Source organism: Megalops cyprinoides, chromosome 8 (assembly GCF_013368585.1).
Source record: "Megalops cyprinoides isolate fMegCyp1 chromosome 8, fMegCyp1.pri, whole genome shotgun sequence".
Lineage (NCBI taxonomy): Eukaryota > Metazoa > Chordata > Actinopteri > Elopiformes > Megalopidae > Megalops > Megalops cyprinoides.
This window is the reverse complement of record NC_050590.1, coordinates 31918256-32056949: the sequence shown is the minus strand read 5'-3', so window position 1 is coordinate 32056949 and position 138694 is coordinate 31918256. Positions and strand designations below refer to the sequence as shown.

At 42.7% G+C, this 138694-nt stretch overlaps 6 protein-coding genes across 8 annotated transcripts; 3 read left to right on the top strand and 3 right to left on the bottom strand.

Moving 5' to 3' along the window:
- Window positions 1–18717: 18717 nt before the first annotated feature.
- Window positions 18718–60643, bottom strand: rassf7a (Ras association domain family member 7a). Of its 2 annotated transcripts, none has more exons than XM_036535687.1 (6): window positions 60610–60643; window positions 26910–27064; window positions 25701–26572; window positions 22088–22280; window positions 20146–20253; window positions 18718–18770 (listed from the first exon to the last, which is right to left on the bottom strand). In XM_036535687.1, the coding sequence occupies exons 2-6, from the start codon at window positions 27010–27012 to the stop codon at window positions 18739–18741; spliced, it is 1308 nt and encodes a 435-aa protein (XP_036391580.1). In that variant the 5' UTR covers window positions 27013–27064; window positions 60610–60643; the 3' UTR covers window positions 18718–18738. The 2 variants fall into 2 exon arrangements, with proteins under 2 accessions (XP_036391580.1, XP_036391578.1); XM_036535685.1 differs by lacking the exon at window positions 60610–60643 and adding an exon at window positions 43235–43582.
- A 5111-nt stretch (window positions 60644–65754) lies between these two features.
- On the bottom strand, window positions 65755–78476 carry lrrc56 (leucine rich repeat containing 56). Its single transcript, XM_036534672.1, has 13 exons — window positions 78399–78476; window positions 77682–77850; window positions 77042–77129; window positions 76090–76150; window positions 73190–73286; window positions 72600–72797; window positions 70480–70657; window positions 69797–70003; window positions 69264–69328; window positions 68253–68389; window positions 67856–68049; window positions 66310–66658; window positions 65755–65965 (listed from the first exon to the last, which is right to left on the bottom strand). Exons 2-13 carry the CDS (start codon window positions 77835–77837, stop codon window positions 65782–65784), a joined length of 1914 nt encoding a protein of 637 aa, XP_036390565.1. The 5' UTR covers window positions 77838–77850; window positions 78399–78476; the 3' UTR covers window positions 65755–65781.
- A 529-nt stretch (window positions 78477–79005) lies between these two features.
- On the top strand, window positions 79006–106332 carry LOC118781761 (GTPase HRas-like). Its single transcript, XM_036534801.1, has 6 exons — window positions 79006–79233; window positions 97415–97547; window positions 99149–99327; window positions 100664–100823; window positions 102636–102760; window positions 104225–106332. Exons 2-5 carry the CDS (start codon window positions 97437–97439, stop codon window positions 102753–102755), a joined length of 570 nt encoding a protein of 189 aa, XP_036390694.1. The 5' UTR covers window positions 79006–79233; window positions 97415–97436; the 3' UTR covers window positions 102756–102760; window positions 104225–106332.
- A 3233-nt stretch (window positions 106333–109565) lies between these two features.
- Window positions 109566–114003, top strand: zgc:123278 (uncharacterized protein LOC641569 homolog). Its single transcript, XM_036534671.1, has 6 exons — window positions 109566–109610; window positions 110735–110822; window positions 110921–110986; window positions 111482–111645; window positions 113316–113430; window positions 113813–114003. The coding sequence occupies exons 1-6, from the start codon at window positions 109566–109568 to the stop codon at window positions 113947–113949; spliced, it is 615 nt and encodes a 204-aa protein (XP_036390564.1). The 3' UTR covers window positions 113950–114003.
- Window positions 114004–115567: 1564 nt separating this feature from the next.
- Window positions 115568–125626, top strand: LOC118782051 (tumor susceptibility gene 101 protein-like). 2 transcript variants are annotated; one of them, XM_036535288.1, is made up of 10 exons: window positions 115568–115950; window positions 116368–116455; window positions 116997–117062; window positions 117236–117399; window positions 119632–119758; window positions 120744–120807; window positions 121300–121397; window positions 122926–123128; window positions 123635–123874; window positions 124299–125626. In XM_036535288.1, the coding sequence occupies exons 1-10, from the start codon at window positions 115906–115908 to the stop codon at window positions 124386–124388; spliced, it is 1185 nt and encodes a 394-aa protein (XP_036391181.1). In that variant the 5' UTR covers window positions 115568–115905; the 3' UTR covers window positions 124389–125626. The 2 variants fall into 2 exon arrangements, with proteins under 2 accessions (XP_036391181.1, XP_036391180.1); XM_036535287.1 differs by having other exon boundaries at window positions 121297–121397.
- Window positions 125627–128558: 2932 nt separating this feature from the next.
- ldha (lactate dehydrogenase A4) lies at window positions 128559–137952 on the bottom strand. The gene is made up of 8 exons (XM_036534987.1): window positions 137876–137952; window positions 134642–134779; window positions 133535–133652; window positions 133003–133176; window positions 132035–132208; window positions 131643–131760; window positions 130609–130732; window positions 128559–129981 (listed from the first exon to the last, which is right to left on the bottom strand). Exons 2-8 carry the CDS (start codon window positions 134768–134770, stop codon window positions 129817–129819), a joined length of 1002 nt encoding a protein of 333 aa, XP_036390880.1. The 5' UTR covers window positions 134771–134779; window positions 137876–137952; the 3' UTR covers window positions 128559–129816.
- Between the last annotated feature and the right edge of the window lie 742 nt (window positions 137953–138694).

Here is a 138694-nt window from a genome sequence, read left to right as displayed (position 1 = left end):
TCTGGATTGTGACTTCGCCTCTTTTTTGACCCTGATTCCTGGACTGCGTTTTAGCTTTATTAAACTCGTTTGTGCATCCTGCATTCCTGTGTGCACCTGAGTCCCTGCGTGAGCTGTGACACAATCTGACTCTTACTCAAGACATTGAGTTCATTAAGGAAGTGCAGGAGTCTTGTGTTTATTATACTGCATAGAATCTTCCCCAGATTACTGCTCACACAAATGCCTCGGATTTATCTCCACTTTTTAAAATAGGGGTAATGAGTCCTTGATTCCAGATGTCAGGGAAATGGCCTACACTCAGAACCAAATTGAACAGTTTTAGGACGGCCCTCTTGAGTTTGTCGTCTGTGTATTTCAGCATTTCATTTAAAATGCCATCTGGTCCACAGGCGTTTTTAGGCTGCAGGGTCTGCAGCTTTTCCACTACTTCTGTAATGGGCAAGTCCAGAGGATTCTGGTTGTCTTTAATTGCAAATTCAAAATTTTTCAATTGTTTGTATATACCTGTTCTGTATTTTTAGTAGTTCTGTTTCTGTCCTTTTCAGATACACAGTAATTTGACTGTGATCAGACAGAGGGGTTAGAGGCCTGACTGTGAAGGCTCTGAAAGAGAAAAGATCCATATCTGTGATTGCATAATCAACAGTGCTGTTGCCAAGAGGTGAGCTGTATGTGTATCTCCCATAAGAGTCCCCTCTTAACCTACCATTGACGATGTACAGACCCAGTCCTCAACAGAGCTGCAAGAGATGTTTTCCATTTTTGTTGGTATATCTGCCATCTGTGCTGATGAAGTCCGATTCCTCTCCAGTCCTGGCGTTCAGGTCTCCACAGATCAGCACATTTCCCTGGGCCTGGAAATGGCAGATCTCCTATTCTAAATTAGTGAACATATATTCATTAAAATAAAGGAGATTCTGAAGGAAGGATGTAAATGGCACATAGGAAAATAATGCTTTTTGTAAGATGGTTCCTTCCTTGATTTTTAACCAGATGTGGAATTCTCCTTTTTTGACAATTTCTATTGATTGAATTAGATTTGATTTAAACCAAATTAATATACCCCCCGAGTCCCTGCTTTGCTTTGTTTAATTTGGCTGAGAGTCCTTGTAGCCGAAGGGACAGCCAGTGACTCTGTCCTCTGACTCTGACCTGTTTTACATCATGTTTCCTGTAAGATAAGTATGTCTATGTCTTTAATTTGTTGAATAAAGTCAGGGTTTCTTCTCTTCAGGCCCTGGATGTTCCACATAGAAATACTAAATGATTTCAATTTTGTTTTGCAGATTTTGACATTTGTCCTTTTTTAAGATGAGACTTTTTATGAGAATTATGTTCAGTAAAGTAATAACAGGGAATAATAACAATAATAGGGCCTATTATTATTACAAATATATAACATCAATATTTTCATGCAGCCTGAATGGAATCAAAAGGTGGTTAATCATACAAAATAATTTTATCTGAACACAACTTATCATTCTTTTAACATTTTGACATCTAGAGTTTTTGGTAAACCCAGAGATTTTGAAAGTTCTCTCACTCCTTACCACATTACCTATCCCATGAGGCGGGAGCAGATAAGGCTCAGCATGTGCTGAATGTCTGCCAGCTCACTGGGGCAGGGGCTGCTGGTCTGCAGACGGCCTGGGCCGGCACTGGGCCACCTGGCTGCTGGAGCTGCTGCTGGGCTGCAGGGTGGAGGGGGTGGGCCTGGTCTGAGTGGGCTGTGTCCTGGGGGGAAGTGTCCGGGCCGTGGCTGAGGGATCCTGGGCCGACCGCGCTGGTGTGGCTCCATCGGTGCGCGCTGGAGTGGGTACTGTGGTGTGTGCTGGGGTGGCTCCATTGGTGAGTGCTGGGGCGGGTACTGTGGTGGGTGCTGGAGTGGTTCCATTGGTGGGTACTGGTGTGGCTCCATTAGTGGGTGCTGGGGCGGGTACTGTGGTGGACAGTAGTCTGATCTCAGTTGGGGCATCCTAGTTGATTGCCTGCAGGCAGGTCCAGAGGTACGTGGCGCTGGTCTCTGTGTGCTGGGGGGTCGTCTGTCGCTGCTGCAGGGGGTGGCTGGATGTTCTCCCAGGGCAGCATTCTTCAGTGCCTTAGCAAACATGGGCACCACTTCTTTGTACAGGTGTATGTGGTCAAACAGGCTGTCAGGACTAAGGGTGGGATGGTGGACCAGATGAACGTTAGGCCGCAGGGCACACTCTCTAGAGATGACCGCATTCACCTTATGTATTGTTGTTGGGTGGAAATCTTTTCTGCGCAGGAGGGTCAAATTAACAATTTTAGAGTTGGGGAAGGTGTGTGTGGCTTTCTCTATCACCCCCCTAAGTGAAGTAGCCACCCTCTCCTGCTGTGCTCTCAGGTCATTTGTGCCTGTGTGAATCAGAATATGACTGGGAGAGCCAAACCTGGATTCTGTCAGCAGCTCTAGGGCTTTTTTAGTGTTTGGACACCATATCTCCTTTGCTCTGTCTAGGGAAAAGTTGCTTCTCATCAATAAATTTGAAATTCAAATCAATGAGGAGCAGGACTTCAGCCTCCTCAGGGTTTGGTGCAGTAGAGGCATTTTGTGTCTCTGGCTTCATGGGTAAGGTGGGGGGTGTGTCTGTGGGTGTGGATGAGGTTGCAGCTTCTGGGGGTACAGGGGGCCCCTGGTGGTTCTGGGCGGGACTCACTGTGGGATAATGGCTGTGGCTGCAGAGTGAGTGTAGCTGCTCCCTCGGGTCCTGCACTGTCCTCTCACTGTCCTGCAGTTCTTCTGTCAGCATGGCTAACTCCCTCTGGTATGTCCCCCTGTCCTGCTGTAGTTGTAGTTCTCCTTTATATATCTCCCTGTCCCTGTGAAGCTCCTTTATCAGTGTTGTCCAGGAGCTGTTACGGTCTTTTTTTAATTTCCCTTATTAGTTCTTGTAAGACCTGGGTTTTGTCTTTAGCACACAACTGTATGAGCACCAGTTCCCTCAGCTGCACCAGTTCTATCTCCAGCTGAGTAAAATTGTCCTTCATTTCTGTCACTGTGCTCTGGAGCTGAAGGGACAGTGCAGAATCAGAGATGGGGGGGACCTCCTCAGAGGGTGGGACCTCCTCTGCTGGAGTGCTGAAAGTGTGAGCAGCGCCTTTGCGATTTAGAGAGGGCTCACTTGCTTGAAGAGTGGACTTTTCTTTCTTTGCCAGTTCTTTTATGGCCAAGAAATCATTCTGGAAGTCCCTTAGGTTGCCCTGTGTCATGACTGTCCCGTTTTTGTATAAGTTGACCGTTGTCATGATACTGTCGGGGTCATCAGCTTCGCAAATTTGTACCTTCCAGCCATTGCAAATGCCACTTTTTTGGTGGAATGGTAGTGTTTACATACAGCTTTGTGCCAACCAGTAGGTTCATCTGTATAAAAAATGAGGTTGATGATATTCCCATGGTGATCCCTATCAGCAATGAGAGTCTGTCCCCCATAAATTCCTGCTTGTATAGAGACAGAGCGCAACGTGTCATCGGAGGGAAAACCACGCCCCTCGTGGGGGAAAACATTCCGCGAAGTTGAAAGGGAGTGAATGGGAAATTGGGGGACACCGTGTCTTGAAACAGCTTTAACAATAAAATGTCAACACCATACTATTTCAGTACCCTTCTGTCCCAAGAAAGGGCCAGATATATAGAGAAGCTAAGTCTGATTGGACTCCCTCAGTGTCCCTTTTATATCCCAAAATCAGTGTTGAAAAATGACCCCACAGAGTGGCCAGTCGTCACTTATTTTGACTTGTACCATTACCAGATCGAATCACCAGGTAGGCTAAGCCAGTCAATATTGTCATCTAGATAGCTAACGTAAGCTAACATTGTGATCAAAATGCTCAAGTCTATAGCCTACTATTGAGCCAAGAGATCAGTAGTTGATAGCCTAAACAATTGTATTATAATCAGGGAGTGACATTAAAACTAGACAAAAAGGGTTGGAAATTGTCAGTGGGTAGTAGATTTTAGAACTCACTAGCTAAAGTAGCAGGTAGACCTGACATTCACTGTCCTTACAATAATCACAATACACTTAACCAAGAGAGAACAAATATGTTATGTTATATGCATATGTTAATATGTTTGTATGTTGCATGTATATATGTTTTTTTTTTATTTAAAATATAAATTGCAGTTAAACTTTGGCTGATGAAAATGATGGCTGGCGACTAATGTTAACTTTCGAAATCAAACTGTAGCTAAATGTTAAACCCTGATTATTATGTTATTCTCCACATGCACTTTCCGGAAGGCTTTCTGTAAAGTGACTAACGGGCGAGGATAAGCCATTTCCCTGCAAACATGAAGATCGACCATAGATTGAGTACTTTGATAGCAAGCTAGCTATCTAGTTGGGTCATTCTATGAAACGGGTGCCATTTCCACTTTGCAATTTTCAAAATTTTCATTGTGTAAACTTTTTTTTTAAGACATCCACATTATGAAAGACAAACCTCCAAAAAACCATATTTTCCCACCTCAGGCATAAAATCCTTATTTATATTATCCTTTTTAGTCAGACCTGATAGTCATTCTTGTACCACTCCGTCATGGACAATATGCATATTACTTGAGTAGTAATACATTAAATACATTTTTTAAAAATAATGTTTTCCAACTAGTAAAATGTCCTTTTATGGATACTAATAATTTAAAGCATGTTATTTAATGAGTTTTTTTCATTTTTAGATTCTTAGTCTTGAAATATGAATTTGACATGTCAACAGCCTCATTTTTTAAACAGAAAATGCTATTTTGGTTCATATTATAATATGAAAATGGCATTTATTTTAATAGTCCACTAAGTAAGAGCATTATTCCACATTAATTTACAGACCATTTCACTCTCTTTCCATCATTTTTTAAGAAAATGATACTGTGATAGGGTGGTAACTCATGTGACGGGGTGGGCGACTATATGACTGTCAAAATGATTTGTTGGTTTTAGCCTTACCATTACAACTTTTCTTTCTTCTGGGTATAAATGTGGACATAATGATACAAGATCCAAATATACATCCAATCAGGCTTTATTAACACAACAGCATGAAAAAGTGAAAAATATGCTTTCATTAAACTAGACAAATATTGACCTTTCAAAATGTTGATTTAAAACAACTCACTAATTCAAACATGCAACATTAAAATTGATTAAAATAGCATTTCATGCTGCAACATGAACACCAGTTCAAATCAAATCAACAAATTCATATATGCATCATTCAGAACTTTGAGTAGAAAGAGCATATCATTGTCATCAAGGCACTTTAAAATCTGTGAGGGAATGATGGGCATTTAAAATCGAAAATGTATTGCAAAACTTTGGTCATAGCCCTAAAACACTGAAAAATGATATTTGTTGCAAGTAATATGAATTTCAAAAATATTATCCATACAATCTTCACCCAGAGGAGCATTCAATCAATCATCTTATGAATTCCTCCAAATGAAGGTGACTTCGCATATTAAAGTAGGATGCTCCAACATGTGATTTAGCAATTTTATAGGACATTCTCAAAGAACGGAACCATTTGATATCCTCAAAAATCTTACAGAGCATCACAACAGTGACTGGGTTAGTCGCTTCCATACATCCCTCTGAACTTCCACGTGACAGGATGTCACAGGCTGTGGTGGTTGAATGATTTTGAGCATGTCATCAAAGAGGTACCACAAGATGCCATCTCTAACAGGCCAGTAGAATCTGTTGGCACCAGCTTTGTGCATACATTTCACTAAGGCATGTGTTTCATCTGTATTCAGGATGATGCCTGGATAAAGGTCACTGTCATATATGAGTACATACCACTTCCCAATGAGATCTCCACTTTCCCATGCAATTGCCTCTTTCAACAATTTTTGGGCTGGCTTGTTAAAAGTGTAGTGGAGGGTAGTGAAGCACTGACATCTCAGCTGCTTTTGGGTGGAGCACATACAACTGACCTCCCGGTAAAGAACCTCTCCTGGAGTGAACCAAACAAAGTTAATAGAAAAGTGATTATCCTACATCAACAATACTAATAACACATGCCCTTGACCTTTCCTACTCAAAGCAGGCATTTTACCATGGGCCTACATGTTGTAGGGTCCAATTCAACCAATTTACAAATTCAGATGGGAAGCAAAACCACCCCATGACATCCTTTACCACCCCACCACAATAAAAAATGTGACAGGGTGGTAAATTTCAACCTAAAATGGCTGCTGTTCACCATGTGGTCAACTAGCTAACTTAGCATATATACCTTAACCTTGAAATATCATTTTCTTTTATTTAATAGTGAAAAAAAATAAAAAAGTTTTCCCTATCAATTTTGTGTGATGGGGTGGTTAAGTTAAGCTTTACGGAACCTGTCTAACATACAAAACCAACAAATAAACAATGTGAAATAATGTGGGGAGTGGGGACTTACCTGCTTTTGAACTTGGCTCCTCCAACGGCTCAAGTGATGTCAGTTCCTCTTTTTGATGTCATTTAAAGTGGACATGAAACACTAGATGTAGTTAGCATAATATACAAGATGGATTCCCACTCTAATAATCCTTATAGGTTTAACACTGTCAGTGAAACTGGATTAAAAATAATAAGTAATCTAAGTTACATTTTTGAAAAAGTGTACCGCCATCTTGTTTTAGCGTAGAATGTGACGTCGTGGGGTTGGTTGTCTTGGACATTCTACATTAGTTCACATTACTAGTGACAGCACTGACAATCACTGACTCAATGGAAAATAAGAAAAGCCAAACTAAAAAGCGATGCAAGGGGGTCACTTTTGTATTGCCCCTGGATGCAGCAAAGAATTTTATAGAGTCAAAAACCAAAGAAAGATTGTCCACTTTCATACTTTGCCTCTTAAGCGGCAAGCGGTTCTTTATCATTGGCTAGCTGCACTGAAACGAAAGAATCCCCCAGTTAGCCGTGATGCTAGGGTTTGTAGCGAGCACTTTGTAAACGAGGACAATGAGGACGAGAGTCAGGCGTACTGGTGGTTCGCCGGACCAACAAGCTGAAGTCTGCTCCCTGTGTTTGACTTTTCCTCTTATAAGATGTGTACAGACCGTCGGACCCAGTCTAATAGCAAAGAAGTAGCTGTGCGCCTTGAGGAAAGGGCCCAACGGCACGCCCATCTGGCAGAGCAGAAAGTGGTACGACCAGGATTATGTTACGTCTTTTCCCGTCAATGCACAGCCATCTAGTTTACAAGATAATGATTAGATAATATGTAAGAGATAATGTACAGTGAGCCGGTCATTATTGCGAAATAAACCCCAACGGGGTGATACAGGACCCCGACGCGAAGCTGTACATTATCAGCTTAATACACGGCTACCTACTAAAGAAATCAATAATTCGACACAAAATATTGATTTAAAATGATTTTATCGATTTTTAAATTACTTTTCTCTAGAGCAACAAGCAAGTTTCTCTCGAAATTCGACGTACCACCGCCGCAATTGCTGTCTTCCTTGGTCGACTTTCCAACTAACCAACCTCATGACGTAGTCAGTGACGCAACGGCAATATGGCGGCGAGCCAGGGCAAAAGCATAAGTTAGTACCAACATAAATCTATTGTAATTTAACGTGTAATCGTTTTATATATAAAATTTTCTCAAAATAAATTCCAACACACTTAATTCTGTACAAAACTCGTCAAAATTAGGCTGTTTCATGTCCACTTTAAAGCAACAGAGCATTTTTTATAGACAGAAAATGTACGCGTGATGGGGTGGTAAGTCGAACTGAGGGAGATACACACAAATCATAACTTTTTTACAAAAAATAATGTTTTTTTTATTTATTTTTTTATTTTCAACAAATATAGTTTATGGTATCAGGGATACGCATTAAATCCTGAAAATAATAAAAGTTTGATAAAAAATTAAGATTTTTTTGTTGAAATGTTAGATGCAAATTCCATGTTGGTCATTGCGGACATGGCAAAAATGCTCATGTACAAATACAAAATGATTAAAAATTGTATGTTATTCTTTTAGAATAGCATTTTCTCATATGTTATCTGATTAAGAACACTTCAATTAGATGTGTTCAGATTTAAACTTTGGAACACACATTTTGACACATTTTTATAACTTATCCATCTCATCAAGTGTTGCGGACTCAAATGGCACCCGTTTCGTAGAATGACCTAGTTAACCTAGAGCAAGCTACCGTAGCTAGATAGCTAGCTAACTAACTAGCTAAACTAATGTATCTGGGAATTTGGAATCAATCATATACACATTTTAACAACAAATTCTCAGATAGAAAATTAATTAACTTTTTGAGCTGCCTGACACAAAATGTCAGGATCCCATAAGGTCCCTGTGGCTAGTGAGCCCTCCTGTCTGTTAATAGCTTTAAGCCAAATATAATGTCTTTTTGGCTCCGTTTTTGGTCTTGGAATTCTGTAAAATCTTAAATCAGGGTTAGTAATCTTATTTGCCGTGCAACCCAGCACGCAACAGCTTTATGGCATGGTTGCAATTTTAGTTTTAAGACAAAACCAATTTAAGATCAAAACCGAAATCCAAGCAATATGGTTGTTATCTTACGTTAAGCCTTTTGCTTATAATGGACGTCAACAGAGAGAAAAACGCTTAATATAATATAACGTCCATACTCATAGGTTTTCGGATTTGATTTTTTGACAGGGGGAAGTGTTTATGACAAGAGATGTCCGAGAGAAATTTGGTGATCATTGATCGCTGTTTTGGATCATTAAGCCACGTTAAGCGTTTTAGAATGTCCCGAAATATGAAGTGGACTTACACATGATCTGTGAATATCAGTAAACACTCAGAGGTGGTCGTCATGTCCTGTACTTAATAAAGTCGGTGTATCACAGTTTGTTGTTTGTTTTATAGCTACTTTAGCTGCTGGTGACTAGCAAGGTAACTTTAGATAGCTAATTGATACACCTAGTTAGCAAGCTAATTTCTGCTTCGATAGACATTGAAAAAAGCACAATAAATACCAAATGTTAATAAATGCTCATGCTATTACGATCATACAATCCAAAAATTCTGTCTATACTTTAATTCTATTAGACACAATTGTGTCGTCTTTTACATGTTGGCTAATATTTGGCGGAAAAGCTGGCGCAATAATGCGCCAATCTCCATCAGAGACATTATATAGGACGTTAGCTTGGTACCTAATATTAGGCTACTCATTTCCCTATTTCTGTGACAGTAGAGTGGGCTGTGGGTGTTAATATTTTGCCTTAAGAATTTGATAGGCCTGCCTTTTCCAGGTTACACCTTAAAAGCGGGACTTCCCGTAATGCAACCGTCACATTGAGTGTTACAGCCAATGCCATTCATATTTCAACAAGTGGTCTGTCTCCTCTCAAATTGTCCCAAAGCGTTTCAAGGACCTATACCTATAGTACAGGTACCTACCAATACCTATAGTAGCAAAGAAGGAGTATGTTGTTGTAAAGGTTACAACACTGACTGAAGCCAGCAGAGCTAAATGATTTTCACAGTACACATACTGAGGGAGTGGTAAGTAGGTGCTTACAAGCAGATAAGCTGCAAATAATGAATAAATTTAAGGGCAGACTGCCATACAAGAACACAGGCTGCCTGCTTCCTCCTCTGTGTAGCAATGTGAGTCTCAAAAAGAATTGAATTTGTATTTCCTAACTCAAATTGTTGAACACATTACCTGAATCTGCATTTCACATTTGAATATCTATTTCTCAGCTGGCATTACTTAGCATATTTAACAGAACCTCAATGTACTATTTAATATTTCTTCATCTGAAATTGAAAACCTTTTGAAGTTTACCTTTCAGATTCTTTAAAAATGTTAAATACAATTTCCATTACCTATAATACCTGTAATAAGTTCACAAACCTTCAAGTTAAAGGGTAAGTTTTCTGTTCAAATTTTCAGATGCATTCAGATTTGGATTTCGTATCTCCAAGCAGAAAGTGAGTTTTGGTGCTTAATTTCAATTAGTGAATTTGAGAAGAAAAAGGTGACAGTGAGGTTTAAGGGATGCTGAAGTAGGAAAGAGGGCATCTGTGTCATTTACTTGCATTATGATATTTGATGTCTGATATTGATATTTTATGCTCTCCTTAGCACCCACAACATACCTCTTTTAAGAGCTACATAATTTCCAGCAGTAGCAGAAGTTGAGTAATCCTCAATTATTCTATGATCTTTGCTGCTAGTGTATGGTATTTTACAATTTGAAACATTGAATTTCAAGAACTGAATTCACAAACTGAGGCTGCATCGTAAACCGCATCCTCTCTGGATCACCCTCTCCCACCCTATTGTGGACATTTTCTGACACCTTTGAGTGGGAAGCACATCAGTGAACAGTAGAGAAGAGGAGGAAGGCAGAAGTTTAAAAATGTTTGCTTTGGGACATCCTCTGTCCTTACTCAGTGTCTATCAGCAATGCAATTCTATGACAGAATTTCTTAAGAGATAGACCTTTGCTTTAGTAAGATTACATTTTTGGTTGTCAGTCCTTTCAAGCATTTTAAAAGAGAAAATCTTTCAACTAAGCAATCAGTAACAGACAGTCACTAGTCTTTACGCCAACACCTGATTACCATCTATAGCTAGCAAACTTTGCTGTCTATTGTCAGCAGTTGTAATGAGTGGGCTAGATGACTAGTTAATTAATTAGTCTATCTCCTTATAAATTAGCTAACTGGTAATTATAGCTAGCTAGATCCACTCAGCAACTGCTGGGATGTAACATAGGCCTGGGTGACTTATCTGTAAGTGGGTTGACTCTTATCTCTCCCCAACGTCTTCACCTGCTGTTATAAGATTGCCAGGTCTTCCTCCATGGGTTATTCTGCTCTTCATTAGCCTCCTACAGCTTCTGGGGGGAAGTGATGACCTCATAATCCTTGCTTTTTAGGGTAACACTCAAGTTGCGAGGGCAATGCTTTAACAGCACACTTTTGTCTTTCCTTTCCTTCAGTTTTTGTTCAAGCCAGTCCATATCCCTCTGAATGCTTATTTTTGTCTTCAAAGAAATCACAGCAACAGTGACTTTTGTCTTTGAGACATTCCTCACATTAATAGTTCTGTCTTCATGTTAGCCAGTTCCTGCTGTAGTGCTAACTCATATTTGCTTCTCTCCTTTACCAGTGGGTCCTTGCTGTATGCCTGTATTTTAGCCAGCATGTTATTGCTGGCTAAAATGTGGATCAATGTGGAATGTGGATCAATCCTGGATATCTGTCCCTACCTGTTTTTCCTATGCAGTTGTCTGACCTTCCTGCAACTGCTGGCAGAGTATTATGTGTTCATTTTGCACATGTTCCCGAGTCTCCTGCAGGGTATCTTACAGCACCTTAGCTTTCTCAGTTAAATAAACTGCTTGTGCACTTCTTGATTTAGCTGTTCCTGTAGATCCTTCTTCACCTTCACAGCCTCCTGTAGCATTGTGATACTGTTGTTTTGCTGATTGGCCACCTCCACCAATCTAGTGTTCCCAATATCCATCGACAGCACAGATTTCTCAAGCTATTTGATGGTACTGTGAAGGTTGTCAGATATTCCTGCACCTTCTGGAAACTGGTGGTGATCCCATGCTACTTAACATTTGGCATCCCCTCAAGCTTGTTGTTATAGTTTTCCACATCCAACATTTCTTCCTCAAGATTGCTCTGCTGTTTTGTTGTAGCCTCCAATCTGGTGTTTCTCCAGCCACTGTATGGATTTGAACAGCTGTGTGAAACACCTGTTTATTGCAGTGGACATTGTCACCATGTCCTGTGGTTTTTGGGAAGAGAAGATGATCTCATTGTCTTTTTTGTACAGGGCACTACTCAGTTTATTCTTACAATGCCTTGATGAATTCTACCATGGAGTTCTGTTGTTGCTTAGGTGCTGAGTGTGGATGGAAAGTATCCCAAAATGAACCATTTAAAACTCTCACTTCTTACCAAGTCACTGGCCAACTAAATGTTGTCACAAAATGTTCATGTTAAGGGGGACACCTGGTAAGGAGATTGGGGGCAGTGTAGGATGTAACAAGTGAGGAACTATTACCTACAAGCTGCACATCAACTGGTTATCCCCACTTCTGCATACACCATGGATAGTTTTAATGCCAGCCTCAACAGTGACCCTGTTTACAAGGCAGCCAAAAGTTTTTTGTCAAAATAACACAAAACAACAGCTGACAAGTTCTAAATTGTATAGTATAGGACAGGGATTTCTTTGAGCAAAGCCCTCCCAATAGCCATGGTGGAAAGGATTCCCTTACAATGCACCACTATCACCACCACTATTGAACTAAAAAGCTAAACTAAAACTAAAAAACTTTAGCTATTTGTCATTTCATCCTCCATCATCCACAACAACCTACAAATTAAAACCACAGACTATGGCCATTCACAAACACATTGTTCAATAGGGTAGTGATGTAGTTTAGTCACAAACATTGCGCATAACTTCCTGTTGGCCTCCTTGTGGAACTTACCATCAATTTGACTAGAGACTTCAAAGGCCCTATGAAATGCCACAACTCTTAGAACTCTGAGAATCACTTTCTGTACTGCAGATCTTGCTTTCCACCCTTTGTTACATATAATCATTCTGGTGGCTGCCACATACAAAATTGAATAAGTTACTGTACTAGTTACTTGAAGCTACAGGGTTTGCCACACTATCTGGGAAAACAATAGATGTTTGGCCCTGAGGAAGAGGAATGATAGGGGCAATGCTTCTGAGCCGATTCATAGCATGCCAAGCAGACACAGCCAGCTAAACTCCACTAGTGTTGAAGAGACAATTACAACATACAAGCCAACAAACTATGACTTAAAGAAGAGAGCACAAAATGCAAATTAGTCTGTGTTGCAAGTATGATTATGATAACAACGAGCACAAAGGCTGTCAGGAATGTAGCATTCAGCATCAACTTTGTGGAGATTATGGGGAAGAGTTTGAGTGCATTACAGACAAGCTTTTTTAAAATTGTACTCTCCATAGACGTACTTCATGTGTCTATTCTTCCAATGCTCAGCTGATAGCAGGATTCTATGGTCACATTTATTTTCCTCAGCAACCTCATAATTCAGATAGCTTTTTCTTTTAAGGTATTTAACAAAATCCTACAAGCTGGCCAATATAAACTCTTAACAACGAGCATTTAAACTGGCTTTCTGTGGGACGGAGTTTTGTCTATAAGGAGCAAAGTATGTCCGTCTGGCGAAAAGGTAAAAGGCAAATTTAATAAGGTCCAATATATCTGAAACTATCTAGTTAGCTTCTTGTGCGATGGTCAGCATGTAGCTAGATGACATACTGTGTGAAATTTGTTATATCACTCGGTTACTAAAAATAGAGTCCTTGTAATGTATCTTAGCCAAATTACTTAATGGTTGTTTTCAGTAAACAAAGGCTAGCTTGCTGACTAGCTAGCGTTCTAGTAGTCAATAGATTATTGAAAACAAACACCATCAAAGAACGTAACATTGGCTAGAAAATTCAGTATTCCTGTGGAAAACAAAGGATGCTTTTAAAGATTTATCTACTTTGTACAAGTTGACTTTCAAATATTAGTTAACTGGAAAAAGCCCTGTCATATGCATATGGACTCAGTGGAGTGATTGGCTGTTTCATGGCAATGCACCAATTAAGCCATCTATTCTTCAAATGGTAAGCAACTGAACAAAGGCTACAAGAGGGACTGTTCTCATAAAATCCATATCTGCAGCCAAATGCTATGCAGTACATGCCTGCTGTGTGCATTACGAGAAATTAAAATCTGATTAAAAGTTAGATTGTTCCAACAAGTCACTGCATAGTTGTGGTCATAAAATAAGAAACGTTCCATCAAAATATTGTCGACAAAACTTAGTAAATTGATATTGAATTATTTCATCCCTTTAAGTTTAAAAAGCTGGATTTATACCAAAAAACAGCGTTTTATACGAATTTATCCCTCCCAGTCCCTCATCGGCTGATACATCACACCATGTTCTCACACATGACTAAAGGGAAGCCCGTGTTTTGAGAGGAACTATTGTAATATTTTGGCTACCTGGGCAACTGCATTCAAATTTTAAGGGAACAAACAACTAATGCAAAATAGAAAGAAGTTATCTGCCTAACGTCTCCACCCTCCAGCTTTAACTCAGTGGAAATGTGTCAAATTAACTTTAAATGTGTTATGTAGGGGGAATTTGATGTTTTCTTCTGCCTGCGCACTTGCCATGTATGGGCCAACCGAAGCGCAATATTTCTGGACTTTCCCTACATTTCAGAAAATATTTGCTTTCCACTTGTTTTAAAAGTAATTAAGCGGCTCTCAAGATGCGCCTGAACTGTGATCAGGTTTTCTATCGCTTTCTCCTGCATCGCTTTGTCGACGTTGTCATACTGCATCCTTTGTACGTGCACATCGACAGTAGTCTTATGGCAACGCTGTACACAAGCGTACAGAGTTCAACCACTCTGCGTACCACGGGTAGAGCGCTCTTTCTCGAATTGGACTGAATCACTTCCCCTTCGACTCAAATTACCGACATTGCATCAGTGGCAACTTTTTTAAAAATACGGGGAAACAAGATGACGATGATTCCGTGAGGAAAAAAACGCCAAGGGCAGGAAGTTCATGACATGAAAATGGTTCGTTCCCAAAGTAAGACGTGCAAAAATGAACGCACCGCGCCCCAACTAACTCAAGGAAATACACCGAACCCATTGGTGGTGCTTGACACACCCCTCATAGGTTGTAATACGATAGGAGGCATTGTAGGGCGGGATTTATGGCATATACCTGTCTGTTTACTGGGTGTTTGTCATGCCAATAACCGTTAAATTTACATATCCAGGTCAGGTTGCAGATGCAGAGGCGTGGGCTGGGCTGTATCAGTGCAACTGTACTGAACTTCAGCGGTACAGTAGCTAGCTATACAGCCATTAAAGAATATGTAAGTTCACAAAAATGTGCATTATTTCACCAGGAAACTTAGGCAGTATTACATATATTGAAATTATGTAAATATTACAGCCATTTAACATTTTTCCTGTATGTAGAGAGCTTCAAGAGAAAACTTCAGGCACTGGTGAGTACCTAACTGATGGTTAGCTGTAATATAGTATTTTCTTAAAATGTCTATTTTCTGATATAAGTAATGCAAATAATGCAGGATTTTCCTATAGACATCAACTATACCATATCGCGATTATAATGCAATTATTAAACGTGGTCTTATTGACTGGCTAGATAAATATTTTCTATCCGAAATACAGAAACCTTTAGTTTATTGAAAATGTTAGTTGGGAAAAGACTCTGTATTATATCAGAATGGCTATCTTTTTAAAAATAAAGTTACAGCTAGGTTTTGAAAATAACTGTTGATTGACTGCTCTTGGTGGAATGCGACAGGCAGAGCAAAGCTTGTCAGCAGTCGTAGATGCTTACTGTTTTTTATGTGCCATGAGTGCACAGTTGTGTCAATTCAATTTCCGTGAGAATTGTTATTATTATTAGGTTGTTTAATTGCAATTAGCTATCCATTTTTCTTATAGCACACGTTGTGTAGAGCACGTTGTGGACCTTGTGATTTCCAGAAGCAGGTAAGCCACTGACTAACGCACATTGCGCTGTTCCACATTCCACTGTGCGTGTGACAGCGGCTAACCAGCTTTTCGGGCTGTCGCTCAGTCCCTCAGTCTTGGATATAGCGCCGGGAGAGGCAGAAGCGGGACAGAGACTGCGCCGTTAACAGTGCGCGGAGCCCATTCCTTCTGCTATAAACACCATAAACGTCCCATTCGACGCGCACAGTACTCTGTTGGACGAAAAGAACTCCAGTCATGTGGAAAATAGTGTACTGCGCATCGTGCTCGTTCTTTTCTTGGCGACGTGCGACTGGTTCACCAGAGACACAGCGGCAGTGGCAATAGCGTATTGTGTTGAAAACGCCAGTGGATATTCCCTCGCACCAATTACCCTAAGAACAGTGAAACCAAAAGTTGGAAGGTGAGTGTTGAACATGTTACATTATACTCGATAAACAGTGTTTACTTTATTTGTCTTTAGTTTATTTGTATTTATCGAAATATACGTCCTCATTTACCTTAAATAATGTATTCCCGTGTGTGTGTGTGTTTATTTTAAGGGAATGGTGGGGTAAGGCATCTGAAACAAAGACATGTACACTTCTTGATATATGTGCAGTTGAATAAATTGTCTGTTGTCTATATTGTCTTTGTGTAGTGGTTATTGTTTGGCCAACTTCGAATTTTAAGTGCAGAGTAAACGATGGATGAAAAATAGATCAAAATCTGACCCCTAACCACAAGGAAGTAAAGGGTTAATTTGGTGAGGAAAAAACTGGTATTCGCTTTGCAGCTGGCTTAAGCTGGTGAGGTAGGGCAGAGGCCACATGCTGTTGGAAATGAAGAAAATGGTTCCCTTCATTCTCATATTGCTGAATTTAATTGACCCCTTCCCCAAACACATCTCTTGAAAGGTGGGATAATAATATATAATCTTAATAATATTTTCTCTGGCCTTATAAGTGGTTCCACCAGCTAGAAAATGTGTTTCTAATATCTGATCGCACTTACACCTTCAGATATCCCTTTCCAATTCACATTTTGACAAGTTTAGATAGGAGAGGATGTCAGTTGTCAGGAGTTTTTTCCTTAATAACTCTTGGTAAAGTAACCTTTTGGTGGACTCTATCCCTCGCAAGCACATTTAGAGTGTCACTTCTTGTGTGTGGATGTATGTTTGTCACTGTCATGGGGCAAAGATAATGGCAGCAGTTGAGATCCACAGAAAGGGATTTCCTAAAGATTAAGATGGATTCCGCTTTGATTGTAACATTCATTAACCTGCGGATCTCCATGTGTGATAATTCCTGCCTGCACTGAAGACTATGAAAGAGGCTCTTTTTTAAGTTGGAGGCTCAATCCACTGGTTTACTGGGCTGGACTTGAGCTGCCAAATTTAGTCACTCAGAACCCAGTCTTTTGGTTCCTCTTCCTTTCGGACTTCATGCTAGGCAGGTGCAATTGGCCCGTTACAGCAGATGCCTGCTTATGTCACTAGCATTTACTCCATTTGGTCAAGATCTGGGGCAACCTGTGGACTCTCCAGAACGCAGGAAGAGCTATCACACACTCCACAACGTTCGATTTCTCATTTGTCTGCACCAAGAATGTAGATGCTGGAGCTATTGCCATACCTGAATGAATCAGGAGCGTTCAATTGTGGGGAGGGGGATTCGGAGCCAAACTCTAACAGACACATCCTGGGCAGCGAGCAGTTCACTGCCCGTTGCCATCTCTAGTCATTACGCCCATACTGATGTGTTATGTGTAAGCAGAAACAGGCCCTCCATATTATCAGCTATAATCCAATTTGTAGTTAATTAATTACTCACCAGTCCTGCTCAGTTTGCCTTTGCAGATATTTCAGCCGCCTCACAGAACAAAACCAAATCAAGAGTACTTCACACTGAGTCACTCAGTGTTATGAATGCAAAAATATTAATGATATCAATAAATTACTGGAAAAAAGGAAAAAGACATAACAAAATGCTAAACACTTTAGCATGGAGTTTCAGCTCCAGCTACATGTTCTAATTTTTTGTGTGTGTGAAGGGCTCCACATCAAGTATTTGCAAAAAAACCCCAAATATTTAGACAAAAGTGCATTGCAGCTACTGAAAGATGTTATATAACAGTGATGGTGCATGTTACTCAAGCCACAAGTCACCCACAGTGTGCATTTTCATTTATATATAGGGGTGGCATCGTCTGACAGCACTGAAAACTAAAGTGGATTGAGAGCCACAAGAAACAGGCAGGTGGCGGAGTTTTGTTGCTTCATTCATGAAAGAATCCTGTAAATGTCTTTTCTGGATAAATGGTGCATGGAAGCTAGAGGGAAGAAAGAACACAACTTCTGTGGCTCACGAGGAATGCAGTTCTCCCAGCATCCTCCAGTCGTCTAGTCCATTCACACCACAGCACAGAGGACGGACTGTATGAAACTGGAATACATGGGACAAACATGTAAAGAGTACTTACACTGAGCGTACACAAGAGTACGCAATAAGAGCACATGCTCCTACAAGTAGCTGCCATTGCACACATTCAGAAAAATGTGTTTGTAGGCAACAATAATGGATCGTGCAGTGGTTTACATCTGAGATAAATCACATGACAGCTGTTGCCGGCTGCCGAGTGCCATTTATGAAAGGTATCTCTAATACCAACAAACACAAGTGCTTAATATCTCCATGAGATAATCCTGGCCTTTGGTGGAAGCTGTGAGTGCGGGTGTGTTTAACCTAGATAAGTTATTTATACACCAGAAAGAATACACTGGGTCTCTGCTCATGTCGTAGGAGCAAGGGGAAAAACTTGCAGATAGTGGAACTCTGTTGATAATGCAATGCATGGACCATGAAGCCCTGCCCTGACTAATATATATGTATACACACACACACACTGGCCACAAGATATGGGGAGGGCAAAAGGTGTCTGAGGTCTATTCCAAGGAAAAAGTTGTAAGGAAAACACAGGAGTCATCTAGTATGCAATGCAAGATCCTTTATTATACATACATACATACACAGACAAAGAAATAATTCACTAGTATCATAAAATACTTTACAGTAAATACATGCTTTGCATATATAACAAGGGTTAAATACATGGTTTAATAAAGATTGAACAATGAACAAGTCCTTGGGCTTGCGGTCCCTGCTTTATCTCCATGAGGACTCCTTGGATGTCAAGACTGCAAGACACACAAAAATAATGAGCGTGACGCTACTATTGTTTTGTTTCATGCGGAGAGGGGCTTAATTTTAAAAAAGCAGGCTTTTTGGAGGGAAAAAACAGCACCCAGTGAAATCATACACCCTGACCTCAACTCCACAATATTAGAGAGTACCTTTTTCCCATGTCACAGAAGCACAGCAGAGTACAGCACAGTACTCAGGAGAGACAGAAAGGAGAGAGCGAGACAGAAGGAGTGCATGCTCACTCAACAAACTTGGCCTGCCAGTCTGTCAGAGGACGTTAGCAGGGCTTGTGTGTGTGGGAGGCGCAGACCCAAAAATACACAGCATCAGTTGCACTTGTCTGCGAGGTGAAACATGCAGAGCTGTCACCGGGAGGCACGAGTCTGGCACGTGTATTTTTCAGGCACTACTAGACTCAGCAAATTTTCCAGAATTTAGGAATGCTGGAGCCATGTGCAGGGGTGCAGTGAGCCATAGGGAGGATACTTCAAGCTGGCAGTGATGTCACACCCCCCATTTTAAAAATCAAGAAATTCCCCAGCTTCCTTTACAAGTGCTAGCTGCTCAGGTCTAATTCATGGCCAGGGGTGTTGACCCAGCCGTGGATTAGACACACAGTCCACAAAGCACACGGACCAGCAGAGCAGCAGGGAAGGGGCTACACAGAGCTCTCCTTTTCCACAGCAGAGATGCAGAGGGTTTAGAGAACATTAAATTAACCAGTGTTTCTTTATTTCCAAAATGATCATCAAACAGATACATATTTCATGGCACTGCAGACACAGTACTGACAGAAGACTGTATCTGTTACTGTTTTTGTTTGGATGTATGCTCTTTTCAGCAGCCAGTGAGGCTCAGCAACTCGTACTTCTGTTGAAAACAGCTGTTGCAGAGAGCAATTAAATGAATAAATAAAGAGCTCTCAACCACTCTGTCTCTTTTCTGTGCTGCTGGGTTAGTCAGAGACCGGTGCAACCCTTAGTCTCACAGCCTGCAGAGGAAAGACAGAGGGAATGGGGGGCAGGCAGATAAAGAATACGGTAGAGTGGTTCAGTAGGAGGGAGGAAATGATGTTTGAATAAGGCAGGGAGTACTGTGGAAAAAGACAACACAAAAGTGAAAAAGGGTGGAATTGGAGTTGGCAAAAGAGAGAAAATGTGAGGAGAAGAGAGGTACAAGTAGCCCAATGGAGAGTTTCTGGGGAGGGGGTAGAGGATACTCCATGCAGGCACATGCAGGAGAGGGGCGGCCCGGGATCTCCCTGCCAGCAGGGGAGCTGGGCGTGGTGTTTTCGGCAGGGCGGAGTCAGGCAGCAAGCTGAGGGTGGGATAGGCAGGATTGGCAGGAGCAGATCTCACACATACACACCCTCGGGGTTGAGGCTGGACACTAGGGGGTTCTGCAGATTACGTGGGTTCCCCAGGAACTGCTTGGCTGTGGGGCGAGGTGGCGAGTCTGTGGAGTATGGGAGAGAGCCTGTTGGGGAGGCAAAGGGTAGCAAACAGGGTCAGTTTCTGCATTATTCCACGTGCAGAGTGGGGTATGAGGCAAGTTCTGGCAGTTTAAATAACAGTACATTGATCTTGGGTCCATTTCTTACATTTATTAGACCTGCAGGACTTACCAATCCTCATTCTCAGAGAATTAAAACCGTCTCATGAGGGTTAAAATGGAAACTGTATGTTAGACTATTCAATGTGCAGCTGCAAGGTTTAAGAGATTCAGCCAGCTGTAGCAGTCTCCTGTTGTACAGTGCTGCAGTGGTGGCTCCTAACAAATCTCTCAGGCGGGGCAGTGTTGCATTGTTGCGATGATGGCTAAGGTGACCCCTTCAATGGGTAAATTAACAGGTAGCTAACTAGACATTGTCACATTGCATTGTGCAAATTAGTCAGCTAGCTAACTTGACATTGTCACATTGCATTTAACAATTTGTTTTTTCTGGTCACCTCACATGGCAATACCACCAGTAACCACTAAATGGCAACACAACACAAAGATTTCTCCTTAAGCTACATACTGTACAGTATTTGTGAACAGCTACATCCAGGAGTTCATTGTAAATGTCTTCTTGACTAAAATTATTTTGGCTCTACAATGATTGAACAATCCACCGTGGTCATCAACAGATACTTTGTCATCTAACAGTCTGCCCTCACAAATACCTTTGAATGTGAAGAGAGAGACCTGCTTTACCATTAATCAAATAAAATTGAGTAAAGTCTTCACTCTCACAATAATCTGATTCAGTCTTCATCAGATAACATTTAATTTAGGTGCAGCAAATCTGGAACAGAATGCAAGGGTAGCAGAACAAAGCATTAGCTACTTTGCAGCCTGCTAGCCATGTTTTCCGCTCATACCAGCTCCACGAAAATCCCTGGTTATACGATTTCACCCCCTAGATGTTGTCTAGATAGATGTTTAAATTTGGTCTGGGTGGTCCTAATTCTTTAGTTGCCAATTTATCCTGATTACTACGATGACTGAACAGTATTTCTCTGAAATGACACGATCGAGTTGCTCTGAGTTGAGTTAACATTAGCCATGTTGACCTTGAATGTGACAAGCCCCGGTGGTCCCTACACCAGGTTATGTATGACAAAGGCACGTTAGCGCAAGTCCACCCGGAACCCATACAGATATTGCATTGCAGTGCCTGCAGTTTGAAAAAAATTGCCTTAACGAGAGTCTATCAGAGCGATCTGGGCGATTTTCAAACAGACTGGAATCACCCGAAAGGGGCGGTACTCCACGGAACACGACTTGAAGCTGATTGGCAGGACAAACTGTCTAGAACAGTCACAGCTAGGGTAACACTGTGGTAGAATGTGAAAAATTCCCTCCCTTTCCCCCATTGGTGGTGCGCCACCCGACCGCCCTAAGCAACAAACCGCCCCTGCAGCGCTAAGAGAGCCAAGTCACAGAGATCTCTGTAAGGACAAGTTTCCTGCCAGCTTATCACTTTTACTCCCATTTGCATGCATTCAAAGCACATCTCTGGAGGGTGCTTGCATTCCTCAACTGTTGAGGTCATAAATCTTACCACTGAATTTTAATCTAGACATTGACATTTTTTTAAATGTGAGAGGTACACGCCAATCTGTGTACACATACATACATACATACATACAAACACAGGCAGTGTTGTGTGTGAGTTTGTGTGTGCATGTATATGTAAGCCTAGACAGTTCTCTGTGTGCGGGCGTGTAGCATACCCCTGTATACATCAGTTGCCAATCCCCTATGAGCAATCACGCCTTTAACGAGTGCTTGCATCTCCCCATTTCAGCAAGCAGATCTAGCTTACCTCCACTGCTGTAGCCATCTGACAGGTACCGTGCCTGCTCCACCTGCCCCAGTGGCTCTAGCTGCTCCAGCTGCTCATGGAGGTCTGTGCGCATCTGCGTCTGGGTGGGCAGGACACCCGTCTGCTGGATGAACTGCTGCAGGTTGCACTGCCGCAGCTCTTTGTTCAATTCATCCATCTCCTCATTCTTTTCCTAGAGTGGAGCGGGGCGTGGGTGGAGGTTAAAGAGACAGGGCTCCATTAGTGACACACTAAGTAGCTGTCACTCAATGGGAGGTGGTGGGTGCACACTGATCTTCGGTCGGTTTGAAGACTGGATTATTGAATAACTATCAATGCAGGCTGTAACTTGGATGGCACACATACATGTGGTACACAGGTGCATGTGTAAAATACATATTGGGGACCATACAACATGCTGCATTCAAAGCTTTAAATACTGTATATTAAACCACTTAGAAACATCAGACATTAAAGGGTACATGGAAAAAGGAGGTGTTTATAGCAAAACAACAGACAGACTGTGTAACAGAGTGGAACTTGACTTGCAGCGTCCAAAGGTGTGATAATATTTATTTATTATAAAGGTAGACATAACTTCCCCAACCTCCCAATGCCGATCTCCCTTCAAAAAAAAAAAAAAAGACAAGCCCAAAACTTGACTTAGCCCCCAATCTTTTCAATAGTTAGAAACATCCCTGGCCGTGGATATCCCCTCTTGAGACTTCAATTGTGCGTTCATTCTGCCTTTGCTCATGTCTAAGTCTCACCCCGACTGTGATTCAGATCACAGCCACGCGGGGGCAGCAGGGCCCAAAATTTCATTTCTAGAGTCAGGGCGACAACAGGTAAATTGACAGTAAAAGGGACAATGACTTCCAGTTTCCATGTCAGATTTCAAACAAAATGGAAATAATTAAACGAAAAAGATATATTTATTGCTATTACATCTACAGTGCACATTGTACTAGTCCTAATGTATACTTCAATGACTTTGCATTAGGTGTATTCTGGGAAGCAATTTGCACCTAGAGGCGGTGGCCATTAAGTTGAATTACACAAGTTAATTATTCACCACCAAGGAGACAAGTCGAGGCTCCGTTCTGAACGCGCATGTCTTTTTTGCACACAATCAATAGCGACATTTTGAAAATGAGTATTATAAATAGGATGAGACACAACATTCAATTCCTTATCGCAAACAATCAGTGTCGCAGAAAAAAGCTAAGGATCATGAGGATCTTCATAACTGCAGAACTATGCTTGGACTCACATCTAGATATAACATCTTTTATCTTTATCAATGAATGCTTATCACTACAACTGCCCTGTTAAAAAGTGAGGGAAAAACCCAACTGGTCCCTCAAAAAAGATATATGTCCAAATAATTGAAGCGTTGAAGCTCATTTATGAATGTAGGATATGTTCAACAATAACTGCTTTGTGTTCAACACAAAAACAGGTATTAAAACTGCTCCTTGGGGGTAAAGTCTGAACTTGACTGTTGCGGTGACCAGCCGCTGTTTATATCTCACATATTCATACTGTATAAAACCTCACTGACTTCCTAATCCTAGATAAACCTGTGCTTTTGTGTTGTATTTCATACTACCTAGGAGACTATATAAGGTCTCTTTATTACTCACAAGGAAACAGGACAACATCACTCCTGCTCATTTGGGTTTCTGGATCCACAGCATGTTCATCCCCACAAGCATGGTTATCATATTAATGTAGGTCATTATTCTCTGTTCTTTCTGCCAGTACGAGCAATCCTCTAACCTTCAATGAAGTGTCTGAACTTATCTGGCAAGTTCCAATACATGTTCACACTGATTATGATTTAGCTTGAGTTTCAATAAACACAGGCTGAGTATTTATTCAGGAACTCTTCCTGAAAAGAACTCCATCCCAGAGATGGCTTCATCTAATAGACAGCAAACATGTAAAAACCTAGCTTCATCTGTCCACAGGACAGGTTTGGGTCCAGGTCACCTGACTCCTCTGAGTGTACTGCCCGACTTCATTTCATTTCTTCTTCCTTTTTACAGTATCATTTTTCAACACAGGACTCAGCATTACGCATATTGTTTACATCACAAGATTGTAGCACATTCTTCTCTCACCACCTCAGTCTTGTTAGGTCAGTTGAGTGAGAACTCTGGGGCAGATCCCATTACAAGAACAAATTTTACAGAATTAAGTTTGCAATAACACAAATGTTGGTTAAAAGAGACATCATATTCATTTTTAGAACTCTGCCAGCTCCCAATCACCTGTAAAGATTCAGTGATGACAGCTGAGGTAGACAAATGCTGTACTTCAAAATGGCTTTGGGGTGGGTGTGTGCACTGGTCAATGAGCACTGAATGTGACAGAAATAAAACAAAGCTGGGACAGTGTGGAGGACACCGCTGTCCACAATTACACTGCATTAGCTTAGCAAAAACACTGACTCACTCACACTCTGACTCAAGAGGTTTTTTAAGCCCAGCAAAAATTTGTTTAGAAGGCATGGTAGCTATTGTTTGTTGTATTCATAGTAGAGCTGGGGAAGATAATCGTTTTTACGATGCATTGCGATGCAAAAGTGAAAGATTCTGCATCGATGCAGAGAAAGAAAATAATCGATTCTTAAAAACTGTAATTAAGCCTTGGTCACACCAGTGTGATTAGCCGTTTAGCGCATATGCTAAAACCGGTGCAATTAGAACTAGGGACTAGTTCTAAGAACTAGGGTTGGCCGATGGCTGACAGACATCACGATGTTGAGCCGGCATCGTGATTTAAACCCCCCCCCCACAGCTGGGCGCATCCTGCCACACACACACTATAATTCCAGTGTCTCTGCTATAACGTAAAAATATATATATATTTATTACTTATTTGCGGGGATTTCCCAGGAATCACATTGAGCCATAGAACTGATGAATGTGTATTTCATTGTCAGCCAGAGAGCGCAAAAATGAAGGATGGGTTTATTCTCATTATTATATTAGCTCCTTGCACCTGATTTAAAGGAAAAACAGCTTATTTAATCAAACTATACCGCCCAGTGAAAGCATGTTTTAATTTAGGCGCACACATAAAAATTATCTTTAAATCTACCTGGTTTGCACCTACCTCAGTAAATCAGGGGACGAGTCTTTATTTCTATTGCAAAACTGAGGATTAAAACTTACCTACCGAACAAACTCTCCCGTTCTCTGCTATACCTGTCTTAAACAAATAATTCTATAATAATAATAACAAAAATAAATAAACAAACAAAAAACAAAAATTAATGCTGTATGACTTGATATGATTTTTGAAAACAGCTGTTTAACAAAAAGTTGAAAACTAGAAACAGTTCAAATCTGAGGGCCTGTATTCTTGTATTAAAAAAAAAAAAAAAATGCATCATGATGCATCGGGAATCTTTTTGTAATCAAATCGCTACCCTTTCAATCGTAATCGAATCGAATTGTGAAACCAGGGAAGATTCACACCTCTAATTCATAGTCCACAGAAATGTAAATCCAGAGCATTAATATGAGGTCTCTCTTGACTGCACTGGTCAGAAGAGAGGTAAAAGTCGCACATTCCTCTCCTGGGCTGGTCCTTCCTTGCTTACCTGTAGTAATACCTCTGTCCTCCCCAGTGCCCTCTCTGTCTCTGCAATCGAGGCCTCAAGCTCCACCCGGTGCTGCTGCTGGGTTTGCAGCTCCACCCTGACTGCACTCAGTGACTCGTCCGGCCCGGGTGTGGCTGAGCGGGGCCTCTGCCGCCGGCTCTCCAGTTGGATCTCTTGTTCCAGTTGGCCTGAGCGGGTGGTGAAGTCCTGCAGCCGCCGGCCACAGTCATCCAATTTGGAGTGCAGCTCACCCAGCCGCCTACGCAAGCCCCTCTCCGCCTCCATCTCCGCCTGCAGCTCGCGCTCGAGGAACTCCTCATGGGCCAGCTCTGCCTCATTCCTCCGTGCCACCTGCTCCATCAGCTCCAGCTCCTCCTGCAGGCAGGCATCCGGTGCTGGGGGCTGGTCCCAGACACGCACCTCCCGTTCCAGAGCCTCCAGCTGGGCCTCGAGGGACTGCAGTCTCTCCCGCTGCTGCAAGACCTTCCGAAACACCTCCTCCTTGGATGGACCATTGGAGGGAGGGGCCAGGGTTGGGGGTGGGGTCGCAGGGGGAGGCGAGGCCCTCTGCTCAGGAGAGTCTCTGGGCGAATTTTTGAAGTGTTTCAGCTTGGCTCTGGGGGAGCTGGAGGGCCCTAGGTTGAATGTGAGGGACTTCCTGGGCTCCCTGCGTTTGGGGGGTTCCGGCTCAGACAGCTTGGGTAGGGGGGGGCTGCCGTCACTGCTGCTGGGCCCGGTCCGCCGCAGGAAGAACTGGACCTCACTGCCTAGCTGACCAAGTTTGGCCAGGGACTCTAGCGGCCGCTCATTGGCCAGCAGCTGCCGCTCAGAGTCTCTCAGCCTCTGGATGAGCACATAGCGTCCAGTCTGACCTGGGGAGGGGAAAAGGGGGTGGAGTCAGAACCAGCAGACAGAAATGGGGCGGGGCATCTTCTGTTCTAAGCTGTGCCAATTATAGAATTCAGTGCTGAGAACAGCTGAAATTTGAACCAGGGAGTTTAAAAACAGATGTTTTCTGAAGCAATTAAGAGAGGCTTTGTTAGGCGTTATTACTAATCGGCAATGCATTTAAAGGGCATCTTGAAATTTAGAGCGATTGTGTACTGAGAGTCAGACAGACAGAAATAGATACACAGACATGTCCTGATCCACAGAGGCCTGAGAAGCCCATGCTACAGTAGAACAAGCATGGCAATTAAAGAGACTGACCAATGGCCTGGGCCAAAGCGATGACCACGTCCTGGCATGACGTCTCCTCAGACAGTCCACACACCACCCGCACCACTCCATCCACCCACACCTTCAGCTCCATCTTTGACACAGGGGTTCAGACCAAATCACCAAAACATGGCACTGGTACAGCCCTGCGGGGTAAAAAGTACATAACATGGTCATGACAATGGCACAGCAATCCCTGGAAAGGATTGACTCGGGATAGTAAAGGCATAGTCAAAACTGGTCACAACAGTCAGAACCTAATCAGCACAAAGTTTGGACATCAATAACAATCAGAACACAGCTAAAGCAGTAAAAAGTCAAAGCATCAGGATTGGAGCACTTCTTGGAGAGCAGGCAGAACAAATCAGAAAAGAAAAGGATCATTCAGCACATATTTACGTGTCACACCCATTTGTTGATTTTTTTTCATTTTAACTTAACATTTTACTTGGGTGGGGGGGGAGGGGGGGGGGGGGGGGGCTGGCAGGCATGTCGTTACCATAGTGAAGAACACCACAGATATAGAAATGTAGCTGGGGTCTGGGACCTGAATGGAACGAAAGCTTATAGCATTCATTAAGGAGACAAAAATTCTCGGTAGAAAAAGCTGACATTATAATCTGCCATTTGCTTGTGCTGCCATAACAATGCCTTATGATCAAGTAGATAGCAGACTTGGTGTAACCAGTAATTTGATAAAAGATATAAGTAAATGAGGGTCTAGGCCTGGGAGACAGATAACAGTTGCTGAAAAACCTGTTTTCCTCAAAGCACATGTAGCCTTTATAGGCATGTACATGATTAGCTAAGAGAATATAATATACCAGTGATACTGCCTTTCAGTCATAGTGGGAGATATTAAGCTTACAGCCACACACAGCAGAGAAGGAACACAACATTTGTGTATAGCTTGCAGTGTTTGGCGAGTTGTGTTAGGAGTACAGCGATACTCTCTGTCTCTGTGTAGGTCTGGGCTGAGGACTGAGTTTAGCATGATTTATGATGACATTTCCACCCCTGTGAGGAACTACAGCATCTGACACAGAGTAACTGTTATTACTCTTCCCAGCTGTATCAACAGAGAGCAATGGGCCTGTATCATGGCCAACACACACTCCCATGGCCCATGCCCCATCTGAGTCTTCCAGATACACACACAGACAGACACACACACACACACCGTCTGCTGTGAGAACATAGCAGTGTGCCAGTAGGATTCTATCTGCAGCAGGAACAGACACACAGTGGAGTTTCAGCCTGTTTCTGGCAGCAAGTTCCTCAGTCAAACAGCGCAATTATGGCACCACCTGTGACCCCAACTGCTCATTACCCTTGCCGACAGACAGCGGTTCTTCCTCTCAGGATTTTCCCAGGGGTCAGGACTTCTGACATGAACACCCCTCATTCTTCCCAAAAAACAGAACTGCTATACAGCAACAGCAGCTTCCTGAAAACCTCCATGCTGTTACAAATGGCAGCTTAAAACACAACAAGTCCACACACTGCAAAGTACCCAGTTGTTTTGTCCCAACGCCATCCACCGCTTTTGTAATCTTTGACCCCAATTTGGCCTCAATTTTGCTGGAGATACAGCCTCAGCAGGAGGCATCTGAGATGAACACTATGTGTTCGGCTCACAGCGCGAGAATCACGTCATTCTGATTTGTGCAGCAGTCAGCAATACCCCTAAACCCCCATATTAGTCATCTGGTATTTATGCCACAACACTGGCTTTGTGCTGAAGAGTAACACAGTTGGTGATTTGTCAACACCAGGACGGGACATCGCCGATCGATGAGGCCAGTGTAAAGACACTGCACACAGTGTCCCTGGGAAAACCAGCTTATCAGGACACACTTACACACACTTACAGTGCTGCCTCAATCTGGATTTGGGGTGGACTACAGTCTATCTGTGTTGATGTAATGCCTTGTAGCAATTGCATGTATTATTTGGAAATGTGACTGATTTGAAGCAATCCAGTTTTTCATTTCATTTCATTATGACATTCCATAATTGGGTCATTTTGTCTTATTTGCCCTTTAAGTTGATTTTTAAAACAAAAGCATCACTCTGTTCATCACTCTGTTTCTCTGTTCATTGCTTTACACAATATTGTGAATTTATTTATTAATGTTCACATCACATTATATTATTACATCATTACTTTACATCATTAACACATTTGGAATGCCCAGATATGTTTTTTCAATACTTACAATATTATTTTGGAATCACTTGTGTTGTGCCGTGTGACACCTCTACTGTGAATCACACTACATAACATAACTCAAAATTAGCTGGTTGAAACAATGAGTACAAGCGAAAACGTAACAAAAATGTAAATCATAACAGACAAAAATGGAATTGGTGATTCATTACATCAGAAAGGACACATTAACTTTCCAATTTTGTTAATGTTAATGAGCTACAGTAATTCTCTACACCTGCATGTTTAAGCATGACAGCAGGAGTTGCAGGCACAGCAAGACATTACATTTATGGCTGTCCAACAGCAAAATCAGTGGTTTGGGCTAAGATGAGGGGGACACAAACATTGTGGTTTTTGTGAACCATCTCCGTTCATTCAGAGCCCTAGAGCAGTTGCTACAGATGCCCCTTCCGTGGCTCTCTTTTGATGTCCAGGGCACATGACACACCCCTCAGAGCTCAGATCACTGCACGCTCCTTTCAGGGCTGGCCTTCACTTCCTCTCAGCACCGTCCTATCACAAACACCAGGTTAAACACCCCTCCATGAATGAGTGAGGGTGTTAACATGTTGCTGAGGAAAAACTAAACAAGAATGGTGATCATTAAAAATGGAATGGATGAGTGATTGGATGAATGATCGAATGGATGAATGATTGAATCTTTCCTCTGTGCTGTGTCTACCCTCCCACTGTCCTTGTTTCTGTCTAAAAAAAAGGAAAAGGTTTAAAAAGTTCTCTTGAGAAGCAAATATCGGTCAGACAGTGAGCGGAGGAATGTTGCCTCACAGGACTGTGCTAGAAGAGGCAGAGACAAAATCCCCTTGTCTCCACAGGACACCTGGCACATACACTATAGACCGAAAGGCAATTCAACACGTTGCTCGATCCACTGGCCTCTTGCTGAGACCGATCTGGGTGATCAGGGGAGGTGACTTCAACCCTGCCTTCTCTCCGAAACACAGGATCATGACGGGAACTTGGTGGCCTTTGTCTCCTTCCTTGCAGTAACAGGAAAGCAGATACAAATGTCTTGCTTTACATTCTCAACAACAAAAAGTGCACAAAAACCAGTATGGCTCATATTTACCTCATTCCACATAATGCTGGTGTGACAAATCTCTCAGTATGTGGTTTGAGTGTATTTTTGTGTAAGGGCCTGCAGCGTGATTAGTAGGCTGTGGCAGACTCCCTTACTTTTCCAGCCCCTCATTGCACAAATGCTCCATTGTGCCACCTTGTGTGGGGCACACTTCTCTACATCAAGGCTGGGTGGCTCAGCATGATGCAGTCAAAAAATGTGTCTCCACATCAGCTCCTCTCCAGTCTGTGCAGCTCTGATTACAGGCTTCTACACCTCTGCATATCTCTGTTCTCTGTCATTGCTGCTGCTATGCAGACACAGAGACGGGAGCCCACAGGGATAAAGGCAGGCCTCACTCACGGGTGGAAATTCCCCATGCAGGGAGGTCACAGCCAACCATTTAATGGCTGTACAGACAGTTTATTTCATTGGAAACATCTATCAAGGGGAGACGTACCTCCACATAACTCTTCTTTTCAGAGACTGATTCAGAGTTATACATGGTGGGGATGCACATGGTCAGATGAATGCCTGTATACCAGGAGACCAATCACTATATGAAACTTGATGAAGGCTCACTCTAAGGCTAAAGCTGCAGCTGTGGGTGATCTTTTCACAGGTCCAGAGTGCAGTGTGTCTGCCCCGCCTCCCATGTGCTGGGAAACATGGTGAAGTGGTGTTGGATGTAGGAGAAGGGGGCTGGTGGGTGGGGCACACCAGGTTTCAAAGTGCCCTGTCTGGGGCCTGCTGATGGAGTAGCTGCCTGACTGGAGCAAGTAAGACTGTGTGTAATGCATCTGATCTGAGATCAGAGCTCAGTGTGTGTGGTGAGTTTGAATGTGGTACATGTCGCTCTGTCTGCCCCCCCGCCCCCCCCCCCCCGCCATCATTAACCTGCACTCGTATCTCATACCAGCTTGGGGAAACCACAAGTACTCGCTGCAGGAATGCACATGCTCACTCATGACTAACAAGCACTCTCAGCACATACACGTGCGCGCACGCACACACAGACACAGAGCTCAGTCTTTGCTCTCTGCCTCTGGGTAAAGATCTAAATGATTAAGTGATTATCAAAATAGTGTTGCAGCTCTATTACAACTTCTCAACAAAACACTGATAATATCTTTAAAAGGAGGGTACAGTCTAATTCATTTTATACACTCTAAAATAGACACCTAAAAAGAGAAATTAAAAACATAGGGAGGGCACCAGAAGTGGGACTCACACTTAGTCCAGACAGTGCTTATATTCCAGACACCTTCAGCTTTATAAGGAATCTGTCAACACAGGAGCCAGAGTACATGCAGCACAATGTAAACCAAATGTGCTGAAAAGGACACTGATGCTCAGTATCTACTGGCTTCTCAACTGAAGACCTAAATCCTTTCCTTCCTTGCCTCCTCATGAATTAGTCATCAACTGTTTGGAAAATATATCTGAAAACTCTTTCAATAATTAACTTTGTTATTGAAAACCTTCAATATTACATGTTGGAACAAACCTGAACACTACTATGTTACATGGTTATATTCAATACATGGTGAGGTTGTATTAAGAGACTACTCTGTTTCTACTCTGTTTTTAGCATGATTTATAATGACATTTCCACCCCTGTGAGGAACTACAGCATCTGACACAGAGTAACTGTTATTACTCTTCCTAGCTGTGTCAACAGAGAGAAAAGGGGCTGTATCATGGCTAACACACATACACAAATGCCTATTCATTCCCCCAATCAGGACTGAAGCCCGCTTGAGGTGAGCTGTGAAATGAGGTCACAGAAGGAGAAAACCCTTGCTGTTCCCTTGAGGAAATACAAAGCACACTCCTAATGGGATTGGACCGTCTGTCATTCCGATACAGGGCCATCCATAGCGACACCACCATATCAGGCAGCTACGCTGCTCGCCCGACAGGCAGTCAAGCTGGGAAGCCTCATTTTGGGAATGAACCTGGCCCTGGGACAGAGCTGGAAAGACTCTCACTCTAGCATGTTTGCTGGCACTTGAGATGCTAAGGAAGCACTAAAGTAAAGCACATGCTGGCAAGGGCTCCCCTTTTGTCCAACAGCTTCCTGTATGAAAAGATGGGCTGGGACATGTCCTGGGCATGTCGATCAATAACTGCAGAGCGAGCAAAATCTTCTCGCTTTTGCTCCCCAGCCCCACCAGTCAGCTGATTTGTACCTGCAGCGCAACTTTAGGCTCCTGTGAGAACACGTTCCCGCCACAGCAATCGTGATCACTGGCAGTCTCCACTTAGAGGAGCACACGTGTGCCCAGACTGGCCTCAACGTGATCCGTTCCTGGAGGACACACCTGACCAATAGTAACTAAGAGCAGTCACATGATCAGAGACGTGATCTGCAGCTGAGGGAGAGCAGGATTCCACAGTCCTCTATCAGTTAGAGGGTGGATACCCGACCCGAGCCCAACAAGACCCGTCGGGACTTGATGGGTCGGGCTGGGTTTGGACAAAAATTTAGAAATGATGTTCGGATTCGGGTCGGGTTCGGTCACATCGGCCGAACAATAACTAGGCAGCGAACACTTGACTTTCGATCTACTAATTAGGATGGACTAGCCTAGTTGACATGGTGCTTCAAGTTCTTTTTAGTGAAAATATAGTGTAAAAATAAATAAAAATGATGGACCTACTGTCTGTGGTGGGCTACCTTCTGTTCAGTGCTGGGGAAAACCATGCAGGGAAATTGATGGTATGGAGGCATTTCGATTTAGTCGTCAATGCAGATAATAACGAAGCAGTTGGTTATGTAAAATGTCAAATGTGTGGGGCTCTCATGAGATATGACAGCAAGAAGACTGGGAATTCTGCCTTGCAGCGACATGTGGACAGAGGGTGCAGGATGCAGGCTGTGGGCGGTTTAGGGCTACTGCAGACTACTATTACTGGCTTCACTACCTGCGTCGGGCTCGGGTCGGGTTTGGACATAAAAAACAATGCCTGTTGAGTTCAAGTCGGGCTCAGTTACTACTCTCTCGGACTTGGGTCAGGTTTGAACAGAAATATGCAGCCCAAGCCGCACTCTACTATCAGTGGCACCCAGACTTAATGTATGCAAGTAAATAAACACTTCAACATAATTCTAATATATATTCAAATAACAATAAACACACATTAAGTTGAGTTCAAAAAATGACAGCGTTAAATTCCATGTTTGCCAAAGCAGCAAGTGCTATCAGCTGTCACTTTGTGACAAACCATAGATTTGACTTACCTACGCCTGTTACACTGACACACAAGAAGCCACTGAGTCAAATTGCTGCTTCAGCTGTTGATTTAATCTTTCTTCAGAAGACACTTTTGCAGTACAAGTCTTCATATGCAAAGCTCTGTCTGATAATCAATAAGTAATCAAATAATCAAAAAGTGCTGTCTGATTGAAGTGTTCACCCTTTACATACTCCATTCAAAAAGAACTACGCTGGCAGCCAGACAGAATTACTTGACCGTAAGAAAACTGCTTCATCACAGAAAACTAAAGGTATCATGCACACAAATCAGTTTATTATTCTGGTTTAATGATTTCTTCACACCTCACTGGCATGCTGTTGAATGAGATCTGGAGCCATTCCTGCACTGGTGAATCCCAAGTGGCATTTACAGAGCTCTGGAGCAAGGTTCCCAAGGTAATCCCTTTGTACCTTGCGGAAAATCTGGACCAGCCAGGAAAACACTGATGCTCAACTCATAACCATCACCTCCTCCTCCTCAAACCACAACTTCATGCTTCTGCCAACTATATACTCAGGAAAGGCTTCTGGTCAATTACGCAGTCAAAGGGGGGAAAAAAGCTTTGTTTGGCACAATTATTCATTTCTATTGTGTGATAGCTAATTAATTTTGACTGCAACCATATAAAAAACTAACAGGTGCTGCGAGGACTGGCTGGGGTATCAGACACAGATATCATATTAATAGCAAGCAGGCCAGGCTTGCAGCGGAAACCTCAGCCTCACCATCAAGGGTTTTATAATCAGAGGTAGCACAAGACGCCTCTTTAGATCAAATGTGTACAAATTGCTTGATGAAAGAACAGACCCCAAAAAGGCAGTGTGAGGGGAATTTCAAAGGGGGAACTTCAAACAGCAGCAACACACATAAAACAGAAATCTGCCTCACGTTTCCAAGAGCATTGTTCCCCATTAGAGGAACACAAGCTGACTCCAAGGAGGGGGGGGGGGGGGTTCTAATGAGGATATTGGATCATGGATCTGAAGATCTGTGGCTCCATAAACAATCTTAATTCCCTTTTGACTTTCCTACTAAATACATTTCTCATTAAAGCCCCGTTTCCCTTTTTACGACTTGTAACAGAAGCTGTTTTTTAAATGCCTGCAAATGGAAATCATAATAACACCAGAACAGCAGTCATGTAACAGGCAGCAATCTAGGCAGTGTTCATTAAACCTTACTCCTCAGAGCCCATTTTCCACAGATTTCCTGAGTAAAGTAGTTGTCATTCACAACAGTAGATCCCTCTGTGACACTACGTAGCCTCTAATATTCAGGAATGTGGATTGTTTGCTTGTTAATTAGATTGAATGGTTCCCTGTAAATGAAGATTGCTTCCTGAATAATGCCCCTCCTTGCACTCTCATTGGGCAGACCCTTTACACCAGGTCTAAATTAGAGAGAAAATCTCACTTAAAGCAATATTGTGACCACCAGACCTGCCTCCAGGGATGCAGACAGAATTCAAAGTGGCTGCTTTTCTACTGGTCTGCTCCAGCTGTAGGTCCTCTTCAACTGAAATGTGCTTATCCTGTTTCCACAAAAAACTAATTTTATGTGCTGATGCCAGATGCAGTATTAGACTGGTTCAGAGCCTTGACAATTCAAGTAGAAGTTGCTGTTCTGATCCTGCATAAAATGCCACAGTGGGTCTTAGGCCATGCTCACCCTTGGCTAGGTGGCATGTTCTTGGTCACATATCGACAGGTCATGCTAGAAAGTAAACAAACTGATCTACATGGAAGATCTGAACATAATCAGCATCATTCACTGCAATCTTTTTGTCATGATCTGTCCAAAATAAGAACAACAGAAGCGTGCAAATTGTCATTTCCTCCTAGGTCATTGGCAAGGGAGCAGCTGCATGAGTTTGGGAAGCATGTGATAATGCTAATTTATTTACAAATAGACATGATGTCAGCATCTGCGGGTGGTGCCAGAAAAAAAATTACTGCTGAAGAGGCTCTTGGGTCAGCAGGACTTGAGCAATAGATAAGTTTCCAGGGATCCAGCATGATGTGAAGGCTGGCACCCTTTTGGGTAGCACTGGAAGTACTGCTTAAACAGATACATAGACCCCAAGCTCATCTCGACCGCATGAATAGGCAGAAATCAATGATAAACTACCACATGAATAACCGTGTTTCTAATCATGTTTCTAATCATTATATGTCTAATACACCCCCATGAAGAGATTGATGCCTGCAATACAATACAACCTTTGCTGTATATATTTGCTTTAGAAATACCTGAAATGCACTTTAATTAAAGTAATAAATTACTAGAATATAGCTGACATTCCTATGTTTGTGCATCCTCACTAACATACTTAATTTATCACATATTAAAAGCGTGACCACACCTGTTTGTCTGACTTATCATGCAGCCAGCTCAAACACTGAACATAAATATAACCTGAATACTTGCCTGTCCATTTTTTAAGTAGGTTGTTTTCCAGAGAGGACATACATGTCCCTGGGTCTGCATGGACTGGGTTGGACAGGGCGAACACTTGGGCAACATCACTGTAATCAGCAGAAGACATGAATTCTGACGTTACCTAAACATTTGTCTCGTCCAACTCTGTCCACACAGACCAAAGCATGTATGTGTATGCCCTGAAGGGCAAACATTTAGATGTCAGTGTGATGGGCTTTTAGAGATGTGTGTTGACACGCTCCTTCTGCTTTCATTACAATATGAGGCATTCCTTGTCTGGAACACTCAAAGAGAGAGGAACTAAACCCTGAGATGGAGAAACCTTCTCATCTGTTCCCTTCCATGGCTGTGAGTGGAAGGCTTTGAACAAGGGACAGAAGTGATTGAGGCAAAGGAAAAGCAACACTGCGCTTCCTGTTTCAGAGGTGTGAACACCTAGGTCCTGCACACCTGGGCAATAAGACACAAGCTTTCTGGCTTAGGTTGCCTTGATGCTCCATCAGTCATCTCCTCACAAAGCCTTCATCTTCAGCAGGCCTAAAAACTGTCAACTCCTCTTCTTCACAGAAAACTCCTGGTCTGAGAAAGCAGTCATTTCTCACTTTCCCAGAATTAGATCTCTGGTTCATACTGCCCAACCCAATTTTGCATTTTCCTTCATCAGAGCAGCTGTTCCAATGAACCTTACAATCTTCGACTACACCTGTGCAGACATGGGTCAACACTAGAAACGACAGGTTCATCACCAGCAGAGATAATCCCCACATTGATGCTTGCTGATGAAGCTCATTACTTAAATACTATATAATACTATACAGCAATAGAATGGAATAACAAGAACTGTAGTTCTGGGGCCATGCTGCAGATGAGCGTGAAACATAACACCTCTATGTGTTCTGGTGAGGGGGTCAAGTTTAGGCCAACTCTAATCTGACTAACATTTATTTAGTCCTGCCTCCAGTGAAGACTGCACTTTTTCAAAGGGGGTTACTTAGCCGCCCATCCCTGGGCAAATAACTATCTTGGTTCCCCCAGTATAAGTGTAGGTCTTGCAATAGTTGTGGGCACTGATAGGACCTTGTGTGTAATTACACCCTCCCTCCCTTTCTGACTCAGCAGGACGGCTGGGGATTATACAGGCCGGTGGGCCTACTTCTGTCTCTCTCTCACAAAGGAGGCATCTGATGGGACTCTTCTTCAGGATGGGTGAGGGATTTGCATCAGGGGGGTGACACCAGTCCAGAAACATTCCACTGTCAATATCTGAGGAAGTGACCCACCAAAGCATCCAAAGAAATTAAAAAAGATGGATGGGAATTTTTCAATGGGGGACATTCACCTTTTCCACTAATGACGGATGCCCATCCGCTAAAAATGAGGCTGCCGAAATCTCTTTGTGTTGATTAAGGGACTGCAAAAGCCACTTTGTCATCTCTGTCAGCCGTTCTGGAGGAAAAACTGAGGGAAAAAGTCAACAGGCCCTTCGTTCTGAACTGAACAACAAATCTCCTCTAAGAGTGGGCCCAAGATTCTTGGGAGCTTTATGAGCAGGCTTTTCTAGGTGCAAGAAAGTGTGAACTTCATCAACAAGCCCTGAATGTGAGGACAGAGAGCTTCATTCATTTTTTAACTAATAATGTGGGAGACAACAGCATTCCCCGCCAACAAAAGCCCAAACTCATTAGTTATTTAAGCATGGCCTGCTCTCATGAATAATTCATGAAAATTTCTGTATACTGTTGCAGTGTGCTCCCAAAACCATTTAATGACAAATATCAAAGGGCATTCAGTGCGCCTAGACTTTGAGAATATGATCTGTTCTGTGATAGAAAGGCCTAGGAAGCTGGATTACTTCTAAAGTGATCATGCTTGGTTTATGCCCATGCACTGATTGGCCAGGACAGTGAAAACATATAAAACCATCCAACGTGTCATTATGTAAGACAAAGCCTGGTGTTGTTGCTCATCTCATTTTGACTGATGAACACTTTTTTTTACTACAGAACACAATTTTGGTACTAGCGCTCTCTGATTATTTCACATTATTAGCAATCAGGTAGCATTAAAGCTTCTCGAGGCAGCTTTGGACATACACCTATTCAGACTGTTCTTGCTTATGAAGTGCAGCCCTTAAAAGTGATGAATCCACAGCATATCCTTTCAATTCATGCAATTACCCACATTTTAAAGGATGTCAGTTTACACTAAATTAATGGCTTTGATTAAAATTGCCATAGTGGTGTTAAGAGACAGTTCTGTGGAACGGCACAGCGTTTGATCCGGAGACAAACAATTTGTATTAAGAATACAAACGCCGGAGACAAGCAATGTGTATTACAATACAAAGCAATACCGCTACATCTGACATGAGCCAAAAGGCGCCTCTTGACGATAACAGTCTGCGGAACACGGGGTTCCCCATGACCACATATGGCCCTCACTTCCGAAGTTTGAACCCTACGGAGCCAATTAGGTAACGAGGTTCAGGAGAGACCCAATTAGAGAGGGAGCTGTTTAGCAATGCACAGCTCCACAAAAACAATCAAAAACAGCACCCCCTCTGGTCATTGTAACTCATATGTAAATGTACCTACTGTAACTGTATAAAAAAGAACTAAATCCTAACCTGTCAAACTTCTGCTCCATGCTGATGTTCTCACGGCCAGCTGTGCAAATAAACCTTCCTGTCTTTCACTACGAACATTGGATCTGCTTCTTTGTCGGAATAAAACTTATGTCGATCTTCTGGGAGTGGACTAACAGTGGCAATGGAATGTCTGGAACACAAGTCTAACCTCTCACCATATGATAGGCATTCCCTATCATCTCCTCTCTGTGGGCCGTCATTGATCAGCATTTCTCAAGGGAAATGGGCAGGATTATCAGAAAGGCTCTCCTGTTATCGCCACCCTGGGCGATCCCAATCTCACCCTCAGGGCACTTGGCACAGGCCCGTGAGGCTGGTCTGGGGGGGTGGGGGGAGGTGTTACTCAGACACCACAGCAACTCAGGTATGCAGCTCATGTCCAGGACTTGCATTAATTACACCCCTGTCACATCTCTCTCACAACCTTCTTCCTCAAAAGAGTAAATTTACAGCCTTTTTATTTTTTACAAAGCACTTGAAAACACACTGGAATGGAATTGAGAAAGATAAACAGCAGTGAGCAGGCGTAAGCTTTTAGTGTAGGTTGCTTCTCTGAAAGATTATCAATAGTGCTGTAATTCTATATGTGAAGAATCTTAAGAATATTATATTTTTAATTCTCTTTAAAAATTCAAATAGCAATAGACATTAAAACCTAGAGGAAGTGTTTAGTTAGGCATGGAATGAAATAGAAGTCTGTCCTAAAAAAGCTTGGGGTGGCCAACTGAACAGTTACCCTGGGTTTTCAGAGAAGAAGTGTACATATAGTAGAAAAGGACAGCATTTCCCTGCATTTGCAAAGTTAACAAAGAGGAGACACAAAATGCTTTCAACAAACATTATGATGAAATGAAACATTAAAACAAATACTTTGCTCAGGTGATTGGGGACGGGGATGTGTCCTCTCTGACTGGAACTTGGTTTTACTTTTGCCACTTTTTCCCTGATGGGGGGGCGGGGGGGGGGGGGGGGGGGGGGGGGGGGGGGGGGGGGGGGGGGGGGGGGGGGGGGGGGGCGAGGGGGGGGGGGGGGGGGGCACCACCTCCTGCTATACACAGAGACACATGTTCTCACAAGCCCTTCCTCATTGTTTATACACGGCAGAGTGCCTGCTCTTACCCCTATCTGGGGATTACATCTGACACAGTATTCAGAGAGCGTGCGGCATGCAGAGTTTCAGGTGACTCATCTCATCATCATCCATGCTAACTGGGCTTAGCGGAAGGAGAGCAGGTTCAAAGAAAAATAACATTCTAAGAATGTTCGTTACCGCACTCTGGACCCGCAAGCACGCTGATGAGGAAGGGTGTTGCGACATGCCGAAGCGCACACAAGGCAAGGGTACATTCTGCTCTGATGGAAGCCTGTTTACCTATAATAAGTGTGTATGGGCGGAGAAATGAGCCCATATCACAACAACTAAACTGTATTTGTGGAGGTTTATTGATATTTACCAGCAGAGGGCAGGTGATGGGCCAGATTCTTAAGTATCCAGTAAGCGAAAGTGATTTCTGCTCCAATCAGGGGGTAGGAGGGGCCCCTGTGGAGATTTACAGTGTAAACCCCTGGAGCACAGGGCAAGGCACACACGGGAAGAGTCCACAGAGCAGTATATCAACCATGGTTTCTCATCCCATTCCTGCCCAATCGCCATCTGTCCCTCACCCCGCATTTACACCCAACCAAAGCTATGATTAATTTGTCTCAAGAAGAGCAAATTACCTCCGGGAGTTGGGGGTGGGGGTACATTCTGAGAATTTCTGGGGGAAAGTTTTCCGCTGACCTACTGCAAACAAGCCACAGAAATGCCACGGCAACGCAGACACACCTCCCTGGGAAAGATGACTTCCATCGCAGCCCTCAGCTCCTCAAAACGTCTCAGGCTGACCCAGATTTCCCATAGGACAAAGGCAGGTTTGAAAGGAAATAGCTTATTGTACACAGATGTGGACAACGGTGCAGCGATGGGAACCTAGATGATAACTACGGGTGGTAAGGGAGCCGTGGAGGGCCTTCCTGACAGTGTGGGATGTTTTTTCACGTGTCCATACCACAGACAGGACCTGTGGTAGAGAAGTGGGGTGGGGCCTTGTCCCTGCTGCACTGACACCTGCAGGTCCAGATCCCAGGGGAAGATTTACTGCCAGAGACAGCACTGCTCTACACAGTACCACATTTCATCCCCTCAGTCCAATCTCAGCCACCCTGGAGCACCTCTGCAGCTCCCACACCTTCCTGCTATTTATTGCTTTGCTTGCAGTATAATATACACTTTTGGGAACTACAGCCGTAAGTCAACAAAGGCAAAACAAGCACTCATAAAGGACAGTGTTCGAGGCTTCAGTCCCATGACTTTCCCCTGTGCTTGAGTTTTAATCACAGGACTCTGATGGAGGAATGAATTGCGACAATGGACATTTTTTCCTTCTCCTTTTTCTGTCCTGCTTTGTGTCAACACCTGGCAGTCAGTGACATCCACTGTAAAAGCTGAGAGCTAAAAACTGTCTTCTCAGGACAGGAGACAGGGTGGTAGACGCTGTAGGTTGTGCTAGATCACTGCCAGGATGTTGTGATACTGTTGTAAAAAATAAAAAGATTTGCTCGAGAATGTACAAGCCAAATGTCTGACCAGACTGCATGCAACTTCTTCCAGTGCAAGTGTTTTCCCAGACAGGACCGTGCTTAACACAAACTTGTGATATATCACTTGCTTCACTAAGTAAAACCTCTTCTTGCAGGGCCACCTCAGAGGCCAAACAATACTACATGCTCAGAGATACCAAACAAGGACACAGACAGTGGCCATACAGAGCTGAGTGAAACTACAGGTCTGTCCTGCACAAGGAGTCACCTACAAGCCTATGACCCATCCAATACACGAAGAAGGAAAAGGGTGTAATACTCTGCCAAGACATAGTGGTGGGTGGAGCTCCCTTAAATGGAAACCCACATCTATCAGCACTTTATAATGAAAAATGATTCTTAGGTCTGAAGGAAAGGGGGCAGCATCTATCACTGTTCACGACAGAATGAGCAGGGGGTGATGGTGAGGAGGACGGATGACAAACAAGAGAGCAGAGCAGAGAAGGGGCAGAAAGCTCTGTTCAAGAAGCATGAGATCAATATCATCACAGCAGAACATTTGAGCAACCACTCTGAGAGAACAGGACACTACCCCTCTGTGAAGACTGAGGCTTCCACTGAGATGCCTCCCATCATGTTTATAAGGTGAGGTAAACAGAGGTTGGCTGCCAATTAGACAGAGCCAGACAGAGGAATCACTTTGTTTAACAGGAGCGTCCGACAGGCTAAATCACAAGACAAGCCCCTTCTGCAGGGGCTTGTCTGACTTTTCACATTTATCCATATCATGATCAAAGAAACTATACTGCAACTGCATGCACAGCATTGAACAGTATGAATGCACAGTACAGCATCAGAGTTATTTTAGAATACTGAACAGCGTGGTCGAGTATGAAGCAAAAAAAGCAAAGCACTGACTCATCTTCTCAATTTCCCTCTGCTGGACACCCAACACACACTTCAGCTGTCCCTTCTATGACGGTCAACATTTAAAAGTGTGTGAGGAAAGTTCCCAGTTTGGGGGGATCAGTGTGAGACATTTGTGTTTTCTGTATACACAGACACACACTCATACACACAAACACACACACCCCTCCCCAAAACACAGCCCTCAGGTGATTTGTGACCTTATTACTCTGTCTCCCTCAATGGATTCCAGAGGGAGCAACAATTTCAACCACAGCTGTTAACAAACACAGCAACCATGACAGAGTAATGCTCCCTGGTTAATTCTACCATTCAGGCTTGTGACATTCCCTCGGCCTTCAACAAGACAAACTGAAATATTGATGAAACAAAATGTGGGAATACTCCTGTCACCCTATTTTCCCCCTGAGATATTCAAGCAGAATAGTGGCTGGGTCTGAATTCAAACACTGACTCCTATAACCACAAACAGTGAACATCAATCCCTTTAAAGGTTAATCTTTAATCCTGGAGCCATAAAACAAGTTGATGGCTGCAGCTGTGTGTGGAGATACGCTATCAGGCACTTGCATGGTGTGAACAGAGGTGTCCTGTTCGGCGCACTTTTCGCCTTTGCTAAATCCAGTGCAGGTGCATGATCCCTTTTCATCCAACCATCCAACAGGGAGGCACTGGTGATCTTTCAGGCATCTGTGCACTTTGCAGGACGATTTTAATTACAATAAAAACATCACTGCAAAGTTAAGACCAGTTAGGACTTTACAATCTCTTTCTTAGATCAAAATTGTTTGATTTAATCCTAATATATTTAGATGTGAAACACAGAGGGTAATCACATAACATTAGATTCAATCAAGTAAAAAGCAAGCCTGCTGACAGTAGGTGATTCTTATATACACAAATGCCAGTTAATCACACACAACGATCAAAAACAGGACAACTCGGGGCGATTAGTGCTTTAAAGGTAAGTGTTTATCCACCTCTATTATTCAAGCTCTTGCGACTCTGCTGGATAAACCCCACATGCCACAGGCAGATCACAACAGGTTGATTTAAAGCCACAGGAGCCCGGAGTCTCCACACTTTCACCACAAAAGCATCAGACCAGTTTAGCTCACAGAGTTAGCACCACTGTCACGCAGAGAAGGGCAGCGTGCCTTTTCACTAACCTGGTGTCGAAATACGCTCGTCTGATTGACACGTCCCACAGTTAGTCGTCCGGGTCCCTGGGGCTCTTGGAAAAATAAGAAGAAACAGGGAGCGAAAAAAAGTGAGAGCATGGGGAGAGCTAGTGAGGTGGAGTCCTGCAGTGCCTGCTGTGAACCAGGGGTTATGGAGGAGCGACCGATAAGAATGATTAGGGGAGGGAAATGTCACTGTAAGTCCAGCACTTCTGGAATGCGTTCCTCCTGGGTTTCTTCACGGTGTCCGACAGCAGCCAGCCGGAGCTCAACATCTGAGAGACGAATGAGTTCTGTCTCTCTCCCTTGCTCTCTCACTCTCCCTCACTCCCTCTCTCTCTGTATTACCCCACCCTCTACTGAAAAGGCTTGCACCTCCCCCTCCAGGTATTGTAGGAGGAATGCTCTCTCTCTCTCTCTCTCTCTCTCACTCACTCACTCACTCACTCACTCACTCACTGTATTTCTCAACTATCACCTTATCTCTTTCCACAATCTCCAGAGAGCTTATAAAAGTCTGCCCTGTGCAGATTTGACTGTCTACATAAGCAGAGTCAGTTCTCTGAGGGAGGGAGCAGGAAGTAAACTGGGCTCTGGGCTCCTGGCAGACTCGCTGTCACCTCAGACCCTGACCTAACACCTGCAGCATGCCTGTCAGACGAACAGCTGACTATGCAAACCTCCCCCTTTCAGGTCCCACTGTAATATCACAATGCTCTGCCGTATGCCAAGGCGGCATAAAGCTTGTGTGGGTGTAGGCGTGTTCTTGCAGTTGTTATGGTTTGTCTATTGAATGCTGAAGAGGCTGGCTGTAAGGAGGGAAAACTGACCTTTCAGGTTGTGATGCAGGTCTGTTGCCTCAGGAAACAGACACAAACACCAAAAGAAACTCACACATGCCTCACTCACACACACAAAGTCAGGAGAGGGGTATCCTTGCTTCCTATCAGAATATCTGTCTAGCCTGTGTACACACCCTCTATGAGGCACAATATTCCATCTGAGCTCCACCTTTTCACACTGGTCAGTGTGAGAAAGCTGCTGATAATCACTCAAGTGTCAGGCATTTACTCCCACTAGGAACCTGCAAGCTCGGCCAGATTAACTGCACAAAACAAACTAATAAAAACAAACACACAACATCGCCCACCAGTCACGTTGTCTGAAAAGGAGGTTGTGTTTGGATACAATTTGGAAATGTGGCCCAGATGATTCAACATCTCGGCCACCCCTCCCCTGCCCACCCCCCCCCCCACCCCCGGCCAATACTGTATTGAGGTATTGTAAAAATCAGATGAGTTATTGTATAATTTTGCAGAAGCAAACAAAAAAATGAAAAAAAAAAAGAAAAACACTGATTATATCGTCCAAACGCAAAGCAATGCGATGGTTTGCAACCCCCATGCTCAAGTTACAATTTAAATCTCTGTGTTAGCTCTGCGTTATTCCAACAATGTATCCTTTGAACGTGGTGTTACGTCATGTCCAACGGCGTGGCAAGACTCGTACTCTCAGAGTGATTTCTGTCCCTTTAGAGATCTGAGAAGGACACTGTTTAATTCTATAACCCAAATCCATCAATTCCTGCCTCTCATGTCACCTCTCCTGCGAATGACTTGTTGGACACTGCTGCAGGCCAAGGAACAAAGGCTAAACTGGAGACATGCTGGTGTTGATTATTCTGAGGAACACAGAAAGGGGAACATGCCAAATAGTGGAGATAATTAAACTGAGTCCAAGAATTCAGCCTAAGGTCTTCATCAAAAGACTTTCTTTATAAGAACCCACTTTGGTTGGTCAAACATCTGTAAATGATCAGCAGCTGTCAAGGCATGAAATTATTTTCAATTATTATATTCTTTTGAATGAGCACCTTACCTAAACAACATCTCATGAGGCACACCCAGTTCATTTTTAATATAAGACCCTCATAAAAAGGGCTGAACTCAATTTTGCTACGGCTTATTGCTAATTGAACTGAACGACTATTGTAAGATGATAAATGGATCTTACAAGTGTTTCTGGGCAGAACCTGCAGACAGATTCAAACTGGACCTGGCCATCTCACTGCTAATGCTGTCATTTTCATAAAGGTACTGGGCTGACTTTGAGTTTACGAAGACCTTCCAAGCATTCCTGAAGGTGACTCCTTAGCTACCTCCCTCTCGCTGTCTTTCCCTCCCTCTTTTCTCTCTGCATTGTGAAAGTATCAGTCTTTCCTGACCCCTCCCCTTCACAGATTTCCTCTGTACACAGTCAACACAGAGAACTCTGACAACTTGAGACTTTAATGACACGGAGGTTCAAAAGAAAACAGCAATGTTTCTAACCACACCCCACCTCCCCCCCCAACCCCCTTGCCGCCCCCCCCCCCCCGTCCCCCTCCCCCCACAACTAATTCTAGCACACACCGAGGAAAACCTCACTAACCTGCACTAGATATCCCTGTGACTGCTGTCAAACATCACCATCATCTGCTCTCAACATCACCCACAAGTCGAAGTATGCTGTAAGCCAGAAATAATTTTACTTTGAGTACAGGAAGACATCTGTTTCAGATAGGGCTGATTAATGAAGAACAGTTTTTCTGGCAGAATCTCATTTGATTTTGTTAACAATGGCTTTGTGAGTCAACCCACACACACTGTCCTCCATTGTTCACTACTATGAGTCTGACTAGGAGGTAGTCAGGCAGGGAGGCATTAAAGTTTACCCCCACCCCCCAGCAGAAAGACACACACTCACAGATCTGTTGAATCCACACCTATCAGTCACACACAGAAAGCCCTCAAACAGGTTACAACAGGATAGACTGGGAAGCTGAGAGAGAGGCCCCGACTTTAATGTTATGGTGCGCTGCCATCTCTAAACCCATGCTGACACACACTGTGGTTACAGTGAGATAAGGTAGTCATGCCTTGTTTACTCCAAGGAACTCTGGATATAACTTTACCGTGTCATTATAGTCACCATTTTGCTGCCCTGCACTGAAGCCATAGTTCATGTATCATTAGGAGAGAAGAGACTGCACAACTTGTAATGGGATAATAACAGGGTTTTCACTTAAATATAGCATGCCCCATGGTGACAAAATAAAGGAATTCTTTCTTTACTCTGAGACATTCTGCCAAAAGACAGAACTCTCTCTCACACTATATTTACGTGTCACCACTTGATTGTATTTCACCATAACTAAAAAAAGTTTTGTTGTGCATTTCCTTTTTCCTACCATATGGAGAGTTGATTCTCTCCAGAGGTAATGAAAAGCAGGCTCTCACATGAAAATGCTGCTAATTAAATATGGTGAGGATCCCCCCCACACACACACACAAATATTAAATCACATTGAGTTTTCCTATCACATTAAATGTTCAGCCTGACCATACAGAATTTTTCCAGTGAAGTGTGCTAAACATACATTTCCAAACTTCTGAATGATGCATCTGTATGTGTGCAGCCCTAATGTGACCCAATATGGCAACAAGGTCGATCATCAAACCCATATGGTTTACCGCAAGGTTATTAGGACAAAAGAAATCCTTTTGTTTGTGCTTTCCTTTGTTCCTGTTCTGTTCTTCTTCTAGTAGTGAACTACTGATGGTAAGTGAACAACCAAAAAATTAGCATCGTTAAGGACCCACTCTGGCTACTGCATTTTAAAAAATAACAATGTTTGCAATGCACCTGTTTTTATATACATATATATATATATATATATATATATATATATATATATATATATATATATATATATATATATATATTTTTTTTTTTTACAAAGCTCACAATGTGCACTCTCTGCAATGCAGGACGGTAAACACATTCTGACTATCTTGCTGAGAAATCCCCCACAGGTTAGCGTTTCCTTTAGATGTTTTTCTTCCAGGCGAATGGCTCAGTTTCTGGGTGACTGGTTCTGAGGACAGGGCACCTGCTCTGGCACTGCTGTCTGTTGGAGTTCTGGTTCTGATTCAGCTCAGACTGCATCTCCATAAGCGGCAGATCCAACCTGCCCATCTGGAATCATTAAGTTTCCTTTCTCTAAGGCTATCCTTTCTACTTCCCAATGTTTATGGTTGGGGGGGGTGGGGGTTCACTAACACTCACAGAACCAGTCAAGCATGGTTCCGCTTGCTAAAAAGGCACTGAAATAAATCAAACAAGAAGCTCCGTGGCTTTCTGTGTCAAATGGCAGGCTGACAATAGCCCTGCATGACTCTGGGCTAAAGGCCCTCCGAGATTCTCAAAGTCCCACAGGGGAACAGCGCAGTTCTACATTCTGCTCTCACATTCAGAGACATGAACTGACACTAACAACAACAAAACCTCAAGAGCAGGAAGACGGGTGTGGGGTAGTCGCGTAAATGGGACAAACTCTGCAATTATCAAAGAGGAAAAATCCAGTTAGTTTCTCTCTCTCTTTTCCTCTATCTGCCTGGAGAGCAGTGTCCTAACACCTGTGAGAACAATGAACTTCAAGCACATGCACTTCCTTCCCTGTTCTGCACTTCAAAGGGAAGTGATTGCCGCAGCACCGGTGCACTACCGCACTACCAGTGAAGACATCGGACATGCCTCTCTCACTCACTCACTCTCTCTCTCTCACTCTCTTTGTCTGTCTGTCCCATAGACCTGTCTGAGCAACATAACACCCGGAAGCCTTCAATTCCTCTTCTATTACAGGTGTACTTCCTTTGCATACCAGGTTAGTTTGACAGATCCAAGCAGGGATGCTCAAGGGGCTAACAGACTGCAGCCTAAACCAAAAACAATCGACAAAGCCTTTTAAGCCTGGCGTCTGACCATCTCAGAGAAGGCTCACTGTGCAAACTAGTTGTGCATGGGTGTGACTGTGGGTGTGTGTGTGTGTATGGGGGGGTACATAATTAAGTGAAATTGAATAACAGTGGGCAGAGGCTTTAAACTGTTCACCCATTTACACAGTGCAGGAGTGAAGCACACTGGCTCAGTTTTGCCATGGCCAAGGAAAGTATTTCTGCATACTATTAAAGGCAGGAATCTCAGGGACACAGCGGCCGGAATGAGTGGCTCTCGGTTTCTCCCCAATTACATCACTGCCAGCACTGATGATGCTGACAAGGATGCTGAGCTTCTCTCACAAGGCATGACATCACCCCGCATATCCCAGTGCAGACGTGCCCAGTCCTAATCCGGCAGCTCCCTCATTTGCATAAATGGCATGGCAGTGCGTACCTCACCTTGTCTGGGATTATATCAGCTCATCACTCTGATTAAAACAGATCTTCACACATCAGGACGCTTGCCTTCATTTTCTCAGAGTTTCCATTCACCACAAGGTGCTGTGCACTCCTGTTTGGAACAGGATGGAGATTTTAGTGCTGTGTGCTGGTTCGCACCACAAATAACTCAGTAATCCATCTTTTGTCCCTGTATTTCTGTGGGGTGGACAGGACAGCGCTAGAGATTAGCACTGAAACTCTGTCTGCTGCAATCAGATGGAGGGTGAAAGGACACCAAAAACATACAATTATTATTGCCTCTACTTGAAGGGCACCTAGAGCTGTTCTGTGCAATTTACCTAGCAATTATCCTTTATATGTTTTTTTTCTAAATCTAATTGGAGCCTGAAATTAACAATGAACCCCACAGAAATTGTAGCATTAGCAGTATCATACACCAAGCACACCCCTTTGAAGGCTGATCTGTGCACATCTGGTACATCCAAACAAATGCTTTGCATGGGTTTCAGTGTGTTTCTGCCTGTCACAGCAACAGGGACCATGGGCACTGGCTCCACATCCTGATCCTCCTGTGTTCTCCCCCCCATCAGACACACATTCCTCAAAAAAACAGACAGAGTAGGCTATTTACCCAAGATAACTCCACCAAGTTGTCAAACATAAATAATATCACAAACGGCTTTGTTCTTTCAGGCCACACCATCTGCACAGACAGGGGAGCTAAGCTCAGCAACTGTGGCTTTAGACCCCTGGGTGAGGGAGTGACAGTGGATGGCTTCATGGGACGCCTAAAATGAGCAATACACTACAGCAGGGAAGCAGACCTGCAGTGAGGACAACACATGCAAACCTCCTGTGTCACAGAAAATGGAAAGAGCAGAAACCCTTTTCACACACAGAGGGAGAGTCTGCCAAAACTAAAGGAATGACACACACAAAAGACACTCTCTTCCCTTAGGGATATCTGAGTCAAGCGGGTTATTTCTTGATGATGTGTATCAGAGTGTGTTTGTTCCTATGCCAAAACACAACTCCCAACCTAAAGGTACACATAAAAGCAGAGCATCCCAAGACAGAGACAGAGGTATAAGTCTGCCTTTCTGCTCCAGACAGTGGCTTTCCAGACTCCAGCCCCACAAGGCTACACAGGGCTCTTCTCTCATATGGTGGCAATAGTGCAGTGCCATTACAGACCATCCCCAGCCAAAGTAAAACAGACGTTTTATCTTAAGGTCAGGGAAGCTTCCCAGGTTCATTTTTGTGTGCACAAGTGTGTGGAATCTAAACAGCACTTCTAAGGGAAGCACTGTTGGGTGCTGTGTTCCAGTAGACCACTTCACCCAATCGCTTTAATCTGAGTCCAAGGACATCATTGATATTAAGATCTGGTATTTGATTCTGTATTGCCTCCAACCACCCTCAGCTAATAACATTAATCAAATGAAAAGACTTATCTCACATTGTTTAATGTTCCCTCAATCCAATCAATCTGAGCACAGTACTGAACATAGAGGCTACACTCAGATAAGCTATAATACAGAAAGTTGTCCCACCACTTGTTCCAGTGTTTTATAAACCCACCTTCACAAGGGCAAGCCTATATGATGTGTAGGTAGATAATGCCTGACAGGAAATAGTGAGACACAAGGCACTAAGTACTCTTTGCATGATACTATGCAGCCATTCAACACAAAATGGGGATTGAGAGCACCAGTAATTGGGATTTGTTTGCCTGCTTTTGACACTAAATGCTACACAGCTAACAGCACATGCACATAGCTTGACTAGCGTCTGTATATTAAATGTACCTGAGAACTATAAACTTTATTGACAGATTGGAAGTTTCCTATTGAGGGCAGCACAGATGGTGTGACAGGTGATGGCAACCTGGACACCTCATACAACGTTTCGGAACTTTGCCTTGACTGAGCCTGTTATTCCACACCTGTCAAATGGAATTCACAGTGAATGGTATGAGGACATAACGCAGTGTGCATGGAAGTGAGGCTCTGGGAGAGTGACACTAGATCCTCAGTTCATACAGGAAGGTTAGGGTTGGGAGTAGGGAGTCTCACGCATTCCACTTGATTTTAAGAGTCAACAATGGGGACAGGCAAAGTTGGCCACCTAGCTGAATTTGGAGCAGCAGGGTAGCCAAACGAGCAGATTTAGGGATGCCTGGCAGCTGTCGCTTGGCCACCCTCCCAAAGGTGAACGTGATGCAAGTGCCAGGGGCAGTGCCTTCACTACCCTGTTACCATGCCCCCACCCCACTTCCCCTCTGGCCCCCCAAGAGAGGAAACCAGCTCAACAGCTGGGGCAGAAATGCTATTCATGTTCCTGAATGATGCATTCGTAGCACTGAGAGACAGCACTGTGCTCACAAAGAATAAGAAAAGAACAGCACATTGTGCTGTTTGTTTTCCTTCTTTCAGTTAGTGCTAGTCTTCATGTTGAACATGAAGGTGAACCAAAGTGTTCATGGTTCAATTTTACAGAACATAGTCTGTTGCTATAGTCATTATGGGCTGTCACTCTAGGAGGGACAGCATCATTTCCTATATTAGTTTAAACATAAATCAGACTAACTCTCAAATGCTGTAGGAAGGTAAACAATGCAAGTTGTATAAGATAGCACTTCAATCCAGCCCAAATAATTCATTTCCATGAAACTGGATGCCGTGCAATACTGATGCAGTTATCTTTCTACCTCTTTCTTTCAAACCCTGAAAACAACTCTTCACGATGAAAAGAAAACAGAACACGAGTCTATCAAAAAGTGACCAAGGAAAGCAATCATCCCCTCTGTCCTGGCTGCACTCACCTCTCCAAGACAGCGTTGATGAGCAGACCCGCTGTATCCCTGATGAGAGAGAAACAGTGAGAATCAGTGGCCACCCGTTACCTGGAGAGACACTGTCTGTGAGTCTCAGTCACAATGACGCAAGAGAGTAGGTGGGGCAAAATAAAAGTGGAGTGGAGCCGCCATTCTCTGTCACTTTGGAGACGGATGCTTTTTTGAAGGGGTTAGCCAATCAAAAACACCGGCAATTGTGTTCAGACAAAAAGTCATGTGACCACAGGGCTGCTGTTCACCCAGAACAAAAAAAAGGCGAAGCGAGAGAGAAAGGAAGTGTGGGCGAGCCACAAAAGGCCATTGCGGCCAAAGCAAACCACAGTCCACACCCCCACCCTGCTCCTATTGTCTTGTTTTTGTATGGAGGGGGTGAGGAGGGGGTTTCCAGATTAGCCAATGCTGCCTGTTACTGCCAACTTTATCCTAACTGCACCTGCACTCCATTCTCACCCATTCCTCTCCTAAATCATATATACATACACATCACTGTTCAGTATCAGCACTAATATATATTCCCCTCATTTTCTGTTGCAACAGTGTATTGAGTTATATATAAATGTATACACACATACATGCTTTAAGAGTGCATATTTATGTACCTCTCTGTCCACACTACACTCATGTCAGTTATGAACACATATTCATATGCCAATCACTGTCTACTTATGTATATCCCCCTCACAGTCTGCTGTGAAAATACACCTAGACAGATCTCTCCTAACAGACAGCGGGTTTGTCCTAGAGCTAGGCCCAGAACAGCTCCACTGCTCTGCGCTTATCTTATCATGTTTACATGCCTCTCATTGTTTCACATGAGGGCCAGAGAGTGAAACTCATCCTGACACAGTTCTCACAGGTAGCCTAGTTTTGTTTGTTTTGTTTTTTTAATAATATAAAATTTAGTATTTTCATAATGTTGAAATATGTCATTCAAAGTAATTCGGTTACTGAGCTGCGTTAAAAAAAAGAAAAATATCCAACACTCTTCAAAGCTTTTGTGTTTCCAAAATAAATATTTCCTCTGGCTATTTGTTTTTTTAAAAATTGCTTAGAAAATGCCCATTTCCAGGGTAATATACAGCATTCCCATCTGAATCCTTCTCCACTTATTCAGCAGGGTGTTTACTGAAACTATTCAGGTTACATACCTCATTACATACCTCAGTCAAATGTATGACACTGGAGCCTGACCTGGGAATCAACCTTTCAATCTTTGGCTCACCCATTTCCTTCACATTTTCCCTACTCACTCCTCCCAAAAGCTGCCCACACAGTGTCTTCTTGTACAGCTAATTTAAAACTCACAACATGAGATCTCCACAAAAACTGACACCAGGCATGAAATCCTTTTGGTTCAGTGAAATACTACTGCATGGGCAATGGCATGGACATTCTTTCACAGTGCAGACACTATATTACAACAGAACAGAGATGAGACTAAGCCTTTGATTTCACACATTAAACATTCATCAGTCAGTACAGGTCATTGACTTGCACATCAAATGCTTTACCTACGTTCATAACATGACCTTTCCCAGAAAACTTCCAATGAATATCCTCCTTCAATATCATTTTAAGTGTTAAACACTAGTCATACTTTTCTGGAGGCCGGTCTGAACTTCCTATTACATGCACGCACTGCAACAATACTCTTCTGTGATCTCCCATATAGCAGTTCCTCATGTGAAAATGAAGAAGTTTCTCACGAAAGAAATATCTGTGACAGGATCATCCATTAACAGTGGCTCAATCATGAGAAAGGGACACTTAGACGTGTCACACGCAGTCAAGGAAGGCAGGTCCGAAATAGCTCCCAATGATTTATTTAAATGATAACAGAAACAAATGGACTTAGACTAACTGCACACCGATAGGGCTATTGAGAGCTGGAGAATATGAGGATGAGATGGCAATTGATCTAGTTTATATCTACGGACTGCATGATGACTCATTTCAAATGACAGATTGATTCTAATGGTGAGTCTCACAATACAGCGTTGTGGGTGGGACAGGGCTGTTTTTGTTCTGCCAAAACACATCGGCTGTAAAGATAAAGGTGCGCCAGCAGAGGAAACCAGAAGTAGACCTGTGTTTTTACGGGCCTTTTCTTCAAAGGCTTGCATGTGAATCACAGGCGATGGACTGATAAGCCCACTGCAGGTGTAGTTGGTGCTCCATAATATGCTGGGAGCATGAGAAGAGCAAACATCTCAGGACTGTGACAGAACCTGCAGTTTAAGCAAAAGCTAACAAACATACCACACTATCATTATTTTACAGCTTGACATTACTTTACCATACCACACTGTCACCTTTCCATGAAACTTTGAGGCTAAACTGCAACAGGTACAAATATGGAACTGAGCACAAACGCTGCCCTATTCTAGAAATGGGCTTTTCAAATTTGGGAGTGTCACTTCAGTTATCGTCTGATTTCCCCCTGGAATCCTTGGTGGGTTTGGTTCCCATTCAATGATTTCAATTAAACTAGAGCTGCACTAGCAGCAAGTGTATTGCCAAAGATCTACTATTCCAACTGAAAAGTATTATCAGAAGTTCCAGACCTCCTAAATTCCACAACCACAATGCTTTAGGTGAACCAGAGAAGAGCAGAGGAGCTGGGAGAGGCAGAACTGGGCATGCAGAGTATTAAAGAGGCACAGCAGGGAAAATAACAGGAGAACACCGGTCTTTACATTTGCCTAGCTCCACAGGGTGAGTAGTCTCTCACATAAGCCGTTTTCACATATGAATTTCGGACAATGTCCAGAGAATCATGTCCGCACATTGTCCGGAGTTGCCCTTTCACACATGTAGCACACAACAGGAGATTGTCCCTGACAGACGCGTTCTCACCTACAGGAAATACTCCGCTTTGGTTTAGGTGAGGGGCGGTGCCTGAGTTGAGCGTGCAGGAGACAGGACATGACGCAAAAAGTACGCTGCAGAAATCGCAGTGGCTGTATTGGAAACCGCCTACTGCATACTGTATACTGCGTACTAGACAATTATATACTGTATACTGCATGCTGTTTTTCAGTGTAGTACCCAGTATGCGACCATTAATGATTACATTTTTAGTATGTTACATTGTCGCGTGAAATCATTGCGAGTTTAGAAACGTCCAGATTTCCTTGTGGTATTTTCCAGTTAGACGCCACTTGCATTCTCATGAGTTAAAAGTATTGACGTGTTCACAAAAAGTATTCGCGAGTTTAAGTATTTTCAGGTTTTTTCTTTTCAATGTCTTACCTTTTGGTGGTACGGGCACATAATGTGGCACGGAGGAGGAGAAGGCGAACATAGCTATTGTACTTTATGGTAGCCTATAAAAAATATCACACATAGCCATCCAAATGGTGCTACCAGTACACATAATTTATTATTAATTATTAGGGATGGGCGATATCTTATCGTTTGCGATATACCTGTAAAAATTCACCCCACGATAATAATTAGTCTTCCCCCGGCAATAACGATAAAGCCTAGTTGATTACGTGTTTCAGTGTGCAGGACCCATTCGCAGCTGACGTGCAGAGCGAAAACAAGCATGGCGGAAGGCGGACGTGAAGCTGAGGAGCAGTTTGTCGCTAAATGAGGAGCTACCTCTACAATCTGGAATTGGTTTGGTTACAGAAAATCAGATGTAGAGCTGTAATATGTTTGCAAAAAAAAAAAACGGTGGTTACAAAGGGTGGAAACACTTCCAATTTGTTCCACCATCTCAAACACAAACCTGAGTATGAAGAAAGTCTGAAGATGCGCGAGGAGACAGAGACACCAACGTCAAGTAGGTCTAAAGTAAAAAAAAAAAAAAAAAAACCCTACTCAGGCGAAAATTGACAGCGCATTTGCCAATTGCATTCCTTATGATAAGCAAAGTAAACGATGGACCGAATTGACGGAGGCAGTGGCATTTTGTTTGGCAAAAGACATGCTGCCATTCCAAACTGTCGAGAAGGAAGGATTCAAGCGATTGATCCATAAACTGGACGCAAGATATAACATGCCTTCAAGGAAGTATTTCTCCGAAACGGCCCTGCCAGCGATGTATCAAGAGTGTCATGGTAGGTTACAAATAACGCTGTCTACGGTGGAGTTTTTTACCTCAACTACAGACATGTGGAGTAACCGAGCGACTGAGCCGTACATTAGCCTCACGGTCCACTACATAATGAGTGACTGGAGTTTGAACAGCTGTTGCCTCCACACAAGTTTTTTTTCCAGATGACCACACGAGTGAAAACATCGCGAGTGGTTTGAAGCAGTTTCTTTAAGAAAGGGATTTAGACGAGGAGAAACAGGTGTGCCTGACAACGGAAAGTGGAACTAATATAGTAAAAGCAGCCACTCTGAACATGTGGACGAGACTGTCTTGCTTTGGCCATTGTCTACACATTGCTATTGGTAAGCTTACTCTTTCCTTCTTGATGTCAGTGTATTTTATGCATGCATACTGAGCAAACATGAGATTCATGAGCTTAATCTTTACTGCATTTGTTGCCCAGTCATATAACTACATATTCTGAACAGTAATGCAGTACATTAGAGATAATATGTATGTATTGTGTGCATTTAAGATTAAATTTTAACTGAACTCTCATTCATTGTTTTGTTTTGCAGTGAGAAGTATGAGGGATACCAGGATTGACAGAACTGTGGGAGTTTGTAAGAAAGAAAGTCAGTGCATTCTCTCTCAGCTGGAAAAAGCAGCGGGCACTCAAAGATGCTCAAGTAGAACTGGGCCTTCCTCAGCACAAACTTGTGACCGAATCACCAACACGATGGGGGTCAAGGCAGAAGATGATTCATCGGCTGCTTGAGCAAGAGAACGCCATCACCTAAGTCTTGGCTGCTGACAGGTCAAGCAGGCATCTGGTGCCTACATGGCAGGATATTGATATTCTGGACTCTGTCAGTAAGGCACTTGCATCTCTTCTTGATTTCAAGCTTGATTTCTTGCTTTTTCAAGAAACCAGCTGCTGAACTGACCAGTTTTTCTGACAGAAAAAATCGAGGCCGAATTAAACAACTACTTGCATGGTCCACTGGCAGATAGTGAGAGCAATACTCTCACATGGTGGAAGGTACACGAGGTGAATTTCCCCAACATCAGTTGTTTAGAAAAAGAGTACTTGTGCATCCCTGCCACAAGTACACCCTCAGAGAGGGTATTCAGTGCTGGTGGAAATGTAGTAACATGCCAAAGGTCTCTACTGAAACCAGCCACAGTGAATATGTTAGTGTTCTTGACCAAAAATCTTTGTGTGAGCCCTGTTCTCTTTTTGAAAGCTACTTCTGCCTGAAACACATGCTTCTCCAGTATGTGTGTTATAATTTGCACTACCTGACATTTTCCTGTCAGCCTCAATTCCACATTTTGTTTACAATTTAAGAGTTTCTCAGTCTTTACATTTTGATTGAACTTTTATTGAAATTTCAGTTGTTAATTTCTTTTTAATTTATCATGTGTTGTGTTTTGCACTATTTTGTAACCTAACTGAAGACATGGTTGGGATTGTTAATTTTTGATACAATATTTGTTATGCATGTTCCACAGTATTTTATTTACATTCCTAGAGTGTATCATTGACTGTTTTACATTGAACTTTGTTACTTTGTGAGGTTACTTTAACATGTTTGTTACTTTATCAGGTTGTATTTGCACTCTTTTGTAATTTTGTAACCTAACTGAAGACATGGTTGGGGTTGTTATTTTTGCTCTTTGCACTATTTTTGCAAGTGTTTTCACCATGAGAGTATGAATAAATACAGAATCTGGGTTTGCATTTCGAACTTGTAATTAATTTGAATTATTATAGTGTGATGTTTTCTATTGCACTATTTAAACATTATCTGTACTTTTACAGAAGCACTTTTCCCATTTTTGCAAGGGCTGGTGTTTGGATTTTTACTGTTTTTTTTTATTCTTATATGTAATTGGTATTGTTTAATAGACTATTTGATGATGGGTAAGTTTAACTTTTAAATCAGTGTTTGTGTTTCTGAAGCTCTCAAAACTGTATGTAGCTACCACCTGTAGCCAATAACATAGTGGTGAATTGTACTATATTTATATTGTCATTGATATCGTTATCGCAATAAATACCAAAAAATATTGTGATATAGTTTGTCCATATCGCCCATCCCTATTAATTATACATTTATTATAACAGGAAGGTGAGTTTTTGTTGTTCGCTATAAAGTGTTAGGTCACCAGTTCCCCTATCTCACTATACCTATCACTATTACTTAGCTACAGCTTAGCTAGCTACTAACCAGATAATAAATTACTAACCAATGTTATTAATCATTGTACAATGATTTGTACAATGAAGACAAGTTTTGGCAGTATAGCTATAGCTAACTATCTCTTTCATGATCATTGGACTCAAAATAGCATGTATTTGGACGTATCCACCATGTCAAACAAAAAGAGTGGAAAGCAATATACAGGCACGCAGAAAAGAGTGCGAAGCAGTTTGTATTCTTCCAGTTTTACACCAGTCACATGATAAAAGGACAAATACGTCATCAACACACCCACTTGCTTTCCGTGGATTCTCCGGAATATGACCTGCTCTATTCACACATGGACTCAATCTGACATTAGACAGACTGTGTACTAGGGAGCTGGCAGAGTGAAGTCCGTCACATGTCCAGTCCGACTGATTCGGACATTTGGGTGTCACATACAGCTCCTCTGGGAACGGCTAGATAAGTTCCGGCTTTCAGTGCATGTCTGAAAGGGGCTATACAAACAATACCTGAATATCAAACACTGCATGTGTGACTTGGTGTGCATGCGCATGTGAGTGCATGTTTTGTGTACTAGTATGTGTCCACATGTATGCATATATGTGTGCAAGCATGTATAGAAACATATATGCGTGTGGGCATCCATGTGTGTGGATACAGTATGTGTGTTAGTGGCTGCAGGCATGTGTGTATGTGATCTCCAGTTTACACACAGGCCTTTTGTTCTCATTGCAGAAAGCAGCTGGACAGATGACTCACCCTAGAGCAATTTGGGCAAGGAGTACTAGATGGAGTGGGACCAAAACAATTTAATATACAATTTTTCACAGCTTTAACAATCTAACCGGAACCAGTGGTCACCCACGCAGACAGAAACAAACTCCGATCCCTCCAAGCCACAATGGCAAGATTTACATGGGAACTTCAGAGCTTCACATTAGGTGCCACTGACTGTGAGCAAACCTCATCCTGTTAACTTCCCATTACTGATTAATATTGATTAGATAAGGATCACAAATGCCTTATTTACTGAAAGTAGGACACATACAGAACACTGATTAAAATTTTTAAAAAAAATTCCCATACAGCGAAAGGCTGAGCATATGACATGTTATCTCAGGTGAAAAAAATATTCTAGTGCCAAACTGCTCTGTTGGCAGAGTTTGCTTTGAATGCAAGCTCAGCCGTATGGACCCAGTTTATGATCAGTCATGTTCCATTGCAGATTGGGGTGTTTAAATGAAGTGTCCTTGTCTCACCACTCTCAGGCACCCTGCCATTAGTCGGGCAGCTGTGAGTTGCCCAGATGATGTCAATGGAATAGCACCTATCCTATAACAAACACCCATTCCACTGTCTTGCGCTGGGTGACTTGGTAGTGTCTGGGTAGTATGAAAAGTAGCCGCATGTGAGGATTGCACTCCTCTCACTTCAATACTCCAGTGCAAGTGTAGAGGTTGTCATGGCAAGATGAGCCAAATACTTGTCTTCTGATTTCAAAACAGGGTTGTAAAAAGGGGAAAAAACATAAAAAGACCATTCCAAATGCTGGAGTAGATGACCTTTGAAGCCCTGAAGTGTAAACTTTGGCAAAGTCTCCACAAACTACCATGGAGGTTTTCTCACATGCCACACCCCTTTTCTTTAACTCGGGTCATACATTGTTTCTTTGAGATGGCTGCCTTTGATTCAGACTATAGACACAGTATTTTTCAGGAACACAAACCAACAGTCTGAACACAGCACATAGGTATATGGCCACAGTGCACATGAGAACTGGGATGTATAGCATGAATAATGTGGACATCAGTAAGGTGAAGAATACCCCTTCTCCCCTGATCCATTTCAAGCCTTTGCATCATTCAGAGAGAATTAGACATGGTGGCTCCAATCACTGTTACTGCAAAAATCCATAGCGCTAACAAGTTTTGCACTGTCTTCAAGTAGTTGCACTCCTCAGCCGATTGCATTTTCTCAGCCGATCTTGGGAAGGAATAATCTACCGTGGACAGCGAGCACAGATGCAGCAAATTTACTTTTTACAATTACACCTAGCCTACCAATTTCTTATCAGAGCGTGTTATAGAAACATTGCATAAATTTATATTCTTCATCGTCAGTTGATATAATCCCACTTTCCGGTTAACAGAAAATACTGAATTCAGGGAGGTCATATTAACCAATTCAACAGTTCTGCTCTCTCATCTCTGAGGGAGAAATCAAAAACGTGTCAGGTTGCGTGCAAGTTTAGTTGAACACGCCAGCTGGTGTATTCTTCAAAATCGTAATTTTATAACCCTAATCATGTTAACATTCTTCTCATCTTTCTTCGCAGTTTTTTTTAAATGTTGTCCACTGTCAAAGATGTGCAACATCATTTATTTCTTTATACTCGATAGTAACAAGATTGGGAAACTCGTTTGCTTGTAGCTTGTATTTGCCTTAAAATATTATTTGTTTGCAGCAGAGAAAATAAAGCCATTTCAAATTTCAAATTCTCAAAAGGACCAACCATACATTAAAGCATCGCAGGCGTTGATAACATAGCTAATAAGATAACGTCATGTTACATTGTAAATATATACTGGCTTGGTACACTATTTATCTTGCGAATTAGCGCGCGCACACATGCGGGTGCGTGGATGGTACAGGAGGAATGCTCTTAAATGGCGAAATAGTTAGCAAGTTTGGAGTCAAGAAGCTAAGTTACAGTTTACTGACAGAATTCCACAATGTAACATCGTTGCATTACTGTTGAGGCAGAACTACGAATCTCTTAAACTCAAGGTTTTGAACCAAATTTTAGTCGAATCGCTATCAATATTTTTTCGTTCATCATTCCACGGATTCTTATAAATCTGTTATGTTCACTTAGAGTAGTAACTGAATTCAAAAACTTACAAACCTGGATATCCAACTCGCATGATACCTAACTAGCTAACTAGCAAGATGACTGGCGTAAATTCATGAGACTCAGGCTATTTCCACAAAGTCACACGCCGGCTAGTCCGTATCATGTAGCTTACCAAAGGTTTTCCGTCTGTCCAAATTTGAGGTTCTCCGTCTCTATTTGCCTTTTATTTGTGCAGATTGGACCAGCGCTGTAACTTATATTATCCTGCAAGCGTTCTATGACCAGACCAAAGTAAGCACGTACCGTTTTTGCATCACCCATTTGCACATGCTGCATCTTAAAGGGATGAGAACCTAACTGTTCTATTTGTGCCGATATTTAGATAAAGTTTTTTTTTTTTTTTCATCTAGCTAGATAGCTGTGTGGCTAAGTCAACATGAATTACATCACTGATAATTTACACTGAATGCTAAAATTATTCTCTCTTTAAAGTGAAGAGCTAATCCTATAGGCCTACACTGTGACCCAATATTTAGTTGAAGTCCATCTGATGGCTGGCTAGTCCAACCCGCTAGCTAACATTACCTTCTTTTAACTTAGCTAGACTAGTTCCACAGACATCTAGCAGCCAAGACTGGGGCATTCTGTAAAGCTTTATGCATTTTTAAATGTATTTGTACGGTTTCGTGAAATGTTTTTAATTACCCAATCGTGATCAACCAGTTCACTGACACTTGCCTTTAACTAGCAGCCAAGACTGGGGCATTCTGTAAAGCTTTATGCATTTTTAAATGTATTTGTACGGTTTCGTGAAATGTTTTTAATTACCCAATCGTGATCAACCAGTTCACTGACACTTGCCTTTAACTTGCTTGATACTTCCTGCTAACTGCCCCTAGCAACAGGTTCACCCATGCCCCCTCCTCTGCTGGGTCCCTCTCATAGCAACCACAAACAAAAGGTTGACTGGACTGCAGCATGGAAACTCTTCACATCCTAAAGACAAACAGACCCAGCCCATTTGTGGTAAAAAGGAGAACCGCATGCCCACAGAGGCATACCATATTCAAGTACAAAGAACAACATTTAATCTGTGAGAAATGGACTGATACAAATAATAAAATAAGAGTTAATAACTAAGTTAATCTAGGACTGATTCAAAACCCACACACGACTGTATAAATAAATCAGAGAGAGAAAAGATGTCAGAACAAACATGTTAATGTATGTACTCAATGTCAAACCTATCTCAGAAGTTTGGGAACTTGCTGAAAGAAAGATCAGTCTGACAGCACTTGTAGGACAGAGAATGAAGGCTAGAGCATGATTTCACCCTACCACAGAACATTCAAGGGGTGTCAAAGGCACATGTAAAAAAAAGTTCTTTTCATCCGTCTCCCAAACAATCCACCATTCCCACTTGATCTGTCTCCCAGATAGGTAAAGGAAAGAGTTTTGGCACAGCAACTGTTGCACTGCAGGGAGCAAGCCCACAGGTTTTGAATTTCACTAACAAAGTTGTCAGAAAGAGCAAGAGATTAAACCACCTGCTAATCATTTAATCTCATCACCTGCCTGTCCTTGTATGGTCTGCTGCATATGTGAAGCAGACATTCATTCTAAGGGCAAGCTATTAGTATTGTTTTCACCCTAAGAGCTCTCACCCGCACCTCTATACCCTATAAACCCCAAAGATCATACCATGGAAGGAAATTCATTCATATGGATTCATATCTGTCCCTATAACAACCATCACTGGAGTTAGAGGTTTGAAGAATAACTTATATTTACTTTGCTCATGTCATACTGCAGTTGAAAAACTCCTCAATGCACCCACATGAGCTACTTCTAATGTTTGCTTGTTCAGATCAATCCTCAGCATTTCACTTGCCGTTGAAAGCATCTAGCACTCTTGGAATGGAATGGCCCTGCGGCGCAGCAGTGTTTTCCAAGCAAAAGCGAGTTCCATTCCATATAGGCGTGTCTCAACGCAACACTCGTATCAGGGCTTGGGCTTGTTTGTGATTCTTGTTGTTTCAAGGACATTGCTTCACAGGGGTCTTAATTTTGTAAATTTGTGTCATTCATGTCACCATACTTCCCTGACTTTTTATAATTATTAGCTATAATAATTACAAAAGTAATTATAATAATAATACAATTTTTTCCTAGTGGAAATTCATGTGTACCCTACAAAATAATGACATGTCAGCCAGGGAAAAACAGTGTGTAATAATCCAACAAAGCCAGTTTGTGCTTAGATTAATTATTGAATATTCACACTGTTCACATACAAGTTGCACTGCAAGCATGACAAAGGTCTGTGTAAAACATCCAAGCTTCCCATACTGTCTGTGTGCATCTGTGGTTGCTGTGGCAATGGGGCTGAAGTCACAATGTCCCTGGACACATCAGAACTGTCCCAGCTGTCAGTCTTTCGATGTGCATTTGCTGTTTAGTTACAGCAACTATTTATGTGGAAATTGATTTACAGTGAGCATTTAATGGCATGAAAAGTATGACATAGCAGCTTTACTCTGGAGTATTGGAGTGCAGGACTGAATAGGATGAGTCAGAGTGCAGGATCTCATTTGGAATTGGCCTCAGACAGTCAAACTAATGTGTATGACAACCAGCTCAATCATTCACGCCTGCTAAGCCAGCAGTCATCCCAGATATGGAAACACTGTGCAGTGGAGTGTGCTTTCATAGACAACATGATGGTGGGCCCACTGAACTGGCCTAAAAAAGGTTGTTTTTTAAGAGGGAGCATGGGTACCACATTATCTTATGTTGCTAGTGATCTACAGACTTTTTGGAAGTGACATTTGTTCACTTGCACATGCTCACAAATGCACTCCAAGTCACAAATGAACACAAACTCACTCACTCACACACACGCACGTGTGCACACACTCGCTGATTGGTCACTGGTCACTTGGGCGCTGCAAATTGCTGTGCATTCTGGGAGAAAGCAGTGGGACGCCCCTGACAGACAGAGAAGTTGGTGGCAGTGTCTGCTTCAACTTTTTGTCTGGGGTGGTGTGGACTCTCAGCAACCCCTCCAAATCGGTCTGGGCTTGCACAGGAATTCAAACATGCCGAAGGTGTTCACCTGCTCCAGGCATGGCGTGCCACGTGAGGGGAGAAAGGACTAGTCTAAATGTGGATTCTGTTCAAAACAACACAGTTCCCGGCACGGCACGTCCTAGAAGCAGTGTTATTCCTCTGGCATCCACCCAGTCGCTTTGGAAACACTTCTAACCAGGTTTGAGACAGGAACTTAAGATCTGAATCTGGGAAAGCTGGCCTACAGAGATCTGACGGACTCCATTAACTCTGGGTTACACCCGGGAAGTGACCTTATAATTTGCTATAATGTGCAGCGATGTGCACTCATCGCTGTACACAAATCATATGTAAAAACAGTGTACTTTAATAAACATCCTTCCTACGGTCACCTGATTTGTGACCAGCCACAGCTTTATTTTGACAAAAAGAGCCTTCAGAACTACAACTCTACATACTCCTTTGTTTTCGGTTGTTGTGTTAATGACTTGATCTGACGTGGAGTGAACGGGAAATATAATATCATGCAGATACTGTAGTAGGTAGAAAAAGCTATGTCAAAATACAAGTTCTTTCATTTTGTATTATTTTTTCTTGGATCTCATGGAGATAATGTACTGCTTCATATAGAATGGGATGGACTGTCCGATCCGTTACTTTATATATGTACCATTTGACCATTACAGTTCTTTGATTCTCTAGTGCCTCAGAAGCCATAATTGGAACTTGTAGAGCACTCCCTCTAGTGGAATAATTGTATTACTACCACACTTTCTGCACCCCTGAACAAGTGCAATGATGTTTTCACATTGATAGCGTTTGTCTTGACATAATCAAAACAGTTCTCTAGCTTTTGCACTATCATAGAACTGAAGTCTTGAAATCTTTTTTTTTTTTTTACATGGTTCCACAATTAAAATTGTATAATTTCTCAAAGGAGGACTGTGTTAAACTCTGACCTGTCATAACTAAAGTATATAGCACATCATGTCTACACAAATTGGCAAACTGTCAGTGCTCCGCCCCCTTAGCTGTGGTGTTTTTGTTTTTCCCTGTCTATGTGTTTTTGTTTTCCTTGTGTTCTAGCCCTACCCCGCTCTCCGCCCTGTCTCCGCCCACCTGATCATCTCCACCTGCCTGCCTGCACACCTGCTTCCCATCATCTCATCAGCCCAGCCCTATATCTACCCTGCATATCTCAGTCTTGTTGCTAGTTCGTCACAGTGTGTAGCACCTGTTACGTCCCTGCCGTTGGTTCTGTCTGCGTGTTTTTCCCGTTCTCGACCCTGCCCGCATCCAGACCTCGTTTTTGACTGCCGCCTTGCCCCGATTGCCTGATCACCTGCCTGCTCGTTTTCTGACCCTGCCTGTTCCTGTTCCTGGCCCTGGTTTTGCCCACACACTACTCTACCGGTTTAGACCTTGCCTGTTTTGACTCACTATTCTGCCTGACGATTTCAATAAAGACGCTTGGAACTCGAAGCTCCCGTGGTCCGCGCCTGAGTCCTTGCCTGAGCCCTGACACAAATTTTCCTTTTCCAAACTACCTACCTTTCCTGCTACTTGCATATATTATGTGGTGGTCACTCTACATTATCTGATAACCTAGTATCCAAGTGCTTCCACAAACATCATTCACTGGTCTGCAAACAGTACCTCCGCATTTGAACAAAGAACGACGCTGTTACTGAATGTTACTAATATGAAAGATAGAAAAACTGGTGCTCATTGAAGAATGCATCTTGTCTTATACTCAGTTTCAAAAATATAAAACGTTTCTACATAAACATATTTCATTCTGTTGTTAAAGTCTAACAATTATTTTATTTATTGATTTGTTAGCTTCCCTGTGTTAAAAAATGAGCTTCTCTACTTCTATTTACAAACATGAAAATTTAGGGTGCCATATGAGTTAGGCCCTAAACACCGAGAGGCATCGCTATCTAAAACTGGAGCTGGATCTGTACCTACTATCAAATATCAACAGATACAGATGGCGATATGTGAATAAGTGAAGTGAATCCAAGCAAAATGATTTGTTGTTGAAGTGGGTAATGACAAGGCAAAATCGCCAGAGTGTGGAGGTTCGTGACCATAAAGTGGGTGGAGCCATTATGTGTAATCCTTCGCTAACCAAAAAGAACCAATCATTAGTGTTTTGCCGCAGACACCTAAGTCTTGTGATTGGTTCATACCAGTCAATGATGGACAGTGCATGGTAGGTCCACCTATTATGGGGTGGCTCAGTTTCTCCTTTGCTACACACCACCACCTGCTAGTGGGAGGGGCCCTTGCTGGGTGAGAGTGCCAGGCGATTTGGCAGCCTCTGGAGGACAGCCTTGGCTGTGAGGGGGTGTGTTAGCTGTGGGGGCCCTGTCCTCTCTGGTGTCATTGCTGAAGAACAGATGACGGGCTGATGTCCATTGATTGGCTGCCGGCAGCCTTCATCTGCATTGGTACTGGAATGCAAAAATACCACTAGCATCAGTGTCACATTGTATGAAAACATGAGAAGTGAAACTCAAAGAAAGTGATTGGCTGCACATACCAAACATTACAAATCTGACTTGAGAAGGTCACCGACCCAGCATGCACTGAGGTCATCCAAACATATACATTCCACAGTACATTCAAATTCAAATACATTCAAATACTTATTGAGGTTTTCCAGAAAATTCAAAATTAATTTCAATCTCCAATAATATATCCTCTATAGCAATAACTGTAAAATAAGATATTGATTATTTATTCCACAGACCATCCCTAATTGGCCCAACAACAGTGTCTTTGGAGGGGGACAGACCGTGGAATTGGGGGTCCTCTGACCACAGGACTGGACATGGGTCTTGGAGATGGAGAGCTGTGGGCACCCAGGTCTGGCCAGAGGTTGGGCTTCCTCGTCCTGCTCTCCTCCAGAGTAGGCATGCCTCCCACTGCTCTGGACTCCGTCACAGCCACCTCCTCATCAGCCCTCAACGGTTCCACAACAGAGACCTTTACCCGTAGCCTGCGCACTCGCACTGCTGATGCCCCACTCCGACCACTGGGGGGCACCATAAGGCCAGGGGGCGGAGACGGGCTCAGGGGGGGGGTTGGTGAGAGGGAGAGCCTGGAGATTTCAGGAGAAACAGCCTCTGTCTCGAACAGCACATCTGATAAAGCAAAAACACAGAAATTTAAAAAGCACCCCCTGTGGAAATGACCTAATTCAATCCTGGGAATCCATAACAACAACAAAACAAAATCAGTTAGATCCTGCATTAAAATATTCACTTAGAAATTTTGGTTTCCAGGACAAACCCACTGAGATGTAAAAGTTCATTTTTGAACTTGAAGTTTTTCCCTCTGAGATAATTGACAAAAACAAACTTATAAGTAGAAAAGAACAGACATCAAAATTATCAAATGGACTTTCAATTGTGTAGACTACAAAATGTGCAGCTACTGCCTCTATTTCAGTTATAATTTTCATACACAACAGAGAACAGCATGACTGCAAGAACAATCAGACATGAAGCCAGATTTTAATGTACTGTATGGTCGTGTAGCCAAACCCAATGTAAAATCATGTAAGGTTGATTTTTTTTTTTCATTGAATATTCTTGGGTTCTGTAGCAGTATGGTCAAAGCTTTGTAAATTTCTGTCCAGAGTGGATGACCTTAACCAACGATTACTGAAATCACCTTACATAATCATATAATAATCCACACATTTTTCCCCACTGTAGAACTCACACTATTTATGACACAAGCCACGCAGCCCACAACAGCATTTAGGGGCCTGAAATTTTTTCCAAGCATTATGTTTATTTCCCTTAACCATCATCTTTACAAACAAGCTCTCAAAACATACAAGAGCTGCAATATTTAAACTTTTGGAAGAATAAACCTAGATTTTTTTCCCTTTTCTAAGCTGTACTTTCTTTAAAGTCTAAATTTTGTAAGCCTGTTTTGGAAGCCTGTCCGGAATTTTACGTGGTTTGTAATCTGCGACAGAACTGTACTAAACAGCTCTATTTTTGGAGCTAAACTTCATTCATACACACACCTTTTAAACCCTTTTCATCATTCCTGTCAACATTAATTACCTTAGCCTGATTTTGGCTACTGTCTGGTCTGGGGATTATTTTTTGTCATGCTTTTACTGTTCTGGGATCATGCTTCTTCACTGGGAGCTGGTATGTGAGATACACTTTATTCGCCTGGGATAAGCCCCACTCAGTGAAAAGCTGGTTTGAGAGATCTGACTAAACTGGCCCTGGATCAGCATTGATTCCTGTAAGCTGGTTTTTTAGACTTACTGTACTGCTCCAGGGTCAGTCTTGCTGGGAGCAGGGAGAGGAACTCACCAGGGAGAGGAGAGTTGATTGAAGAGTCAGGGGAGGCTGTGTTTAGCTGACCTGCTTTCCCTCCATTCTCTTCATCATCACTGGTGAGGCTCAGGCTATGGCCCACACCCTCCTCTTCCTCATCCTCTTTCTCATCCTTGTGGGAGATCTTCATCACCTGTGGCTGTCGCTCCTTCTCAATGGCCTGCAGACGTCTGTCATGCAGTGGTGGAGAAGGAGACAGAGAGAGAGGTAGGAAGATGGGAAGAGCATGAAGGAGACAGAAATTAAGAGAAAAAAACAAAAGAGGAAAGACAGTCATGTCAGTAGAGCATAATATGAATCATCAAAGACAATGTGCTCTGACCTGGCCATGATGTTGTCTAAATCTGCTGTTAGTGAGTAAAATGGTAAGTACTTGCTGTGCTCTTTCCTCCAGACTCTCAGTTCAGAGAACACGTCACTGCGGTCCTGGCCATCCCACTCCTCAAGGTCAAAGGTGTGCTCTGAGGTGGGGAGGGCGGGGGAGATGGAGGGGGAGGAGAGAGCAGAGAGCTGGAGGAAAGAGAGAAAGGAGAAAGAAAGGGATGAAAGGCATGGAGGAGAAAGAATAACAGAGGGACAGAGAGGTAGAGAGACAGGTGAGGGGAGTGAGGGAAAGAGGGAGTGTATGAGGGAAAGAGAGATGGATGAGAGTGTGTGCAATAAAAGAGAATAAGACAGAAAATGGGGCAAGTGGGATAGATGGAGAGAGAATGCACATGGAGGTGGTAGAGAGAAAAAAGGAAGGAGAGAGAGGTTTGGAGAAAGGAAATAACAAAAACAGCCAGAGACACAGAGGACAGCAAGAGAATTAAAAGTATATATCAGAGATAGTATTTCATTCAAATTTTGTTTAAATTTCTTATCATGCCCTTTGTTGACAGCATAAGTGTACACTTCACATGCTAATAAACTCAGCAGAAATTAAAAATTGAACTGAGAGGGAGAGAGAGAACAGCTGTCAGAGCAAGCTGATTCTGACATGAGCCTTTCTGATGTGACAGGATGACAGATCGTTGGGGCTGGGGGGAAACGCTGTTACACTGAGGGTGGCTGCCATGTCGCCCCCAGTACAGTAGCACCACTTAATCACCGCACCTGTCAACCTCTTGCCTATAATCACTTACATCTGCTCCCCTCACAGTGACTGTACATTACAACCCAGGAAGGTGCTAGCAATCACTGTGTGACATACTCTGTATCAGTTTATCCTGTTGCATTTTGTTATTACCTGTGTCTCTGCTCACATAAAGTTGCGCTGTGTGAACACACTGCTGCTCTGAATGCATGCGGTTATGGGAATTAACATGCAGTTGTCATGCAATTAAAGACTGAAGCATGAGATTAAGGAGCCTGTAGAGGGCTTGTTTTAAAGCCTGAGACTTACGCCTATCTTCTGTCTGCGGGCGCGAAGGGCCTGCACCGGGTTCCCACAGATCACTCGCCCAACGCCTGCAGAGACAGACAGAGGCCCAACGCTTCACATCACACATCCATGCCTGTAACACTGTTCCCACTCACATCACATTTATATTTTTGATACTTTTCAGTGATGTTTTAAGGATCAATGTCATATTTTAAAATTGCTGCAGTTTCTGGAGTTGACATTGCAGTGGGAGATACTTTTTGAGTTGCATTGATTTTTAAATGCACACGCCTCTGGATGTTCTTTGCAATCTTCAATGACCTTCTGGGAGTGGGCTTAATGTACAAGCCAGCTAGCCACTCTATAAAAAGTCTCAAAAAAACATGAAGGGGAATTTGGTCCCTAGGGGCACATAACATTTCATGGAGGGGAGCTTACCACAATTCTGTGCATGCTGACATAACAATGCACTTTATTTCCTATACACCACTTTAAGTTAAATGTGATCCCCCCCCGGACACACTCGAGTTTGTCTCTAACACTGCAGTACTCACCATGGGTCAGACTGCTGGCATCCTGGTCCAGACAGGGTGGGTCCGAGTCCGCTGACCCAGGCCTTGACAAAGGGGATGAGACAGACCTGGTGCTGGCGGGGCAGCCAGAAGCTCGACTGAAGGGACGGGGGCCAGAGATAGCAGTTGCTGGGTGCTGGACAGAGTTTGGTTGTGGGTAGGAGCACAGACTGGCTGCCTTCTCTTCTGCTGAGTCAAAAGAAGGGGAGATACAGAATACACAGTGTCAATCAATCAATGTTCAACTGATAAAGCACTCTTAACAAAAGAGCAACAACACTTCACACATCAGTCCCATTATAAACAATTCATGACCTTTATAGTACAATACAGCACAGGGGTAGATAATCTTAAGAGCTGTGTGTGCCCCCTACAATATTTATTAAGAAAACAACATTAATTATTAAGTGGTTTAATGCCATGATTAAAAAGGTTTTATTCCTGCGAAATCCATAAAATGGTATTATTTGATACTGTAGCACAGACAAATATTGTGCACGGAGTGTTCACCTTTTCCCTATCACCAGGAAAGTTCATTAAAATTCTGAAATCATCTTTACCGAAGACCTACTCTTGGTCAAGTGGGTCATTCTTAGCAACAGGATATACTGTAAATAGTGACATAGTGACATACTACATAGTTGTCTGCTCCCAGTCCCTAGTACCTGTCTCCTCCTGGCTGCCTGGAGGACTGCTGTCCTTGATGCACTCCTTAAGCAGATCCCAGTCCTCGACGCTGGTGCCGCCACTGTGGGACTCTGTGTCCCCTGCCAGAATGTTGTCCAGGTAACGCAGCTGTGGGACCAGTTCCCTCACAGCCACCCTGTAGCTGTACTGCTCCGTCTGATCGTGCCAGCCAGGACACAGCATGGAAAAACACTCAGGCTCCTACTCAATCTAATCCTTATGGGCTTTGACGTTAACTCTGAGTACAACATTAAAAGCAGTATCATAATACCCACTATTATGAGTTCTACAGTTGCTGAAATCAACCAAAATATTGTGTACGAAACGCAAGAAAACACATAACACCTGCTCAACTTTGAAGCTCAACATTAGGGCTGTAGCACACTGTGGCCTCAGGTGCAACCAATCACTCTTTTTCCACTAGGTGGCACCTCCTTCTATTTGAGCTTTGTGAATACAGAGAAATGCAAATAAGGCCCAGCCTGTAATATCTAGACCTTCAAAACCAACAAAAGGGGGAAATGCTGAGGAGCTGTGGTATTGAAACACTGAAACACTTGACAGACCCTGCATAAATTATATAAACTTGATAAAACCATTCTTAAGCAGTTAACTGAAAACTCCAACATGTCTAGGAGGGAAGAAAAATGATAGAAGTCCATCTATTTTGCTATTTTTATTACACACAGTACTTACAGACTTTATGGATTAAAAGTAGAGCATGAGGGTAATGGGGTGTAACTACAACAAAACTGTTAACAGGTAAATTGAAACTCTCAGCCCCAAATTGGAATACAAGACCATCTGCTGAGTGAATTAATACCAATGAAAGAGAAGGCCCACGGCTGTTTTTATCACCGGTGAGCAGGAGGGGAGAAATAAAACACCTGTCTATGCCCCGTGCCCTGCTGCAGACACAATCACTGTAAGATTAAATTAGCGCAGAAAATTCGGTGTCCCCGCAGCTGTAACCAATTGTGACTTGCGCAAAGAAAGAGCCTGCACCCCACACACACACACACACACACTGTGCAAGCTAATATATATTCAGATATGTCTCTCCTTTCACTGCCAACTGGCCCACTTTCCACTCTTCCACTCCTTCCTTTTGCTCTGTTCATGGGTTTCCAGGGAAAGAACATCCAGTTACAGTGAGAAGTGAGGAGCACTGGAGTGGTTTTTTGCCATTTCAACAAAGAAGCAATGTCACTGTATGTTGTCAAACAAAGGCAGCATCATTTTTCCCACACTGGTGATAAATTCATTCAGGGGTATTATTTTATTTTATCACCTCAGTCATCCAGGCTGGGGGTCCATTGCCAGGAGCACAGACTAGTGGGCTACCTGCACTTCCATGGCAGATCAAACAGCCCTTTCATGTCCCAAACAGAATGACTGCATTTTGATGATGGTGGTTCTCTTTTTCTGACCCATCCAGTCATCCCCCCCACCCCCCACCCGCCCAGCCCCCCTGGATCAGTCCACATACTGCTTTGCCCTCAGCCCCGACTCAGCTCCCGGCCCCCTGCTCATGGTGCAATTAGCTGTGAGACAGTCTCTGGTTCAGAGGTACAAGCACATGGATAAGGACTGCATCCCACAATTCATTTTGTTGCATTGTTATTCACTGGCTTGACAGACCCTATTTCAGCGCCACTTAGACTGGGTGACATTTTTACACATGTATATATGCAGCCAGGTTTTCACTGAAGAAAGAGGGGTTGAGCTCATGGGTACAACAGCAGGGACCCACCTGGGCATCAAACTAAAAACCCTCTGGCTCCACAACCCCACCTCACACTGTAACCAAACAAGAATCTTCCCCAGACAACATTCCCAGTGGCAGTCTAGCTGTCAGCTTGAGACCATGAATTCACTGCTGCCGCTTGCGTTGGCAAGTGCAGTGATGTCATATTAATCAGATTATATATTCATATATTTACACTGTTTTTAAAACAATGAGTTACACATTAATATATTCATTATGTTCAATTTGCTCTGGGTAGTCAAGTGAAGAGGCATGGACTCAGAGGGTGTTAGCAGGATGAGTGGAAGACATGGAATAGGAAATGCTTCCCCAGCAAGCGGGATCAGGTACCTGGGAGGTGCCCGGGTGTGGTCGCGTGCAGATGGGATTCCCCTCCAGGGTCAAGTTGCTTAGCTGACTGCATAGGCCCAGGTACTGCACCTGTGTGATGTCGTCAACACTGTTGCCCTCCAGGTCCAGGAGCTCCAAGTGATCCAGCATGCTGATCGGACCCAGGTCCGAGATGTTGTTATAGGCCACATACAGCTCCTGAGTGAAAGCGGCGACACACGTTACCATTGTCATCAGCATGGGGTTTGACTCTTATTCTCCATGGACTCCACTGAGTCACAGGCATGGTTGAGTCACAGGCACCTGCTCACATGGGAACAGTCCAAAGTCACACAGGAGCCTGACTAAAGGGATAAGCCCCACCTTGCCTGCAGCAGTGAGTCAAGCACTTCTACATGGAATCATATCTTCACTGAGATCTATCAGAGACAAGTTCAGACATATATCTGTACATGCCAGCTACATCTTGGCTATGCTGTATTACACGTTGATGGGGTGGGTGTACGCTGAAGCACAGGCTAGTAATTAAAGTCAAACTAAAGTGCAGAACATCCCCAAAAACAGCCGACACCACCCCACTGGTCCAATACCTTGAGAGAGGAGAAGGAGGGGATTCCGTCCAAGTCAGCTAGACCACAGCGAGCCATCCACAGGACCTGCAGGTGGGAGAGGGTTGTTCCGAGGTCCCTGCAATGAAACAGAGAACAGTGTGAACGCACCTCACAGCTCCCACTGCCATCTCCCCAACTCATCTGCTCTGCAATCAGGGATCAGGGGTCAAAATGTGCCTGTCCAACCCTCCACAGAACCTCCCTGAGAGAATGACACGGCCCTGTTCATCTGCCTCTGTCCTCACCACCTGCTGCCAGCCACATTCTGACACTAATACTGTTGTCAGCAGCTTGCTGAGCTCCACTGTTCACAGCCTCTTATACAGGCAGTCTTTGGAGGGGTTGAATTACACTTTTTGCGTAATATCTCCTGTACACTGTGGATAAAAGGCCTTAGATACATTCAGGAGTTACACTACATGAATGCTACATGAGACAAGCTCTGTGGAATCATATTACTACATTACAGAGAGGAAATATTCTGAATGAAGCAAGTCCACTTTGTCAAGGTGTGATATCTAAAGCGTCATCAGCGGGTACAGAGAAATATCATCTGTGACTGAAAACCCAGGACAGGAAGACTTCCAAAGCTGTCTACAAGGGCTGAGCAAGATACGTAAGAAACAAAATGAAGACAAGCACCGAATTGACACCAAAAGGCCATGGTGTGCACATATGCAAAAAGTCTAAGGCTTAACCCTAGCACTACAGGTACGGAAAGCCTGTGCAACAAATTAAGCAAAATCCAAACAAAAGAAAACAAGAAGGGTTGCTGATAAGCAACACAATGACTTCAGTTCAAAATAGTCTTCAGAATATCTTGAAGTAACACACACCAGCTTAACTGTGTAGTAGTTATTGGCAAAGGCAGTTACCAAAATGTCCAGCATTTCTTTATGCCAAATATTTCAAGATGAATACTAAAGAAAGCTGAAACAAAAAAAAAATACATCATATATTATTTTTGGAGTGCAGCCTGTTTAACTGTTTATTTTCCTCCTATACCTTCCCAACAGTGCAGCTACAGTCACAGCCAGACCAGTGGAGATGTGAAAGGGACCATGTGTAAATTCCCACTCCTACAACAGCAGGGGAGCTGCTCAAGAGAAGGCATTTGCAGTGAAGCACCGCACAGCTGTGTAAGCGGAGGATGACCCTGCTCCCAGGTGGGTTGGTTGAGGACACCCTTCCTTTTCCTCCTGTCTCTACAAGCAGCACTGAGGCGGCAACACACATACAGCCCCAGCATGCAATGAGCATGCTGGGAGCTGGTGTGGCCGACCCCTGAAATGTGTGACTGCCACGAGTTTACACCTGTACTGCACTGCCCACCTGTGAGGCCTCACAGCTTTTATAGAGCACTGTTACAGGTTTATACAATGAGCATTCAACGTTAGCACGGACACTCATTCTACAGCCGCAAGCGTATAACTGTTAAGGATAACTGCTACAGTTATGCCATGTTCCTACAGTTGCTGCTACAGTTAAGCTGCAGGTATGTTTACTTGTCTTTCTATTTCTAACATTCTAGTTGCTCTGTACTCATGTACTCTTGCTCTGTACTGTTGTTCCTGCTCTGGTCTATTAATGATTTTCTGCCATATTATCCTTTTGCTGTAAGTCACTCTGGATAAATACATTTGCCAAACTAACAAATAATAACAATATGAATAATGTCTCTGTGCACCCTCTCCACCATATCCCAGCATTGCTCCAACAGGCCAGCCTAATAAGCAGACCCAACTGGAGAGGAGCACTGCTTGGCTTGGGCTTTTGTGAGATCAGCCCAGGCTCTGATATTGATTAGGATTCTTGCGGCATGGAGGACTGTGTTTGAGCTGAATAAATAGTAACTCATGCTAGGTTTCTTCAGCTTGTTTTCCACACTTCTATAAAATGAAAGGATTTCCTTTGTTTTCTATCTGCGATACAAACACTTTTGTTTTTCAGCAAATGGTTTGTACAGGAAGGATACTGTCATGCTAAAGTATGATGACTTAAAAGCCCAACTGCACCTAAGGCTGCTTTCTGAGAGAATACCACCCATAGAAAGTGTTTGGTCGGACCTTTCAAGGCTTTATGAAAATTGGCATGTGCTTTGTGCATCTAAACAAAACACTTTCCCTCAGGAGTTCAATTTCAAATACTAATTTTTCAATAAACTTAAAAGCAATTTCAAGCTTGACTTAGATGCTTAACTGCATTTTTCTTTTCTTTTTTAAAACATGCCCATGTGAACTATAATGCTGACTCTCCAATAACTCTGATGAAAATACCTCAAAATTGGTGTCAAAGGTGGGCTGATTAGAAGAAGGTGAAAAAAGAAGAAGGTGCTCATACTGGTAGGAAATTCTGTAAAAAGTAGTATCTTACCTCACAGACATAATCAAGTTTGATTAATTTAGGCAGTTTTAAGTATAGGTGTATGTAATATTGTAGCACGAATTTGATTTAAAAATCCACATAGCTCGATATCTAGAGTAGCGTTCTAGCAACTTATCTTTCATATTAAACATTTCGTTTTCGAGCTGGCTTACTTCATCTTACTAATTGAATCGTAAGCTGGCTAGACAGTGAATTTCAACTATTTGCAAGCAAACTCAGATGAAACGTGAACACTCAGCCATCCAACTCTCCAACTCTTATTTGTCAAGTCTATAAGCATGGATGAATAGCTGTAACAAAGCTTGACTTAGATGCTTAACTGCATTTTTCTTTTCTTTTTTAAAACATGCCCATATGAACTATAATACTGACTCTCCAATAACTCTGATGAAAATACCTCAAAATTGGTGTCAAAGGTGAGCTGATTAGAGGAAGGTGAAAAAAGAAGAAGGTGCTCATACTGGTAGGAAATTCTGTAAAAAGTAGTATCTTACCTCACAGACATAATCAAGCTGTTATTCATCTTCAGCTGAACTAGCCTGGGCAAGTAGGCACCTGCAATAAAGAGACGTTCCCCATGACACACAGCAAAGTGACTCAATTCAAACGGATTCTCCCTGCTGGCTCCCCTCCAGACACAAATATCATCAGATGTTACGTCACAAACACGATCAACAGTACATCTAGGATGAGATAAGCCCCCCGGATGCACACTGACTACTTTGAGGTGCATGTTTCCTGAGGACATCCAAACATCTTACACATGAGAGATCTGATGGACTTTACTCCCATAGGCATACAGAAAATCCACCGCCTTCCTGCAATGTGTTGGCTACATCCTATGTAGTAAACTGACCTGTCCAATGAAACATTTCTGAAGGTTGCTCCCTTAAAGCAACTCTTAGTTTCTTTTTTCTCTGATACAGTTCACCTTAGAAAGGACATAAATCATTGAATGGTATGTTCAGGATGTACATTTTCACCCTGCAAGTTTGCAGATGCCTTCATGTAGACTTGCGTTTGATTTCTAAGTTGACTTTGTAAGAGATGGTGAAAGGAAGGATCGAGACTCTGATTCCAGGGCTGTAAGAGGGTGGTGTGTGTGTATCCTTAGGGCATGTAAGGAGTTTTTTCCTGTGTGTATAGATTATGTGTCCTGTGTGTCTGTGTTGACTGTGTCTGGTGGGATTTTGTGTAGTGTATCATTTGTGTGTGTGGTGTTCTATGGGTTTGTGTGGAGCATGTCTTGTCTGTGTGTGGTGTCCTGTGGGTGTGTGGGACGAGTGGCATGTCCTATGCATGTGTGGAGTCCTGTGGGCATGTGGGAAAGGGTGGTGTGTCCTGTGTGTGGGTGTGCATGCGTGTGTGCATGTGAGACGTGTTTGTTCTGCCCATGTGTGCGGAGCGTGAGTGTGTGTGTGTGTGTCGCTTGTGGGTCTGCCTCACCAAAGTTGCCCAGTGTGTTCTCCCGTGTGTCCACACACATCTCCATGGTGGTGACGTTTCGCAGGTCAGGAGTGCCTGTCAGGTCCTTCTAATGAGACAGACGAATTCAAACAGGGGCAACATTTATTCTGACCTCATCTCACCTCCATGTCCTTTCCCAAAGGCTGTAACTGTGAGACACACCTCACATAACACCAAAGTCCTTGAAACAGATTTTTTCAAATTCACCTATTAAAATAGCTTTAACAAGCTGAGCAAATTAAAACATAAATTGGATGTGCCAACATAACTGTTTAGACTCCTTTTGTCATGCGAGAGGTAGGAAGCTTTGGGCTGACTTCAGATATCATTATAAATGATGGGACTTTGCCTCCTGCTCCTTTCTACACACTCTAACTAGACAACTGCAAAGACACAGATGATAAATCTCCCCTCCCATCAGCTAAAGGGCCAGGTTGTTCTCAGTGTTCCCAGCTGTCCCTCTTAGACAGAAAGCAGGTTTATTCAAGAGGTTAGTGGCATACCCACCAGGCGACAGTGCAATGTGATTTATAAATCAAGCAATTCAAACACAAGCGCACAGAGAGGGAGGGAGAGGGAGAGAGGGAGAAAAACATTGCATTAAATTGATGAAGCATACCAGCTTCTCTGGAGAAAGACAGAGCTCCGCCAGTAGCTCAGAATCTTCATTAATTGAAGGTGTGGGGTTTATCTGATCACATCCGCTCAGTTCCGTTACGGACACGCGAGGCGTGCCGGGTCGCACCACTGTAGCGCGGTCCCGTGAACTGTGCATCTTCCTCGTATCCCTGGAAAAGAATGATGATGGCTCTTGATGTATTCAAAATTATCAGAAAGAAATTATTGCCAATATGTCTACATGCCAGCTGACTGCCTGTACAAGAAACTGTTTCACCAACTACACGCATGTCCAGGCAAAAGATTATCGTTCAATTAGCTGGCGAGTTATTTAGACTGACTGTGACACATTTGTTAGACAGGATTTAGGCTAGCTAGATTTCAAAAAACGATGGTATAAACGTACCATAACGTGTTTAATTAATTTAAGCAGTTTTAAGTATAGGTGTATGTAATATTGTAGCACGAATTTGATTTAAAAATCCACATAGCTCGATATCTAGAGTAGCGTTCTAGCAACTTATCTTTCATATTAAACATTTCGTTTTCGAGCTGGCTTACTTCATCTTACTAATTGAATCGTAAGCTGGCTAGACAATGAATTTCAACTATTTGCAAGCAAACTCAGATGAAACGTGAACACTCAGCCATCCAACTCTCCAACTCTTATTTGTCAAGTCTATAAGCATGGATGAATAGCTGTAACAAAGCCTCTTACCTCAAACAAAAACTAAAATGTGCACATTTTCACTCATTTCATCCTGAGGTCTCTGAGTGCCGAGCGCTCGTTAGTTTGGTTGACAACGTAATTTACTTCCTGGATACAAGAGAGGGAAGTCTCCTGCCTCTTGGGAAGTGTAGTCTAAAAAAATGGTACGACCGTCATTTCAAGAGGTAGGCAATGTTAAGACCGCTTTGATGGAACCGCTTTGTTGGTCCTGAAAGTGCGTTTATACTAATAAAATACATATCAACAGAAAAGCAACAACCAGAAAGCTAAAGAAGAATGGCTAATTTTACTGCTGCCTCAATACATTGATACAGCTTCATCCTTAGCTGTTAGCCTTATTCGCCTACCACGTGCAAGCTTGCGAACTAACGTTAGCTATTTAATTTGGTATTTGGGCTTTAAAACCGGCACGACAAGTGTAATATACTGGGACACCCAATTAAATACTCCTCCTTCGTACCCGCTTTTTATTTGGAAAGAAACCGTCCAATGGTGCTTTTGCTAAGGGCGGACTGAGAGGCGACACCGATGTGCTAAATGGGGCGGTTCTGTGAGGCTGGGCGTGGGCTGCAGCATTCTACATACTGTCTCTCTTTGCTATGTAATGTTCGTTACGTCCTGAGCTAACCGGGAGCAACTAGTAAATGCTTAGTGAGTGGGGAATTTTCCAGTGAAAGTACTGCAAGGACGAGAGGTAGACATAAGACGGACCCGAAACCCGAACCACTGGATTTTTATTGCTGGTGTTGCTTTATGTTATTGACTACGCTCTCTGTCCCCGAAGACCACATCGCCTTTGCCAATTAAGAGAACGCAGTTTGCCGTAAGTAAACGTTCTTTATCCCCTTCCCCGTCCGTGCCTTGTTACAGAAGGCTCCAGTAATGTGTTCAGGGTTTGAGCGAGCTTGATATTCATAGTCTTATGCAGGAAATCTAAGAGACATTAGGAAATAAGTGAATCCGCCAAAAATCAAAACAGCATTAGCCGAGGTTAGCTACAGCAGAATGCGGCGCACATTTGGCTGGATTTTTACTACTTCATTCAAGCTTTGCACTGAGCTATATTGAGTCACAATATTTATCGATATAACCTAAGTCAGTTACGGTGTTTTTAATAGCTGTTTTCCGATTTGTGGTTTTAAGCGCCACTGTTAAATTGGATTGGATTGCTCGACCCTCTGCAAGTGATTTCGAACGCAGTGATTAATCGATTTGTCTGCAATTTTTGGTTCGTTGAACTTCAGGGCTACCAATTGATAATTACGCGAGTCGAGTAAACAAAGACATGCTCTCGACAAAGAGCAAAAAATACCATCTGTTCATTTGTCGTTTACAAAATCACAAAACTGTTAAAACTGAAACATTTTGCTTGTTGTTGCCTGTTTAGGTTTTGTTCTTGGCTGCGTCTATGTCATTTGGACGAAGGCTACCCAGACAAGGGTGACGCCCCGTCACAGTAAAACTGAAACCTTGTAGCACTGCGGAAGTCGCATTCCATTACTCTGCATTTGATATGGAACGCGATTTACATTGATGTGTCAAATTTCCTATTTTTATGTATGCTTAGTAATTTTTCGGTTTTGAGTTTATGTAGATAGCTGAACGGGTTGACTGGCTGTAACCGTATCTGTCACACCAATGTAAACGTTAACCGTTTCAAAATGTTATATGAAATGTAGTAACAGTATTTATTTCGATAATATCTAACCAATGATGTAATTCCAAGTTGACACAAGAGAAGCATCGCCACAGAAACTCTCAAATAACAATATTGACGGACCAAGCTCTTTCCACCACACGTATGGTGGTTGTAAAGGGTCAGATAAACATGTTTTCCTTGCTGGTAGTTTGTCACATTTTGGCTTCTTCTTATATTCCCTCATACGTATTTCGTTTCGTGTAAGCCTACACATCCTTGAACGTCGCTTGCCTCCTCAGTGCTAATATCATCAAATGACAACACACGTAACACCCGTCTCAGCCCTGTGAAACAAGATCAGTAAATAATCCCTACCTTGGATTACATCTTTTTAGTTATCTGCATATTTGATGATTCATCAGCTCACATTCACGTAGAAAATCATAACAGTATTCAAGAGCATCGCTTCCAGAGGAGAGCATATTACAGAAAGTGTAATGCGCTATGTTTTTACTCCTGATAGCAGAAATTGTTTTTCAACTTTAATTTTTCTGCGTGATGGATCAAGTCAGCTGTTACTTTCTGTTTTGTGTACTCATTTTGCATAATTCTGACCGCTTCCACAATGGGAAAATTGCATCAACAGATAAACTGGATATTTACATTGAAGTCCATTGATGAATGTGAGATACCATTTCTGTGGGGCCTTTCTTTGCCTCTGTGCAATTTGAATGTATACTTAAATATTATGTTTTACCTGAGGTCAGAAGGTCTCAGGCTAACATCATTGTGATTATGCCTTCTAATTAGTCCCTGTTTCTTCTGTGTCCTTAATGGCCATTTGCGAGTCAGTAATACATTATGACCTGGTTCACAGCACCATGTATGTAATGATGATTAATCCAATAACTTAAAGAGTATCAAAATACTTTATAGAAATCATATATATTTAATAAATACAATATCTGGCAGTCCTTTAGTGGCATTTGTCCAAAAATGTTTTAAAAGAACTCCACAGGTTAACAAATTGTCTGTTATACTTTGTAATATTTTGCTTGATTCAGAGAGGAATGGTGCAATGTGTAGTAACCGGTGCACCCTCTTGCTATAGACCTGCATTGGGCATTGACAGCTAAATCAGCAGCCGGTCAGTTGGTCAGCTGCTTTGTTTCGTAATTGATGAGCAGAGGTAGTCTTTGTTCATGGGTCAGTCTGTGTAGATCCATTGCATGGCCTCACTCACTCCTACCCCCACCCTTTACAATCATGTTTGTTAGGAACAAGACACATTGAAGGGCAAACTGTTTTTTCTGTCGGCTTACTCAAATAGATATGGTCCTGCGTGCAGAAGAGACTTTTTGGCCATATTGCACAGAGAGCTCACAAGATGCTCCTGGGCAGCCCATCACTGTGATATGATGAATCCCACCAAAGTACACACTGCATATACCCTGCACTTGACAACCTAATATGAATTTTGATTCAGATACTCTTCTATGGGTGTTGTTAGTTAATCAATTTGCATTGTCTCTTCTTGATGTGTATCCAGACATGTTGAAAGAATGATGCTGTACGTTCAAAAGTGACTGGAGGCATGACATTGCCTGTACATTTTGTCTTGAAATGATGTAGCCTAGAACAATCCTGCTTAATTCGAGTCATCTCCTGCTGATAGAAGAGCAGATGTGGCATAAAGGGGATCAGTTGCTTGGCACATGGCGTTCTCCCACTTTCCCGCTGGCCCCACTGGCTGGGTGAACGGCTGCCCTTTTGTGCGGAGGTATCCTTTTGTTGTTCTCCCTCCCCCCATGTCTTGGTGACCCCTGCTTAGCATTGCCTCAGCCTGAATAGGACAGGCAGGCCAGCAGAAAGTCAGGGCCCCCCTACCAGCACCTTAGAGTTGAAATGCTCGACACCGGTTTCCATTCTGCCCAGCATCAGCGGCATGTTTGCCCCACAGGTCCAGTCCCACCCAGGAGAACCGTGAGCTCACTGTTGCTCGCCACCATTTCTGAGAAGGAACTCTTGAAAAGGTGCATTCTTAGAAGCTCCTTGCTCTCTCACCTCCAGGGAAGGACTGAGGCCTGAAGCTGGTAGGGGTGATTTTGGCTCCAGTGATTGTGGTTTGCCATTGTTCTGTTTTACTTATATCAAATAAAGTAGCCGTGAATGGTTTGGAATGATGCACAGTGAAAGTGAATAATAGTGCTTCCAGTATCAGTTTATTATTTTTCATTTGTGCGGCCACTATGTTAACTAGCTCCGGAAAAATTCAGTCAGGTTTCAGGTCATTTAATTTGTGGAGTGGTTGTACAGTCAACAACTGTAAAAGGCTGCAGTATTGTAAAAACTGCTTTGAAATCTGCAGTATAGTGTAAAGTGCTCTGAGAAACACAGTGTAGCCTAAACTAATTTGAAGTCCTCGCTGTGTTAAGAACCAGTTTGAAACCTGAAGTCTAGCATGGACTGCTTTCAAACCTGTACTTGTATGAAACCTCCCACATGCTGTTCACTGAGGATGTTTTAACCCAGTGGAATGATGTCATCAACAGTCATGGGAAAGGGGGGGGGTGGAGCTGGTCAGAGGAGGGGGGATGGGATGTGATTGTGTACATGGTACATGATGGTCGTTCAGTATTCAAGTATGGTATTACCCCACACCCACCCACCCAGGAGAATTTCCTTTTACCATCATCACTCCATTAAAAATCAGTTACCTCTGCTGTTGGGTGGTGGTTCTGCTAACATGGGTCTCTTAACCAATTAGATGCGTACTTGAAGGCCCAAGCATTGAGGAAGTGGGGGCACATTCCATTTAGTTTTAATCTTGTGCTACTTGCTTCCAGGGCCGTTTCTGTTGCCTGTGTGTCTGGTATTATTCCACAATGGTTTGGTTGAAGGAGGTGGTATAGTCTTGTCTTTGTTGTCTTTTTTTGTGAAAGCATCCCGTGGACACTGAACCATATTTATGCAGATTATTTCAGTGCAGTAATCTCAAGGTCCTTAACTGCAATGTGAAATTACGACCCCAGTGAGAGTGAAAATGGCCATTTGTAATGTTTGTTTTTCAATATCCTTGACTAGCAATACTATTAGGTGAGGAGTTTAAGCAACCTATTCCTTGTTAAGGGTAACTTGGAGTTAAACCCTTGTCTTGGGTTAACCTGTGTAGAGCTGATATAGCGGGGTAAGGCTAAATCAGAATAAGAATAAGAAATACTTTATTAATCCTGAAGGAAATTTGAGTGTCACAACTGCACCGTCCGGCATACATCAAGACAACAAAAGAATAAATTGAATAAAAAAACAATGCATTCCTCATGAAGATGCTTCCCCTGTTCAGCCACACTTGGCTGGCTTTCAGTAGTGAACTGATTTAATTGATAGGTTGTTTAACTTCATCTGATCAGCTGATCCAATCTGCTATTGGCTGCCCCCACTATCTGATGCACAGTAGTTTGCCATGGATACAGGTGTGTCCCTGCAAGAAGTGGCCAAAATAATAACCTAAACTTTGCCATATTGCTGTGATGAGGTACATTTACTGGATGTGGTCAGATGTGAGCCTTTTATGCTTACATGGTAGGACTCTCCTGTTGTAACAATTACCTTTACGCCTAATGTGGTAAAGTACTCAAGGTCTCCTTGGTGGTGGCGGTGGGGCAGCACGTCTCTGCACATGAGTTGTTTTATTGTTGTAATTCCCAGCAGTAGCCTCCTCTTGATGTTAACCCTTTAAGATATGCCTCCCTAAGGCCTGCTCCTCACCCAATTTTGTAACTGGCCTAAAGGGTATGGGGAAATGAAAGGAAATACACTTGATGTGTCAATCCTGTCCATGTAGACCAGTAACCTCTTTCTTCCATGGAAAACTTTTTGTAGTGTAATTGTATGACAGGGGGATTGGAAATTTACCAGTACACCAGCACATCTGCTAGCACTGATACACTGTCGCTCTGATCGAACGCACTCTGCTAGTGTGTAAAAGACTTGTTTTTTCACATCTTTTACAAGACCGAAGGGTAGAAAGGGTACCAAAACCCGGTGCCAATATGGCACCAGTTCCTATGCAACCGGCATTTACCGGACTGAATTACAACACAGATTTCGGTCCCTCATTTTGGTGCCACTTAACCCTTTCACACGTGCGGTCACACCAGTGTGCTTAGCCGTTTAGCACGTATGCTAAAACCGGTGCAATTAGAACACTAGATTAGAGAAATTCTAGCTAATTTCAGCTTTGAGGAAACAGCGATTTAACTCTAAAAAATATAGCAAATGCTAACTGAAAACTGTGAGAAGCTTAAAAACGCTAATAAAAACACAACGAACCATGTAATGTAACACGCTCGCTACATAGCATAAAAAAATAAGTCGCGTGCGAAAGGGTTGTTAAGGCGCTAGGTTTCTTATGTTTTCCCTTTAGTCATACCTGATGCGGGAGTACACCTCCAGTTTTTTGAGGCCATGTGAAATGCTTCCGGGGGAAAAAACGCCACTCGTATCTATTCGATGTTGATATCACAGCAACAACACTATGCTGCTTCCATGCGGTAGATACAAACACATGGCTACAGAAGATGAAGAGTGAAAACATATGCTAACAATGTGAACATTTGTTAAGTGTTTTGTATTTATTTATATTTATATATTTAAGTATACTTTAAACTATTAACAGTTAATATATTGTTCAATTTCAAGTTCAAATTTGCCTTAGCAATAAAAAAGCCGTTCTTTAATGTCGTCGACCATCGTTTTGTGATTTTTTTTTTAAGTATGGGTTCAGGCACCATTTAGACACAGATACCGTTTTAAAAGTATTGCTTAAGCACCGGTATCGGAAAAAACCCATACGATACCCAACCCTATATGTAACACAGAGCACAAAATGGGAGATGCGAGTATTATTCTGATTATTTGGTGTGTGTGTGTGTGTGTGTGTGTGTGTGCGCGTGCGTGCTTGTGTGTGTTTCACACATTGTGGTCATACAGCCATTCTGAGGGCTGTTGTGTGCCAGTCTCATGATTCAAACACAGTTAACTTGCATGGTGGCTTTGACCTGTGCTCCGTGTAATTAGAAGAGTGACAGATGGTTCCGGGTTGGAGCCACGGTTGCGCATGCTCCTACCTCCCACCCTGCTGACCCTGCTGACCCTGCTGACCCTGATGGTAAGAGCTGCTTGACACATGCTCACCACACCTTTCTCCCAGTCTGCGAGCTGTCGTGTAAGATGATCCTCACAGTCCAGGCAGAGCGATAGGGTTTCCAAATGAACTAATTTCTTCAAGCTAGAGGTGGTTAGCTAAACATAAATATGCCTATTTCCATGAGCAGTGCATGGATGTAGAGTGGCACAGTGATTGGGTGTGGCGGGTCATGTGATTTCATTCCTAGCGATATCTTCTTCTAATGCGGAAACACCAATGATTTCTTTCTTTCCAAACACCCCTACCCCTCTCCCACCCCTCAAAATCACTCATCTTGTCAATAATGCTGTTTGAAATCTGAAAGAGAAGTCACCACAGTGATGACCAAAATGCAAATGTATCCTCTCAAAAAGGATATGGAACTTGAAACTGACTGAGAAGCATGTCTAGTTCTGTTTGAAAGTACAGTGAGTTTTTAGTCTGGGGGGTGGGGGGTGTTCTGCAGCTCTTGGTCCATCCCAGAGCTTGCAGCAGGGAGCAAGCGGGCTAATTAAGATCCTTCTGGAGTCCCATCCTGCTCTGGCACTAATTGTTAATCTGCAAGTCAGATGCAGGCGAGCTTTGGGGGGCTGCCAGCAGAGGTTCCTGGCTATGTGTTTGTTGGTCAGGCGGGCTGAGAAGGGGGGGTTGCCAGAAGTCCTCCCAGTAGGATGGGCCCTCCCTCAATCCCCAAACAAACACAGAAAAAGCCTCACACGCTTCATGTTGTCTCATTGTTGGGAGTATATTAAACATTAATTTGCGTGTGTTTGTTTGGATCATTAAAAACCCTTGTGCACACCCCAGTTTGCCCACAAATCTCTGTGGTTTTTGGGTCCGCTCATGGCAGTATAAACAGGCCTTCTGTAGCCCCCTGCTCATCTCTAATAAAACAGTTCAGCTGTTTTCCCCCTGGCTGCAAAGCTGAAGTGAACAGTAAGAGTCAGCAAGTGATGTGAATTTCACAGCATAGACACTATGTAGCATAGAGTCCTCAGCAGCTTCCTAAAATTTTGTATCTGTTGATAATCCATGCTCATGTTTATTAACCTCCCAATGTGTGAGGAGCACCCCCTGATTTAAACAAAAGGGGCTTCGGCTGAACCCGTCACTATCTATTCTGTGCTGCTGGGCTTAAATATTGATGAGTATAGCGTTAGGCATTTGTGTTTCTTGCTTGGTCCAGAGGGGGAGCTATTGTCACAAAACAGTCTACGATTATGTTTGTATTGACCCCATGGTCAGTGGTCCTTGTGCGTGTGGTTGTGAGCAGGCAGCTTGCCATCAGAAGATTCCAGTAGTTACATTGAGTTCATTAGCTGTAGTGTGACTGATGGGGGATGTCTGACGAGACAGGGACTGAGCTGGAACGTGCTTGGGCAAAACTTGCATACGGTAGGTACAAGAGGTGAGGAATAGTAATAATGGTCCCATTAATAAGAACGTATTCATTGTTCACATGCTGGCCCTCTGGGCAGGGTTTGTCAGCCCCTCTCAAGTTCAATCTGCTGATCAGTTCTCTGTGGGACTGTGGGATAGGAGTGGGAGCCTGCCCTGTTGTAGACATTGGCATAAACGTGTCAGAGTGGACCGTAAAAGCTGATTGATGCCCTGTAAATCTCCCTGTCTTTCACTTGAAAAGCTGTGACAGCCCTTGCACAAAAAAAATCTCACTGCATGTTAAAATGGGCTGGTGCTTTCACTGCCCTTCCTGGATTGAACAGAATTTTTGTAGGAGGACCAAGGATTCATTGGAAGCATTGGATCAATAGTTGTGTACCATACACACATACAGGATGCGCCAGGATACATTGCCTCAGTTGGAATGGGACAGTGCGGGCTGTGATTCTCTCCGCATGAATCTGTTTGCAGAAGCATACAGGAGACTAAGGAGGTCCCAGTGAGTCCAACTGGACCCTCCTTAGATATGCTTCAGGGTTGTTTGTTTACCGTCCAGGATTAGAAGGAATCAGAATGGTTTGGCCAACTGATTGAGATGGCAGGATGATTGCCATTTTCTCATATTGGGAATTACAGCTGTTGGGCTGCTGTTTTAGGAAGCGTGTTCATGTTATTCAGTGAGTTGCTTTTTTCTTTCTCCCAGTACACAATTTTAAATAAATAAATACTCAGTCAATTCAGTCTCAGGCATTCAGCTGCTTTTAGTTTAGCTGTGAAACAGGAAGTTTGCTTTTATCAGTCATTAGCATTAGAGAGCTCAGGCTCTAAGCGTTCTGGGCCAGCGAACCGCATGCCTATGGAGGCGTTTCAGAAGTGTCCCCTGCTCACATTCGCATGGCAAGAGGGCCTCTAATTGCACACTAATGCGTGTGCTGGGTGGCAAGCGCTGCAAAGTCCAAGAGCTACGAGTTTCTAAAAATAGACTCCCTGGCAAAGCTTGCCTGTTTTTGGAACGTGTCTGCGGGCTCTTACCTGCTGCCGAGGCAGCCACCTGGATCATAGCCTTGCTAGCCTTTCTGGAACTGCTGTGTGCACTGTATCCGCACATACAGATGCCTCTTTTTGAACCCTGTACCTGCAGTTCCCTTCTTACAGATGGGGGGAAATTGCTCAATATGGATTTGAAATGCATTATTTCAAACAGTAAATGAATTCAAAATTTTGTTCAGTTTAGTGCTTTGACATACATAGTTCAATACAAACATAATACTTGGATAGAAGCATGACATTAAAAATAAACAATTGATGTGGAAACTCCATATTTTTACTATCAAAATGGCGAGTTTAAACTTTTTCTGTCAGTGTGAACATTCTGTTGCAAATTCTGTTGCAATGTAATTGTTGATTAACAGAATTCATGGCACGTAATTGTTGTTTTACGGAAACCATGTCCTTCAATGTAGATCTAGCTTAGAAGTATTTCTGAGGCTTAAATTGCTCTGTGAATAATAAACATGCATTTATAGGTAAGTATGGACTTATCTGGTCTTAAAGAATGTACTGTTCAACTGCTTGCTACAATCCAGATTGCTGAAGAACAGTTATTGCTACAGAACAGGGTTAATGGAAGGGAACTCTAGTCCAAAAGGCTTCCTGACATGATTGATGTCATTTGTACGTCATTCGTAAGTTGAATTGCATCATTCCAAAGCAGTATCTAAGGGGAGGGGTGGGCAGTTGCTAAGGACCAGCCAGAAAAGGAGATTAGTATACAGTCATTGAGTTGATTTTAAGTGGAGGTTGCTCAACATTCTTGCTTTGATATATATTTATGTTTTGTGTGTGTGTGTGTGTGAGAGAGAGTGTCTGAACAGTTTCTCCACAACCTGCCAAGACAGGTTTCGAAACATGCTGCTGAGAGCCTGCTACTTTTAATCGCCTGATACTTTTATGATCCAGGTCAAAGATCTAAGATAAGACGTCTGAGAGGAGCTGACATGGCACTGAGAGAGCTCTTGCATGGATGTATCCGTATCAGATCGTATCACACATGCAGATACCAAGCCATGGCTTGGAATCAATGTGACCATCTCAGGAGTGGGTCCTCTCTAGCTCCTCTCGCTCTCACTCTCTGTCTGTCCTCTCAGCTACATCATGACTGAGCGTTTGAGTCATGTTGTGTCAGATGGCAAGTGGCATTCTCTACTCTGGGCCCCCCTGCCAGTTGACTTGACACAGTAACGACAGCCACCTGGGCTGTGGCCTTGTGCCAAAAGCCCATATGACCCCTTCTACCCTGCCTGGGTGGATACCCACAATGCCATGCAGCACAGATGCTAGAGGTTAGGTGGATGGTAATACATCAGTAGGCTAATTGGTAGATTTGCTCTGAAATGCCAAGCTGATTGTTAGCTCTTTGTGATGCTGGCCTCCCACTCCCCGTAGGGTTTGCTGAAAAATCATTGTGGATGATTTTTTGCTATGCTGTTTGTTTATTTCTGTAGTTTGGTTTTAGTGGCATTTGTAATCAGTTAAAATTATGTAAATGGGTATACGGATTTCAAAAAAATCTAATTAAACATTTACATGATTTTTCATGTAAACAAGTAAATAAGTAAATGAGTGTTATCCCTCTTCAATACGTAATACATTTGTAGACAGTAACATCTATAACAGCTTTGCTTCATGAGTATAGAGTCATGAAAAAAACACATAAATCAAACTGACAATTAAAAAGAAAAATGCGTCAACGAACATGGCAGTGTCAAGAATGTCAATATAAACAGAAACATTGAGTCTGTTGAAAGCATAGATCCTCTCTGGGCAGCAAATTTTTACATTTAACATTTGTCTCCTGTTTGTTCAAAGTTAGTCTACACCTGTCTTTGAGCACCGTTACTATCAGTGTTTCCCCTGATGAGTTTCTGGGGTACTAAGGGGATGCAGCATAAAGAGTGATTGCCAATGTCAACACATTTTGTTGCTTTAAGACTTTGGATTTTGGTTATCTCTTTGGTAAATATAGATTGTTGCTGTGTTGAAAGGATGCATTGTTATTCAGGCTGCGTATGTCTTAGATAATGATACGTCCACCATGTCCCTTCACCCTTCAGTTTTAAGATAGCTTGATTGCTTATTTATGTGTTTATAATTTTTGAATGATTTGAAATAAGTCTTAGCTATCACAATATGTGTATGAATCTAGGTTAGATTAATATCCAATCCAGAAGTTGAACTCCATGCTGTAGTCATTGCAATCATTCCCAATTGGTCCAAATCATAGGCTGTCAATTCTTGCCATGTGGATTTAGCTGTTGTTTCATACAAGCTCCCTGTTGTAGTGAATGGACATACTCACAAGTTCAGTGTACTGTGGACCGGAGGAGCTGCTGTGCTGTATTGCATTCCAGTGGCACATACGAATGCTCTAATAAAGAACCATGATTTATGGTCTCAGCTGCCCGCTCGTGTAGCTTTCTCTCTACAACAGCAAGGCAAGACTCTGAAGGGACCGCCTCTCAGCACACCTGGTTGTAATAAAAATTCACACAGCTTTTCTCATGTGCCATTCAATCTTTTTTGACATCCTTGTCCATATATTGTGCTTATTTTATCCTTTATGAGAAGTAGGGTTTGCATGGGCCTGCGTCCTGAAGAACACTGCTTTCAGAGTGCTCCCCTCATGTTAAAAAATAAGCCCAGCAGCTACCATTGAGAGAAAGAAAGAGGGAGTTAGAGAGAGTTGAGTTCTGCAAATAAAAGCATAGATCCCTTGGACAAAAGAAATGTGCAGACTCATGCAATACAACTACACACACACTGACAAGCACGTACACACCCTAAATTTGCACAGTGTTTTTTTTCCCTTTCCCCAACAGCTGTCTAACTTTTAGATAATTACATTATTGAATGCACCAGCCAGCCATCCCTATATTTTTTTTGTTATAACCCATTTAAATGGTCAATGCTCAAAGCTACAACAGCAGTACTCTCTCTGTACTTGACCATAATTCTAAGATCCAGTGCTCAAATCCCTATAATTTAAGATAGATATTGAGTTTGTCAGACCTTGTCCACTTATAAACTTGTCACCTCTGACTATTGAGTTGTTTTTCATAGGACAGTGCAGTGAGTCCCCGAATGAATTACAACATTGATGTCAATTTCCACCACTGACACACAACAATACCTGCATCAAACACTGTGCAGTGGATAAGGAGCAGCTAACATAGAGGAAAATGGGTGGTGTTGTCCTGCAACACCTGACTGTATTCAAAACAGTCCATAACCATGGGACTGCTCATTTGGCACTCATGAGCAAGACTGTCGTAGTGTCAGTTCGTAAAATGCATGTCGCTGTGAGTCAATGAGCTGCTATGGAGTCCTGCTCCTGAGAGTCACAGTTACATGCTACCATCGGGACTCTACAGACTATGCCTACCCTTCATTACCAAAATGGCAGGTCCACAAACAGTCCCATATTTGCTCCAGTTGTCACTAGTTCTCTCAGCTGCCAGAGGAGTCTTACAGTTGGCTGATCGATTGATCTCTCACTTCATTACAGTCATAAGGTTACAGTCAGAGTTCAGCCATAAGTGCAGATATGACCCAGCAGAAGCATGAGTCATTAAAATGCTCCATGCTTTACAGTATTCAGGTAGTGTCAATGCTGGAATAAACTGGAGAGCTGGAAACTGAGCTAGTATGACATCACATAGTAGTATGACAGAGAGCCATGTGACTTGGTGTTCTTGATTTGCATCACGCAGCGCAGTAAACTAGAAGCCTTAAACTGAATGTGATTCTGATTTGCCTAATTGCATACTTAGCCAAATCATTTATACTTGACTCCATATTTCTTAATTTTGCTTAGTTGACACCTCAAGATTGCTTGTGTCTGAAATAGCTGACTGCTCATGCATCTGTGAAATACGTAGGTGTAAACATAATAAATGTGTAATTTGTTAATTAGCCAATTAGATCAGTGAAGTCAGGGGTAACAGGCTGGAACAATAACGCAGGCCTGCACTGGTGGAATTGAAGTTTGACATCGCCAGCTCAAGAGGAACATTTAGCGCATCTCTGCAGAGCGCTTCTACTGTTTTTCCCATTCCCCCAGGAGTCGCAGATGCAGCTTCGCAGACAGAGACTAATGGGGCTCCACAGGGATTTCTGTGCATCACAGCTTGCACGTTGAGGAGGGGGGATGGATGGAAGACGCACAGCAGTTACTAAGACATTTGTCTCATCTGTCAAGGAAGTGGCTGTTTGTTCATGCATAATTAACCTGTGAGGTCACAGCAAGAGATTAAAGGGGAGTGACCTCAGAAAGTGACAGTGGTCGCTCTGTGTGTTCTGATTGGATCATTTGGAGCTGAGGTGGTCGTGTCAGTGGGAGTTGCACATTGTCCTACATAGAGGTGTGAATCTTCACTGGTCTCACGATTCAATTACGATTCAAAGGGTAGCGATTCGATTACAAAACGATTCTCAATGCATCACGATGCATCTTGTCCTCCATGTTTTTTTTATTATTATTATTAATACAAGCCCTCAAATTTGAACTGTTTTTAGTTTTCAACTTTTTGTTCAACAGCTGTTTTCAAAAATCATATCAAGTCATATAACATCAAAATCTGTTTCAAGTAAGATTACCACAAGGTATATGTAAACAGTAACACAAAACATTTGTTTTTAGCACATTGTAAATATATGATAAACAAATAATGGTTTAAATAAAAATTCTTTTACAGTTCTATAACAGGGTAAATCTCTCACTGTCTTGTAATAAAAATATAACTTAAAAATAAGAGCACCCATACAGGTAATATAAACAGAAAGATATTTTATTTGTTTGTGTGAAAAATAAATGATACAAACATGTATGCCTTTTTTAGTAGGATATATCAAATGGCAGTGCTCAGCTGCTGAAGGCTGCAGTTTCTAGGTTCTTACTCAAAAACACAAGGTGATCCACATGTTCAGGTCTTAGGGTGCTTCTTTTTGCTGTCATGACATCCCTTGGAGTGATTAAAACTGTCTCTACAGAGACGCTGGTTCCTGGGATGCTCAAATATTTCCAAGAAAGCTTGGTTAGGAGAGGAAACATGGCCTCATGGACACACCACCCGTTTAGAAGATCCTCAGTGAGACGCAGGGACGGGACACTGCAGTACCTTTTCATTTCCTCCTCAGCCCTTTCACAGGCTGTCTTGGGCTGCTGCACTGTATCTTCAGTGAGGGCATGTCCTAGAAGACTCACGAGCAAAGATGAGGCAGGAGGGCATCACTCCTCGTTCTCCTCAGGCCTTTCTTCTCGTGTCACTGAGTTTTCCACAGGATCTTCATGACCTTCTGCCGTTGCAATCTGTGGCTGAACATAAGAAAAAAGTAACACAAACAAGCAGTTAACACATTTCCATAATCCACACATATTAAGCTGTGTTTAACTACTGAATATTTTAATAATTACCCTTTTAATATTCCAAATAAAACAGTGTAATTACCTCTAGTAATGCAGGCGCAAAAGTCACTTGTCTGTATGTCTCCAGTCTCTTGTCCTCAATGAGGAATGGCAGTTCCTTTGAAACGAGGATCAAGAGTAGAAGCTGTATAAAGGATGTTCTTTTCGTCCTCACTTGACTACTAGAGCCCAACCAATATCGGGTTTTTAAGACTGATACCAATTTCGATATTTTAGGATTTAAAAATCCGATAATGATATATCGGCCGATATTCATTTAGAAAAGGAACTTTATTACTGCTACTACTACTACTACTACTAATAATAATAATAATAATAATAATAATGATATACCATTAATCATTACTCTTGTGATTACAGTTATCTGCTAAACAGGGCTTTCCTTCATAGGCAAAAATTTATATAATAGGTTTTTTTTTTGTCGTTTAGTAGTTATTACCTTACACCTAATCTGTCTCAATGACTATGTTCAATGTAGCATATTCACATCTAGTTTATCCCTTTACCAGCACTCTTTTAATCCTATCCAATGCAAGCTACGAGAAACCATTTTTCAACCACTATTTGGCACCGTCTAAAACGTGCCATCTTAAACTATGCAGTAAACTGAAACAGTGAACTAGAGTAAACGCTGCTGTTGAATGCATTAAATGCTACATGATTATCTGCAACGAGGACTTGCGACTTTGGGATTTCACACGTTTGAAAGAGAAGCTAGATTACTTTGTTTGGCTACCAAACCATGTCAGATACTTGTTCCGCTCACGTTTATTTACGTGTCCCCACTGGTTTAATAATTTCCAATGCACCAACTGTAACTACAGACATGCGAGTTGCAGATATATTTACCATTGCTTCATTTAGGCAGAATAAGTTAAACGCTATAGTTTAACCGCTCATTAATGTTAGCGGTCTTCCACTGATAAACATGGCATTAGCTAACTTTGTGGGTAACCTAATTTAGCAATGGACAGTGTTATAAGCTGCTGTAAGCGATGTTGCCAGAGAATTTTTAAAGTGACGAGGGAGAAATGATAGGACCGTTGTTTGTTTACTCACTAGAACTGCCACACTGTTTCATGAATAAACCCACAATCAAGTTTGTCAACAATTTAGCCAACACCACTCAAGTACCATAACGTTAAACGTAATTTTGATGATTGACTGACGGTACCGGCTTTCACGTTACTGCAGCAAAACTAGGCATGGCTGACATGAATGTTGTCAGGCTTATTTAGGCTAAGAGGAGAAGTGATGGGGGATATTTATTATTATTTAAGTAATGTATTTCACGTCACAATTATCAATTTACCATGAACACAGATGATCTCCGTCGTGGGCTACTCTGCTCGACTCTGCTTGGGTCAGCCGATTGTTGTGATTTGTGGCCTTCCAAACACGTGTGTTGCCAACAGTGGAGTTGCAGTGTTCCCTCTGGTGGACAAACTATGCAACGACAACACTCATAACATGATTGAAGGATCCATTTTCCGTCTCTGTTTCTTTTTTAATTGTCATTAATCGGCCGTTATAAACGGCAGGCAGATTATCTGCAGTTAGCTCATATCAGATGATCATATCAGCACGCGGATTTATTGGTCGGGCTGTACTGAGTACCTCTTCTGAAAGTCTAGTTTGAAGGCTTGCTTAATGTCTCGGATCACTGGTGAGCATCCAGTATTGTCAGTCATGTTCTGGATAAATTGTGCATTCAAAGGAGCAATAAGACACACTGTTGGGTTGCTTTCCTCTGACATCAATGTGGTGGCATCTTTCATTGTCTTTAAGGCCTTAACAGCATCCTCAGCATTGGACAAATCTGTTTCACTGAGAGTGCAAATGTTACTCTCTGCTCCTCTCACCTCAGGAGACAGCAAGGTGGCACAGACAGCCACTTGTTGCTCCAAAATTGTTCCATCATTTCATAAGCATTATTCCACCTGGTGCTAACATCAGGTTTCATCTTATGACAGGCGAGCCCAAGTAGTTTCTGCTTCTCCTGAAGATGGTGCTTTGCAGTGGTGCTGTGGTGGAAAAACGTGGAGATCCGTCTGATTCTAGCCAGTAGCCTTGACACAGAAGGAAGCTTCAACACGCACTGAGAGGCCAGATTTAAGGTGTGCACAAAGCATCGGACATGTGGGAATTTACCCACCTGAGCTGCAACCACCATGTTTGTAGCATTGTCTGTAACCAACACTATTTCTTTGTTTGTGAGCTGCCACTCTTCCATAACATTTTTCAATAACTCTGTCAAATGAGCACCTGTGTGACTTTCGTAAATGGCTCAAGTTTGTAGCACATGCGACTACAGCCGCCAGCCATTGTTAACGTAATGTGCAGTTACGGTTACATACGAATCTGTAGCAATGGAAAAGCTTGGGTAAAAGGGAGTGAGAACTCACTCTGTAACTGTAACTGCACATTACGTTAACAATGGCTGGCGACTACAGCCTACAGCCGCCAGCCATTGTTAACGTAATGTGCAGTTACAGTTACATACGAATCTGTAGCAATGGACGTCCAGGAGTTGCAGGTGATGGTCACTCGGCTTATATTTCTCATTGACTCCATCACTTGGGCTTTTGTGGCACTGTACAGAGCAGGTATAGCAGTGTCTGTGAAAGAACTAAGAGATGGGATTCTGTATCTTTGCTCCAAGGTATGGAGAAGAAAGCAAAAGCCTGTGTTTTCCACGACCGAATAAGGATGGAGATCCTTTGCAATGAATGCGGCAATAGCTTGGGTAATCATCTTTGCCCTTTCGGAATTCGGGAGCAAAGTTGATACCATGGCTTGCTGTATGGTTGGCTGATTAGCAGCTACATATTTGGGGTTTGCTAAGTTTAGCTCCAGGTGGAAGTGGGTGATGAGATTCCTCATATTTGTTGTATTGCCGAAGTATTTAATCTTGGCTCGGCAGGTCTTACAGCATATGTTATGTCAAGCTCATTTTTGCCTGTGTTTTCATAAAAACCAAAATGTGCCCAGATATCTGCTGTTAAGATACTGGATGCGTTTTAAATCTGTGGCTACTGGATATGTTGCTCTCCCTCCACATTGTTTCCAATCACACCAGGCACAAGTGATAAACGTAGTATCCGGGAAGAGGGGGGGGGGGGGGGGGGGGGTACTTTTTAGTTACTTAGCCAACTTTATTTACAATAGAAACAGTACGCTGGCATGTATGTTATTTAATTACAATTTTTAAAAATCGATTATTTTCCTTTTCTGCATCGATGCAGAATCATTCACTTTCACATCACGATGGTGCGTAAAAACAATTGTTTTCCCCAGCTCTAGTCCTACAGGCATATATGGACTTTAAACCTGTACTCAGGATATAGAACTGTAGCAATTACAGAATGGCCATGCACTTCATCGGATCTTTTTTATTGCACGTTCATTTCCACAGTGAATACAGAACTGAAATTCCAGATGCGATTGCCATACGTTAAGAAATGGGAATGGCCTGAAATATCCATTAGTTCATTGTATGAGTTCAGGCCTAAAGACTGTTTGGTGTCTGGGGTGTTGGCACGCTGGGTAGAGGTTAGGAGGGGACTTCCCAGGTCAGAGATGTCATGGCCTTTCCAAAGCAGTGATTTTCCAGACTCACTTTCACTAGACGTGTCCTGCATTTTGTCTTGCTTTGAGGTGATTTGAGGTGATTACGGTTGCTGTAGAATGTCGTTAAAGTTCCATGATGAGGATGTTTGTTTTACACTTCACACTTTGTGTCTTCTGTCCTTATTCGTGCATGAGGGTAATGTTGCATTTGTGTTTTTGTGTGGTATCCAGTACTTGTATTAAAATGACATGGCAACGACATCATCTACGTACACGTACCACTGAACAAGTTGTCGTCTTTGAAACATTTTGTAGCTGGAAAGATGCCTCAGTTATGATTGATCATTAAGGGGTGGCAGTGTAGCATAGTGGTTAAGGAGCAGGACTTGTAACCAAAAGGTTGCCGGATTGATTCCCCGCTGGGGCAGTGCTGCTGTACATTTGGGCAAGGTACTTAACCCACAATTGCCTCAGTAAATGTCCAGCTGTATAAATGGATAATATTGTAAAAAAAATGTAACTGATGTAAGTTGCTCTGGAAAAGAGCGTGTGCTAAATGCCAGTAATGTAATGTAATGTCATGGTGACGTATATTAGCATAGCCTCCAACAATGACAGCAGAGGGGAGCTGGGGCTGGACAGGGTGTCAAACATGCAGTATGATGCAAAGTAAGTCATACATCTAACAACTTGTCACTCTCTCTCACTTCCTTTCTCCACAGAGGCCAGACCGGGGCAGTGAGGATGACGGAGTACAAGCTGGTTGTGGTGGGAGCTGGAGGTGTGGGCAAGAGCGCACTCACCATTCAGCTCATCCAGAACCACTTTGTGGATGAGTATGACCCCACAATTGAGGTGTGCATTCTGTGTATCTGTATGTGTAGATGTATGTATGCATGAGAGAGAGATTGAGAGAGAGTGTGTGTGAGATATAAAACCTGCCAGTTTGGGCTCTGAGAAGCACACTGCTTTGTTAGGTTTAATCCCAGGCAGGTTGGTCATTTGATACCATCAGCAGCAAGTATTCCAAACCAATGAGATGGTGTTATTAGTAGCCCAACAAGACACCCCCTCTCCTGTCCTCCATAACTGTCCAGAGTTCCTCCCTCTCTTGGCATGTACAGCTCCCTCTCCCCCGGGAGAGGGGCTGCCTCTCCGCATTTCCTGTCCTGTCCCCTCTCACTGCTCTCGCTTCTGGACAAACAATGTGCTTTTTGTGTCCACGCATTCCTTGGCCTCCCGCACCCAGACTCACCATGTCAGCATTAAGGTAGATCTTCCCATGCTATCACAGGAAAAGGACAGGCGGCCTTTTTTGTGTACACTAACATCAGGTCATGGTTACCCCGTGACCTGAATTCCTGTCCTTTTTTTAAATGAGTCATAAACATTGTGGCCATTTAGATGAGAATGATTGATGCTCCTGATCTAGCACCAGCATGCCTCTCTTTGAGAATGTATCTACTACTGACACACAGGCAGTGTGTGTCCATTAAACATTAAACATGGCCATATAAAATGACAGTGGGGGGGGATATCCTAGAAAATATAATTTTGAGAGGGGAAAAATGGAGTCATACCTAATCCTCCTCAAACACCATAGTATGGGTAGTATTATATTTTTGTATTGCATATATAGTTGTATAGATCTGCTGCTGAATGTGTATCAGGGAAAAAAGGCTGTATCATTCTCATTTTCATAGGCATTCATCCTTTTGTTTGTACGTTTGGAAGCAGGCACTGGTGGTGTAGAGCTCATTGGGATGTTGCCATCTGTGGAAAAGTTTAAAGCACGGGCAGAAGGACAGTGTGTCACACTTCCTGTGTTCAGAAACACTTTCTCACTATTGGACCTGCAGTGGGGGGTACCAGCTGTTTCAAGTGGTGTGCATGCATGGCTCTAGTGTCAAGGCCTACAAATTATGTTTGCTTGCCGTTGCTGTCCTGTTCCACCTTGCGGTCCAGATGGATTTCCAAGCATCACGATTGGGCTTAACTTTCTAAATAGTGATGTCTTGCCTTAATATCCCCAGGCTGACATCACTTTGTCAGTCTTGGTGCAGCGACAGTAACCCCCAAAGTGTCTGATTGCAGCCATGTTATCTAGCATATAATACCTGTCCAGACTCAGGCTAACTACGTATCCATGACCAGAGGACTGCTGGGAACACATTTGCATGTTTTACACTCCAGTCACATATGTGTTAACAGCCACAAAGTTTGCATACATGTTGCATTGCCCTTGGCCTTTACTTTTTTGGGGTCTGCTACCCATGTAGGTTAAATTTTCTTTTCCCAGTGGTAATGCTCTGTTGTGAGCAACAGGTTTAGTGGGATTAGGGGTGCCACGTCCCCACACCAATGTTTTTTAGGGGGTGTCAAGTCCAGAGAAATGTGGGATAGGTGGGGTATTGTGTTCACCTGCTTAGTTGTAAGGTGGTCCCTCTCACCTGCAGGACTCTTACAGGAAGCAGGTAGTGATTGACGGGGAGACATGCCTGCTGGATATCCTGGACACAGCAGGTCAGGAGGAGTACAGTGCCATGCGGGACCAGTACATGCGGACTGGGGAGGGCTTCCTCTGCGTCTTCGCCATCAACAACACCAAGTCCTTTGAGGACATCCACCAGTACAGGTAGGTGTGTGTGTGTGTGTGTGTGTGTGTGTGTGCAAGTGAGTGAGAATGACAGCATGTGTGCCTCTGTGTGTGTCAGTGTTTATGGGTGTGGGTCCCCAGATTCACAGATTTCTTAATGGGGATAACTTAACAAACCTGGTTGAGCGGCTATTAGCAGACCTGGAGCAGGTTCTGGATGGGGAGATGGGGCTATGGGAGATGGGGTTTGAAATAGCAGGGCCAGACAGGAGGAGTGACTGAGTGCAGCCAAAAATGGAACGTGAGTGTTGCCGTCGGCCCCTTTGCGAATCGAAGTGATGTAATGCTGTAGCGTTTATCATGGCTAAAGAAAGCTTAGCCCTCTGACTAAAGGGATTATAGAGCACTGCCAATGAAATAGATCCTGATTCAATTAGAGGAAGGGGAGGGAGGGATGGGCCTTTCAAGGACAGGGGAAGGAGAGGGAAAGAAGGGCAGGGAAGATGGAGGCCCCCTGGATCATAGAACTCCTGCTTTTTGGGAAACACCTCACTGTTGTCTGTGACTGTTTGGCTATATCTGATGTGTCGGGGATTGTGGTCATAGCGATGATAATGTAATGTCATATCTTTTCCAGTGTTTCTGGAAGACATGATTTCTGTTTTCAGGAGAGATTTTTCCCTTTGATTTTCCTTGTCTCTCTGAACATCAAGAAAAGATTTTGTAGCATTATCTTTTCATACCTTTATCACATGTAGTGGATACCTGCAGTATAATATGTGATGGTTTGTTCCATGCAAAAGGGTGGTCACCGGGTTATACTGTTACATTATTATACTAGTCAGCACGTGCTGTGCTGCTCATAGTGGTGTCAGGCTGGTGCTATCCTCAGCGTCAGATGTCTGTAAGCGTGAGAATGCACTGAACTGTGTTGCTGCAGTCTGCTGCCCTCCCAGCGCTCTCCGGCACTGCAAACATATCGTCTTACTCCCTCGCTCTTCACACACGCCAAAACGTAATGCTGCCTAATGCCCTGCCTCTCCTGGGCTGAAGTTCTGCCAGAAATACCCAGCTGCCAAAGTGGGAGCTGCCTTTTTGTCATGTGTCATGTGACCCTGAGGGAAGGTGACAACACAAACAATATCTGGAACCTTTTCATCTAGACAGGGGTCCTTGAGGCAGCGATTTTGGTATTATAAAGTGTGTGTGTGTGTGTTGCGTGTGTTTGGGAGGGAAGTGGAAATTTATGCAAGGAACCACATTTATTTAGAAAAAGCCCTGCTTCCAGTATGAGTGGACTGAAGCTGACCCCAAAGCCTATGCTTCACTGAAACTATCTGTGTGTATGTGCATGTGTGTTTTTGTGTTTAACAAGGGAACAGATCAAGCGGGTGAAGGACTCGGACGATGTGCCCATGGTTCTTGTGGGCAACAAGTGTGACCTCCCAGCAAGAACCGTGGACACTCGGCAAGCACAGGACCTGGCCCGCAGCTACGGTATCCCCTACATTGAGACCTCTGCCAAGACGCGCCAGGTACTGCCCACCCCATCCGTATAGCTGGCCAATGAGACAATTACCTTTCTTTGATGCAGACAACACCGCCAGATTTGTTCCATATATTTACATTTATTTATTTAGCAGACGCTTTTATCCAAAGCGACTTACAAAAGTGCATACAGTAGGTACAGCGATAGTACGGGGACAGGATGTGTACAGTTCCACAATGAGACAGTTCTCAGCTGAGAGCAAGGTCTGTTTGAGGACACAGTACTATTAGATTTGTACAATTACAGCCTATAGGGCAACTAATACGATACACTTTCAAACGGCGGACTTCAACAACTTCAAACGGCGCAATGAGCATCAGGGTAAAGGAGGCAACAAGAAACAATTTAAAAAGCACAATTTAGAAAGCACAGCAATTTACGACAGCACTGATGGGCGGGGGGGGGGGGGGGGGCAGCAATTGTGTGCTGGGTCAGTCCAGGTAGAGTCTGAAGAGGTGCGTGCGTGCATATATGTGTCATGTGATGCGTTCCTTAGCGTTTCTGTTTTTCATGCTTGTTTTAAGAATCAGCCCTTGATGTGCTTCTGGTTTAGCTCATCTCAATCTGCAACTGCACACCGCCAGCTCCCCCAATGCTATGACAAAACTACACAATTATTCTTTCCTCCCTGGTCACTGTTTGGCTCTGACTTGCTTGCAAAGCTCAGACGAAGTGGCTGGGTCTCTCCCCTTCCCTGTAGGAGCACTTCTCCACCTGGAACTCAGATAAACAAAAATTGTAAAACCCAAGCCTGGTCAGATTCAGGACCACAAAGGCAGTGGTCACATTGGCCATAGGGCCCACACATGCCCATGGGGTGACGTGATGCATGGGGTGTTTCATAATACCACTGTGACTCACCGCCAGGATGGTTCCTGCGGTGCTGTCAACAGGTGGACTGGCAGTTAGCAGGCCCACAAAGGCTCTGTAGAGGGAAGCATCTTTGCTGTTCATGTCATGGCAGAAAGCAGAGCACACAAAAGCTGACCCCCGTGTCAAACACAATGTTATGTAAATATGGAATTAAAAAGGGGTTAATACATTCTCCAGTCAAGGGAAAAATGGCTTTCCAAGGTTCTTGCATGCAGAGAGATTCTTGATGCTTTCTGTTGCATATGTCAGCTGCCGTGGTAATGTATCCTTAGAATTATATTGAGGTATTGTTGTGGAGGGGGATTTTTTATTTGTTATAGTTCAGGTTAATGTTTATGATTATACTACCTATATCTCAGAACAAAGATCAATTAATAGCAAGGTATTATATAGTTTTTGGACTGCAGCTCAATCCAGAATGAAATCTTGGTTCCTGATTTAAAATGAAATGCAAAATGTGCACTCTCGAGACATTTGACACCCTGAAAGTTCTTGAGCACACTGTCATTGATGGATATGTCATATAGCCCACCTTTGATGTCACTAAGAACACTCCTTTTTCATCCAGCCATTTCAGAGTGGTAGTTTAGGGGTAGTTTGAGCTGTGTTTTTTGGTACATTCCATCAGTAGTGAGCTCTAACCACATGGGCTTATTTCCTAGTGCGGTGCTTAAACTATTTTTGCCTGTAGTTGCACTGAAACTAAGGTGTGTAGCTGGGGGGGATACCGGCAGTGGTAGATGATGGGTCAGTTCAGTTGAACTTGTGTGATGGGGTCAAGACCAGCTGGAAGAGGAAGTGCACATAATAACTGCATGGAATGACAACCAGGAACAGTTTCTGCCAGAACAGTGTTCCCATATCACCGTTCAGGGTGTTTACCGTAAAGCGATGGTGATGAGGACTCCATACTTTTGCCTTTCAGGGAGTGGAAGACGCCTTCTACACTTTGGTCCGAGAGATCCGACAACACAAACTTCGGAAACTGAATCCGCCAGATGAGAGCGGACAGGACTGCATGAGCTGTCGATGTGTGGTGTCGTGACCCAGGTGAGCACGCACAACTCCGCCCAGCACCAGGTTTTACTTCCTTGCACACACAGTCACTAGACAGCTACACGGCATCTAATGAACTACTCTTATTCAATTTTGTTTTTATTGTTTTTCTTTTTCTTTTTTTTAAACCACTAAGGCAGAAATGTTAGTTACTGAGTTTCTGAGAAAATAAGCACTTCTATTTCGATCTCCTTGACCAAAGTGTTACCATAAATGCAGATAAACTGAAAGCTCTGTGATTCATACCAGCATAGCTTTGCAGCCTCTGTTTTCACTCACATGATGCCAGTCTCTGATAGCAGACTTTTACCCCAGAAACGTGCTGTGCTATTAACTTGCAGATCTCTGCAAAAGCATGACCTGAGGTGACCTTTTTAAAGAATGCAGTTAAGAGGATCTCAGTGTCCCTGCATCTTTAATCAAGCCAGAACAAGGAAATGGACTGCTGCTAAGGTTGGGGAGCATTGGTTAGTTTAGCCTCAATGTCAATAAGGTTTTTACTTAACATACCACTACCTTCTTATATTATTTGTATTTGTATTTAAATTAATTAGACACTATAGAACTATATATATACATATATATTAGTGATGTTCAGAAGGCTGCTGTCACTGCCGTACCTGACCCCATTTGGCCAAATTGAGAGTCATGGTGAACTTGCAAGCAAGAATGCAGATTTGTTGCATTCTCATCTTTTGATGAAATTTGGTTCTGGCAAAGCTGACAGGCAACAACATTGATGTCAGTCAGCTCCCTGGTTTCATTAGGTTTAAACCTGAACAGTTGACATACGGCCAGTTTCCTGTTTTTTTAATCAGGGGGCATGCAACACCCCAACTGTTACACCTGCCACACGCCCTCCTTTCAGCAGCTAGTGAGAAAGGTGTAATTGGATCCCTCCCGCTGTTGGTCACATACGGCGGTAAACAATGGCAATTTTTTGTACAGTACTAAGCTCACTAACTTGAATCTTGTGGTGTCGAGAAACGTGTGCCACCTTCAGCCTAGTTAACACAGGCAAATACAACAAAGAAAAAGGACGATGGTTTTACCACCAGCTCAGCTTCACATTGCAGCCATGTCTGTGTTGGCCAGACCGCAGGGAAAATCAATGCAGGGTGTTCAAGCAGGATCAAAGACTCAAGGCTTTCAGCAGCTGCCAGGGCACCATGCAACTCACCCCTGACCACATTGCCATCTTGGAAACTGCCTTTTTCAAGCCCCCAGCCTGCACTGTCAGGTCTGTCACCTATTAATATACAGTGTGCTGGTGACTTACAGTGGTTTAAAGTTGTTGAGGGAGGGAACAAATATCACATACTGACTAGAAATGTTTGTGTTCACCAACACTGTCAAACACAAGTGTACCCTGTACTATATATACAGACATGTGCCACAACCAAAAAGGTGGAAAAAAACAAAAATATAAAAGTGATTTCCTCTCCTCCTTCTCCGCAGGACAGTAAAAAAGGACAGTCTTGCAGAGCCGTGCAGCAGAATGGACTTCCAGAGGGATTGCAAAAAAGAACAGGAAAAAAAAGACAAGATAAGACAGCAAGACCTCCAGCCTTTCTGTAAAAGACATTGGAGGGGAGAGGTTCCTTGCTTGTGTCTGGACGTCCCAGTTTAAGTCCATTTCTGCCAGATGCACAACACCACTAATGATGACTGTTTTTTTTCCATGTGTGCTATCACTGGGCAACTTTCATGAATCTCATCTAAGTTATTATTTTGCAGTCTTCACACTGGTCTTCTACGGACAGTACCATACAGTGGCCCTTTTCCTCACTACATGTAGCCCACTTCACTCCATTTGCAAGGGCCAAACACCAGAGGCCTCTCCCCATCTCCAAAAGTGTTCATCTCTTAGAGTGAGTCTGGGACAGCCCCCCCCCACACCCACCAAAAAGAAATTGCCACCGCTCCAAAAAAACTGAAGGGCCCAAAGGTGTAAAATTAGACCCCTCCACAGAATAGTTCCCTCATAAACAGTGTTCAGTGTTTGTCATTTTCAAGTAAATGTACCCGTTTTCAGTTCATTTAAAGATACCTGCACAGTATCACATGTTAATGTGATGATTATCATAAAGAGCTGCAAGCAGTGGTGTTGGTTTGGGTGTGGCAGCTGGTTTCTCTTCAGGCCCACTTGCCAAGAGAAAGTCACATCTGGTCATGGGTGGGGACATGCGTTGGTTTGACTGAACTGCCTTCATGACCACGGGCCTCTCTCTCTGACCCCAACACATGCAGCCAGAGGGTTTTCTCTCAGAAGAGCTGCAAGAGACAGTTCAGGCCTCAGCACCACAACACGTTTACTGTATGAGTTGTTGACGAAGCAGGGGAATGAACCAGCTCTGATTCTTATTAATTTGCCCTTGTGTGGAGAACAAGGGTGTAGTGAAGGGAGGTATGAGGGATGTTTTTCTGTGGATCGTTCATGCGTTGGGTTAGATCCTCGCTTACAGGCCAGCAGATTCATGGACCTTGTCCCTTTTTTTATTTTCGTCCACAGTGTGGCATTAACAGTAGAGTGCTGTGTTGAAATGTGGGCTTTCTTCATTGTGGTTATTCTTGGTTTTTGATCTCAATGCATACTACTACAGGGTTTTTTTATCAGTGTAGGAACTGGACGAGTGGACATTGGAGACAGCCTGTGGGTTTTTTTTTTTTTTGCTTCAGCATGTCTTAGCATGTTATTGATTCACCCTCCCAAAATCTTCATTCAGTTTAGCAGGTGACTTATGATCTCAGCACCCAACCTGCCGCAACCGGTAATAACTACTGATGTCGGCATTGATCAAGGGGATGGGCTGGCTCTGGAAAACAAGGTTCAAAGGAGTCCTGCCCTGGATCTCAGAATCCAGGACTGTAACTGGGTCTAGTCCACCCAACCCCCACCCCCTGACACAAAACGATTTTTACTTCCCCTGCTCTCTCCATGGCCAAATTCCTTGCCCTTACAGCTCACTACAGAAAAAATTACAACTGAGTCCCAGCGTGAAAAACTCAAAAGCCGATTATTTTTGAAAAAGAGTTGGCAACGCAATGATGATTGCTGTTGCGGTTTTGTTTATTGATAGTGGATCTGCCCTGGCGTCATAGCTTCTCCTGTAGTTGTGGATGGAGACTAGCTCAATTCAGCCTAGATTGCCTTATCTCTATGCTACCTTGCTTTGCCTTGCGTACATAGTAATGAGGAGCTGAGGGCTCCATCCCTGCAGTCCTGTTTACCTAAAGTAGATTGTTGGGATGTTTTTCCATACGGTGTAGAAAGAATTTGCTCATGTGGGTTATAAGTCAAAGTTGAACTTATACTTAAAAGGAGGATTTTGATCATTAAAAGTAGAAACAATCATACCGTACCTTTCCTGCAGCCAAGAGGCAGTGAAGAATTTGGCCAGGAGGGATGTCCTGGCTGCATGTATGTTTGGTTTTCATTCAAGGCAGAGAAAACAGAAGGTCCTAAGTACTCAGTTGTTACGGATGATTTGGATTTGCAGCACCAGGGTGGTTATCACTTTGAGAATGTAGGCTCAGTGTTTTGTTTTCAGTGACTAAACTCATTATTTGGCAAACATTGTTGAAGTTTTTTTTATTATTATTATTGTTATTATTTAAATTAAAAAGGTACCTTCTAGTTTTATCTATGTCTGTTAACACATGGCCTAATACATGTGTAACCTCATTCAGATGCAAAGCCAATAGTTGATGTTGATGAAAACCATGCTACCTTTCATGCTATACCTTTCTGCTGCTAGGATATATGGGAAACAGGTATATAATAGTATGTGTGTATGTGTGTTTTTAGGATGATCCAGGTTAGAAAACATTAGAAAACACATTGGTTAATGCCTTATCACTTTGGATCTCTTGAACAGTCTGCTTGGAGGACAAAACGCAATCCCTATAGAACCCCCTCAGACAGCTCAATTCAGGGTAAACCCGTGACCTCAGTGACAACACCCCCCCACCCCCCCCCCCCCCAACACCACCAAATTGGGGAGCACCCAATGTAAGGTGGTCTCCCAACTTCACATGCCCCTCAGACAGACTGTGTCCTCAAGGAGCTCTTTAAGTGAAAGGCTCATGTGTTAGTGGCATGTGTGCCTCAACTGTGCTTTTTGGAGGGTAGTTCACTCGGCCCACCTCCAGACCTCTTCACCTCGCCTCACATCGCTGCTAATGGGATGCCCCCCTCCCTGTCTTGCTCTCTCATTGCCCCCAAAGTAAGGATGCAGTTGTGCCACACTCCTGCAACCCTGAACTCTAAGGATGGGATCGTCCGTGCTGTGTCCACCTTGCACATGAATCCCGGGAGCCCAGGCCCATCGTTCAGAGCAGAGTTCATTGGATTCATTCACAATGGCATGTGTGGGTTTGTGAACCACAAAACAAGGAAAAGAACTGGCAAAATAATACTCCTCATATGCTGTCACTTGTTTGTTGTGTGTAGATAATGAAATAGTGTTTGTTTTTTAATACATGATTTGGAGCCAGTACTGTACTGACTGATTTTCATATATATATATATATATATATATAATATATATATATATATATATATATATTATATATAATATATATATATATATTTCTGTAACCAGTGTCCTCATATTGCAGAGAAAGGTGTGTTTTACAATTGGAAAAAACTGTGGTATTGTAAGACTTTATTTGTACTGCAAATAGCACTACACAATTTAACCTTCTAAAGGAAAGATAAAATCCATTCCTGGGAGAAATACTCAGTCTTTAAGAAATGTGTGCCTTGTTTCTTGTTTCCCACTCTCCAGTCTGCAAAGGTATCTGGGTTAAGTGGGTCTCTTTTGTTTCCTTCCTCTGTTGAAACTCACTGTGGTGTTATTGCATCCTGGTTCTCTTGCAATGCAGACACGTTAAAAAGTGACTAGAATATACAGGGCAACAAATAACAGGCAAAGCACACATTCACCAGTCATGTGTGCTCCACTAGAGTGGACGATTGCCCTGTTTCTGTCTGGCACCACAATAGAGACAGGTATAAAGAAATGCCATTTAATGCCATTTATGATACGGTGACAAATGAGACTAGCTACGGCAGAGCTAGACTTAGCATGAAACCGTACAGACTAAAAAGCAGTCTTTAGACTACAGTTGTAGTGTACTGTTAAATGTAATGCATCTGGGCAATATGAGAGGGTACCACTTCTTTTATATCAGGCAGACTTAGTTCGTAGTAACGGCAGTAGTAAGGTAACAGTAGAAAAAGGTAATTGAACAAACGTTGGGTATCAACAGTAACTGTCAGTTTGGATGGAACCGAGCTGAGGTTGGACTAAAGATAGAATCAAACCACAATATCCTGAACTTTGAAGATTTGAACCAAGTGTTCTATTCTTACTTCCTCTGTATTGTTTGTACTTGTTTCATTTAAACTCGTTAACACTGACAAATGATGTTTTGCTTGTAGTGTGTCTGCATAACTAAAGGTGACAGTTCACTTTGTCTTTGCCATGTCATCCCGTGAGTGTAAGAGCCTAGTACCTCAGATGAGTAATGTCGAAGAGGGGCTTGAGAGTTTGAAAACTGGGTTCAAACAGAATTAGGTAATTTGGCAGAGTCAGACCTTTACGTGTTGTTGGATAAGGTTTTATATAGGTCTTTATAGCAGTACAAAGTTCTGTCAGTTATTTGGTTGTGTCACAATCTTGATTACCAGCGTGGTGTAAAGGTTTCTGATCGTAATGGAAAAGTTTGTGGTTGTGTAACTCTTTAAAAAAATGAGGGTTGAGCTTTGTCTAGCAGCTGTGACTGACTCTGCTGATTCTAATCACCAACCAATGTTTGTATACACACTCACCAGAGGCAAAAGTAATGTATGATTTGTGACATTCATTTTATATGATCGAACACATCCACTTCTTATTACCTAATCTGATGAACCAGACCGAAGCCAACGGGAATCCAAAAATGAGAATCACGAAATCCGAGACTAGCGCCATCTACTGTTCGTGAAAATACTTCTCAAAGTAGGCTTCGTGTCGGCTTACCTGAGAGTCTGGCCCTTTATAATGCAACAAGTGATCTATAAAGAGTCCTAACTGTTCATCTTTTCAATGCCTAACGTACTCTTAATGTCACTGCGACACATAAATACATATAAAAGCTTTAGATAGAGGTTGTTATGATAGAGGAAAGGCTTAAATCTTAGATTAGGGTACGTTATGCTTTTTAAGATTTTTTTATTATGGAAGGTTTAGAAATGACTGATTTTGTATTTAAATATTAATTACATCGTTTATTTTAGGTGAATTAATAGGGTGCATTTGAATATGCAATATTTGACGGATCATAAATCTGTATGGTTCTTATTAGACACAGGAGTATTCGACATGCTGATACATGATGCAGTATTTAAGCATATTAATTGAACGGCATTTAAAAAAATGTTGGTGGACAAAAGGAGTTTGACTGTTCCATACATTCCCCCTTTCTGCCGACGCCTACACCGCCGCCCTCCGGAGATATATGGTGGTCAGTCGTAACTGTCGTCTCTGTCTTTGACAATTTTCATTTCAGTTTTTGATTTCCGAGAGATGATTGTCTTTGGGTTTGCTTCGCTATAAAACGCATTGTCTTCTCGCTGTTAGAGAAGTGTAAGAGATAGTAATCGAACGTCATTCTGCGCCAGTCTGATGGACCGGTTGCTTTGACTTGATTACAGACTGGACTGTTTGAAGTCAAAGGTGACCGTACAGAACTGAAGCTAAGATATTTCCGACATCTTTGTCCAATATCGCCACAGTTTATCCAGGATTTCGTTATGGCAGCTGTGAATGTGGGTGCGCTCAAGAAAATGTTACCCAAGGTAAGCAATTATTTGCAACACACACCACCCTGTAAATCATTCAGACAACGACTCCTTCCATTGAACATGACAATGTAAATTTTAGCCTTTTATACAAATAGAGCTGTCATTTTGCTTTCGAGTGATGTCAGGCACTGTTTCAGTATACTTCTGTCAAAGCGCGCCACATGAAGTGCCTAAATTGCTCCTAAAGCAAAATGTCAATGTGTTCATTCGGCAAATTTCTGCATGTTCTGGAACACAGGCTTTTTTATAATGAACTTATTTATGGTAAATTTTAATCAGAAACACAGAAAGTCCATATTTTACTGCTTTGTTTTTGTCTTGTGATTGCAGTCCAAAAGCCAAGGATCATAGACGAATGTACCATGCTACCTGTTCGTGTGTCACCATATTTTGACAAAATATTTAATGCTATATACCGGGGAGCCGCAAAGATTAATAAATTGGAATTCACACGCATCACGAAATTCGTTAAAATCTAGTATACGACCGACATTTCATTCCATAAGAAAGCCTTACTTTTGTCTTATAGCTACGATAAAGGGACGAGTTACGACCCACTACGGTTGTCTCGTTTAAGTCCCATACATATTTTTCTAGGACTCCAAGCTATACAGACTTTTTCGGCTTGCTCAACACCATGACCGGGTGAATGAATCTGACACGCCCGATTTCCGATAATGTTTGCCTTAACCATGATGGGGTCAGGGGTCGTTTCTTTGAGGTTTCGCGTTCCTACTCCAAACGTTTTAAATACTTATAGCAGCGTGCGGAATATTAAATTAGATAACCTTACTGTCCCAGAAAGAGGTTATAGTCTAGCTTTCATAGTTTGGACAGGAAGGAGACTGCACCAGTACAAAATCGAATGATGCTGTTCACTCTGTAGGTGCTGAAAAGCACGCCGTGTGAACCCCAACAGAATCTATTTCGAGATTTTATGAGGTCTAACTGCACTTCTGGCACGGAGTGTAGAGGTTTTCTCGTAAAAAGACTATTTTGCGCTTGTACTGTGTCATCACTTCTCGCTGATCATTTGTATGGTCGTGTTACACCGTTGTGTAAAGTGATTACTTATAAATTTTTCGAATGAACCATTCAAAACTGTTCATTTTGTGCAGAGGTACAAGCACAGGGACTTGATTGCGCATGAAATCTCCAATGTGATCTCCGAGTACAAGCACCTTAACCCTGCAGTGCAGCCGTACGGTAAACACGGGAATTCCCATTCTAAGAGATCATTCAGTTAGATGGTTTCATCCTGCAGTGTATCAGGAGGTTAACTTTAATGTGTTGTTCTCTTCCAGTGTTCAATGACGGTACTACTAAACAGGTAATAAGTCTATCAGGAGCGGTTCCGGTGTTCTTCCTAGGTAAGCGTGGGCTCGCGTTTCCTGTTACAGCATGGGCACGCCTAACTGGACGAGAAACTAAAACTGCTAATCGCTGTGCACGAGTTTTTGCCATTACCTCTGAGGCTGTTTTCGTTAGTGTGTGCCTTCGCGAGCGACTGATAGGTTTAAAGACCGCGTTCTGTTCTGATTGCGATGTGAAAAAGAAGACACTGCCAAGTTACACAAAATAAATTAGAAACATTGGGTGAAGTTTTTGTGAGCAGAAAGTCTATTCGTGAGTGTATGTTTTCAGAAATCTACACTGTACGGATTTCAGCATCAGATTAGTTAATTGGGTATTAATGATTTCCCATCACAAGCTGATGCATAAGCAATGGGAGATGAGATGACATAAGTTTGCATGTGTCCATGCATACACTGTTGTTTGAGATTTGTATTTTCTCATTTTTAAAGCTTGGTGAGATTAACAATGTTATTCTGCCATGTATGCTTTTCTCATTGTATTCTATGTAGGAAAGGAATTCAATATTCCTGTGTGTTTGTGGCTCTTGGACAGCTATCCCAAAAACCCACCGATTTGTTTTGTGAAGCCCACCAGTGAAATGATGATCTTGATAGGCCAGTACATTGACGCCAATGGTGAGATCTTCCTCCCCTACCTGAAGGAATGGAGCTATGTGAGTGTGTTCATTTTATTCATTTCTAAGGTTTCTATAGGGTTTCTTTTTCTTTATTCCCTTTCTAAGGTAAACTACAGGATTCTCCGCTCATCAAACTGAAATGTAACACACTGTGCTATCAAATTTTGGGACTTATGTTTTTCTGGAACCACTTTTCAGATGTTCTTATCCAGAGCATTTTGCATTGCTTATATGTCATTTATACAGCTGGATATTTACTAAATCAAACTAGGTGAAGCACTTTGTTCAAAGGTACAACAGCAGTAATCCCCCTGGGAATCCATCCAGCTACCTTGTCTTTACAGTCCCTGCTCCTTAACACAGCACCATGTTGCACTCATATGCTTTGAAAATACAGACGTCCTCCACCATTCACAGCTGCCTCAAGCAAAGAAAAGACCTGGTACTATGACCACTGTCTCAGTCATGGACAAGGTCACTTGCACAGCTTTCACTGCTGTGGCATGCGACTCTGACTCACTTGCCTGCTTTCCTTACATTAAATTAAATGTACTTATCCAGAGTGACTTACATGGGTTATCGATCTTACATTTCATCCATTTATCCAGCTCAAAATTTACCGAGACCGTTTTGGGCTAAATACCTTGTCCAAGAATCCAATAGCAGTGCCATAGCAGCTAGGGCTGCACAATATAGCCATCGCGATGTATCGCACAGCTATTTTAGGGCAATAACAGCTATCTCCGGTATGTGGCGTTAGGTTTTTTCCGTATGTTTTTCAGTGGCTCCGGGTGAGCTGGAAACAGGGAAAGCGGAAACACTACCTTTAAATCTATCATTACTTTCTGCCTGTTCCCCTTTATCCTCCTTGATTAACAATAAAACAAATAATTCACAGAATAATTGACACCAATCGTAAATAAATGATTATGCTCGCGAAACAGCGCAGATTGTCTGTAGTTTGTGTGCTTGCGAAAGCGACGACGTGAGATTGTAGGCGATAATTAACAAGGATGGCATTTATCGATTTAAATTACTTTAAATGCTCAAAATAACAAGGATGGCAATTTGAATAATTAAGTGGCAAGTAATCCCAAAGCTTTCTCTTAAGTGTTTCAAATTATAGCTTTCTTGTGTTAAAAAAATTAAAATTACAAAACGGAGCTAGATTTAGTTAAATCGATTTAAATAACCGAGAATAAACTTTCAGGTTAGGTTGAGTGCAATGAACAATAACGTTTAGAACACAGACCTCACAAAAGCAGTGATGTGTCATGAGCATTTAACGTCATTTACATCGATAAGTGCCATCCTTGTTAATAAAACAATTTCACGTTGTAGCTTTCGCAAGCACACAAACTACAGACAATCTGCGCTGTTTCGCGAGCATAATCATTTATTTACGATTGGCGTCAATTATTCTGTGAATTATTTGTTTTAGTGTTAATCAAGGAGGATAAAGGGGAACAGGTTGAAAATAATGATAGATTTAAAGGGAATGTTTCCGCTTCACCTGTTTCCAGCTCCCCCGGGGGAAAAACCTAACGCCACATACCCGAGATGTTATTGCGCTAAAAATAGCTGTGCGATACATCGCGATGGCTATATCGTGCAGCCCTAACAGCATCCTAACAGAAAATTGAACTGCCAACCTTTGGATTACAAGCCATGTTCCTTTCCACTACACCTGCTGTTTTCACCCCCAGCCCCAGTCCGACTTGTATGGACTGATCCAGGTGATGACAGTGGTGTTTGGCGAGGAGCCCCCAGTATGTGTTTGCCCCCCAACACAGACTGCCCCTACTGCCGCACCATTGAACCGTAAGTAACTATCCCTCATAAGCTGGTGGAGCTGAGCTAACTCCTAAAATAAAGTCTCAGCCATACACGGGAGCACTGATGAAACACAGGAGGGCATAGATACGATCTGAAAAGGTGCTGTCATACCTGTGCTATGTCATCAGGAAGGTGAACCGTGTAACTATGTCATGAAGGCAACTTCTGTCCATGTCCAGGCACCATACAATCAAGTTTTACCAATAAGTACTTTTGAGCAGTGACAGTCAGGAAAAAATACCCATGAATTAATCATTACTATTGGATGGGGTCTTTCACATGGTTTTTGTCAGATTTGTACAAAGCACTGAAACAAATTTCCCACCATACCAATCTTCTTGACTTAATTTTGCCTTCACGTTTTCAGAGGAGTCTCAGCGATGTCCACACCCAGAGTCTTGGAGACTGACAGAAGTTAACTCATCCCTTGATGAGGACCCATACTTCACTTTGAAAGCAGGGGATGAGCAGCCATTTTCCTCACAGAATGAATCCCATTGTTAGCTGCTGTTCCTACCAGAATAACTTCCTTCATTGCTGAGGACCCATAAGACAAGTGCCCCCACAGCCAACTGGGTCAAATAATTTTTAGGTGCAATCAATGGAATGCAAACCAGTTTCCTCTGCATGTCCCTGCTGTGTGATGAGATTGCAGACACAGCCACGCAGAGGAAACTGGTTCTCTGGGCTCGTGTTATCAGCACCGGCAAGGATGAACCCAAGGCAGAAACCCTGTACCTCACAGATCTATACTTGGATTGCAGCAGTAGTGAAAACATTGCAAAGGCCATAAGGGAACATGTTATGGGGAGAGGAGGGGACATGAAGAAGGTGATGGGGCTGGGTACGGACGGGGGTCTGGTGATGATCGGGCAGGCGGAAGGAGTGACAGCCCTCATGATGAGAGAGAGCCCACATCTTCTCAGTGTCCACTGCCTCAGTCACACCGTCATCCTGATTGCCAGCCAGGTGGCTGAAGGCATTTCAGCCCTCTCCAATTACCAGAAAATGCTGGCTGATTTCTTTTTCTACCTTAAGCAGAGTGTGACAGAGATCCAGGCACCAAGAGAGGTGCTGGCTGTGCTGGATCTGCCGATCTTCAAGGCAAAAGAAATACATGATGGCTAGCTCTCATTTGTCAAGTACTGAAACGGTCTAATTTCACTATTTTCACAATTATTGTTTTCTTCCATAAATTGAGACATTATTAGTTCATTATATAAATGAGTTGAGAGGCTTCCATTAAATATAAACACATATAAAATCCTATGCATATGAACAGGTTATAATCATGGTTAAGTAAGTCTTACATTAATCACTTAATTATTCTTATGCCGTTATGTAGTTTGGGATACTTAATATACATGCTCACGCACATTCAAACAAAGTATGTAAGTTGCTGAATGTTTAAGTCGAATTTAAGTCATTTAAGATGAATTCAAAATATCCTGTAGAAATGCATTTAAAAGAATTGTTACTTTCACTGAACCATGATTATTTTCTTGTCTGATTAAATTCTTGTCTGATTTAATCACCTTTAATAATACATTTCAAGAGTTAATTGTGCTTTTGGCCATCTGTAGAAACTGCACCTTGAAAAGAGGAAGAGAAAACACTAGTGTTGGCCTAAAGAAGAGGAAATGAATAGAGCATTTTGTTTGGTTGTCTGTCTATGCAGACTACTGCTGATTCTGGAGCTTCCTTCATAATTAATTCATAACTTCTTACAATGGCATTTTTCTCTTTCACAAATAAATTCCTTTATTTATTTTGCACATTTCTTTTTTCTCACGTCAATTTATCGGCTTCTACATCCGTGCAAATGTCTTGCAGTTGAAATATTCTTATAATATAGGTTGGAACGTATTCATTACAATGATGTATTTTTTTCCAATTTTAAAATGAAGTTGAATGGTATCTTATCATTGTTGTTTATGTCACGTTAGAGTATAATCACCCGTCATGAAATATGTAGTCTCAATATCAAGCTTTTCCACCATAAAGACCTTCACCTAATTATAAAAATTTTCAGTTTTTAGTAGGACTACATATTGTGGTTGGTGACGAGCACAATGATGCTGCGTCACCTGATCGCAAATAGAGAAGGAAGTGTTTTGTGCCGATTACATTCGACTTCCTGTACTCTTTGCCGGTGTGTATGTACACATGATTGTCAAAAATTGAAGTACAAACAATCTCTTTGTTAATTATTAGCTACATATCCAGACATAGGCTACATTATACGATTGCGTTTCAGTAAAACACTACAGATATAGTCCCGCTAGACCTGAGAGTTGGCTTGGGTAGCTAAGTTAACTATCCTAGTCAGCTAGCCTGCTTGATAGCTAAGAAGTCAACCAATATCTCAAGGATTGTGATATAGTTTGTCCCCGGGATTGCTGTAAACGCGCTTGTCTTCGTGAGGAAAATAGACAGCTGGCACACCCTTCGGATTAAACCATGGCAGCTGTCAACGAAGGTGCACTGAAGAAAATGCTATCAAAGGTGAGCAGCAATCGATAGCTAATTAATTAGCCAGTTAGCTGGAAGGATATATGGGTGAAAATGACGCCTCAATGGTGGTCTTCAGTATTAGGTACCAACAGCAGTTAGCTGGATGTTGGTTAGCTCGCTACAGTGGTGCTTTAGGTTTAGTGATGTCAGCTGGCTCACACTCCTCAGTTAGAGATACCTTAATTTCTGCTTTCTAGCTAATGCAATAGATGAAGTAGTTTGCTAGCTAACTGACGTTAGAGAGGGTAATTATCTCTGTTTAGTGATACACGCTGCTGAATTGTTTGTGATCTAGTGTTACTTGCTGTCTTTGGAAGAGTATCCTACACCAGCTCGGGTGAACCCCACATCGAAAGCGCATTTTTCAGAAATTAAGTAAAACCTGGTCTTTTTGTTTCTTTTATCTAGCAATACAAGTACAGAGATTTGACAGTGCGCGAAATTATCAACGTTATCTGCCATTATAAAGACCTGAAGCCGGTTATGGACGCCTATGGTGAGTAGCTACATCTCCCTATATTCAAGCTCTTTGTTTTATTTGAGAACGGGGTAAAGGCGGTGTAGAGGAGACCTAACTAAGCACACAGTAGCTGCACTGTAGACCGTTTCGTAGTATTCAGTGGTTAAATAATTCAGTGGTTTGGTGAATACATTAGAGAGGTAGGTGGGTAGTAGACAGCTGAAGCAAATGTAAGTTTCTCAGAGATAGCCAATAGAGAATTCTGAGCTCAAAGGCAAGAAGAGTGGAGGACATTCAGGTTACAACTACCCTAAACTATCGATCATGAATGGGTGTCATTATCTGTACCTGAGTAGGTGAGCCAATGTGAAAGATGAAAAATGAAACCTGCCGAGGAGCCAGGTAATGAGTCGCAAACAAAAACATTATCAGGGCAGACTGAACAAGAAGCGCCAAAGAAAACATTGGATAGTATATCCATCTTTAGTCTAGTGACGATCACATTGTCACTGTAAGGTAGACATCATGTCATACCTTTTTCCACTTGATGAATACTTCTGCGATTTTCTACCCCCAGTATTTAACGATGGGTCCTCCAGAGACTTGATGAGTCTTGCAGGAACAGTGCCAGTAAGTTACAGAGGTGAGGACATTAATATTCTTATCAAAACGCATATGCAGAAATATTACAGACCAATTTCAGCACTTTTTTAGGGTAACTAATGGTCAGCTTGAACAGCCTCCTTTATTTGAACGCTCCTGACTCCAGATTGTTTTTGAATGCCTGTGCTTCACACTCTCCCTCCTACCACTCAGGAAATGTGTACAACATCCCTATATGCCTATGGCTCCTGGACAGCTACCCCTACAACCCCCCAATCTGCTTTGTGAAGCCCACCAGTACCATGATGATCAAGACGGGCAAACACATCGATGCCAATGGCAAGATCTACCTTCCCTACCTACACGAGTGGAAACATGTGAGTTACGTTGGCTACTGGCCTCTAGGGTTTGCTTCTAGGGGTTCATTTGCAGTAAATGTACAAGGGTCACTGAGAAAGCAAAGCCCTGCTTTTTCCCTTCTTTTTTTACATCCAAGAAACCTGAAACTTCCCCATACAGTTGGCAGATTTAATCTGCAAAAGATTAAATTCTCAAAATGTCTTGACAAAAAGATTAAGTATTTAGTACTTAGTCTTTTTGTCAAGACGTTTTGAGAATTTTCCTCTGGAAATGTAGGCAATTACTTCGTGGATGACTCTCCAGTATTTGCTGGTATAATGCACATGTTGATGCCACATCCAACTGTAAACTTATTGTCAAGCAGTCTAGTTCAATACCTTGGTCCAAACACTTTTGCTCAGGCCAGATCCACCGGTGCATGGACCAGGTCCAACAATGTTGTCATTTAGGAACATTTAGTTTCTCACTGCCATAATACCCTAGTGCAGTGTTTCTCAATCCTACTCCTGGAGCCCCCTATCCTGCATATGTTCTATCTATCCTTGCTCCAGACACACCTGATTGAAATTAGTGTGATGATCTTGATTAAATTAGGTGTGCTCCACTAATCAAAAGTACCACTGATGAGTTCAGTCAGGTAGGTAGAGCAGGGAAAGATGAAGGGCTGGACCCGAATATTCGACTATTCGTATATTCATTCGTTAGGTAGGTATTCAGTTTTCAATTTTGGGTTCCGGTATTTGCTTTTTTTTTTTTTTTTTTTGCTAAATCTAGGCTACCAATAAAGGTGAACTGCAAAATACATTTTTTCAGCACATTCTTGTACTGTATTTATACTTTTTAATTGCACTGTTAAAATGTGGAAATGGGCTATATACCATCTCACCCTGGACGCCTGACATCCGTCTCACAGCAGTGAACTTCACGGTGATGGGGAAAAAAAGTAGCCGGCGATCGCCGAGCTTGTGCTTTGGTACTCGAACGGAGGGTCTAATTGTTTCGACCGACCCCTGGCTAAGTTTCTAACCCTGGAAGGATGCTAGCTGCAGTGATGCCATGCTTTTCTCTGCTTCCAGAGGGGCGTGAGACTATTTTTAAATATCGCAGCTCCGTCAGCAGAGATGGCATTGGGAAAAAGTAGCCGGCGATCGTCTAGTCCTTACTTTGGGACTCGAACAGAGGGAGTAATGGTTTCGACCGCCCCCTAGCTAAGTTTGTCACCCTGGGAGAATGCTAGCTGCAGTGATGCCATGCTTCTCTCTGCTTCCAGTGGGGTGTGAGACCATTTTTAAATACTGTGGCTCTGTAAGCAGTGACGATGTGTATAGGATGGGTTAAATGCAGAGGACAAGTTTCGTTTCAGTGTATGCGAGTACTGAGAAATGACAATAAAGAAATTATAAATACATATAAATCTTCTAAATCTCAAATCTTAAATTTGTTGGAGCTAGCATGCTGTTTCTGCACTTCTGTTTCACAGCACTTTGTCAGGCGTTGTCTGAGCCTATTATGAGAATTTATGTCTGTCATTTATCCATGATAAGAAAAATTGTCACAAGCTGTCATCATGTCACAAAAAGTGCATAGATAGGACCTCCTTCAACCAAACCCCTCGGGATTGCAAACATGCATAAAACACACCAAAGCTTTTTTATTAACAAATAACAATGCGTCACTTAACATCCAGGATACGTTCTGTGAAATAGGACGTTATGTGATTTGGATGTTGTGCGAACACCATACTATATACAGTATATGGTAGGCCTATACTATGTACTGTACCATTACACACCTGGCAGCGCAATCGCTTTATTTCCATGAGACATGAGATACGCGTGTTGCGTGCGGGGAGCGCTGCCTTCACTACGTCCGGTTACATCCGCTACATCCCGTTCTGCGATCGGGATTTTTAAACTTTATTATAACCTTATGGGACTACAGACGTATATGCCAACAGACGTTGCCCAAATGGACGTTAAGCGGTGCATGACTGTACAAACAACAATACTGTAGAATAACAGAATCCTTTAATGCTTTTAATTAAACCGAAAGACACGTGTTGGAGCGCTATACCATCAATCTTAGCCAAGAACAGAGAAATGTCTGGCTGGAAAAGTCAGAACCCCCCCCCCACCCTCACCCCAAGCTTCAAATATTTGCTGTTGATTATGACCAAAGCTCCAGAGCCCAAAAAATGGTATTTGGGACTGCCTGGGTTTAGCGTGTGTCCTGTGCTCTGTGGTCCCCAGCCCCAGTCAGACCTGTATGGTCTCATCCAGGTGATGATTGTGGTGTTTGGAGAGGAGCCCCCGGTGTTCTCGCGCCCAACCACACAGCCTCCCTACCAGCCATTCCAGGCCACTGGGCCCCCAAACTGTAAGTGCAAACCCCTTTCTGTTCTCTTCTTCCTGATGTTAACAGTGTGCAGTCACTTTCATGACGTTTACAGTTTTTGGGCAGTGCACTGCAGAGGAAAAGGAGCTCAGTCAACAACCTGGGGGTTGCAGGTTCAAATTCTCAGTGGGGAAATGCTGTTGTACCAAGTGCAAGGTACATAAGCAGGCTAGCTTTAGTAAATATCCAGTCATGTATGAGAAGATGTACACTAGGTGGGCCACCCCAGAGCAAGGAAATCTTCTGAACAAAATAAATGCATAAATAATCTTGTCTGGGACAGGCAGCAGTGCTTTTCCTAGAGGCAGGTCCTTTTGCCCTAAGCCCAGTCTCAAAGCTGGATGAACTATTCATTGGAAAATTAGAAGGAAATCTGTCTTTTAGACAGCAGCTGCCCATTCCTTCTTCCTGTTGTCCACTCTAGCCTGTCTTTGACATGATGTTTACCACTGCCTAAGTCGCCAAGGGTATGAGACATTCTGTTAACTGTATTTCAAAGGAATATTGTGTTTGGTAGCTCATATTGTTTATTGTGACGTGTCGGCTTTCAATTTCCAAAACATAATCTGCAGATAATATCAGCCCATACCTGTCTGAGCATATATATTTTACAGCACTCTTATGGCACTCTTACAGAGCACTCTGCAATTATTTTACTCTTAATCGTTTTTTTAAACACAGAAATTTTCATAATAGTTTTATTTCCAGGCAGCATATAACTTTTTTATGCAGAATATTGTATTGATCTAATACTAATCTAACACTAGTTTACTACACTACAGACTAACTATTACCTTATTAGTCTGTTTTCTTTCTTGATTCTGATGGAAGAATTGTGACAAGCATCAAAATTGTTACAGAATATACACAATACCTTTGTTTGACTGCAGGTGGTGCTCAGTGACTTTATTTCTGGTGCAGGGGAAAGCAGTAATGTTTGTGTATAACCTGTCGCTGTCTCTCCCAGCCTCCTACATGCCAGGTATGCCAGCAGTGTCACCATATGGGTCAGGTCATGCTGCCAGTCCTGGGTAAGTTGGGATAGCCATTGCCATTCTACAGGAACATCTCATCACAAAACAGAACTGCGTACAACCTGGTCTAACATTATATAAACAGTATTCACAGTGAATACAAGTGGGCTTTGAGCACAGTCTTGCTAAATAAATGTATTATGAAGTCATGAACGATCAGAAAAATTTTCTTGGATAGCTTACAATATACAAAAGAAATAGACTAGAATTGTTCATTTTTTTGCTGTCGCAACTGGAGGAAGCGGCCCTAGCAAAGGTAGTAGAAACGTGTTTGACTGCAATAATTGACATTTTTACCAATAGAGGGAAAAATTCCAGCAAAGTGATCACAGTCAACATGAAAAGTCTATTAATTAATAAACCCTTATTGTCCCAATTTACTATTTGGTGTGCAGCAGTGGGTGCCTGTCCAGTTATTTTTTACAGATATGCTGAAAATGAAAAAAGTACATACATATCTTTGGTTAATCTGATGTCTGTTCCCAGTAGTGGTTTTCCTGGATACCCAGGTTACCCCAGTGGAAACGCATACCCTGCTACCGCAGGTTCAACTCACTACACTCCCCAGACTCCTGTCACCACTATAGGTAAGTAGCCCTGCTGTCTGCTGGGAATTGTAGTCATGTTGCACAGCTGTGGGGTTCTGATGCCAAAAACACACACACTGAAGTCAAATAAGGTGTCAGGTTGAAATGCGATCTCTGTAAAATATTATGAGGAGTTCATACCCCTTTACATATTTCTCAATGTTTTGAGTTTGCTAAAGCTGACAGATAATTCTCATTTTACAAGGTCAGACCTTTTAATACTGAAAGGTATAATTTTGTTTGTAATTTTTTAGCATGCATTATGCACGCTGTCTTTACCTTTACTGATTGGGTGTAGCTTGGGAGTGAAGATTCCCTGGGCTTTTCAGATTTCTGAGTTTGAACCTTTCCCCACTTCATCTTTCACTCTCATTTCCAGAGCACATTTTTGTTGCAGCATTCTTAGCATAACTCCACTTCGATATTGCAGTTAACAGGCTGCTCTAGACTATGAAGTGGTGATGATTTGGGGCAAATATATCCAATATCCAAACAGCTTAAATGACTTTTCATAGTTATACATTATTATAGTTACGCTACATATTGAATTCATAGGATCATCTCTGTTTCCACTGTAACTCTATTTCTCTTCAACAGTGGTAGAGAAGCATAAGATGTACTGAGACCTATCTCTTACGCTGACCTTTGACCTTCTGTGTGAATACTACCTGTTGTTGTGACTGCGACTGATTTCCAGACAACATTGGAAAGGTCACAGCTGTAACCAGAGTCAGGGTAGTAAAGGCTGTGGGGGTTTAGTCCGAAAGGGTCTGGCCCCTGTCCCCCAGCTCCTGCGCCTCTATATTTAGGGCAGCAGGAGTGGCTTTGGTGGGATAAGGTTCCCTGAAGTGCCTTCAACACAGGGCTGAGATTAACTTTGACATTCACACTGCTGACCTCAGCCTGGCATCCAAGCGCCCTGCCCGACTTAAACACCCTTGGTGTTCTCTACCCCTTCCCCTGTCTTAAACACTGAATGTCTTCTGCAACAGTTTTCCCCTGTCCCAAACGCTGAATGAATTCTTCAACACCCCTCCCTTGTCACAAACAGTCATTGTCCTCCTCACCAATTTTCCCTGGTCTAAAAACTGTCTCCAACAGCTATTCAAACACTGAATGTCTTCTGCAACAGCTTTTCCCTGTTCACCACACACACCGTACAGTTGAGTTCTAAGGCAATCAATGTTAAATTGAATTTGATGATATTCCTTCCCTATTTTTAGTACAAATTTGAGAGAACTTATGACTTTTGCATCCTGTTTATCCTGTCCTTATTGTTTGGAATATATATTTGTTTTTGCTGTTTATTTTTTATGCTGTAGCAACAGTGTGAGATCAGAAAATAAGGATTAGAAATTCCCCACTGTCTCATGCAGTAATTTAGAAGTTATTTTCATAAACTGGTGACATTTTAGGTTTTTTTTTTATTTTCATTAAACCAGCAAATGGCATCAAGTATGTTGGGTGTATATCAAGTTACAATGAGGTTTATGGACAAGTGTTATAATTGTGCTTGTAAATAACGCAGGCCCCAGTCGCGACGGCACAATTGGAGAGGACACAATCCGTGCCTCCTTGGTTTCAGCAGTGAGTGACAAGCTGCGCTGGAGGATGAAGGAGGAGATGGACCGGGCGCAGGCCGAGCTGGATGCTCTGAAGAGGACCGAGGAGGACCTGAGGAAGGGCCATCAGAGGCTAGAGGAGATGGTGTCCCGGCTGGACCAGGAGGTGGTGAGCAGCCTCCTGTTCTCACCTCTCACTGCAGATGAAGCCCTTGCCTTTGATCTGTCCTCATACATACTGACTGGCAGCAGTGTGGGTCTGGCTGTGTTCTGCATCGGGGGTGCAGATTCCATTCCCAAAGGGCTGGATGTTGGTCTTTGTACCAACGAAATGCCCTCACTTAATTGATCCAGTTACTAAATTACAGTATGCTTTTGCACCAGTACATTTACCATTGTACACCACAGTAATAAAAATTAAGTAAATAAATTAACATGCATAGATATTCATAAATATTACCATAAGCTGTAATTTATATCCTTGTAATATGGAATGAATGAAATGTGTTTAATGAAATAGATGTACTGTAATTAAGAACATTTTCTGAAGAAAAATGCAGGTTGTACATGGTCCTCCATACATTATTTTACTCCAGTTCCACAAGTATGCCAGTGCATCTGCACTATGTTTAAGTTGAGATTTGTCAGTATGTATTGAAACTTAACTGTGTGCAGGCAGAGGTGGACAAGAATATTGAGCTGCTAAAGCGTAAGGACGAAGAGCTGAGTGTGGCCCTGGAGAAGATGGAGAGTCAGTCAGAGAACAATGACATTGATGATGTCATTGTGCCCACGGCACCGCTCTACAAGCAGATCCTCAACCTGTACGCTGAGGAGAACGCCATCGAGGACACCATCTTCTACCTGGGGGAGGCACTGCGGCGTGGGGTCATCGACCTGGAAGTCTTCCTCAAGGTGAGTCCCTCCACTGCTCCCTTCCTCTCCTCTCCACCTTTCTCCTCCCTCTCTTTATCCTCCTTTGGCTCATCGCGCTCCACAGCCAATCCCCGTCACCTCTGTCTTGTCTGCTCCCTCATTCTCTCCTCCTCCTCTGTCACTCCTATTCCCACTTCTAGGTCCAGTACTGATTGTGAGATGTACTAAAGTTGGAAATGCATTCATGTTTTCTGTATTCGACTCATCCCTGAGTTTAGGGCTCCATATTAAACACATAGCAATTCAGCGGGCCTTATAATGTTGTACCAAACCACGTGATTGCTACAACAATGCACTACCGTAGTTTTTATTTTTCCTTGGATCACTGTCCCACCCTCCCTAGGGTGCTCTTTAACTGGTCCTACGCCTCGTTTCATGCATTCTCTCCCTTTTTTCCTTGCAGCACGTGAGGCTCCTGTCCCGAAAACAGTTCCAACTGAGGGCATTGATGCAGAAAGCCCGCAAGACCGCCGGCCTCAGCGACCTCTACTGACCCCTCAGAACACACCTCTCTCTGACACAGCACCGCCTCTCCTTTGTGATTCACCCAGCACCCCCCCACCACCACCACATGAATTCACCTGTTCCCCTGACCCCGCCCCCTTCAGTGAGTCACAATACTGGCTGTGCTGTCCCTCCTACTCTGCACTGCGCGCTGGCATATGCTCCAGTCATCTCAGAGATGCACACAGCCAGATACAGTAGGCTTCTCTTGTGGGAGAATACCAAGTATCAACCATGAAAACTGGACTGTCAATTTATAAAGTGGGTAACTCTGAAAGGAGGCTTTGGAAAGAAGAAAGATAGATAACTGCAGGTTTACATATGGTTAGAGTGCTGTCATTTTTTTCTTTAGAGAAAGCACCAACATCTGTGGTTTTTCCTCTGCTTGGTAATGCATCTTCTGAAATGATCTGTCAAAGACTGAGTGCCGTGATGTGAACGCTGAGGCTTCACTGCTGAGGAGTGGGATGCTTTGGGATCGCATTGACCTGACTATCTCAACTCTTCACATACAGTAGGTAGGAATCTAACCGGTTTTGTGAACCCTTCAGGACAGTAAGTCAATAGATTGCCTTCCAAAGGTTGTTTTTCTGTAGAGAAGGTGCTGGGGCAGGGGAATGGGGCTAGGACTGAAGATTTGTCCAAAGGCAAATGATATGTCAGAGTGTTTTCACCTTTTCTGGCCATTCTGGTGCGATGAACAAAGGTCTTGTTCATTTTTTTTTGTAACTTGATGCAGAGCCATATAATCTAGTGGCTTCTCAATAGCAAAGTCACTCGAAATGTATCTAGATCCAGTGCTACCATTGCTTAAACTGGCAACACAGAGCTTAGCATCACTGTGCTGTTTGTCAGGAGTGGCACCCCTAACATGATCAGTAAGGTGTAATGTGACTGTCAGTTTAGCGGCCTAAGGACCAGAGAGATGCATCACCAGGGAATTCTTGACATTCATTTGGTGGGATCTTGATCTTTAGGAGGGACACATTTAGAAGGCTTATTTTCTGAACGCCATTAAGGAAAGGTTAGACTCAGATAAAAATAAACTGCCACAACCTTTTCAAGCCGAACAGGAGATGCTATAACACAGTTCTGTATAACATATGGGTGTCCTGGGTCAGACACAGCATTTATTATTTGGACCGGATCGTTGTGGGTATGATACCACCTACTCAGGTTCATACAAGCGGAGGTGACTGACATTACTTCCTGTGGGGCCTTGCAGCTTTTTCATGTACCATGGGAAAAGAAGTTTTGTGCCGTGGAGGAGGCACATGATCATGTTCTCCTTATTCCTGTGCTAAATCTCATTTACCCTCCGTTGATAAGTTTATCAAGAGAATTAATGTCATGTTCATATGGCTGATTTTAGGTCTTGTGTACAGTACTTAGGCAAAAGTCTTAGGCACGTAAGATTTTTCACAAAACATTTGTCTTAAAACAATTCTTTTCTATCTTCTCCATTAGTGTGTCAGTAACATATATCATATTTTAGATTTCCGAACATTTCTTATATAGTGAAATGTGCCACCAAGACTAAATAAAGTGGCAAACTAATACAAAACCTTCCAGACCCTCCAAACCTTTTTTGTAGGCATATACTCCAATGCATGATAAAACAACTATACCAAACAACTAAACAAAACAGGTGGTAATCATTAGCAACATAAGCAGGTTTAACCACAATTATTAACTGAAATAGAAACACCTGTGTAGAGGGAATAAAACTGGTTGAGGATCAGCCATACTAAAAAGGTGAAGTTGCTGAACAGATTGCTAATCTTACACCATGACAAGGGTGAGCATAGGCACAAGACGCAAGGGGATCATCCTGCATCAACAAGGTCTATCACAGGCAGAAATTTTGAGGCAGAAACACGTTTCCAGATGTGCTATCCAACCTCTTCTGAAGAAGCACAAAGAAATGGGCAAGGCTGAGGACCAGAAACGCAGTGGTTAGCCAAGGAAACTTAGTTCAGCAGATGAGCGACACATCAAGTTGACGTCCCTCCACACTCGGAAGCAGTGCCATCAGCTCAGAGCTGGCAGCAACCACAGGGACCCTGGTACACCCATCTGCAGTCCGGAGAAGTCTGGTCAGAAGTGGTCTCAAGGGAAGACTTGCAGCCAAAAAGCCATTCCTCAGACGTGGAAACGAAGCCAAACGACTCATCTATGCACGAAAACACAAGACCTGGGATGCAGCACAATGGCAGCAGGTGCTCTGGACCGATGAGCCCAAATTTGAAATATTTGGCTCTAGAAGAAGGCAGTTTGTTCGTGGAAGGGCTAGAGAACACTACAAGGATGAGTGTCTGCAGGCAACAGTAAAGCATGGTGGAGGTTCCTTGCAGGTTTGGGGCTGCATTGCTGCAAATGGAGTTGGGGATTTGGTCAGAATTAGTGGCCTCCTCAATGCTGAGAAATACAAGCAGATTCTTATCCATCATGCAATACCATCAGGGAGGCGTCTGATTGGTCCTAAATTCATTCTGTAGCATGACAGTGACCCCAAACATACAGCCAGAGTCATAAAAAACTGTCTTCACCAAAAAGGAACAAGGAGTCCTGCAGCAGATGGTGTGGCCCCCACAAAGCCCTGATCTCAGTGTCATTGAGTCAGTCTGGGATTACATAAAGAGACAAAGAATTGCAACAGCCGAAATCCATAGAAGAACTGTGGCAAGTTCTCCAAGATGCTTGGAAAAACCTACCTGCCGAGTACCTTACAAACCTGTGCACAAGTATACCTAAGCGAATCGGTGATGTTTTGCAAAGGGGTCATACCAAATATTGATTTAAGGATTGATTTTTCTGTTTCGTGCACTTTGTGTGTTGTTAATACATAAATTAAAAACTATTAATTTCATTATTTTGAAAGCATACTGAATTTACAGCACTTTTTCACAAGTACCTAAAACTTTTGCACAGTACTGTACATTCATTAATTTGTGTACCTTTATGTTAAATGTATCCATGTGATGTCTGAATATCCTGGAGCTGTGTTTCATATGGTACAAGGGAAAATGCTGCTTTTCAAAACTCATATACCTAAGCCATCAGAATGGATACCTTGGTCTTTCTTTTAATTCAGCATTATTTTCATATTTATGTTGTCAGGAGAAAGACTTTGTGTGGATTTTTCACACAAAGTCTTTCTCCTGTTCTTGTTTTAAACAGACACATTGCAAGTTCATATTCTTTCAGACCTTGCTCTAATATCAGAGTTGATATTTAACTTGCACCAGTCTAACTTATATCAAGTGAATAATACAGAATTTTCATTTCACTTAGCTTTTACTAAATGCACTTTGAAGGATACGTAAATGGAGAATTGGTGGGGATGATATTTAGAAATAAAAGATTATTAATTTCCATGAGTTGTCTCCTGTATCCTTTTTAAGTGTTTTTTGTGGGTATGGAATTGGTAAAAACAAGCACAATAAAAGAGCGAAATTGTCAGGCAGTTCTGCCATTTCTTCAAATGATGGGCACAGCTAGTCAGGCACATTAGTTTTCCTGTTGTGCACTCCTCTGAGTAGACCAATGACAGATAGGCATGTTGTAGGCTACAATAATAGCAAGGACAACCTACAGCAAGCACCTCTGGGTGTGCTTTTTTTCATCAGACCCAGGGTGAATGGCCTGCTCGGAACGGGTGGAGAAACAACTAACAAAGCAAAAATAAGTGCACACAGCAGAGGTAACCAACAATGTCATTAGCATTGACACACTGGAAAACAATGGTAATCCTGCTGCTGACAAGTAACTTTCCATACAGAAGAGCCGAGAGTAGGTACAGAGACATCTTGCTGTTGACAATTAGGGGCATGACTCTTAATTTTGCTGATCGGTCTGACATCATATCTGTCAGGGTTCAACGATTACGGCATGTTGTGCCACTTGTGCTCTGTTTTTATTTGTTCTTGGCAATTTGCCTCTGGCGCTGATGTAGACGTGGTATGCTAGCATATAACAAAGGGCATATCTCTATTTGTTTCTAAAGTGCTGGAAACTTGTGTCTGTTCAGATGAAAAACATCCACAATGTGGATGTCTGAACATTTTTAGTGTGGTGAAGTTAGTGAATGGGGTGGGGGGAGGAGGAGTAGAGCCCCCCTCCCCAATTGGACACAAAGAATAGGAGACAAAGGAAAAACTGTGGTTCTCCTGGAAGTTTATTTGGTAGTGGAGCAAATACAAGCCAACCATCCAGCTGCCTTGACATGAAGAATGTGCTGCTTTCACCCTTCACACACAGCCCTTTCTTGTCAACAATTGGTCTAGACTCATCACACGGGAAAGTTGAGACCAATCAAAGGGTTTTTGGGCGTGAAGAGGGAAGCAACACCCCCCTCCCCCCGTATTAAAGATTCTGTCTGAACAACAGTTACTACCCATATGTGCAACTGGCCAAGGAACAGTACAGGGGCGTACACAGATATAGAGTGCGAGAGATCTGTTCTTAGTTCGTCACAGGAAGCGTGTAGATACAAACAAACCCCTCAACCGTGAGTCAGACATAAAATGCTAACAGATACATGTAGGACACTAACAAGCAAGATTGTTATTATGCCACAGGTTCCTATCCAAACACACACAAAAGCTCACTGGGCATTACAGCAAACTCCAATGATGTGGCTCCACAACCTTGGTTCTCTATCTATACATTTATGTTTAGATTTATTCATTAATTTATTTTAAACAAAGTTCTTGTTTTATTCAAAGAAACACAATTACAAAAATAGGTGATACCTGACTTACACCCAGTAGATCATATCCTATTGAACAGCATGTGCAGCTAATACCAGCATAAGTTGTCTGTCTTGAGGCAGTGAAAGGCTTCTGTCCAGTGCACTTCAGGTTAGTTTTAAATGTGGGTTTAGACTGAAGTTCTTCTATGTGTGACAGTGAGTTGTAGTCATTGTTAATGTTAGATTTATGGTTCCACAGTAAGTTGGTCTACCATTGGTCAGTCAGGTGTTTCAGCTACAGACTGGCTGTAATGAGAATGAGATCCCTGTTTTAAGTGCAGATGATACTGAGGAATGGCTCTGTTGAACACAAACATTAAAAAACAGAGACCCAAAATCGGAGCCAAGCACGCCGCCACCTTGGCAAATTGCGTCACAAAGTTCTTTTTTTCTGAGCAGAGAAGGAAGACTACATATGTACAAGCACATGTACGCGCACGAAATGCACAAAGGCCCTGTGACATTTTTGTAAGAGCTACAGAGGATAACCTCTTTCCGCTTAGTGGTGCCGCAGGCATACGGCGAGGTGATTGAGGTCTGCTTTGGGAGTGTGGAAACTAAGGTTTAGCAGAAGAGGGGTGGGAGAGGTATGTGTGGAGCCACAGATTGAGGTGTTCCCCCTCTGTGTGTTCTCTGAGGGGTCCTGGCAGGTTTGGGGTGGTCCTCAGAGTGTCAGCTCCTTCTGGACACCCCATAGGGTCTCGGCGCTCTTGATGAGCTGCTGCTCCTCCTCGAGCTTCAGGGTCATGTGCACCACATCCGTCAGGCCGCTGTTCCCCAGCACACAGGGCACGCTCAGGAACACCTCATCCTTCACACCATGCATGCCCTGGGGGACAATACAGAGAGCTGGTCAGACGGGGAGGGCCCATCCCAAACAGAATAAACTGTGTCTACAGGTGTCTAAGACACTAAGCAAGAGCACTTATTAAATGCTGAACTCTCAGCAGAGGTGAAAGGGCATATGCTTTGTAGTGACACTTCAGATCTGACCAACATTTTCTTCCACATTATGTTCCATCAATGTTTCTTTTTTGGGGTGGCATTTGTCAACACTGTTACATTATGTACATTTCATGCATGTTATGTATTACTTGCAACAGATCATCAGATCCTTGCCTCTCCTCAAAAAATTGCCTTTTGGGTGGAGTTTGGTTGGCTCAATATGGTCACATAGGCCAGGCCTCATTTATGAAACAGAGAGCATGTATTAATTTCTTTTACTGGACAGGGCCAATGCAACATGACAGCAATGACCTTAAGATACTGTACCAGCTAATGCCACATAGCTCATTTTCATCTGTGGTAGTAGGTAGTTTTGCATTACTATGGTTGCTATAGCAACTGTGCTGTTTGTGGTACCCTAATGAAACATGACAAATGGCCAGACTGGATGTTCTGAGCTGAAATGTCATTGGCGTGATTTAACCAATCAGGGTCCTCAAAGAAAACTCACCTGCACCAAGGTGGAAACTGGGTGCACTTTGCGCAGGTTCTTCAGGATGGTCTCCACCAAGTCAGCCACAGACAAGCCGATAGCCCAGGATGTGTACCCCTTCAGCTTAATGACTTCATAGGCACTGAGAGGGATTGCAAAAAGAATCACATCAAAACTGTACTGCAACCAGAGCAGAGAAATAGGCTTGTGAAAAAAGCATTTGTATTTCTCTTGGTGAAAAATAATTCTAACTGCAAAGGACATAATTTTTCACTGACATTTTGGCTCACTGCAAGCTGATGTACAATATTTTGATTGACTTTATTCACCTTTTTCCTCTGCCAAGCACTTTATTTGATGCTTAGAAGGCTTAGGAAATGGACCAGTGGCTGTTTGTTACAATGTGTTGCCTGGCTGTCAGACTTGTTTCCATTGATCCCTTTCAATGTCAAGGTGAACAATGTTTTTGAACAAGAATTATTTCATGTCCTTTTTAAAATAAATGAAACAGTGCCATGGTATCAAATTATAACTGCTTTAGTGTTTCCAAAACATGCAAGTTGCATTTTTGTGATTGTTGAGATTTTTGTGCATTAACACACCACCACAATTATGACACCACAATGTCATAATTTACAATTAACAACATTCACCCTGTATCATTATACCATCCCATATCATTGTAAACTCAGACCACTGGCAGATTGAAGGACCCCAACACCCTTCCTTCTGGCCACTGTTTGATACAAAGACCAAACCTATAGCCCATCATATCCCACTATTGGTCATCACTCCAGCTAGTTTTTGGATTTGAGAAGTAAACTGGCAGATATTTTAATGTGTTTCTATTCCACTGTTTGTTTTTTACCCATAGTTTTTCTGAGATGTTCCTCTCATCGTATTCAAGACATAATGTTCCAAGTTTTCCCCCAAACAGCTTTGGGTTAGCTGATTTTTAAATTCCCTCCAGTAAGTGTACCTAGTCCATTACTGACTGATTTATGAGTAAGGCTCCATAAATAGAAGGGACCAAATCACAGCCTGGGACCCACCCATCAACCACCATTTTGTGGACCGTCCTCCAGTCCTCCTTGTCACTGTCGGTGCCCATGTCTGGGTTGAGCTCCTTGAGGGAAACACCAGCCACATTCACACCGCTCCATACAGGTACTATGAGAACAGGAGAAACAACAAACTGACTGCTGCCACGAAAAGTGCATGCATTTTTATTAGCAAGCTCTGTACTCATCTTCACTGTCTGCTGTGAAGGTAAGAATGTGACATTGTAAGAGACAAGAGTACCTTCTGTAAGGTCTGGATGACATGATGCATGACACAAGTGACAAAATGTAAAGGTAAGGAAGGCTGAATGATAAACAATTTGGAGTCCACTAAGCAGGCAGGTGACCAGACAGATGGAAGGAACAGGACAGGGTCAACTCACCACTGGAGTCCCCGTGCTCGCCAATGATCCAGCCGTGGCAGCTGGAGGGGTGCAGGTTGAGCCTTTCACCCATCAGGAAGCGGAAGCGGGCGGAGTCCAGGTTGGTGCCACTGCCAATCACACGGTGCCTGGGGAAACCACTCAGCTTCCAGGCCACGTAGGTCAGGATGTCCACTGGGGGGAGGGGGAGGAGGAGGGCAGGTTCATTCCACAGTCATCTGAGAAGGTCACTGTGCCTCACTGGCTTTCACAGTCCCTCAGGTTCTTGGAACAACTGCTGCAACCTGCTTGCCTCTGTGCAGCATGCAATTTAGCTCTGATTAATTAACTGCCGAATGCTTTATTCATTTGTAGAGGAATAAAATGCAGGAGGATAATGTCTGGTTGTTGTGTTAAATCTTAGGAGTGATAACCAGAGGATTTCAGGTATGTCACAGTCAAACTTTTTTACAAGAAGGGCATACACCAAAAATTGAATAATTGTTCCAAAGTCTGTTTGGCTAATGAAACAGTAAAGAAAATTTAAATAAAAAGTGCATGGAAATTTCATTCTGGAGTGCTTCCCATTGGACTCATTTCTAATTGCCATATAGATTAGGAGATTTTATATATATATACATACACATACACATATTTATATATGTGTGTATGTGTGTGTGTGTGTGTATGTGTATATATATATATATATATATATATATATATATATATATATATATATATATATATATATATATTTAAGTTGCTGCAAGGGCTTCTCTCATGCCTCAATTTTAATTGCATTATAAAGTCAAGAACATGGCACAGTTATTTGAGACAATGTGTGATTTAGCCCTGATTCAAGGACAATCCTGTTCTGGAAAAATTTGTCCCACTCTTAAAAGGTGGAAAAATGCTAATGTAATCTCTAAGTTGCATTCCCCTCCTTCCCTTCCTCCCTCCAGCTGTGAGCCTCTAGAGTGCTATCTCACCAGGGTTGGAGACGATGAGGAGGATGCAGTTGGGGCTGTACTTGACGATATTGGGGATGATGAACTTGAAGATGTTGACGTTGCGCTGGACCAGGTTGAGGCGGCTCTCGCCCTCCTGCTGGCGGGCACCAGCCGTCACCACCACCACTTTGGAGTTGGCTGTCACGCTGTAGTCTGGAGAAGAGAGACAGCACACACATGTCAGCCTCAAGGTCCCCCATATGATCCCCTAAGAACCTAACACTCCCATTTTACTTCAGCTGCATCTGGTACTAGATGGTGAGATGCATTTCTTGATTGTATTACTCTATAATACAGATACATTTGAGTCATTCTGTCTGCCCTTGTTCAAAGTAACCACAGAGCCAAAAGTGGCCATTTCTCCCCTCCCCTCCTTTTAATAAATATAAAATCTAGAACATGCTACACATCAATCTTCAAAACTTACTCCTTTGCTCCATCCACTCACCTTGTACCCCTCCTACCCCTCAGTTACCCCACCCACTCCCTGCATGTCCCACACGCTCCTCACCCTTGTCAGCCACAATCTTGGGCGTGCGCAGGAAGAGCCCTCCGTGCTGCAGGTCCATGGCCTCACCCTTCAGTTTGTCCTCCATCACGTCGACCAGGGCCAATTCATCAGCCAGCTCCTGTTTGCCACCAAGGACAAAAAGAGACCAGAGGAGTTGAAAATGAAAGTTCTTCTGTCTCACTCTCAACTCATGCCCTAAGGCCAAATGCCGATGTTTTCATTGGTCATTGCTGGACTGTGCGTTTTGCACTTCAGGACCTGACATGACAGGTAATGATCCAGAGAAATGTGAACTAATGGACCAACAATTCACAGAATCATTTTTTCAGGAATTCTATGGCTTTAGAGCCAAATTCTTTCCTTGCATTGAGCACACATTTTCACTGGTCCGGTTTCTTTTCTGCCACTTAAATCTTGAATCCCTTCAAAACCCCTAACTGGAAGGTTGGAATCCAGAATTGTTCTCAGGGTGGATTACTTGGGAATTACTTGAAAAAACAGCTTTATTGTGCATCAATGGCTACTAAAAACAGGGGGTGAAAGCTGCTTGATTTTACACTTAGGTGATTCAGATTGTGGTCAGCTTATTTTTTTCCTTTCCCATTCAGGAAAAGCAAAGCCTCCGCTACACCATTCATGGCTGTCTGACTCCATTGCTCCATTGGTGAAACGTGGCTGTCTCCTGCATGCCCACGGCTGGTCCCTTGACCATTTGTGCCAGTCCACATTTGCACGTACTCTCCCTGCTGCCTCTCTCACCCTCCCAAGACCAGCCATTCCTTTTCATTTGGTGCAGGTCTTTCTCCACTTTTTCGACCTCATCAGCCCCTCTCAGCTTACTCTTACTCTCAACATTGGAGTATTTCCTTGAAAGTCCTCCAGTAATAACTAACTTAATTATTGGAGGACTTTCAAGGAAATTCTACATTGTAATATCTTGGGCAGAAAATAGGGAGTTTTGGATTTAGCCACACGCTGTGTCTGATGAGCCCACCACCAGCTGAATTTTTGTCTGGATTTTCATCCTTCTCTCAGCAGAAGTGCGCACCTGCCCCACTAAGTGCGCACCCCGCCATCATACCTACACCATCACCACCTTGTCCTTACCTTAATGAGAATGCTGATGGCCGATGCCATGCCGACCATGCCCACGCCCACCACTGTCACCTTGTTCCTGGAGCCAACAGGCTCCTCCTTCATCACATGGGAAATCAGTTTCTCCTGAGTAGATGCCATTGCCACAGACTGCAGAGAGAGAGAGGGGTGGAACGTCAAAGATGTGTACATATGTCTGTTGCATAATCTCTTCAAGACCCTGGCTGTGTTAGAGGTTTGTCTAGTCTTTTCCATTTGCATTAGGGGTAGAAAAATAGCAGATTCATTTGACCAGGCTCCATTTTAATCGTGTATTTTGAAATTCATGACAACATGAATTGCACGATGCTGTGCTGTGTCTACAAAAAAAAAAAAGAAAAGCCACAAAGTTATACACACACATTACATATACATTATATATATATATATATATATATATATATATATATATATATATATAAAAAATCAAGCAGGAAGGCAGCTGCATTTACCTACTCAAGAACTCCTGCGCACCAGATTTTCAGATAGACAGTAATGCAGGATTACCAAGGCAACGCCCATCTCCAACTCTGACTCTGAAGGTTGTTGTGCAGCAGGCACTATTATGGGATGGAGCTATTTTTACTCCTGTTGAGACTGAAAACTGAGGCTAATTACGTCAGCGCTGAGGCTAATTACGTCAGCGCTGCAGCCAGGAGCATATAGAGAGCGAATTTCACACTGTAATACCTCTTGGAAGCACAGCCATTTTAAACCTCCCTGGAGACCAGACGCCTGTCCAGTCAAGACATCTGTGACCATCCACTTCATTCAGAGGAAATTTATCTATGTTTATTGCAGCTCTGAGGGTACAGGGTAAAGGGATGCTGCACATGCAGAGACCAGTTCAGCTGTAGTGATTCAGCTCGTCAGGAGAGAACTCCCCTCTCACCAGAAGACTGACTCTTCCCAGCATCCATTGCTGTATCTATTACATAACTGTGCTTCTGCTGTTACCATGCCATTATGGTCAGATGGTACTCTAAACACTGCCTTATAAACCTACTGTTCAAACCTTCTTGTCATACTAAAATAATAAAAATCTTTTCTCCACATGGCCTTTCAAAGAACAATGAACCTTAATGTTTTATATGGGCAGATATCTATTTATTCCCTATTCCTTCTTACAAGGAAATGTGCATCTTAAAAATGTCTCACCTCTCTGCTTTCAAGGTTGACAGTCAGTCAACCAGTCATTCAAACCCCTCACTCATTAAGTCCAAACAATGTTCACAGGATTAGAGGGGCTTAGAGTGGTAATACCAGGAAGTATTCCACAAAGAAAAGGGAAATGGCACTATAGAGGGGGGTGACAGAATGATTCCATTCTGAGCCCCACTCACACAGGAGCCTACTGCAGAAAAAGAACCTATTTCAATGTGGATATTAGTCTCTCACCTCAGAGAAAAGGATCACATCAGGTATTGATTTTGTCCTGTGGATTATGATGATCTGACAGCTTAGCCCAAAGACCCAGGACTCTTATGGTGAGTCCCCTTGTCATCACAGGCATTTGCTCATGTTATAAATACATGCAAAAAGCAGCTGTCTGTCTTGTCCAGCAGGACTCCAATTCATTGTGTTATATTATTAAATAGTATAAATAGATAGGCTACAATAATACGATTAAATTAATACATTTAATATCACTGCACTCAAAACAAAAAATTCAACAAAATCTAAATTTTACATTACGGTATTTATATAAAAATGTGCTAATATATTAACACAATGATTTGAATGATTGATTGAATACAAAAATAAAATTCCTGTCATCATCTTCTTTTATCTTCTTATTGTGATCGCCCTATTTAAAGTCGTCACACACACTCAAATCTTGATTTCCTCCCGCGAGCCTAGTTTCGCATAGCGGATGTCAAACCTACAAGACATGTAGTGATGTAGACTAGAATGCACCTCATTTTCAGCAACTGGTCATTCAACGGGTGTATTCTAGTCTACATCACTACATGTCTGTGTCCGCAGATCCACGACAAATACTAAATCACGTTTTGGGGAAAGAGCATTGCACAGACCATCAGCAAAATAAAAAAGGCTTATTGCAATCGTTTTAGCCACTGAACCTGAAAGACCACTAGACCAGTGCAGATATTAAAATTCAGTTTGATGCAAAACATACCAAGCTAAATGCAGAAATATTCTGCGGTAGTAATAGTAATCAGTTATTAGTTAATAGTTATATAGCAATAGTTATTATCGATAAACCAAACCGGAAATATCACGCAAATACACTTGCCAATTACACTAAGATGTGCTTATCTGTGACCTAGGGGTAAGCCTAGCTTCTTGATCTTGGAAGACCTTCATGAACAGGCATTTACCACACCATTTCATTAAATGAAAGAGTCGTTTTGAATAGCATTATATTATAGTGCACCAGTTATCATATCCTACTATTCTGATGATATACTTATGAGCATCAGGTCTACAACTTTTCATTACAGCTAGGCCTACGTAATTGCTTAATTTTTCTGGTAATTGAATCAAAAAAACATAGTTCCAAGTAACATCTCAAAAACACTATTTTAACAAGAACGAGACCAAATAACACTCGTTTTAACATTTTGTGAATAAAGAAAAATAGCAGCAGCTATAGTCACGGTTATGTAACATCTAATCATGACGTGCCAAGATCTTTCTGCATCATGCTTTCTTCGTATGTGTCTGTCTAACCACAGTGCTAGTTCTGTCCCCTAAAATGTGGTGTTTCTTGAAAAATGAACAGGTAGCGGACATAAATTCGTGAAATATTACATCACTGAACTGTGGTTCCACGATATCTTCCGCATACACAATGTAAAAAACATGTCCAACATATCAAGCAATTACACTAAAGATGTCAAATTTAAAAGAACCACCACAGAAATGCCAGTAAATTTGAAATTACTCATCGGGCCATGCTTTCCGTCAGCCATGCCTGATCCCATGCTTTCTGCTCTGAGCATCACGTAGACAATCGAGCGTATCAACTGCAAGTCACGGCTTTCTAGTATGTCACAAATAACAGAAACCAAGGGGATGAACACCCGCAGTTAATATGCACGGCTGTCCAGGTTGCCATTATGAAACAGCATTTCACTTCTGATGTAGCCTACCGTTATGTACCTCTGTCGAACAGGATACTCTGCGTCGTTTTGTTGGTTGCAGAAGTTATTACATTCAACGTTCGTTTGTGCGGAGCCTCACCTTTTAATTTCCGTAAAAGTATAGCAGTTTAGTTGGAATGTCTTCGACTGGGCTCTTCCTCTCCGCTAGGTGTTCGCAGCTCTGCAGCTCTGGAGGCGGAGCCACCCGGTATTTAAAGAGCCGCACGGGTCCACTGATGCTGTGTCATTTGCATATGAGTATGTTGCAGGCGCAGCTTTCCGTCTCGTGCTCAATGTCACGTCCAAAGAGACGCGTAGTTGCGGCGCAGTGGACGAACGGGCCTTGATGTTGGCTGTTGTAAATGAAGCTGAATTTTATTCAGTTGGTTCTCACACCAGTTACGCTTATTTAAACTGACAAGCCTGAAAATGAAAACACGATTAATACATTTTTCGGATACTACAATTAGCCCACACCTCTCAAAAAGTTACACTATGGCAACGTGTGTATTTCAGTCCCACAGAGGGCATGTCCAGAACTGTGACAAAAATGGAAAAGCAATATACAAAGCTGCTTCAAATTGTTTGGGGAAAACGATACAATAAAGTGTTACGTGAAATACTAAATGAATACCAATAGTGTCAATTTCAGCTGCATTGGATTGATGTAGACTCTGTTAGAGTTAATTTAACAAAAAAAAAAAACATTTTGTTGTGTAGGCCTATTGCAGGCTATGCAAAGCCGACTGGTATTCAGCCAATCAGTGAATAACTTCACAGAAATGAAGGACAGGCGACTCCAGAGCACAGCCTGGTCAAAGTCACAAAGTGGAGGGTATCTTTACCTGTAACTTTAATCCATCTTTACCCTGTACTGACTATCTATATTGATGACTAACCTATGTAATATGTCAAAATT

What these genes read in the sequence shown, in the direction of transcription:
- rassf7a (XM_036535687.1), bottom strand. Translation starts at nt 27,012, where the DNA reads ATGGAGCTGAAGGTGTGGGTGGATGGAGTGGTGCGGGTGGTGTGTGGA. An exon ending in CGCTTTGGCCCAGGCCATTG is followed by an intron (nt 26,573 to 26,909) that starts GTCAGTCTCTTT and finishes TCCCCTCCCCAG; the next exon opens with GTCAGACTGGACGCTATGTG. An exon ending in GGACAGAGGTATTACTACAG is followed by an intron (nt 22,281 to 25,700) that starts GTAAGCAAGGAA and finishes GCTCCACTCTAG; the next exon opens with GAAAAGAATGAGGAGATGGA.
- LOC118782051 (XM_036535287.1), top strand. Translation starts at nt 115,906, where the DNA reads ATGGCAGCTGTCAACGAAGGTGCACTGAAGAAAATGCTATCAAAG. An exon ending in ACCTACACGAGTGGAAACAT is followed by an intron (nt 117,400 to 119,631) that starts GTGAGTTACGTT and finishes TGTGGTCCCCAG; the next exon opens with CCCCAGTCAGACCTGTATGG. An exon ending in GGCCACTGGGCCCCCAAACT is followed by an intron (nt 119,759 to 120,743) that starts GTAAGTGCAAAC and finishes TGTCTCTCCCAG; the next exon opens with CCTCCTACATGCCAGGTATG.
- ldha (XM_036534987.1), bottom strand. Translation starts at nt 134,770, where the DNA reads ATGGCATCTACTCAGGAGAAACTGATTTCCCATGTGATGAAGGAGGAG. An exon ending in CCTCATCGTCTCCAACCCTG is followed by an intron (nt 132,209 to 133,002) that starts GTGAGATAGCAC and finishes CCCTCCCCCCAG; the next exon opens with TGGACATCCTGACCTACGTG. An exon ending in CGAGCACGGGGACTCCAGTG is followed by an intron (nt 131,761 to 132,034) that starts GTGAGTTGACCC and finishes CTGTTCTCATAG; the next exon opens with TACCTGTATGGAGCGGTGTG.
- lrrc56 (XM_036534672.1), bottom strand. Translation starts at nt 77,837, where the DNA reads ATGCACAGTTCACGGGACCGCGCTACAGTGGTGCGACCCGGCACGCCT. An exon ending in TGCCAGCAGTCTGACCCATG is followed by an intron (nt 69,329 to 69,796) that starts GTGAGTACTGCA and finishes CTGTCTCTGCAG; the next exon opens with GCGTTGGGCGAGTGATCTGT. An exon ending in AATCAACTCTCCTCTCCCTG is followed by an intron (nt 66,659 to 67,855) that starts GTGAGTTCCTCT and finishes TTGCTTTATCAG; the next exon opens with ATGTGCTGTTCGAGACAGAG.
- LOC118781761 (XM_036534801.1), top strand. Translation starts at nt 97,437, where the DNA reads ATGACGGAGTACAAGCTGGTTGTGGTGGGAGCTGGAGGTGTGGGCAAG. An exon ending in GAGGACATCCACCAGTACAG is followed by an intron (nt 99,328 to 100,663) that starts GTAGGTGTGTGT and finishes GTGTTTAACAAG; the next exon opens with GGAACAGATCAAGCGGGTGA. An exon ending in CCTCTGCCAAGACGCGCCAG is followed by an intron (nt 100,824 to 102,635) that starts GTACTGCCCACC and finishes TTTGCCTTTCAG; the next exon opens with GGAGTGGAAGACGCCTTCTA.
- zgc:123278 (XM_036534671.1), top strand. Translation starts at nt 109,566, where the DNA reads ATGGCAGCTGTGAATGTGGGTGCGCTCAAGAAAATGTTACCCAAG. An exon ending in GGTTCCGGTGTTCTTCCTAG is followed by an intron (nt 110,987 to 111,481) that starts GTAAGCGTGGGC and finishes TATTCTATGTAG; the next exon opens with GAAAGGAATTCAATATTCCT. An exon ending in ACCTGAAGGAATGGAGCTAT is followed by an intron (nt 111,646 to 113,315) that starts GTGAGTGTGTTC and finishes TTTCACCCCCAG; the next exon opens with CCCCAGTCCGACTTGTATGG.